Raw genomic sequence first — 144179 nt, 5'->3', positions numbered from 1 at the left:
TCAGGTTTGTCCCACATTCCAGTATTGGAGAAGCACTGAGAACTCGGAGGGCAATTGACCTGAAAGAGGTTTCAGAGAGGTGGAAAGATGATGGAAAGGAAACAAAGAAAGGAATTCTACAATTAAGACTGATTTATATTGGAATAGACAGGACTGTTGTTAACAATGAACCTTTACAAAATATTAGAAGGGTACAAAAGAAGGTAATCATTCAGTTTTGGGATAAGCACGCACGTTCGCAGTAAGCTCCACAATTTGCTTATTTTTTTTAAAGTTTTCATTACAATATTTCCAAGTTGTCATTTACCATCTTTTCTAACATTACTATGTTGTAGACTGACTCCAAAACACTTTCTACTGACTTGCATTGGTACTAGTGAGCAGGGATAAATTTCAGGCCAGTCACCTGTGCCACACACAATGAGTCTCCCTTGACAAGTCAGCTAGCTCTGGGTACCAGCCCCACTCACAAACAAGAAGCATTCTCTGGAACGATGGCAAGGGGAGGGGGGTGGCGAAAGAATCATCAATATTTCTGGTCAAATCTCTGCAAGGGATGGTCTGTGGTATTCTCAACAAATGGGTAGTTTATTCCCGGTACAAGCCTAACCTGTTACAGTTCCAGCGACCCAGGTTCAATTCCCACTGCTGCCTGTAAGCCGTTTGTACGTTCTCCCTGTGACTGTGTGAGTTTCCTCCGGGCGCTCCGGTTTCCTCCCACGGTTCAGGGATGCACTGGTTGGTAGGTTAATTGGTCATTATAAATTGTCCCATGATTAGACTAGGGCTAAATCAGGGGGTGCTGGATGGTACGACTCAAAGGGCTGGAAAGGCCGTATCTCAATAAATAAATAAAAAGCAAATAACAGACTGAGTTGTTGTTTCGCAAGGTTCCACAGGACAGGAGGAGTTATGGTTCATTCTGTGTATTCACCTGAGTAATGGACAGCTTTATACCGTCCAGGAGCACCTTTGAAACTGTGCACTGATAAGGTTTGATTCCACTGACAGTTCCTTCCACAACACCCCCCTCACCCCACAGTGGAAGTAGATGCTTCTGGATGCTAGTCATTGAGGCAGACTACCGTTTTGTTCTTGGGCACTGATATGATTGAAGATTGCTTGAAGCAGGTGGGTAACCCAGACTGTGGAAACAAGACGTTAAGGATGTCATTAAACACTCCAGATGTCAGATGATTTGTCTTCTTTTCCACATTGGTGGTTTGTCAGTCTTTATTTATGTATAGCTATTCATAAATTCTATTGTATTTCTTTATTTTCTGTAAATGCCTGCAAGAAATCAATCTCAAGACAAAATATGTTGAGATATAAGTACTTTGATAATAAATTTACTTGGCCTTTAACTCATCCATAGGGATCTACTCTCTGTGAACAATTACATCCATTACATTTGTTTCATGATCTCCAGCAGACATCATTCTAAAGCTTTAACTCTAATTTTTTGGACAAGTATTTTTCTAAATCTGAAATCCAGTTTTCTCCAGGGCAAAACAACCCTCAAAGTATTCCATTATATCTTGTTCTCTTGTCTATCAGGGCCTTAAGAGCTTAAAAGCAGTCTACAATTCTGTCGGAAAATAATCCCTTCACGCTGGTGAGCAGCATTTTGACGGGGACAGCAGTGGTAAACTGGCACACCAGTTCAGTGCTGAAGGAGTTCTGAAAGCAAGAGATTCTGCAGATTTTGGAAATCTGTTCGCACGCCGGATGCAGGATGAACTCAGCATGCCAGGCAGCATCTATGGAGGGGAATAAATATTCAATACTTTGGATTGCGTTTCTTGATGAGAAGCTGTCTTTCACGGGATATTGACTGGGGATGGTGTCAGAAGGATGCAAAAGATCAACAGGGCACAGTAAGTTGACTCTCTTCCTAATATTTATCTCTCTGCCTAAAATAAGCAATCCCGCTATTTGCTTCTAAGCTTGATCATTAGCTTTCAAAGAGTCATTTATTTATTTATTAGTTTGTCTGTTTACTTACGTTCTTATTCATTAAGATATAGTGTCGAGTAGGCCATTCCGGCCCGTTGAGCCTCACTGCATGGTGACCCCTGATTTAACCCAAGACTGATCACTGCCAATTTACAATGACCAATTTTTGGTATGTCTTTGGACTGCAGGAGGAAGCGGGAGCACACAAGGGAAACCCACGTGGTCACGGGGAGAATGTACAAACCCCTTACAAGCAGCGGTGGGAATTGAACCTGGGTCACCTGTACTGTAAAGTGTTCTGCTAACTACTATGCTACCGTGCTGCCCCTACCCTGCCATTCAGATGTTGTGAAAGGAAGATCTCATCGCCACCGCCCGGAGTTTAGATTAATTTATGCCTTTTAGTCCTCCCTGCTAGAATTTAAACTACGAAGAGATCTAAATTCTTCCTCCATTTCTCGTTATCTTGATGTCTTGCTCCATTACTTTTGTCAATAGCCATGAGCTCTCCAGTTAGTTCTTCAAAACTTCTGCAATTTTGCTCGTCCCCTCCTGTTTCTCACTGAATTTTTTTGAGAGAGAATCAGTGCTTACCAATGCACAGCGTCAAAGGATTTCCTGAAAGGTAAAGCTTCGAGACTTGAGCAAATTTATACAGATATACTGAGGAGAGCATTTTGACTGGTTGCATTACGGCCTGGTATGGCAGCTCCAAAGAATAGTATTGCAAGAAGCTACAGAGAGTTATTGATGTAGTATCGACTCAACCAGATCCGTCATCGGCCCACGTCTCCCTGTCATTGAGGATGTCTTCAAAAGACAATGCCTCAAGAAGGCAGCTACCATTATTAAAAACCTCACCATCCAAGAACATGCCTTCTTCTCATATTACCATCAAGGAGGAGGTACAGCAGACTGAAGATGGACCCTCAATGTGGTTCTTCCTCTCCACCGTCAGATTTCTGAGCAGTCCATGAATCCACGAACTCTACCTCACTATTCCTCTTTTGCACTATACATTTGCTTATTCATTATAGTGAAACCCCTTTATACTGGGCATCTCTAGAGATGCAGCTTGTTAGCCCCTCACTAACAGTCTCCGGACTCAGCCAAGAGAAAACCACCTTTCTCAAACTTCATACCTTTAGTGTTGGTATGAATCGGGTCCCACCAAAACCGGGTAGTTGGGATGTCTCGACCATCCGAACTTCGATCTGTGCAAATACTGTGTAAATGCTGCCCCCATGAAATTAGCTGTTGGCAAGAAATAACGGATTGTACACTACATACAATTATAAAGAAAGTATACTTACAAATGACTGCTTTATCAACCTATTAGTAGGATAAAGAGAAGGAATAAAAAATAAAAAAAGGGCCCGTTACAGTTTTTCCAGTCCAAACGTGCACATAACTTGGAGCTCATTTTGAAGTTGCCTTTAACTCACGTGCTGGACCCAGAGTCTGCGTGAAAGCACACACCACCTTCCAATTGTCACTCGAAATCCATCTCAATCAGTCTCCCCCACAGGATTATTGGACCTTCCTCCTTAAAGCCATTCATCTGCACCTGATGCAACATGGACAGCATCCTTGGCCATCTTCCCTCCTGTCTTCTCCCAGGTCCCACCAAGAAGACCTCGGCCCACCCCAGTGTCCATCTCAAAATCCTACCCCCCCCCCCAGTGTTCTCTAGAAACTTCTCCCAATTCCACCATCCTGATGGACTGACACAACATTCCTAAGCTGAACAACATAGCTCCTTAACTTTAGCTCAGACCAAGTCATAACAAAAACAGAACAGGCTGCTCTTACAGAACTGCAAAAACGAAATACCTACAGCATTGCAGTAAAAATCTTAAACACGGCGTTACAGTATCTTTTAGTAATTTTTAGACCGTAAGACATAGGAGCAGAATTCTGCCATTTGGCCCATCGAGTCTGCTCCACCATTCCATCATGGCTGATTTATTATCCCTCTCAACCCCATTCACTTGCTTACTCCCTGTAATCTTTGACACCTTATTTAGTCAAGAAGCTATCATCCTCTGCTTTAAATACTTTGCCTGCACGGCTGTCTGTGGCAATGAATTCCACAAATTTATCATCCTCTGGCTTAAAACGTATTTCCCCATCTCTATTCTAAAGGGACATCTCTCATTTCTGAGGCTGTGCCCATTGATCCTAGACTCCCCCACTATAGGAAACATACTCTTCATATCCACTGTATCTAAGCCTTTCAATATTTGAAAAATTTCAATGAGATTCCCCCCTCATTCTTTTAAACTTCAGTGAGTACAGGCCCAGAGCCATCAAAAGCTTCCGACATGTTAACCTTTTCATTCCCAGGATCAATCTTGTGCGTCTACTCTGGACCCCCTCCAATGCCAAAACATTTTCTCTTAGCTAAGGAGCCCAAAACTGCTCACAATATTTCAAGTGCAGTCTGGCCAATGTTTTATAAAGCTGTGTATGACATCCTTGCTTTTGTATTCTAGTCTTCTTGAAACAAATGCTAACGTTGCACTTGCCTTCCCCGCCACCGACCCAACCTGCAAATTAACCTTTAGGGAATCCTGCATGAGGACTCCCAAGTCCTTTTGCTCCTCTGGTGTTTGAAGATTTTCCCATTTGGAAAATAGTTCATGCCTTTAACCCTTCTGCCAAAGTACATGCCCATGCACTTACATTGCCATTGTTCATAAGCCACTTTTTCTTCCCATTCCCCACATCTGTCTAAATCCTTTTGCAGACCCTCTACTTCCTCAACACCACCTGCCCTTTTACCTCTGTTTGTATTGTCGGCAAACTTGGCCACAAAGCCATCAATTCTTTCATTCAAATCATTGAAATATAATGTGAAAACAGGCAATCACAGCATCAGCCCCTGTGATATACCACTAGTCACTAGCAGCCAATTACAAAAGGCTCCCTTTATGAACACTCTTTGCCTCCTGCCAGTGAACCAATCTTCTAACCATTTTAGTACCTTTGCTTGCTAGCTCTTATCTTGTTTAGAAACCTCAAGTGTGATATCTTGTCAAATGCCTTTTGAAAATCCAAATAATCAACATCCAGTGACTCTCGTTTGTCTATCATGTCTGTTATTTCTTCAAACAATTCCAACAGATTTGTCAGGCAAGATCTCCTCTTAAGAAAGCCATGCTGACTTTGGCCAATTTTATCATGTGCCTCCCAATACCTAAGAATCTCATTTTTAATAAGAGACTCCATCACCTTTCCAAACACTGGCCAGGCTAACTGGCCTGTAATTTCCTGTCTTCTGCATCCCTCCTTTCTTGAAGAGTGGAGTGACATGTGCAATTTTCCAGTCCCCCGGAACCATGCCAGAATCTAGTCATTCTTGAAAAATCATTACTAATGCCTCCACAATCTCTTTCAGAACTCTGTTGTGTAATACATCTAGTTCAGGCGACTTACCTACCTTCAGACTTTTCAGCTTCCCAATCACATTCTTCACTCAGTTCTGGACCCTGATACTGTCATATTTCTAGCATTTTGCTCCTGTCTTCCACAGTGAAGACCGACAAAAAATGGCATTTCTTTGTCCCGCATTACTACCTCTCCAGTGCACTTTGTAGTGGTCTGATATCCACTCTTTTCTCTCTTTAACTCTTCATATATCTGAAAAATCGTTTGCATCCTATTTTATATTATTGGCTAGTTTATCTTCATATTTCATCTTTTCTCTTTTTATAGCTTCTTAGTTGCCATCTGTTGGTTTTTAAAAGCTTCCCGGTCCTCTGCCTCCCCACTAATTTTTGCAATGTTATATGCCTTCTCTTCTGCTTTAATGCTATCTTTGACTTCCCTTGTCAACCACATTTGCCTCATCTTCCCTTTAGAATACCTCTTCATCTTTGGGACTTTCATCTTTCCTGCACCTTCTCACAGCAACACCAGCCATTGCTGCTCTGCCATCATCCTTGCTGGTGTTCCCTTCCAATCAACATTGGCCAGCTCCTCTCTTATGTTTCCGTATTTCCTTTTACTCTGCTGGTGTACTGATACATCCGCATAGATTGTGGTCTTCTGGTTTGAAGCTGAGGATCTAATTGCAGAGGTAGGATCCAATTTGGAAGAGAATTCTTGGATTTTGACCCGGCAACAATAAGTCAGGATGGTGTGCAGATCGGAAAGGGAACATACAGGTGGCGGTGTACCCATGCCATTGTCCTAATTTTTGGTAGAGGTTGCAGATTTGGGAGTTTCTGTCACAATAGCCTTGAAGAATAATAGTTTTGTAGATGGCACAGCTGTTACCTTCAAAAGGAATTAGCAGACTCCTCTTCAGCCTGACTGGAAACAATAAGGAGAAGTTTCTCAAGAGATTCTGCAGATGCTGGAAAACTTGAGTGACACACACAAATGGTTGGAGAGCCTCAGCAAGTCAAGAGGCATCTATGGAGGAGAATAGCGGCAGATGTTTCAGGCCGAGACCCTTCATCGGGGCTTGAAAAGAAGGAGTCAGAAGCTAGAATAAAAAAGCATGGGGAAGGGGAAGGAGTAAAAGCTGGGAGGTGATAGGAGAGACCATTTGAAGGGCAATGAGGGTGTGTGGAGGAACGGGGATGAAGTAAGAAGATTTGAGGTGATAGGTGGAAGAGGTAATGGAGGTGAAGAAGAAGGAATCTAACAGGAGAGGATAGTGAACTATGGAATAAATGGAAGGAGGAAGGGAACCAGAGGGAAGAGTGGACAGGCAAGGAGAAGAGAAGGGGTGAGAGGAGAACTGACTGAGAGATGGTAAAAATGGTTCAAAGTTTCAAACATTTCATATGAGATCATGTTTGCTCTTATGCTGTATACAACCTTGAGATTCGTCTTCCCCACAGACAGCTGCAAAATAAAGAAACCATTCAGAGAAAAAGGTCAAGCACAGCCCCTCCCTTCCACTCAAAAGAAAAAGAACAAATCGTGCAAACGACAACAAAAAACCTAGCACAAGACACAATATAAGTACACAAAATTGAAAGAGTCCAGGCATAGTTCAGTTCAGTTCAATGCATGGTAGGTGCAGGCTGCCCCTAGTCAAAATCGCCCAACATAACAAAAAAAAATGAAACCAGAAACACATCATAACATGAACTAGAGAGTCCAACCCACAGACCACATCGATTAAACCTTGCCCAAGACCCAGACTGCTTTTAGCATATAGAGTTTTGTGGATTTCCACACTAATCACATATCTTAATGTAAGTGATAGCAGCAAAGCCCAGAATGTGACTGGGATTGCACTGTATAGAGCAGGGGTTCCCAAACTTTTTTTATGCCATAGACCCCCTACTATTAACCAACAAGTTCGTGGACCTGAGGTTCGGTACCCCTGAACTGTCATCATCGTGGTGGCTATCCCTCGAGGTCAAGGATGACGGTCTTCATTCTGTTGATCTATTTATGGGCCCGCAAGTGGTTTATGAGTCCAATCTTGGCTTTGAAAGTTCTTCTGCATTTAGGACAGGTAGTTCCAGATGGCAGATCGGGCTTTGGTTGTTGCTGAACTGTAGAGGATTCCTTCAATATGTACAAAAACCACCGATTAGCACATATAATTCATAATAACCCAAAATTTGTTTGAGAATTTGATTCCCACACGAGGTAACAAAAACACAAGGTCAATGCTGAATTTTTCAAACCAGTCATGAGCTGCAAAGAAACCCTGATGAATTTGTAGGAATGCAAGCTTCCTCTGCATCTCAGCAATCTCACCAGACGTATATAAATCAGCTCAATATCGCCGTGTGCAGTCAGTCTGCTTCCATCCCCAGCTCTCCTTAGAAGTGGTAAACATCAGAATCATTACAAGAGGTAGGCCTATTCTCTGATCTTCCTGAAGGTTGATAAACTCATATCTCTTCGGCATCAAAGCTCCTTTGTTGTGCTAATGGTGGAACATCACGCTTTACTTTAGCAGGCAATTCATGGTCTTAAAGCAAGCTAACAGGATGAAAAGGACAAAGTCATAAGGAAATAGCATCTATCAAAATGTCAACTGTGTAACTTTTGATTTGAAGAAGGAGGACTCTGGCAACAAACCAAAATCTGGGGGCTCGGAGTAATAGAGTTTACTAATGTTGAAGTAATCGTTTGTAGAAGTGATTGATCAACCAAATAAGCACAACAGTTTGTGCAGATTCTGGAAATCCAGAACAGCAAACACAAAATGCTGGAGGAACTCTGCAAGTCAGACGGCATCTGTGGAGCAGAATAAACAGTCAATGTTTTAGGCTGAGGCTGGCTTCATCAAGATGAGTCAGCTGTTTATTCCCCTCCATAGATGCTGCCTAACCTGCTGAGTTCCTCCAGTATTTTATGATGGATCAACGGGGTGGCACAGTAGTGCAGTGGTTAGCACAACACGGTACAGAACTGGCAACCCAGGTTCAATTCCTGTCGCTGCCTGTAAGGAATTTGTGTGTTCTCCCCGTGACCATTTTGGTTTCCTCCAGGTGCTCTGATTTCATCCCACAGGCCACAGATGAACCTGTTGGTAGGTTTTTAAATTGTACCGTGATTAGGCTATTATTACATTGGAGGATTGCTGGGAAGCATGGCTTGAAGGCTCGGAGGGCCTATTCTGTGCTGTATCTTAATAAACGTTTAAAAATAAAATAGAATTAGTGAAGTATATGGGTCAGTATGTTATATTTAACAGTTAAATATGTGTAGGGTCTTAATAGCATATTAAAACAGTATTAGATTTCAAGAAATCTTTGATAATTGTAACATCTTAAGCCATGTTTAAGAAAAGATGGCGGTGCAATGCAGCTTGCAGCGGCCACTCCGGAGCTGATATGTTATTTGTTAAGCGGGGTGCCGTGTGCAATCCTAATCTAATGAAAAATGGACGTGGGAGCACGGAGTACGGAGGAACATTTGGAAATCTCCAGGAAGGCCCTCTTCATTGCTGCTGCTGTTGTGATGTCCGGGTCTCTGCTGAGAAAAACAGGCCCCCAGTCCTCAGGGTTGTGTTGCCGCTGGCTGCTGGTGGGGGCGTCTTAATACGTTTGGCGGAGGATGGTGCTTGGAGAAGCAGTGCCGGAGGGGATGGTCAGAGACTCGGAGGTTCAACGGACTCAGAGTCTGCTGCGATCAGGTCGCTTTCATTGTGTGCTGTGTCTGCGAGGCTGAGTCGGATGGTGCCGTAGAAGTCCAGAGTGGCGGTATTCCCTTCTGCCGCTGGTGTGGGATGACGAGTCTATCGGGACCCTGAGGATGTGTGGAAACTGTGTGGTGGTTTCTTTCGAACTTATAGTCTTTTAACATCTTTGGACTATTTTTACCGTGCCCGTGGTCTGTTTTTTTTTAATCAAATTATGGTATTGTTTGCACTGTTATAACTATATGTTGCAACTATGTGGTTTTGTCCAGGTCTTGTAGCTTTAGTTTTTGGTCTTGTTTTGTCTGGTAGATTTGGAGCTCCTTTCTGGTGAACGCGCTAAGATGGTAGCGCGATATTAATACGCAGTAGCCTCTCCGGACTCTGGATTGGGGATTGCCATACGTTATGTGGATTTTCTGGTATAGTGTCATGTGCTTTTTTGATATCATTCTGGAGGAACGTTGTCTCATTTTTTTAACTGCATTGCATTTGTGGTTTTTAAATGGCAATAAACTGAATCTGAATCTGAATCTGAATATCATTATAGTGCATGTGGAAAAAAACTGTTTTTGTGGTATTCTAAATTTTTTTAAAAATTTAGAAATACAGTTTAGTAACGGGCTCTTACAATGAGCCCACACCCGCATCACCAATTAATTAACTTACCAACCTGTTCATCTTTGGAATGTGGGAAGAAACCTGAACCTCTGGAGGAAACCCACGCGGTCACGAGGGAAAATGTACAAACTCCTTATAGACAGAGGCGGAATTGAACTTGGGTCGCTGGTGCTGTAACAGTGTCATGTGATCTGCTGTGCTACGGTGCCACCCGTGTTTATTCAGTTTTAATGAGCCTTCAGTCGTATCCTGTGTCATGTATCCCCATGAATCCTGAACAATAGAAAATCTACAGATGCTGATATCCAAAGCAATACACACACAATGCAGGGGAAACACAGCTGACTGGGTAGCATCTATGGACAAAGGTAAACATCCAACGTTTCGGGCCAAGACCCTTCATCAGGATTCATAAAGGGTACTGGCCTGAAATGCTGACTGTTTATTCACAGGTGTTGCCTGACCTTCTGAGTTCCTCCAGCACTTTGTTTGTGTTGCCATGAATATTGACTAGTTTTACCCTCACATCCTCCACCCCTAGATTAGATCAGGCCAAACACAGAAGAAATGTGTCAGAAAATCTAACAAAATATCATACCTTTCGGAGCCATGCTGAACTTGTCCAGTTTTATCCGAGTACCATTTTCTCTTAGACATAAAGAATGCAAATAAGATAAAGCTCTTTATTGGAGCGGTTAGTTTTCAACTAAAATGAAAACGTGATACCGCAAATGTACAGTCAGTAACCACATGGCATCGTCTGTTAAGGATCAGCAGCACGCTGACACCATGGTATTAAATTTCTTTAAGATAGATTGGCCTACAACGCAATAATGAAAAGCCAACCACAGAAGATTGGTTTAACCTGTCAGATGTGAAGGGTTACTGTTGTTGAAGAGAGGTTTGGAAAATGCGAAGTGAAAAGAGAAGCTGATAGAGGTCCAGCCTTGTGAAAGATGCTGCCAAGGTTAAGTGGAAGAATACTTCATCACCCATCTGGGTACGTGGCAACCTTCTGGGATGAACACTGAGCTTTCTCCAGCTTCAAACAAACAGCTCATGCATCATTTCCTGTCATGATAGACACAAGAGGTACTGCAGATGCTGGAAATCTAAAGCAACACACACAATATCCTGACGAAGGGGCTCAGCCCAAAATGTCGACTGCTTATTCCCATCCATAGATGCTGCCTGACCTGCTGAACTCCTCCAGCATATTGTCTGTATTTCCCATAATCTCTTTCTTACCTCATTTTTATAATGTGCCTTGCTAGTGACCAGCAGTCATACACTTTACCAGCTGGCCTAAAATAACCTAAAGCTTTATAGACTTTTGTCTCTGCATTCAAAAATGTAACCTCAACACTTTGCTCCCAGTCTGACAAAGGGAGCCTCATCCAAAACACTGACTGGTTTCTCTTTCCGCAGATGTTGCTTAACTGGTATTGAAATTGGTTTACTATTGTCATGTAATGTCCTGGTTAAGTTATCTACTGCAAAGCTGTGAGTTATTTCATTTTAGCGGTTTTCTGTAAAAGTAGTGTGCCCTGCCAGTGAGAGTATTTTGCTTCAGCTAAAGATAAACAGCCATCTTATCCAATTTAGGGATGTTGAGTCTGCCAAACAGGATTGGGATGGCATAGAACATTCTCGAGAGCTGGGTGGGAAGAATTCTCTGAAGGTCAGTAGCCTGGTTTGGGGTCTTTTGGCAGGAGCTGCGGAGAGAAGGGCACCAGGGAAGATACTTGAAAGGGAGTCCCTTTAGCAAGGAGTGCTTTGAGAGGCGGAGGATTCCAAGAAGGGAATGTGGTTGGTGTTGAGAATTCAGTGCCTTGCGTAAAGCAATACATCCAGCTATTTCAGGAATGAGCTCCAACATTTACGTGCATATTTAGACTGGTTTAATTGCAAAGGGCCCTTTTATTTCTTCCTTTCCCTGTTGACTGTTTGATAAAGATGAAAATTAGTAAGTATACTTTATAATTTTATGCTGGTGTATGATTTGTCATTTCTGGGCTACTGATAACAGTGTACAGGCAGTATTTACACAGCATTCACTTAAATCAAGGTTTATTTAATCAGAACATCTCAACGTTCCTATCTGGTTGAACCCTAAATCATGACAAACTTAGATGTATATCGCTTATTGAGAGGTGATCTTCTCACTGCTGAGTCAGGTGCCTGTTAGCACAGTTGGCTAACGAGCCAAGTTGGTGTACAAGCTATGAGAGTCACATTTGTGGGGTCTCTTCTAGGATTTCGGATGCTGTGTGAATGCTGTTTAAGGATTGATTAACTGGTTTATTGTGTGTTTTATTTGTCTTTTGAGCAGTGTTTAAACAAGTGTTTGGGGAAAATGAGGTGTTTTAATTAAGGTACTTTAATATGGATGCTGCAGGGATTAAGGTTAGTATGATTTGAAGCGGTTATTCACAAGTAATGCTTGTGCTCTGAATGAGGTGGATATTCGAACCCCCAACGAACTGCTACTTAGAGTGCTGAGAACTGTAAAAGTATTGGGGCAAGTTACACTGGTTGGACAGTGTTTTGACCAATCAGCAGGTAAGGATTTTGTGTTAGTCCAGGCTACTAGTGATGTAGCTGATAAATGCATAGCATTCAGAATAAGGTGGATAAACTTGTGGCGCAATTAGAGATTAGTTGGTATAACATTATGGGCACCACTGAGTCGAGGCTGAAAGAAGGCCATGGTTGGGAGCTGAACATCAAAGGATATACTTTGTGTCAAAAGGACAGGCAGGAAGGTATAGGTGGTGGTGTGGCTCTGTTGGTAAGAGATGGAATTACATCTTTAAAAAGAGGTGACATAGGGAGGGTCAGAGAAAGTTGAATCTTTGTTATGAAATTGCAAAGGCAAAAGAAATCATTATAGGAATCATATATTGGCCTCCAATAGTAGCCAAGATGTGGGTTGAGATGGCAAAGGGAGCTGGAGAAGGCGTGTAATAAGGGTAATGACACAATTGTAATGGGGGACTTCAATATGCAAGGGGATTGAGAGAACAGAGCGAAGCTTAGGATGATGGCATCTAATGGCAACTCCTTTGATTACATCTTTGAAAATAGCTTTATTTCTATCTTTGCTATCTCTTTTTTCCCCATCAGGGTTCTTTTGAAGACCCTGACCTGCAGTTACGTGCTGACTTCGGATCTTTGCAGAAACGGGACCTGCTCTCGGAGCCTCATGACCGGCCTCGTTTCCAGATGCTAAGGACGTGGCGCGGAAGACCAGCGCACCTTCAGAGTACTGGATTTTTGTGGCTCCGGCGGCGGGTAGATTTGAGGTCGGTATCGCCGCCTGAAGTGTAGTGGGAGTACACGAAAGATCGAAAGCAGTGAGCTGGCTGCCGGCTGTGTGTCCAGAGACCCGAGTTCTTTGGGGCACAGAACTCGGAAAAAGTGACACAACGGACTTTTAACATTGTAAATCAGCGAGTTGTGTGTTACGTCTCCCCTCTCGCTGTGAAATGGGGACTCTTCTTTTTCCCTTATTAGGGATAAGAGAGAGCCTGTGGTATGTCGAATATTGGGTGAACGAGTAGTCTTTCTGGTTCTGCAGGTCTGTGTCTTTATTGATTCTTGCTGCATGTTTGAGTGCTCGGTGGAGGGTACAGATGCTTTTTTGTTGGTGGGGGTGGGGGTCGTCGCTTCGCTGCTGCCCATGCATGGGAAGGGGAGCTGGGAGGGGGCTTTGGGTTCTAATGTTTAACTGTCATTCATTCTATGGGGCACCCCTCTGTTTTTGTGGATGTTTATAAAGAAAAACAATTTCGGGATATATATTGTATACATTTCTCTGACATCAAAGGTACCTACTGAAACCTAAAAATCAGGCTGGTGTCAGATCACAAGAGAGGGAATTTATCGAATGTCTCTGTGATGGTTTTTTTTCGAGAGCAGCTTGTGCTTGAGCCTACTTGGGGAAAGGTTATTTTAGACTGGAATCACAATGGAATAAAAGGAATTACAGAAGCATTTGAGAGGAGCTTGCCTAGTTGGATTGAAGGAGGATACTGGTGGGGATGACGGCAGAGCAGAGATGACTGAAGTTTTTGGGAATAGTTCACAAGGTGCAGAACAGGTATGACCCACAGAGGAAGAAGTTCTGAAATGGCAAGGGTAGTTGACAAAGGAAGTTAAGGACTGCATAAAAGCCAAGGAAAGGGCATATAAGGTAGTAAAAGTGAATGGGAAGTTGGATGATTGGGGAGCTTTTAAAATCCAACAAAAGGCAACTGAAAAAGCTACAAGAAGGGTAAAGATGAATTATGAGGACAGACTAGCCAATAATATAAACCAGGACACCAAAAGTTTTTTTCAGCTATATGAAGTGTAAAACGGAGCTGAGAGATGATATTGGACCACTGGAAAATGATTCTGGTGAGGTAGTAATGGGGGACAAAGAAATGGCAGGTGAACTTACTGGGTACTTTCCATCAGTCTTCACTGTGGAAGACACTAGCAGTGTGCCAGAGGTCCATGACTGTCAGGGAGCAGGAGTGAGTGCCATTGCTATTACAAAGGAAAAAGTGCTAGGCAAACTGAAAGATCCTAAGGTGGATAAGTCACCTGGACCAGATGGACTACATCTCGAAGTCCCGACAGAGGTTGCTGAAGAGATAACAGATGTATTGGTCATGATCTTTCAAGAATCACTTGATTCTGGCATTGTCCTGGAGGACTGGAAGATTGCAAATGTCACACTACTCTTTGAGAAGGGAAGAAGGGAAAAGAAAGGAAATTAAAGGCCAGTTAGCCTAACCTCAATGGTTCGGAAAGAGTTGGAGTCTATTATTAAGGATGAGGTTGTGAGGTACTTGGAGACTAATGATGAAGTAATTCAATGTCAGGATGGATTCTGTAAAGGGAAATCTTGCCTGACAAATCTGTTAGAGTTCTTCGAGGAAGTAACAAGCAGGGTGGACAAAGGAGAGGCAGTGGATATAATTTACTTGGATTTTCAGAAGGTGTTTGATAAGGTGCCACACATGTGGTACTTAGCAAGATAAAATCCCATGGTGTTACAGGATGGATATTGGCATGGATAGCAGAATGGCTGACAGGCAGGAGGCAGTGAGTGGGAATAAAAGGGGCCTTTTCTGGTTGGCTGCTGGTGACTAATGGTGTTCCTCAGGGGTCGGTATTGGGACCACTAGTTTTCACATTGTTTGTCAATTTAGATAGTGAAATTAATGGCTTTGTGGCAAAGTTTGTGGATGATACAAAGATAGGTGGAGGGGTAGGAAGTGTTGAGAAAGCAATGCAATTGCAACAGGACTTAGAAAAATTGGAAGAATGGTAAAAAAAGTGGCGGATGTTGGGAAATGTATGATAATGTATTTTGGTAAAAGGAACAATAGTATGGACCATTATCTAAATGAGGAGAAGGTTCAAACATCAGACGTGCAGGTGGACTTAAATTGCCCATTAAAAACCCATTGAATTGCCCATTCTTAGTGTGTGGATGAGTGGTACAATTGAGGGAGAAAATGATGGGAATAAGGAGAGAAGCTGGGTGGCTTGGTGGTGTAGTAATTAGCCTAACACTATTGCAGTACCAGCAACCCAGGTTCAATTCCCACCTCTGGCTGTAAGGAGTTTATACACTCTTCCCATGACCATGCAGGTTTCCTCTGGGTGCTCCAGTATCCTCCCACAGTCCAAAGATATGCGGATTGGTTGATTCATTGGTCATTTGGGAGTAATTGGGGGCTGTGGGCTCTTTGGGCTGGAAGAACCTGTCACTGCTGTAACTCCACAAAAATAAGACAGCAACACAGAAATATTCTGTGTTATTCACATAAGGTGTACAGTATGTTTAAAGGTATGTGATGATTGCAATTGACTTGAGAAGGCTAAAGGGCTTGCTTCCCTGCTCTATGACTCCAGCAGAGAGAAGAAACAATGTGATAGCTTTGGAAAACACACAGAGCAGCTTCCATTCAGCGGAGTTCTCCTTTCTCCAGAGAGCTGAGCTGAATATTTAAGACCTGGATCGACCGACTGTTAGGCACTTAGGGGATCGAGCGGTAGAGGGAATAACTGCAATAGTGGAATCCTTCTATCCCTCTCCATGAATGGAATATCAAAAAGGTTCCTGGGACTAACCAGTTCCTTGGTAAGCTTTCGCCAGTCTCACTAACCTTGCGGTTTCTTCCTTCTGCCACTATCTACTTTATTATTTATGGCTTTGCTCCTTATGTCCACTCTCATATTTCAGAATCCGGTTCAGTATCATTGGCATAAGTCGTAAAATTTGTTGGTATGTGGTAAATTGTAATAAGTACATAATTTTAAATCTGTAGATTACAGTAAGTATATATATATATATATAATAGTTAAATTAAACACTTACTTACTGCCTGTTATGTCACAAGCACTTTGGGCAGCAATGAAGGTCCCCATCTCTCTCTGTCCCTGGCTATCTTCTCTATTGTGCCCCAGGTGTGGTTCAGGGTCCTCATTTATGCCTCTACAGTATGGCATCAAGTTGTCTTTGGTTTCCTGCATTTTCTTCACCCTTCAAGTGATGTCTTGGTGGTGGAGTTGGCCTCTCTTCTCATAACATACCCAATCCATCTCCAACGTTTCCTCATGATGTTTGTGGCCACATTCTCTTGATGCTACTAAAGGAGTTGGGCGTGGTTGGGGATCTTCCTTGACCAGAAAATACGGGGATCTTCTGTAGGCTTAAATTAAATAATTAGTGCAAAAAAAAACAGTAGTGAAGTAGTATTCATGTGTTCAATGTCCATTCAGAAATCTGATCACTGAGGTAAAAGAGCTGTTCCTGAATCACTGAGTGTGTGCCTTCAGGTTCCTGTACCTCTTCCCTGATGGTAGCAATGGGAAGAGAACATGTAATGAGTGTTGGGGGTCCTTAATGATGGATGCAGAAGGAAGATGTTTTAAGAAGCATCTGGAGGGAATATAGATGAGTAGATGAGGGGATCTCAAGGATTAGAACATTGGCAACTGAAGACACAGTCGTTTTCAGTCTGTTTGAGGCATCACTTCTTGATGATGTCCAGGATGCTGGGCAGTCTGGTGCTCATGATGGAACTGAGTGAGATCATAACTTTCTGTAGCTTATTTCGATCCTGCACATTGCAACCCCTCCCCCCTACCCGCCCCATGCCAGACGGTGACAAACCAGCCCGTGAGACCACCTTGCTACTTTTGTTCTTTTTTGGGGAATTATTTATTTAATTTATATATTTCTTATTGCAATTTATAGCATTTAATGTATTTTTCTGTACAGCTGCTGCAAAACAACAAATTTCACAACACGTGTCAGTGATAATAAACCTGATCCTGATTCTGTCTGCATACGGTGCCCTCTCTCTTTAACTGTAATACTTCATTCTGCTCTGGGTAATTGTTTTATCTTGTACTATTTCAATGCACTGTTGGAATGAATTAATCTGAACGCAGTGGTATTCAAGACAAGTTTTGCACTTTACCTTGATACATGTGCCAAAAATAAACAAATTTTCCAATTTATTTACCAATAATAAACATATCAGAGCCTCCACTCAATATATATTCAGAGCTGATTATAGAATCAGCCCAAGTATATAATCATACCACATTATAAAGTCAGATCATCAACCTGCCGGAATTTAATTACACCTTATTATAACATGAGCTTCTACCCTCAACCCACTCCATAATAGATCTGGCTCCCTTGTATAATTGGGCGGCTCTGAGTCGACATCAGTGCAGGGGAGTGAACCATGGCTGTGATATTACCTCTCGTATCGAGATCAGAACCCGGAACGTAAGATTGAAAATTATTTTTAAACATAGGCAAACCTGATCAGCATTGAAAGAGAAGCTGTGAAATGCACCGTGCCAAAACAAACAGGCTTTGCCTTTCCTGATAGTCTTGTCTCTCACGGTGCATGTTAATATGGGTTATTAGCATTTCAGTAAGAGTCCTGTCAGTCATTGTTCAACCTCGGACTGGAATATAAAAGCAAGGATGTAACGTTGAGGCTTTATAAGGCACTGGTGAGGCCTCATTTGGACTATTGTGAGCAATTTTGGGCCCCTTATCTTAGAAAGTACATGATGACACTGGTGGCAGTTCAAAGGAGGCTTGCAAAAATGAAGAACGTTTGATAGCTCTGGGCATGTATTTACTGCAATTCAGAAGAATGAGGGATGACCTCATTGAAACCTGTCAAATGTTGAAAGGCCTTGATAGAGTTGTTGTGGAGAGGATGTTTCCTATGGGGGGAGAGTCTAAGACCAGAGGATGCAGCATCAGAAAGGAGGGGCATCTTTTTAGAATGGAGATGAGGAGGAACTTCTGTAACCAGACAGAGGTGAATCTGTGGAATTCATTGCCATCGGTGGCTGTGGTGGGCAAGACTTTACATATATTTAAGGCAGAGGTTGATAGATTCCTGACTGGTCAGGGCACGAAGGGATATGTGGAGAGGCAGGACCTTGGGGCTGAGAGGGAAGTAGATCAGCTATGATGCAGTGGTGGAGCAGACATGATGGGCCAAATGGCCTTATTCTGCTCCTATACCTTATGTTCCACCTCAGACTTGGAGCAACAGCAGGCTATTTGACTGCGGGCAGCCACAGAAGTGACAGGGCTGTAATGAAGGTGCATAACATAGTTGCCTTTATTAGTTGAGCCACTGAGTTCAAGAGTCAGGAATCAAATTTGCTGCTTTCTAAAACCCTGGTTAGGCTGCATCTGGAGTAACGCCATTCAACTCTGGTCACCGCGTTATAGAACGTAGTTATCCAGGTCTCCGTCAGTCAGGGTCAACCATGGAATTTGTGTCCTTGCTGTCTAGATATGTAAGCTAGGGCAGTACGATATAGAGCAAACCATTGCTCATGTAGTAAGCTCCCCCTCTCTATGCATCTGATGACCCCAAAGGAACGGCAGAGACCGATACAGTTTGGCACCAGCGGTGTCCCAGGAGATGCCAATCAGAGTTGAACTCAATGTAGGGCTGCGATAGGGGTTCCAGCTTCGGACTTTACCCTCAGGATTTACTCCTGAAGCCTTTCCCATAAGTGTGTATAGTCACTAAGCAGTGAGCATTTGAGATCAGAGTTTTCCTTCTCCTGGATGAGCTGCCAACCATGGCTGACAAGTGCCATCTGCCCAAACGGACTGGTTTAAGGCACTAGTAACTCATCTTTGCTCCTGCTGTCAGTAGAAATGATTCCACCCGGCTTAGTAGCTAAGCCACATGTGAAGGCCAGGAGCCGGACTTGGTTGCCAGAGTCCATTTGAGGTGCACACCATTGGGAGCATTCAATAGGTAGTGAGTGCTTGTCCCCATTACCACTCCTAGCTGTAATAAAGAACCAGAGAACATAAGAAGATAAGAAATAGGAGCAGGAGTAGGCCACCAACTCCCCCATTCTATAAGAACTTGGTTGATCTGGCCAGCGACTCAGCTTCACCTACCTGCCTTTTCCCCTTAACCCTTAATTTTCCTGTTACACAAAAAAATTAATTAACCATATCTTATATTTAACGAGACGGTCACCACTGTATCCCTGGGCCGAGAATTCCACAGATTCATTACTTTTGGGGAGAAACAGTTTTTCCTCATTTCCATCCTAAATCTATTCTCCCAAATCTTGGGGCTATGTCCCCTAGTTCAAGTTTCACTTAGCAGTGGAAGCGACCTTCCAGCCTCTATTTTTCATGATTTTATCTGCTGCTATAAGATCAGTTTTGAATTCCACTGAGTATAGTCCCAAGTGACTCAGTCTCCCCTGATAAGTTAGCCCCCTCATTTCCTCAATCAGCCTGGGGTCCCTCCTTCCCACTGCCTCCAAAGCCAGTACATCTTTACTCAGGTAAAGAGATCAGGACTTCATGCATGGGAAGGACGTACAGGTTTTGGACTGGATACAGAAGAACGTTTTCGGGATGTTTTCTCGACTAGGGGGCAACAAGGAGAGACTGGACCAAATTCTCATCTCGATTGGCAGAGAACTGATAGACTTTTTAAAAATTATCAGATGTAGAGATGGATAGCCAGTATTTTTGTCCCCTGAGATGAAATGTCAACTCAAGAGGGCATTTGAGGAGTTGGGGGGAGGGGCGGGGTGGATCTTCAAAGAAGATGTGTAGGACAAGTCATTTATATAGAGTGATGAGTGCCTGGAATGAGTTGCCATGGGTGTTGGTGGAGGCAGCTACACTAGAGGCTCTTTGATTGGTGCACAAAAACGCAGAGAGGGAAATGGATTATGTACAGGCGGAAGGGATTTGTTTAATTAGGTATCTTCAGCTTTATTAGTTCAGCAGAATACAATGGGCCAAAGGGCCTGTGCTGTCCTCTTCTATGTTCTAGATGAGAAGGGTACCACTGAGAGAGCAGCGTATTGCTGAAGCAACAGGAGGGAGGAGTGCAACACCATTTTAGAGGCAGTACTATGGGAACAGTACACTTAAACAGGCAAGGCTTTTGGTATGTGCACTGTCAGAAGGGAATACTGCACTATGAAAAGGGCAGAACTGATAGAATGTGCACTGACTGAAGGGGGAAGGAATGCGATATGAATATTCCTGACTAGACCCTTGTATTTCTTTTTATGAGGTTGAGTGGCTAGCTCGACGCTCAACCCAGCACGGATGGAAAGCGTGCTCGGGAGTGGCCAGACTTGGATTCGAACTTGGGAGCCTTCGCTCCGGAGTCCAACACTGATGCCATTGTGCCATCAGCCAGCCAACAGCGAGATAATGCAGCTCTATAAAATTCTGGTTATAAAACACTTGATATATTGTGTTCAGTTCTGATTGCCTCATCATAGGAAGGAAGTGGAAGCTTTCAAGAGGGCGCAGAGGCAATTTACCAGCATGCTGCCTGGATTAGAGAGCATGTCTTACGAGGAAAGGTTGAGTGAGCTAGGACTAGATGGGCCAAAGGGCCTGTTTCTGTGCTGTGCTTTTCTATGACTTCATGTCTTTTCTCTTCGGAGCGAAGGAGGGTGAGAAATTTGATAGAGTTATATGATAAGAGGCAGAGAAAGAATGGACAGTCAGCACCATTTTCCCCAAGGTAGCAATGGTTAGTACAAGGGAGCATACTTTCAAAGTGATTGGAGGAAAGTATGGGGGGGTGGGGGGTGTCAGAGGTAGGTTTTGTAGACAGAGTGGTATGTGCATGAAATTCATTTCTGTGGGTGGTGATAGAGTTGGATACATTAGGGAGATTTTAAAGGCTCTTAGACAGGCACATGGATGAAAGAAAGATGGAGGACTATGTGGGAGGGAGGGGTTAGATTGATCTTGGAGAAGGTTAAAAGGCCAATGCAACTTTATGGGCCTAAAGGCCTGTAGTGGCCTATACTGTTAATATGTTCTATGAATGGTGGACCATCGAAGGAACAGGGCTGAAAGTTCAAAGTAAGTCTATTATTAAAGTACATGTATGTTACTATATATAACCCTGAGATTTGCTTAATTGCTGGCGTACTCCGTAAATCCAAGAAACAATAGAATCAATGAAAGACCTCACCCAACAGGACGAGAGAAACGATCAATGTGCAAAAGATAACAAACTGCGCAAATACAAAATAAAATAAAAGGAAATAATAATAATAATAATAAATTTATAAGCAAAACTATTGACAACATGAGATTAAGAGTCCTTGAAAGGGAGTCCATAGGTTTGGGAACAGTTTAGTGATGGGGCAAATGAATTTGAGTGAAGTTATCCTCACTTGTTCAAGAGCCTGATGGTTGAGGGGTAATAACTGTCCCTGAACCTGGTGGTGTAGGTCCTGAGGCTCCTGTACCTTCTTCCTGATGCCAACAGTGAAAAGAGAGCATGGCATGAGTAGTGGGGTTTTGATGATGGATGCTGCTTTCCCGCAACATGCGATCTGTGTAGATGTGCTCAGTGGTGGGGAGTGTTTTACCGTAATGGACTGGGCCATATCTACTACTTTTTGTAGGCTTTTCAGTTCAAGGGTATCGGTGCTCGCATACCAGGCCATAATGCAACCAGTCAATATACTCTGCACCATACATCTTTAAGAGTTTGTCGAAGTTTTAGATGTCATGCTGAATCTAAGGAAATAAAGGCACTGCCATGCTTTCTTCATAATTGCACTTATGTGCTTGGCCCGTGACAGAACAGTTGAGAAAACCTTTTTAAGCAAGAAATAAAAATTCAAAGTTCAGAGCTCAAGGTAAATTTATAATCAAAGTATGTATATGTCACCAAGTACTACATTGAGTTTCATTTTTTTGCAGGCATTTACAGTAGAACAAGGAAATACTATAAGATCAATTAAAAACTACACACAAAGACTGATACATCTTTGTGTCTCAAAATGATTGGGTGATTTTCTGTAGCAAAATAGTAGGATGTCTCAAAGAACTTTACAACAAGTGAAATGTGGTCTGCATTGTGCAAATACAAAAAAAACAAAATAATAATAAATAAATGAGTTAATAAATTATACTGAGAACATAAGTTGCAGAGTCCATGAAAGTGAATCCTCTACAAATTATGTCTCCAGGCACAAAAGGAATCACGGGTGTGGTAGACAGATGGATGATCAGCCATGATGGTACTGATTGTCTGAGTAGGCATAATAATGTCCTCCATCTTTGATTAACTTCAGGCTAAATGTGAATACGATGCTTTTGACCAAACAGAAAATGGCATAGCAAAGGCAGCAACAGAGGAGGTGGGATATCTCTTTAAATTATTCATTCATAGGCTGTGGCCAACATTTCATTGTCCATCCTTACCGAGGAGGTGGTTCAACCATATCGATGAGTCTGCAGTCACGTATAGGCCAGTCCAGGACAAGATAGGATATGAGTAAAACAGACAGAGTTTATCAACAGATCAGCAGTTTCATTGCCAACTTTACTTCATTAATATGAGATGAGATATTAACCCAAAGGTCAGCCTGTTGTTACGAGTGAATGACGTTCGGAAGGTGCATAGGGATGCTCTGCTCAGTTAATCAACCAGGAGAAAGCAGATAATCTAGTCATTATTTCAGTGCCGTTTGTGAGAGCTTAGACATCCTGTCAGACCTATATTTCAACAGGCCACATTTCATTGGCTGTAAAGTTCTTTGAGACATCTTAATATTTTGCTGCAAAAACTCGCTCAATCATTTCGAACTACAAAGAAGTGCAGTTCCCATTGGTACACCCAATTAGGCTGGGATGTGCCCTCAATATCAGAGAAAAGGTCGAAGTACTTCAGATATATATATTTTTTTGCCCTTTTGCCTTTTCTGTTTCTTCGCACCTCTTCAGCTTGCTGTTCCTGGCTCCCTTTTCAGAGGGGAGAGCGTTCACCTCAGCCACAGCATCCATCACCCATGACACGTTGTTGTTCGGTTGGCAGGACAGGTCCTACTGGTAGGATCAGATAAATGAAGTGTCAAAATGCTACCGTCCCCTGCTACTGCGTCAAGGTCAGGGTAGAGAGTCTTATAACTAAGGGATAACTTTGGAGAGTGTGAAAGTAGGCCAGAGGGTTAGAGGGTAACTTTTACTACAATGAAAATAAAAGGCCATGGCAGCCGTCTCTTGCACTCGCACTTACTTCAGTGAAGTTATGTACATTTGCAAAGTTAAGCAGTGGATCAGTTTGCTAAGTGATGTCCATTTGGTTGAGAGAGATGGGTTTAAAGTAGCATTTCTCCTCAAGCTCAGTTTCCCATGAGAAGGTGGTAGTGAGCAGCCTTCTTAGGCACTGCAGTCCTTTGGGTGAAGATTTCTACGGTGCTTTTGGAGCAGACTGATATAATGGGTGGTTCCAGGAGAAGGATAGGAAAGCTTGTCTTTCTACAATACCTTGCAGGGACTCAGAGCATCTTAATCTCTTGATAGTCAATCATGACAAATTGGTTTCTAATCTCTCCTGCAGCTCATTCTATCTACCCACCAGTGTAAACTGCAGTGCTCTGGACTCCCCAGCTCTGGCTTATAGCCTGGAGCCCCAGCTCCAGTGCTGCTGGGTCAATCCTGACCTCCTGTTCTGACTGCACGTGGAATTTGCATATTCTCCATGACTGCTCCCTGTCCGAAGGCTCCACGACATTTATTCAGCTCCACGCTGAACTGACGCTGAGGCTGTGCCCTCTTTGGCTGCTCCAGGCTTCATGTCCACGGACTCACTTTTGTTCTGAGTGCTACTTGCTTACTTTTATTGTTTGCACGATTTATTTTTTTCTCTCTCTGTACGTCTGATGGTCTTTTCTTCATAGGTCCTTTTGGTTTTCTTTGTTTTGTGGCAGTCTGCAAGGAGACAAACCTCAAGGTTGTCTAATGTATACAACTTAGTTAATAAATGTACTTCGAACTTTGACTGTGTGGGTTTCCCCTAGGCGTTCCCATTTCCAAGGAGTGCAGATTGGCAGGCTAATTGGCCATGGTAAATTGCCCGTAGCGTGAGACAGAGAACTTGGGGAAAGCTGATGGGAATATTGGAAAGACTAAAGTGGGATTTGTGTAGGATCAGTGTTATGCAGGTAGTGGATGATTGACACAGACTTAATAGGCTCTAGTATTGAGGTTTCAGCTCTAATTGCTCTGCCACTAATTTCCGAGTGCTAGAGGGCAGTAGAGCAGGATTGTACCTACTGGAATCTGAGTCAGAAGTCAAATATTCTTCAAGCTGTCAATACCACCAAGTAAAGAACAAAAAAATCTGGTGTGATTGAAGGGAAGGTATCTCACAAAGACAACAATTTCTTTGTCAAAGTTTATTTCTCCTATCCTTAGGAAACTCACAGTGGAACTGCTCAATATGGAAAACCTCTTGAATATTCCTTTTGAAATACCCACTTCCATCATGAAAAGGAGGACTTGTTTGTGTGTGAAATGTATTCTGATCTCTGATGTGGCTGTCTCTGAGGAAACTGTGACAAGGGATTTAGATTAATCAATTCAGGAGCAGCAGGTGCATAGAAATAGGTTGGAAAACAAAGTATTCCATAGCATTTTGTTCACTGGAAGGCCATTACACATTGACTACTCCTAATTTCATGTCAGAAGGTGCTGGTGAGCTAAAGGATCACAGATGCTGGAATCTGGAGTAAATACACAAAGTCCTGGAGGAACTCAGTGGACAGCATCTATGGAGGGAAATGGACAGTTGACCATTTGGTGATGGTGAACTGTCTGCTTGAATGTGTGGTGTCATAACAACAAACTTCCACTCAATGTCAGTAGGACCAAGGGACTGATTATGGACCTCAGGAGCAGGAAGCTAGAATCGTCAGAGGATCAGAGGTGGAGAGGGTTAGCAACTTTAGATTCCTGCAATTTCACAAAGAAAGGAGCACAATGCCTCTACTTCCTTGGGCATCTGCAGAGATTCAGCATGATATCTAAAGCTTTGACAAACGGGGTTTGTGTGTGTGTGTGTGTGTGCACGCGTGCCCTTAACTCCAGGTGGAGTCGTCAGGGCACCGTCATGACAAGCTTTTTGCACCGAACTTTTTGGTGATTGCTCATCGTACTTGGGCGTGTCTTGGGCATCTGAAACCTGGCGGAGCCCGTCCCTCTCTAGTGATGTGTAGCAGAGAGTATATTAGCTGGCTGCATTATGGCCTGAAATGGAAACACCAAAGTCTTTGAGCAGAAAATCCTACAAAGGTAGTGGATTTGGCCCAGTACATCATGGGCTAAACCCTCCCAACTATTCAACAAATTCATGAAAGCAGGAAAGCAGCATCCATCATCAGAGATCTTCACCATTTAGATCATTCTCTCTCCTCACTGCTACCATCAGGTAGAAGGTACAAGAGCCTCAGGACTTACACCACCAGGTTCAAACATAGTTACAGACCCTCAACTATCAGGTTCTTGAATAAAGAGGGCACTCACTTTCCCCATCATTGAAATGTTCCTACAACCAACTTTAAGGACTCTTTATCTATTTACCTCAGGTTCTCATTATTTATTGCTATTTATTTATATTTGTATTTGCACAGTTTGTTGTCTTCTGCACTCTGGTTGATCTTTAATTGATCCTGTTTACAGTTACTATTCTATAGGTTTAGTGAGTATGCCCGCAGGAAAATGAATCTCAGGGTTGTATGTGGTGACATACAGTATACGTACTTTGATAATAAAATGTACCTTGACTTTGACATTTGATTTTGAATGTGGCAAATGTGTTGCTGGATAGGAAGCTCCAGGATTTAAACCTGGTAACAAAGGGTTAATACATTTTCAAGTTAAAACAGTGGAAGGGATATATTGGGGAGGGTGTAAAGGATGCTTTCATTGGCCTGATGTGATTGGCGTTGGTGGAGAGCATTCCGAACGGTTGCATCATCATCCGGTATGGAGACTCCAGTGCATGGGATCACTTGTAGACTCAGCCAGGGCAATTCTGGGCGTGTATCTCCCCACCTTCAAGTACATCATCAAGAGGCCTTGTTTCAGCAAGGCGACGTCCCTCAGTAAGGAGCTGGGATATGACCTCTTCTTGTTACTATCATCAAAGAGGAGGTAGAGGAGCCTGAAGACCCACACTCAGTGACTCATAAAAAGCTTCCTCCCTTCTGCCATCAGGTTTCTGAACAGCCTATGAACCCACAAATTTGTTTTGTATTTTATAGTACTTCTATGCCTTTGCAGCATACTTGTGCTGTGAAACCACAAATGTCAGGTCATATATCAAACACAAGAGGGCATACTTTTAGACAGGATTTATTTTTAAAGTGTTTGGAGGTAAGTATAGAGATGATGTCAGAGGTCGGTTTTTAACACGGGGAGTGATAAGTTCAGTATTGTGCAGTGGCCTTAGGCACAGTTATATATTTAGGATGCCTAAGATCTTTGCACAACACTGTCTTTGAGCAGAGAGCAGGTTTGTAAATTTGGTGGGAGCAAACGATGTTGGGAATGGCAAAGGTGGAGCACCGAAGGGAGGGGGTGGCAAAGAAGGAGTGCCAGGGGTGCCAAGCATCAGTGCTGACTCACCCCACCCTGAGACACCAGGAAAGGTCATTTGATTCCAAGCAATTGGTTTATTGATCATTACAGAATGTCCCGCTGGTACTTTCAGCTCCCTTCCCCTCTCTCTTTGTCTTTTCCCAACCACGGTTCCCTTCTCCCTGCACCCTTCCCACCTTCAGTCCACAATAGAGACTCATATCAGAATCAGGTCTATCATTACTCACATTTGTCATGAAATGTGTTTTTTTTGTGGCAAAAGTACAATGCAATGCATAAAATTACAACAATACAGAGCATAAGTCTTAGGCATCTTAACTATATATGCCTAAGGCTTATGCACCGTACCGTGAAATGGATTGCACTGATGTTGTTTAAAGGCAGATGCATTAGGGACATTAAAGAGACTTAGTTGGGCACATGGATGAAAGAAAAATTGAGGGCGATGTAGGAGTGATGTGCAAGATACATCTTGGGCAATTTTATATACAGTAGTCGGTACAACATTGTGAGGTGAGAGGCCTGTACTGTGCTGGACTGTTCTATGTTCTGTTTATTATGTGTGCAAAACCAAATATGATTCTGATTCTTTGTAATAGTGGAGGTTATGAGTTTGGGTGGTAACATCTGAAAAGCCTAGGTGAGTTACTGTAGTTCACCTTGTATATAGACATGGTGGCCTCCTTATTGCGTCTCTTCTGTGGGTTAATCGGCCACTGTAAGTTATCCCTAGCGTCAGTGAGTGGTGGAATCTGGAGGCTGAGGGTGGGAAAGTAGAGAAGTATTTTGTGAGAGTAGGTCTTAATGGTGTTCTATATTGTCAAGAATTTACTTGGATATGGTGGTGTAATGACGTTTGTTCCTCTACTTCAAAGATGAAAAATGACCAAATTGTAACTTTCAAAGCCGACAGATGCTGGATCCAAGCAGATAAAGTTTTACATTTTTAAAACTTTATCTTATTCATTATCCAGGCTGGCTTTTATTGCCCATGGCTTATACCCCTGAGAAGGTCACAGTATAACTCACTAGCTTGCTAGGCTTGTTGTTCTGTGTCAGTTTCTAGGAGTGAGGTCATGAATCACAGTTTGACCAGACCGGGCTGAAACAACAGATTCCCAACCCTGAAAGACATTAATGAACTTGATGGCATTTTTTTTTCAAATTGCAAAGTTCAAAGTTAAATTATTATTGAAGTACATATACATCACTATATACAGCCCTGAGGTTTAATTTCTTGTGGGTATACTCAACAAATCTATAGAATAATAACTATAAAAGAATCAATGAATGACTGCCCGACTAGGGTGTTCAACCACAGTGCAGAAGACAACAAACCATGCAAATACTAAAAGAAGGAACAACAACAACAACAACAACAAACAAACAAACAAACAAACAAACAAATAAATAAATAAACAAACAAGCAAGCAAGCAAGCAATAAATACTGAGAATATGAGATGAAGAATCCTTGAAAGTGAGTCCACTGGTTGTGGAAACAGTTCGGTGATGAGGCAAGAGAAGTTGAGTGTGGTTATCCCCTTTTGTTCAAGAGCCTAATGGTTGAGGGGTAGTAACTGTTCCTGAACCTGGTGATGTGAGTCCTGAACCTCTTGTACTTTCTCCCTGATGGCAGTAGACAGAAGAGGCAATGTCCTGGGTGGTGGGGGTTCCTGATGTCGGATGCTGCTTTCCTGTGATACATTTCAAGTAGAAGAGCTCAATGACAAACTAATAGTTTTGTGATCATTAATACTAATAATTTCAGATTAGTAGTTAAATTTAAATTCTACAGTTGTCATGGTGAGATTGGTTTTGGATTGCAGATTGGGTAACTGAAGGGCGGCACTAGCCCTTATTGAATGCATAGGAATATAAGAGGCTACAGTGAGTAAGGGCCAATACATCTGAGCATATTCCTCCTCCCCAATGGTAGTAACTACAGGGATGCTGCCTCAAGAAGCGAATGTCAGCATCAAAGAAACCTACCATTCAGGCCATGCCATCTTCTCCCTGCCACCATCAAGCAGAAAGTTTGATGTCTGAAGAACCACACCGCCAGGTTCAAGAACAGTTACTTTCCTTCAGCTACATCTTGAAGAAGCCTGGTGTGAAACATTGACTGTTCATTCATTTCCATAGACTCAGCCTTACCTGCTGACTTCCTCCAGCATTTTGTATGTGTTACTGCCCTTCAACCATTTGAAAAACCCTAATCACTACAGTTTAGTAAAACTACAACCACTTTGCACTAAAAAGGACTTTATTTTTATTGTACTAACTGTGTTTTCTTGTAAAAATTGTGTACACTTTATGTTAAATTTGCTGTATATTTTCCTTGTGAATGCTGCTATGTGCCTTTGATGCTGCTGTAAGTTTTTTATTGTAGCTATGGATACCTGTATCGTACTTGTGTGTATGGCAACAACTCAGCTTGGACTTTACCTGTATAACCCAGGAGAAAAGAAGAGAGCACAGATCACACGAGGCAGTCCAGTAAATGCTACTGGTCTGCGGACATTGACGTTGAACCTTAGGAGCAACAGTACTTGTATCTATTGCACCATGCAATAAGAAGATGGGATGGAGCAATTCACTGGCACATGATATTACAAAAACGAGGAGAGACTGAATAATCTTGGTTCATTTTAAGCTGAGAAGGCTAAGAGGGGACCCTGACAGAATAAATTATGAAGGGCATAGATAGGGTGGAGAGTGGGAAACTTTTCTCCATAACTGAGATGTTTCCAGTTAGAGGATATAGGCTTAAGTTATTAGAGAGGTTCTGAGGATTCTATTTCACCCAGATGGTGACTTCAGTATTGAATACACTGCCTCAAAAGGTGGTGGAGGTGGAGGCTTTTACAGCATTTATTAAGTATTATGCATGAAGTAGAAGGCTATGGACCAAATGTTGGTAAATTAGATTAGATGGCATTTAACGGTTGGTCTGGCTGGTATGCTGAAGGTCCTATTTCAATGCTGGGTGACATTGTGACTCTGAAACCAAGCATCAGGATAAGGTCAAGCAGAGACTCACTTGTGATCTCAGTCTCAAGACCTTGCTCTTCCTCTATACCCAAGCCCAGCCCGTCCCACGAGCAGCAGTGGTAGTTAATGTCAGTGTTAGGCCCTAATGCTTCCACCATCAAATTTCTGAATAGTCCATGACCCCATGAACACTACCTCACTGTATCACTTTTGCTCTATTTATTCGTCGTTGGTTATAGTAATTCATAGGTCTTGTACTACGCTGTTGCCAAAAACCACAAATTTCATAAACCTCATTCTGATTCTGACATGAATGGTTCATTTAACACCTTTACAATTTAGGGATTAGAGGTGGAAAGGGTTGGTATCTTAGAACTCCTTGGCATAATCATATCACACAACTCCAATCTGCTGATCAGATTCTCAGAGGAAACGACATTTATTGGCCTAGCGGTGACGAGACAGCCTACAGAGGAGAGGTTAACTCCCTGACACAGAGGTGCCAGGATAACAACCTCTCCCTCAGTGTCCAAAAACAAAAGAGTTGATTGTGGATTACAGGAAGAACGGAGACAGGCTCGCCCTGATCAACATCAATGAGGCTGCAGTTGAGAGGGTGAGTAGTTTCAAGTTCCTTAGTATTCACATCACTGAAGATCTCACCTGGACTGTACACACCGGCTGTGTGGCAAAAAAAGCACAACAGCGACTCTTCCACGTCAGGGAACTGAAGAAGTTCAGCAAGGGCCCCCAAATCCTCAAGACCTTCTACAGGAGCACCATTGAGAGCATCCTGACTGGCAGTAACACCGCCTAGTACAGGAACGGCACCAACCCTGATCACTGGACACTGCAGAGAGTGGTATGGACAGCCCAGTGCATCAGTGGACGTGAGCTTCCTTCCATTGAGGACATTTACAGCAGCAGCCTGGAAGATCATCGGGGACACCAGTCACCCAACCATAAACTGTTTCAGCTGCTTCTGTCTGGCGAATAGTACTGCCGTATTAAAGCCAGGTCCAACAGTCTATGGGACAGCTTCTTTCTACAAGTCATTAGATTTATAAATTCCCATGTCTACACGGAGTCATAATGCAAATATTTTCACTCCCTCATCTTGTGGGATGGATGTAAGATTTAAATAAATTCACATTAAAATTCAGACCAGTATGTAAATAGCAGCACGCAGAAGGCCCAGCTCACCTCTACTGTTTTAGAAGTTTGCACAGGTTCAGCACGTCATCTAAAACTGAGATCAGAGTTGAACCCCGTCACTGGAGCTGAGAAGCCACAGCTCTGCCAGCTGTGTCGCAACTCCTATTTGTTTCTGTTCTTTGAAATACTGATGAATGCTCTTCTCAGAGCTCTGGGAACACCAGTTTGATCCTGACCCCACCGACGCTATCAGTGTGGAGTTTGCACGTTCCCCCTGAGCAACGTGAGTCTCCTCTGAGTGGGTGCCTTTCCTCCTCCATCACAAAGACATTGGTCAATTGGTCTGTGTAATTTCCCCCTGGTGCAGCTGGAGATTTCAGTGGGAATGTGGAAGAGAACATGTTGTTGGGAGAGAAATGGGGAGTGCTTTGAGGGCTGGCATAGACTCGACGGGTAGAATGGCTTTCTGTATCATTGAGGAGTTTGAGAAATAAAATATGAATGATGTTTTATTAACAACCAGGAGAAAATCTGGCATTGCTGGAAACCCAAAGCAACAAACACAAAATGACAGAGGAACTCAGCAGGTCAGGCAGCGTCTATAAACAGTCGACATTTCAGGCTGAAACCTTTCTTCGGGACTGACAGGGAAGGGGGAAATGCTTGCATTTGAGGATGACTTAGAATGTCTTATTAATTCTGCTGAACTTCGTTGGACCAGAGTAATTAATAATGGGTAACAACTCCGGTCACCTCACTACAGGAAGGATGTGGATACTATAGAGAGAGTGCAGAGGAGATTTACAGAGATGTTGCCTGGACTCCATACCTCCATAGGATGAGTGTACATGGCCTTTTCTCCTTGGAGTGATGGAGGATGAGAGGTGACCTAATAGAGGAGTACAAGATGAAGAGGGGCATTGATCGTGTGGATAGCCAGAGGCTTTTTCACAGGGCATAGTTTTAAGGTGCTTGGAAATAGGTACTGAGGGGACATCAGGGTAAGGTTTTTACACAGAGAATGCACTGCCGGCGATGGTGGAGGCGGATACAATAGGGTCTTTTAAAAGCCTCTTAGATAGGTACATAGAGTTTAGGAAAATAGAGAGCCGTGCGGTAGGGAAATTCTAGGCCGTCTCCAGAGTAGGTTACATGGTTGGCACAACATTGTGGGCCCAATGGCCTGTGATGAGCTGTAAAATTTCTATGTTACTATGTTCTATCTCATGGAAGATTTGGCATCCAGGACAACAGAACATCCTCTCCTTATTGTGAGTGAAACTGGACAGCTCGACTTGAAGGCAAATAAGCCAGCAAACTGGCCAGATTGGGTAAAATATGTGATAAAATGTAAATTTATGTAGGCTTGACTGAAGAAATTGCTCAGTAGTCTTTAGCGGGTACTTGTGGAGCAAACTCTGTAGTCTGGGGAGTGAAGTAATCTAATTACTTCACAAACTTTCTATTTCAACCAAGTGTGCTATTACAGGAAAAGAAAGCACAATGGTGAAAATATTATCACTGAAAGTAGCACCTGCGAATTTCCGCACTACAGATGTTTATGCAGATGAAGGCATTCCTTTGTGCTTGTACATAGATAACAGCATCACTTGGCACAATCTTATCTTTTAATTAAGATAACACTGCTGCCATGGTTTACTGTTGAATATTTCTGCTTACAGCAGAGGTGGAATGAACAGTGAGGTCCTCATCAATATTTTCCAGTGATGATTAAACTGTCTTTGTTTCTGATTCCAAGCAACAGAATTGGTGATATCTCTCTCCCTCTCTCTCTCTCTTTCATTTGCTCCCTTTCCCTCCCTCCCTCTATCTCCTTTTTCCTCCCCCACCTCTCTCTCTCCCTTTCCATCTCCCCCTCTCTTCCTCTTCCCCCTAACAGAATCAGTGATCTCTCTCTCCCCCCTCTCTCCACCACCCTCTCTCTATCCCTCTCCCCTCTCTCTTTCTCTTCCACCTCAACCCTCTTCCTCTCTCCCTCTTTCCACCTTACTCTTCCCATCTCATTTCTTCCTCTCTTCATCTCTCTCCCTCTTTCTCCACCCCTCTCTCCCTCACTCTCTCACTCTCTCTTTCCCTCCCCTCTCTCTTCCTTTCCTTCTCTCCTCTCATTTCTCTTTCTCCCTTCCTCTTTCTCCTCATCTCTCTCTTTCTCACCTTCTCCCTCCTTCCTCTCTCTCTCTCTCCTTCTCCCTCTATCTCTCCAGAATTGTGCATCCAATTAATGCTGAGAAAAGGTGACTGAAGGGTGACCTAATGGAGATTTTTAACTTGAAGAAAGGCCAACAGAGAAAAAAGTGGTGACAGAAAAAGCATTTCCATAGAAACACGCAAAATGCTGGAGGAATTGAGAATGTCAGACTGCATCTATTGAAAAGAAATATTTTTGGGCCAAGACCCTTTACCAGAAATGTCAACCATTTATTCCTCTCCATAGATGCTGACTGACTTGCTGAGTACTTCCAGCATGTTGTATGGGATGCTCTGGATTTCCAGCATCTTCAGAATCTTGTGTTTATGTATCATGGTGGAGAAGTACAAATGGAAGCATTAGTACAAGACGGTCAGGAATTCACGATAAGCCTCTCTACCCAAGAGAGATGAGAATGCAGAGCTTGCACATACTTTTATAGATCTATCCATGCAGTTGCTCGATAAATTTGCAAGAGAGAGGAGAAGAGACGATTATCTATTCATTTAAATGAGGAAAATGGGAGGATAGTTGAGTGGAGCATAAAAGCCACCATGAACAGCATAGGCCAAATGGCCTATTTTTCAGCAATCTCAGTAATGTTAAAATAAATTAGTGGCTCCTTTGAGTCAAACTGCAATGACTAGGAGTATGGGACACTAACCATCAGCAGCTTCAAGAAAATAGAGCTACAGAACACTACAGAGCAGAAACACGTCCTTTGGCCCATGTAGTCTATGCTGAACTAGTCATGGTCCGGTCCATGAAGTCTGCATTCCGGCTCACGGTCCAGTCCGTGGACTCAAGACTCCAGGTCTTCCGGCTGTCCCTTGTCTCATTTGGGCTTAATCGTAGGCACCTGATTCTCATCTTGGGGCCGGGAATATAAGTCATCCTGGGTTTGAAGGTGGTTGCTGGTTTGTCTAGTCAGTATACTGTCTTTGCCTGTGTGGGGTTGGTCTGGTCAGTATCCTGTCCTTGCCTCTGTGGGGTTGGTCTTGTCAGCATCCTGTCCTTGCCTATGTGGGGTTGGTCTTGTCAGTATCCTGTCCTTGCCTCTGTGGAGTAAATTAGACCATCATTGCCATTACCCTGAGGCTGGACTATTCCAGTCATTCCCTCTGCAGCCCTGCCCTTAAGCCTATGCCTGGAGCCCTGCCCTGTTTGGAACTATCTGTCTGTGTCCATGCCTTTGCTAGGTAGGTCTGGCCATTTTGCTGCTACCTAGCTTTGAGAACTGTCTTGTTGTGTTCAGTGTTCTGTGTAATGAGTCCTGGCCCCATGTCCTGTACCCAGGAGGGGTCCTGGCCATGTTCCTGTCTCTCTCTTGATCAAGGTTCTGTGTTCTCATCTTGTTGATGTGCTTTGCCCAGCCTGGTGCTGGGATTCCCTTGTCCTGTCCAGGAGTGTCATGTCCAGTCCTGTGTCTCTCCTTGTCCTGTAGCCATGTATCCTTGTCAAGTCCTAGCCCAGGCCTGGATTCCTTGTCTCATCTGGGGCCTGTGGCATGCCCAGCATCCTATCTTCCTCCACTTCCCTTGCTTCCTTCTCATGCCTAATCCTGTTCCTAGGAGTTCAGTGTCTGTGTCTTGCTTTTGGGTCTGCTCCCAATGCCCACCATATGACAGAACTCTTAACCTGCCTAGTCTTATTGAACTGCACCTGACCCTCCATACCCCTTTTCATTTGAATTGGGAATTTAATCTGTTCCTTTACCCCAATTGAATCCACTCTTGCCTACTGTAGTGGACTGCCCTACAAGGAGGTAATTGTCGGTGTGTTCCTTTGTGTTCTTGAAATCGTACAGAACTAAATGAGAGCACTAGTCACATCAAGTTGCTGCTGACCATTGGAATCCACATTAAAAAAAAAATAGAATGGTTCCCTGGTGTGATCAGGTGGACTCTGGACCTAACAAGTTACCTCATCATGACCCTGTCTGCCTGCGCTGCACATTCTGTGTAATTGTAACACTTAATTCTGCATTCTAGACACGGGGTTCTGCAGATGCTGGAAATCTTGAGCAATGCAAACAAAACGCTGGGAGGAGCTCAGCAAGTCAGGTAGACTCAACAGAGGGGAATGAACAATCAAAGTTCAACGGGACTGGCCAACTGCTTTCTGTTGTTCTCCCAACATCCCATTAATTTCCCCAGGCTCGACCACTCACTTGCACGCCCCGGGACAACTTAGTGGTCAATTATGTGGCCAGCCCCCCATGTGTTTGTGAAATGGAAGGAAACTGGAGCACCTGGAGGGAACACACGTGGTCACAGGGAGAATATGTGAATTCCACAAGGACTGTATTGGAGGCTGCAAGCAAACTTGTGTCACTGGAATTGTGAGGCTGCAGCTCTACTGCTTGTGCCACTCTGCACCATGGAGGGGGGTGCTGTGTTCTATGAAGTTCACAGCACACGTGTGAAGATCAATGTGGCTGGAGTGTAAAATGTGGACTATAGCATAGTGGCAAAGTTGTTGGTCTAACAGCCGGGGATCTACCTTATTGATCAACTCCCACCAAGACAGCCAGAGAATTTAAATTCAAGTAATTAAATAGACTCCAGATTCAAAGTGCATTTATCATCAAAGTATGTGTGCTGAAAGTAATCTTCCCCAATGACAGTCACGAAACAAAGAACCAGGGAACCAATCTGTTCAAAGAAAACTATCAAAGGTCAGCTCGCCTACCCCCAACGTGCAAATGGCAGCAAAAAAAAAAGAGCGAAAATGTGGAATATAAAACACAAAATCAAAAGGCATATTTCAGTAGAGTTCTGTTCAGTGTTCATTATCTGCAGGCTGCCCTGATTCAAAAATCGCCCAAAAGTAGTAGAACTAGAGACCAGAACACATTATATCCCTGAATTAGAGTCCAAATCTACAATGTGCATCGATCAAACCTTCTGCCCCATCCGCCGACATCTTTGTGGGAGAGAGAGATCACTCGAACCCAAGGACCTTCCCTCAGGAGCAACGAGCATGAGACTGCCACACACAGGTGCCCACCTCCTGCAGCAGCAGGTGTGAGGTTGGTCAACGGCTCTGAACACTCGCTCGCCCTCCGCACCCATCCTGATGATTTCCGTCTTCCTCGGTGCTTTAATCGGTGAGAGTTGAGCAAAGGATCACGTCCTGGCTTCCTGGCCTCCCTGCTACACAGCCCCATGGGACACTCTCAGAGACAGCAAAGCACCAGATCGGTCCAAAAATCACACTGCCAGAATGTAGATTACAGCCTCTAACAGTAGCAGGACCACATCTGAAATAAAAAGATGCAAAAGAAGTGAAAGGAATTGCTTTGTGGCCCGCCTTAAGGATATCGCCTTTGGTAACATTGTTTACTGGTGCCATCTTCTTCAGACAGTGCTGAAATTTACAGCTAAATCTTATTGGAACAGTAAAGCCACCAGATCTTTTGTGTGAATGACCACTTCCCAATTGTAAAACATTCTTTCATACTGCAGCAAGAGATGCAACATCAGGCTTTCAAATCTTCCTTTCCTGCACAATCCTTCTGAAGCAGCCACTCACGTGCACAACTTTCCCTCCGGTGCTGTGATGGTATTGAGTTCTCTGTCCGCAAAGCCTGAATCTCAAAAGAAGACTTTAAGCCGTATCTGATATAAATATCTATGGGTACCCTCACTACAGAAAGGTTATCAACTTACTCTTCAAAGACTAGCTTACTTCCCTGTCTAATCTCTGGTTCAAGGCCTAATTGCCAATATCCACTACTCGAGTGGTGGGTTCCTGCTCCCTTTTAAGGAAGAGATATTTCCAGCTAACAAAACAGTTTAAATCCAGTTTATTTTATTTTTAATGATACATGTTTAATTTTAGATGAGTAGTTTAAACACATTTAATACTCTGAAGATTTCTAAATTACAAAAGATTTGTAAACTACAAAGGATTTTCAAACACAAATACAATTCTTAGGAACTGGAAGAACATACCAATGAGTTGCAGACATACTAGTCATTTGTCGCAGAAACCAAAGGTTGAGGAATGAATTCTAATTCTTCCTTCATTTTCATTCCTAACAATCCCCAATGCTTTCTAACATTTATACTGATTTGCTATTAGTTGACGTTATCTCCATGTTTTTCAGATATCTTTGTTGGGATGAAGTAATTCATACAGAAGGTCTAAAAGCTACTAGGGACAGAGATCCCGACACCTACAATTAATGCAGTAAGGGTGGACTCTCGAAGTGCATGAATATTCCAAATTACACTGATTAACTATGACAAATTCAGTCTGGTTTGCAAGCTTCCTTAAACTTGGTCATCATGATGCAAATAACTTTGTCAGTGTTGTCAGGCTAAAACATAACACCATTGTCTTACATCGATGGAACATGGGGCTACCAGAGCTCATTGTTCACTTGCTTATAACAAGAAGTTGGTTAGAAAAGGGGTTCCCAACCTCTTTTATGCCATGGACCCCTACCGTTAACCAAGGAGTCCCTGGACCCCAGGAATGGGAACCCCTGGGCTAGAAGTTTACTTTGTCGCAAAATACTCTGACCCTTTGGAAAACTCATGCTGCTGTGGTTAGTAATAAACCTTTCGGGTCCTGGAAAGTGAATATCCATCACAGCGCACTGCAGTCAATGCGTACAATACTATATCCTCCAAAGAAACCAAACACTGATGGGATGACAACTTTTCAGAGTAACCTGCAGGAGTGAAACCCTACTTTTGGTTTACTGTTGCTTCAATTCTCCATCTCATCAATCTCTCTTCATAGGTTGAGCACCAAAGTTGATGGGATCTTCCATTGATTCTGTTATAGTTAGCATTCTAACATGGATTTACTGAGTATCTTCTGTGATTGGTCGAGGATCTTCTGTGTTGCTCTAAACACCAGTGGCGTAACAGGCAAAAGGATAAAGAAGGCACGAGACTGCAGGCACTGGAATCCACAACAACACCCAATCGGTTGGAGGAACTTAGAAAGTTGAGCGGCATCTGTGAGAGGAACAAACTCTAGGTGTTCTGAATTAAAGCCCTGCATTATGGTTTAGACAATGATCCTGCTCAGTCTGCTGAATTCCTCCTAGTGAGTTCCTCCAACAGGTAGCCTGTCCCTTAAAACTGGAATCAGCCACTGGAAGCATTAACTCTTGCCTGACCTGCTGAATGGTTCCAGTGTTTTCAGATTTTACACTCTAAATAGTGTAAAGATGTTACTCTTTGCACTCTTAATTCAGGGAATAAAGTGTTCCCTCCTTACCCTCTTTGATCTAAAGATGACCTCAGATTGACTGGAGGGCAATTAGGGATGAATAATAAATGCTGACATTGTCATCACATGTTGGTATTCTTTGAATTAATCTGTTTATCTTCTATAAAGTGGCCACTTTATTAGCTATACCTGTATGCCAGCTTTTTAATGGAAATATCTAATCAGCCAATCATGTGGCAGCAACTCAATGCAGTAAAGCATGTAGACATGATCAAGAAGTTTCAGTTGTTGTTTAGACCAAGCATCAGAATAGAGAACCAATGTGACCTATGTGACTCTGCGGATTAATCATTGGCGCCAGATGGGGTGGTTTGAGTATCACAGAAACTGCTGATCCCCTGGCATTTGCACACACAACGGACTCTAAAGTTTGCAAAGAATAGTATGAAAACCAAAAAGAAACATCCAGTAAGTGGCAGTTCTGTGGGTGAAAATGCCTTCTTAATGAAAGGTGTCAGCGGAGAATGGCCAGACTGGTCAGGAAGTTGATGGTAATTCAAATATCCATGTGTTACAACAGTGGTGTGCAGAAGAGCATCTCTGAATGCACGACACGTTGCACCTTGAAGTGGATGGACTACAGCAGCAGAAGACCACACCACGACCACTCCTGTACCTAATAAAATGGCCACTAGTTTATGAAAAAACAATGAGCTTCTGTACAACCCTCAGTCTCCAAAGGAAGATAGCTGTACACTGAATGCTCATTCATCCACTAATCATCTGTTTTGTCTGGTTTTCTCCAGCGGTGATTTCAGTAAGTTCTGCTCCAGTGACATCAAGTACTGGAAGCAAAGCGCATGGCCGCGAGTCTCACAGTATTGACCCTTGTCACTTTAATACAGCTCACATCATTGATAGGGACTCCGTATGGAAGGCCTTTTCATAGACTCCAGTGCACAGCCACACACAAACAAGCACAGGAATGCGCAGGCAAGCACATTGCTCAACCTCCCACCTATCTGCACACGCTCTGTGACCCACAGACATATGCAAGCACCCAATGCACATGTAGTCACACAACTGCTCCTACACGTTTGCCCTTGGACAGGCACAACCATGTATCTCTGTGCACAGCTGAATGCCGGTTCACAAATTCACAAAGACCTACACACACAAACACCCAAATGCATTACGGCACCCCTGCACGCCATGCACGCACGCACACACGCGCACTTCACCCATACACAAAATGATGCACAGAATCTTATATGAACACACACACGCACGCACGCGCGCACACACACACGCACGCACGCGCGCACACACACGCACACACACACACGCACGCACACGCACACACACACACACACACACACACACACACACACACACACACACACACACACACTTCGTCCATACACAAAATGATGCACAGAATCTTACATGAGCACACATACTGTACACTCATGGACACATGACTGAGTGTACACATACAGAGCTCAAGCAACAACACTCTGTTGTCCAGTTCCCATTGATTCTTCACCTTCCATCAGACCTACAGTGCAATCCCACCCTCCCGAGCGAACTTCAACCAAACCCACATAATCATCCCTATCTTTCCACAGTCACTTCAGGAAGGATGTCATGGCCTTGGAGACAGTTTGGCGGATTTATAGGAGCTGCACCAGGAACTCCTTGATCTATTTTCCTTGGAGCATGAAGGCTGAGTTTTGATAACATGTTCAAAGCTGAAAAGGCTTGATTGTTGTGATGGAGAGTGCTCGGTAAATGAACTCTGCATTCATGCACATTTACACACACACACGCACTTCTTCGGTTGTCTATCGGAATCCAATAACGACATCCACTCCTTTAACGGTGAGATCTTTGATGACTATACAGTCCTGTCCTGGACCCACAAGTTCTATTGCGGGGGGACATGTATATGTGGTAGTGATGGCAACCATGGCTGCATTTCTCCTGGCCCTCTTCTGCTGTTCTCTGGTTGTTCTTTCCATCTCCGGAATACGAACCCCGTCCCTACACAGCTGTCCCCAAGTCTTACGGTCAGCAGCAATATTGTCCAAGTCCTTGGGTCTGATCTTGCACTTCCTTAAAGCATTCTTCAACTGATCCTTATGCACGCACGCACGCATGCACGCACACACACAAACATTGCCTCACCATTCTACCGTCAATTGCGCTGAGAGTGCACACACTTCAATGGCCCCCCCCCCCCCCACGTGTATTCTCATAATGGCTTATGTGCTCAGGTTGACTTTATAGTGCCTTTCCTGCCATGCACAGTGGAATACTGGGTGTATTTAAGGCAGAGATAGACAGTTTCTTGATTAGCCAGGGCATCAAAGGGTATGAGGTGAAAGCAGGGGAGTGGGGATGACTGGAAGAATTGAATCAGCCCATGATTGAATGGCGGAGCAGACTCGATGGGTTGAAAGGCCTACTTCTGCTCCTATATCTCATGGCCTTATGGTTATATTCTATTTCTTTACTAAAAGGGAGATGTAAATTTGTTTATATTATTTGTACTCTGTATTTAAGGTAGATAATATGATTGTAACTACATTGCGGGTGCACCATATTCTAACTAAGGTATGGGTAATTCAAGACGTTACATCCTGGTGCCTAGAAAAAACTGGGTAGATCACTTTTGAAAGGGGAAGGAGAGAGATCACACAGCCCGGACTTTACACTGGACAAAGTATGGAGCTATTATTGTGTTTTCTGGCAGGGGTCAGATTTAAAGTGATTATACAATAAACCTTTAACCTTTATTTACCGTGGTACCCTTTGTCTAATATAGGCATCAGTGGTAAGGATAGTAAATATTGCTCTTCCCTCATTGTGTTCACGTTGAGTGAGAACCGGCTGGTGGTGGAGTCAATTTACTCTTACACCTTTTCTCCAATATCTTCCTGAACTTGCTAAGGTGCAGCAAATGTGGTCAAGGCACAGGAGAGGTGCTTCCAAACATTTATTATAGAAAATAACAGATTTAGTACGGCCACTTTATAAAGTGTGTGTAGGCCTCCGTTAGTCTCGATAGACCATGGATTTGCACCTTGGAGAGTTTCCAGGGCGCAAACCTGGGCAAGGTTTTTTTTATGAAAGACCAGCAGTTGCCCAAGCTGCAAGTCTCCCCTCTCCACACCACCAGTGTTGTCCAAGGGAAGGGCATTAGGACCCATGCAGCTTGGCACCGGTGTTGTCGTAGAGCAATGTGTGGTTAAGTGCCTTGCTCAAGGACACACACGCAAGCCTCAGCCAAGGCTTGAACTAGCAACCTTCAGATCACTAGACGAACAACTTTATAAGTACACCTGCTCAATAATACAAATATCTAGTCAGCTAATTATGTGGCAGCAACTCAATGCATTAAAGCATGCAGACATGGTCAAGAGTAACACACACAAAATGCTGGAGGAACTCAGCAGGGCAGGTAGCTTCTAGGAAAAGCGTACAGTTGATGTTTCGGGCCAAAACGCTTTGGCAGGACTGCAGAAACAAAGCTGAGGAGCAGATTTAAGAGGTGAGGTGAGGGGAGAGAGAAGCACCGGGTGATAGGTGCAACATGAAGGGGAAGAGATGATGTAAAGAGCTGAGAAGTTGATTGATGAAAGAGACAGGAGCCCATGGAAGAAAGAAAAAGGGGGAGGTGCATCAGAGGGAGGCGATGGGTGGGTAAGGAGATAAGGTGAGAGAGGGAAAAGGGGATGGGAAACGGTGAAGGGGTGGAGGCATTACTGGAAGTTGAGAAATTGATGTTCATGCCATCAGGTTGGAGGCTACCCAAACAGAATATTAGGTGTTGTTCCTCCAATCTAAGTGTGGCCTTATCACCACAGAGGGGGAGGCAATGGGATGGATATATCAGAATGCGATTGGGAAGTGGAAATAAAATAGCTGGCTAGTGGGAGACCCACTTTTTCTGGTGGATGGAGCATAGGTGCTCAGGATGAAGCAGTCTCCCAATCTATGATGGGTCTCACCAATATACAGGAAGTCACACTGGAGCACAGATCAGTATATGGCCCCAACAGACTCATAGGTGAAGTGTCGTCTCACCTGGGAGGACTGTTTGGTGCCCTAAATAGTAGTGAGGGGGGAAGCATAGGGCAGGTGTAGCACTTGTTCTGCTTGCGAGGATAAGTACCAGGAGGGAGATCAGTGGGAAGGGACAAATGGATAAGAGAGTCACATAGGGAGTGATCCCTGCGGAAAGTGGGGGGTGGGGAAGATGCGCTTGGTGGTGGGATCCCATGGGAGGTGGCAGAAGTTTCAGAGAATTATGTGCTGGATGTGGAGGGTTAGATTTGATGCAGAGAAAATGGAGAGCTGAGCATACGGAAGAAGTGAGGTTGGAATAGGAAAGGGGAGTGTTGAAGTTTAGATGCTTAATGTCCCATCTGCAGTTGGCAATGAAAAGGTCCAGAGCAGGCAGAAAACCAGGCCGGGGTCTCCAGGAAAAAGAGGAGGGTTGAAGACAGGAGAAGGGATCATTGGTGCGGGTTGGAGAATCTTTGCCAAAGAAATATGCTCTGAGCCATTCAGAGGGGGCAGAAGAAGAGCTCAGTGCCTAAGACTTTTGCACAGTACTGTGTTTGTCACTGTGGAGGAGAGAGTGAGTTTGTAAATCTGGGGGAGAGCAAAGGATGTTGAGAATGGCAAGAGGAAGCACCATATAGGAGGGTTGTGGGACAGGTGGCAGAGAAGGAGTGTCAGGGTGGGGAAGTGGCGTGGGTGTAGGCACACCCAGCCCTGAGACACCAGGCAAGGTCATTTGATTCTGGAAACAATTGCTTTATTGATAATTTCAGAATGTCTCTTTGATGCTTTCTGCTCCCTCCCCTCTCCCTTTCCCTTTCCCCAACCATACTACTACCAGGCTTACTAGGTAAGCCTGGTAATTTCTAAGGTAGGGATGTGTTCGGCTCAACTTTGTGGGCCGAAGGGCCTGTATTGTGCTGTAGGTTTTCTATGTTTCTATGATTCTCCTCTCTCTGTCCCCTTCCCACTCTCAGACCTCAACAGAGACCCATGTCAGAATCAGATTTATCATTACTCATATATGTCATAAAATTTGATTTTTTTTGCAGCTGAAGTACAGTGCAAAACATAAAATTACTACAGTATTGTGCAAAATCCTTAGGCACTCTAGCTCTATCTATATATATATGTGCCTAAGACTTCTGCACATTACTGTATGTAGCACCCTCTGTGTAATAAGATTGCCCTTCAAGTTACTACTAAATATTTCTCCTCTCACCTTAAATGTATGTCCTTGAGTTCTTGATTTCCCAACTCTTGGAAAAGACTGATTGCATCCACCCTATCAAGTGCCTCTCATGCAGTGGTAACAAGAGGTCTATCGTCTATTTCTGCATTTGCTATTTCACGTTGCCCGTCCAAATTGGGACCTACGAACCCACCATGAAGACACATTCCTCTCCCTCCTCGTTACATTATAGCAGCAATGTCGCGGCTGTTGCAGTTTCGGCAAAACAAATCTCCAGAGACTGCACAGGTTAAAGATTTAATGCAGTGTGAAAACTACAGGAATATTTTTTTCAATTGAAGATTTTTGCCAATACCCCTGTACTGTTTTGCAGGTCGCATTGTTGGAGGTTAACACTGCTCAAGCATTTGTTCCGCACACTAAAAAACATGCAGTCCACTTTCCAGGCATAGGTATTTCCAGGTGCAGTGAAGCAGAGCTAAAGCCACAGAATACTTAATGGTGGCTTAAAAGGTATCCCAGCATCGATCCCTTGGCAGTTTCTGGGTCAGCCCGAATGTGAAAGGAAATGTAATTCCGGTTCCTATGGAGAATCAAGGGTCGCAATTCAACTGCTTTGTGCTGAATGTGGTAATATGGTGTCCTTGATTCTCAAGTTCAGCTTTGCAGGTGCTGTACAATGCATTGGACCCTGATCCCTGAATAATACGCAGCCAAGTCAAGCAAAGCCCTCCATCTCTTGTAAGGGACACGTTCCAAGACATGAAAAAATACAGAACATGGACATAGAACAGCACAGCACAGGAACAGGCCATTCAGCCCACAATGATTACATGCATATGCAGGTCAACTCTTTGAGTGATTATGTAGAAAGTTTGAAGTTAATAACTCATCTCCTCCTACCTTAGGCCATGAACTTATCAATCACCCTTGATGAGTTATTAACTGATGAATTAATAACTTCAAACTTTCTGAATAATCATACAGAGTTGAATTGCATGTGCATGTAACGAGAGCTGCATAACTCATCTCCTTCTACCTAAGGCCACAAGCTTATCAATCACCCCTGCTGTGGACACTTTCTGGAGGTCCAAAATCCATATGCTCCACGACCGCTGGACTAACTGTGTAAATGTAGGAGGGACTATGTTGAAAAATAAATGTGCTAGGTTTTCTAAAATTGAATCCTTCTACCTTAGGCGACAAATTTATTATTCACCGTGTGTGTGTGTTTAAATAAAATTAAATTAAATGAGTAGAGCAAAAATAAAAATTAAAAGAAGTATTGAGGTAGTGTTTGTGGGTTCAATGTCCATTTAGAACCCATTAACATTACCTCACTACTGTTGCAAGTTTTTATTTTCTTAAATAATGGACAAGGACTGTGGAGAGGTACATTGGGAGATCAAGAGTTTAACAGTTCATCTTCTAATGTATGAGAAGCCTGTTCAAATGTCTGATAACAGTGGGATAGAAGCTGTCCTTGAGTTTGATGATATGCCCTCTCCAGCTTCTGTACCTTCATCACATACAAGCTCCAATGGGTTGATCATGGTCTTCTTTCTTTCACTGAATAAGGTGCTGGATAAAATACATGGAGGTGCTGAATGTTAAAAGCAGGAATCAAAACCAGCTCGAGTGAGAGATTGATTTTAGAAGATGAAATTTCTGTGCCACTCAAAGCGAAGACAGTCGCTAGCTCTTTCTTTGAACAATCCAGAGATATCACAAATCTGATTTTATCAAACTGATGCCGTTTGGCACTTCAAAGCATGGTTGCTTTTTTCAGCCATTCCAGATTATGACTGAAAGAGCATTATCCACTTAATCCTGCATCAGATCTTCAAGATGGCATAACCTCTCGGGTTTAAATTAAAATCCTTTCACTGACCTTTGGAGAACGCTCCTAGCGCAGGAAGCAGGTTTCAAAGGAGTCAGCGGGGATTTCAAGGGAACAGGGTGGAAATGAATCAAATCAGAGTGCTTCAGCTCTGCAAATGAGGTGGCTGGGGGCAGAGGGGACGGCTTACCTGCAATTCATTTTGTAGGTCACACAATGTTATAATTGCATGTCTACTCCAGCAAGATCTTCAAGGAAAAGATTAACTCTCAGATTGTAATGTCACCTTCCTATTTAACCCTTGAGAGAGGAGTGCAAGGGCTGTGTTGAGGTATATTGGGAGATCAAGAGCTCATCCGTTAGTGTCTGAGGAGTCAGGTTTCTGGTCTATTATTAGACTATTGAATGATCCCCTAATACAACAGAATGGACACATGATCTCACATCCAACTTCATTATGGTTTTGCACTTGGTTGTCCACCTGCCCTGCACTTTCTCATATCGGTAGCTCTTTGTTCTGCATTCTGGTATTGGTTTCCATTGTACTACTTTAATGTCCTGTTGTAATGAAATGATCTGCATGGATAGCTCTGCAAAACAAAGTATTTCACTATTCCTCACAATGTGATAAATTAATTTACCAAGTTCCACTGGCTGGTTTCTTGGCTGCAGCTTGGTACAGATCTTAGTGAATTTTAAGTTCAAACCTCAAAGTACATTTTGTTATCAAAGTATATATATGTGTAAGAAATCCAAAAGAACCGATTTAAAAAAAGATCACGAATACCCAATGTGCAGAGAGAGGAAGAATTGTGCAAACAATAAATGAAAGTTAGTTTGCAGACTTTCGTTTAGAAGGAAAGTGAGTCTTCAGGCATGACGTCTGAAGAGTCTCTTTCCGGAGCAAGCCCTTAGCCTTAGTTCAGCACATAGCGAAGCAAATGTTGTGGAGTTTGCAGACATGAAGCCCAGAGCAGCCAGAGCAGGCCCACAGCCTCAGCCCCTCAGTGCAGCGAAGAGCAGAGCAGAACCGGCCCGACCATTACCTCTGATTCTGAAATGCTGCCTTCTCAATCCATCTGGCCCAGCGTTGAAATCATCCAAACAACAGGTCATTCCTTGCTCTAGGACTCGTGCCCTGTTGCGTCGATATGCTCTGGGCCTGGACCCCGCCACCATGTTTCAGCCTGTACCTGACCTCTCCAAATCGGCCTGGTGCTTAGATCAATCAAACCTCACTCTCCATTTAGGTAGACGAGCCTCTAATCTGCCATTCTTTCTCTGAGCCACTCACCCCGACTTTGTTTTGAACGTGCCTTGACCTCACTCTGAATTTGCCTCGCACCTCCACACTTCAACCCTCAACTCAGCCTTGCCTTCACTCGCCCCTTTATTATTTGCAGCGATTGGTTACCATAATTTTTTACACAGTGTTATTACATTTTTTATATAAAGTGTTATTAATAAAATACTTAGTTGTATTTCTTGTCTTGGGAACTGCCAGTAAGTTGTCAGTCACCTCACCAATGCCACCCTAAACCAAAAGCAGATCATAGTTCATAGTGAGTGTTAGTTATTTAGCATAGATTTGTGCTCCACATTCGAAATGTGTCGGACTGTGAGAGATACTGAACCACATAATGTTGGACCAGAGACATTCAGTCTGAATCTGAATTGGAGACAGCTATCTTCATTTATAGACAGAGTTCCAAAGCTGAAGGACTCTTATGGTTGCTATGGGGTCATGTATCCCAGAATCATCTACAATCTCCGTACCTTCTTTCCTTCACTCTATAAATTACTTGAGGACGGACAGACAGTTCAAACAAAAATGTAAGGTAGCTCATCAGAGTGTTGCTCTGAGTTCGCTCACACTGAGGCAGGCAGCTCTGTAGCAAACCAAGAGTCAAAGACTTCGGTCACAACACAGTCCATCGTGAAAACCAACCTACCCCCCAACACCGTGGACTGTGTCTGCATTGGTAAAGCAGCTAGGATGTTCAAAGGACCCTCCCACTTCCACATTCTCCCTTTTCCACCTCTTCAGTCGATTAGAAGGGACTAATATTTGAAAACACTTACCACCAGGTTCAAGGACTGCTATAATCATTGTTATAAGACTCTCAAGTTGATCTCTTGCGTGTTAAAGGTGAATCTTCTAATCTCCCAGTCCACCCTGTTATGGCCCTTGCAATTTATTGTCTACCTGCACCGCAATTTCTCAGTAACTGTAACATCTTATTCTGTACTCTTTTGCTGCTTCCACTTGTACTATCTTGATATATTTAAAAATGACCCTGTTTGGGTAAATTGAGAAGTTTTTCACCGATCAGTATATGTGGTAATCATAAACCAATACAAATTCCAGATCCAATTTTAGGGGTGATATTAGCCTGTATTTTATGTTTTATATTGACCATTCCAGGGAAGCTCACTCACCTTCGGTCCCCACCAGACACTCACCTCTGGCTCCGAGCAGCTGATGGCATGCGACAACAGCCACACCCTGGCACACCGCTTCAACAGGTGGGCTAATCCAAGCGAGGGGAGCCAGCGGCCTCATACCACAGAGAGACAGGGATATGTCTGGCTTAGCATATGAAGTCAGACTCAGCAGCTTGGGCTGATGTGATCTATAATGAGATCCAATGGCCAGGACGCTGGTACCTCAAAGCTCCGTGGAGAGCAAACAGCATGACAAGGCACAGGAAGCGTCCTGCTCATCCACAGCATTCAACGAAGTCCCCACTTTGTGACGCTTGTCATACCACTGGATCTTGACTTCTGAGGTTGAGGGAGCGGAACTGCCCTAAGGCAATGGCTTTTCCACTTTAACAACTCTCCCACACTGGTTTCCTGTCATTGTTAGACAGGACGGATATCCACTACACTATATGTGACACTAATAAGCCGATTCAAATTCCGGTTGCAATTCCTAGAGTGGGATTAGCCCACATTTTATGTGTTATACTGAATTCTTAAAGGAACATCATCTGCTTCCTTTTTCGCTCGTTCCACTTGGCGAAGTTTATGAGTTCATTTGCCTCACTGAGGGGAGGAGGTAAAATTGCATCAGGGCTAGCCTGGGGCTAATCTGAGATAAGGCTACACCCTACTGTGAAAAGTTGCAAGTTCAAAGTACATTTATTATCAAAGTATGTATACTACATACAGACTTCAGATTTTCTCCTTACAGACAACCACAAACCAATTACACCCAATAGAACCGATTAAAAAATAGACCATCAAACACTCAACATGCAGAGAGAAAAACAAATCATGCGAACAATAAAAGTAAGCAACTAATATTAAGAACCAAAGTTCACAGAAGTGAGTACACAGCCACAAAACCAGTTTATCTCTGCGGCCAATTCAAGAGCCCATTAGTTTAAGGCCATGTCCACACTAGACCGGATAAATCCGTAACCGAAGCTTTTTCTCTTCGTTTTGACCCTCCATCTGCACTGAAACAGCGTTTTCCTCCCCCGAAAACAGAGCTTTTCTAAAACGCTCTCCAGAGTGTGTAAATCTGAAAATGCCGGCTGGGCGGTGTAGAGTGTACAGGGTAACCTGTGCTTTTTAAAAACGCTGTCATGACATGTTGCAACAGATGGTGGCGGCAGTGTTGCATTTCATTGTCTTCTTGAGCTAAGAGGAGGAAACAAATAGTATACCATTTTTCCTTCATTTGTTTTCTGTAGCTCTGTCCTGTGTGAGTGCCCAGTAGGGGGATATTCCCCCAAATACCCATTTTAATGTGGACGGAGGTATTTTCCGAAACACCTGGTGTGGATGCCTATTGTTTTTTTCGTGACACCGCTGTTTTCAAGATTCAGCGGCTCAGTGTGGATGTAGCCTAAGTCAGAAGAGAAAGATCATAATATATTGGAATGTTACCCCAATGTTGTTCCAATGAGTCTCCCAGAGGCAGGTACAAAGTAGACCGTATCTCATTTCATTTTTCCCCATTGATAACAGAAAGATGAGTTTCCATTCCTTTAGCATCTTTCAGGATCTCCAATGTTCCAAAGTGTCACATAGACTACAATCTAGCATGACAGTGGACTCAACCTTCATAAAAGCATGCAACAGAGCAGCCACTTTGTACATATCAAGCTCTCAAAATACAAGGACATGACAATAATTGGACATTTGTTTTTCGGGTTGAAAAATAAGTATTGGGCCAAAAGGCCAGAGAGAATCTTCCGATGAAGGGAAAGTTTAGGACTTTTTCAGGGAATGGGGTTTCCATTTCTCCACCATTGATGCTGCCCTCACCTGCATCTCCTCCATTTCCTGGACTTCCATACTCACCTCATTTTCCTGCTGGCTTAAAAGTGATAGTGTTTGTCTTGTCCTCACCTACCACCCCATGAACCTCTGCATCTAATGATAGTCTCCGCAACGTCCGCCATCTGCTACAGGATCATAACACCAAACATGTCTTTACCTCTCCCCTCCCCCACTCTCTGCTTTCTGAGGGATTCTTCTGTTCGTGATTCCCTTTTCCATTTGTCCCTCCCCACTTATCTCCCGCCTGGCACTTATCCCTGCAGGTGGAAGAAGGGTTACACCTGCTCATTCACCTCCTCCCTCATCTCCATTCAGGGCCCCAAACCTTCCTTCTATTTACCTGTGAATCTATTTGGGTTACCTACTATGTCCAATGCTCCTAATAGACAATAAATGCAGAAGTAGACCATTCGGCCCCTCGAGCCTGCACTGCCATTTTGAGATCATGGCTGATTAATTACCATCAATACCCGGTTCCTGCCTTGTCCCCATATCCCTTGATTCCCCTATCCATAAGACACCTATCTAGCTCCTTCTTGAAAGCATCCAGAGAATTGACCTCCACTACCTTCCGAGGCAGTGCATTCCAGACCCCCACAATTCTCTGGGAGAAGAAGTTTTTCCTTAACTCTGTCCTAAATGACCTACCCCTTATTCTCAAACCATGCCCTCTGGTACTGGACTCTCCCAGCATCTGGAACATATTTCCTGCCTCTATCTTGTCCAATTCCTTAATAATCTTATATGTTTCAATCAGATCCCCTCTCAATCTCCTTAATTCCAGCATGTACAAGCCCAGTCTCTCTAACCTCTCTGCGTAAGACAGTCCAGACATCCCAGGAATTAACCTCGTGAATCTACGCTGCACTACCTCTACAGCCAGGATGTCCTTCCTTAACCCTGGAGACTAAAACTGTACACAATACTCCAGGTATGGTCTCACCAGGGCTCTGTACAAATGCAAGAGGATTTCCTTGCTCTTGTACTCAATTCCCTTTGTAATAAAGGCCAACATTCTATTAGCCTTCTTCACTGCCTGCTGCACTTGCTCATTCACCTTCAGTGACTGATGATCAAGGACTCCGAGATCTCTTTGTATTTCTCCCTTACCCAACCCTACACTGTTCAGCTAATAATCTGCCTTCCTGTTCTTATTCCCAAAGTGGATAACCTCACACTTATTCACATTAAACGTCATCTGCCAAGTATCTGCCCACTCACCCAGCCTATCCAAGTCACCCTGAATTCTCCTAACATCCTCATCACATGTCACACTACCACCCAGCTTAGTATCATCAGCAAATTTGCTGATGTTATTTTCTATGCCTTCATCCAAATCGTTAACATAAATGGTAAACAGCTGTGGTCCCAATACCAAGCCCTGTGGCACCCCACTAGTCACCACCTGCCATTCCGAGAAACACCCATTCACCGCTACCCTTTGCTTTCTATCTGCCAACCAGTTTTCTATCCATGTCAATGTCTTCCCCCTGATGCCCTGAGCTTTGATCTTACCCACCAATCTTCTATGTGGGACCTTATCAAATGCCTTCTGAAAATCGAGGTACACTACATCCACTGGATCTCCCCCGTCTGACTTCCTGGTTACATCCTCAAAAAATGACCCCCTCTACACAGGTGAGACCCAACTTAGACAGGGGCCCGCTTTGTCCAGCACTTCTGCTCCATCTACTAAAATTGGGATTTCCCAGCGGCCTAACATTTTAATTCCAATCCTCATTCCCATTCTGACATGTCAGTCCATGGCCTCTTTTACTGCCCCAATGAGACCACTCCCAGATTGGAGAACAACACCTTTATAAACTGTCTTGGTAGCCTTCAACCTGATGGTATGAATATTGATTTCTCCAGCTGCTGATATTTTCCCCCTCCCCTTTCCTTCTTTTTTAATTTTCCTCTCTGACCTCTTACCTCTTTCTCCTCACCCGTCTATCACCCCCCCCTCGCTCATGCCCCACTCCTTCTCCTCTCATGGTTCACACTCCTCTCCTATCAGATTCCTTCTTCTCCTCCCCCTTTCCCTTTCCACCTATCACCTCCCAATTTCCGACTTCATCCCCCCTCTCTCACCAACTTAGCTTTACTTATCAACTTCCAGTGAGTCCACCTTTTATTATTTTGGCATTTTCCCCCTTCCTTTCCAGTTCTGATGGAGTGTCTTTGTTAGAAAAGTTGACTGTTTATTTATTTCCATAGATGCTGCCTTTGGCTGGCTGGTGGGGTAGTGGTGTCCACACCAGACTTCGAGGTAGGTGCTTCTGGGTTCGAATCCAGCTGGCCCATCTGCACACTTTCCATCTGTGCTGGGTTGAGTGTCGAGCTAGCAACTCAGCCTTGTAAAAAGAACAAATGTTAAAGAAATGGCAAGGTTGCCATTTGATGCACCACAGAAAAGACACAGAAAAGAAGAAGAACAATATATGCTGCCTGACCTGCTGAGTTCCTCCAGCATTTTGTGTGTTTTGCTCAGGATGTCCAGCATCTGCAGAGTCTCTTGTGTTTATTTTTCAGGGCTGTTAGCCCTAGGGCAGTCCATAAACATCCCAACCAAGGCAACACTGTACTTGTCCTGATGAAGGGCCGCTTCTCAAGGAGGATTGTCTTCTTCAGAGAAAATTGAAGAGTATTGGAAAAGAATATCTCAGTCAGATATCACAGACCTTTAGGTTAAATACAATCGATACCTTCACCCACAATGAAAATCAAAAGTCTGCTAATACTGGAAGTCTGAAATAAAAAAAAACAGAAGATGCTGGAAACAATTCTGATGAAGGCTCTCAGACTTAAATATTAAACTGCATTCCCTTTACCTCCAATACGCAATCGGCTTGCTGTTTTAGATATATCAATTATTAATGTCGGATCTTGCAGCTTTACTTTTAAGGATATTTGCACGTTTTGTAGCACATCAGGAAATCACACTGAGTGCTTACCTTTTGTACTCCAGCCTTTTGCTGTCTTGTTTCGTTATTATCAATGCATCTGACTTCAACAGAACAATACTGCCTGAAACGCACAAAAAAGGAGGCAGCAGCTGTGAGAGATGCAACAATTTTCAGCAGATGACATGTAGCATGAATCCCGGCAATGACTGATCAAAGGCAGAGATTGGCATCGTTTTCCCGGGTCAAGTTCGGCTACAGATGTTTCTTGGATTACAAAGAACTTTCCTTCAAAACAGTTTATTCCCCTGATCTCTGAGTAGCAGAGCTCCTAAGTTGTTAAAGAGTCCCATTGCTCTCTCCAACTTCTCATGATGCTTATTCACCACCTGAGGCTTTGTATACGCTCGAGGCTAAACTCTGAGACACTTTGAACGGTCTTCACTAACCAGCACCTGCATATTAAATTTCATTGTGTCACAGAGTGGTTCCTTCACTTCTATCACTATAGAAAAGCAGACCATGCCTCCAACGTGAAAGTACATACTGAACCGGCCCCGTCGCTATGGCCTGGAGACATCAGGCTCCTGAAACAACTTCACCCGTCTCAGTTCTGAACCGGCCCCATCGCTATGGCCTGCAGACATCAGGCTCCTGAACCAACTTCACCCGTCTCAGTTCCGAACCGGCCCCGTCGCTATGGCCTGGAGACATCAGGCTTCTGAACCAACGTCACCCATCTCAGTACTGAACCGACCCCGTCGCTATGGCCTGCAGACATCAGGCTCCTGAACCAACTCCACCCGTCTCAGTACTGAACTGGCCCCGTCGCTATGGCCTGCAGACATCAGGCTCCTGAACCAACTTCACCCATCTCAGTACTGAACCGGCCCCGTCGCTATGGCCTGCAGACGTCAGGCTCCTGAACCAACTTCACCCGTCTCAGTACTGAACTGGCCCCATCGCTATGGCCTGCAGACATCAGGCTCCTGAACCAACTTCATCCGTCTCAGTACTGAACTGGCTCCGTCGCTGTGGCCTGCAGACATCAGGCTCCTGAACCAACTTCACCCGTCTCAGTTCCGAATCGGCCCCGTCGCTATGGCCTGGAGACATCAGGCTTCTGAACCAACGTCACCCATCTCAGTACTGAACCGACCCCGTCGCTATGGCCTGCAGACATCAGGCTCCTGAACCAACTTCACCCATCTCAGTTCTGAACCGGCCCCATCGCTATGGCTTGCAGACATCAGGCTCCTGAATCAACTTCACCCGTCTCAGTACTGAACTGGCTCCGTCGCTGTGGCCTGCAGACATCAGGCTCCTGAACCAACTTCACCCGTCTCAGTTCCGAATCGGCCCCGTCGCTATGGCCTGGAGACATCAGGCTTCTGAACCAACGTCACCCATCTCAGTACTGAACCGACCCCGTCGCTATGGCCTGCAGACATCAGGCTCCTGAACCAACTTCACCCATCTATGTTCTGAACCGGCCCCATCGCTATGGCCTGGAGACATCAGGCTTCTGAACCAACGTCACCCATCTCAGTACTGAACTGGCTCCGTCGCTGTGGCCTGCAGACATCAGGCTCCTGAATCAACTTCACCCGTCTCTGTACTGAACCGGCCCCGTCGTTATGGCCTGCAGACATCAGGCTCCTGAACCAACTTAATCCGTCTCAGTACTGAACTGGCTCCGTCGCTGTGGCCTGCAGACATCAGGCTCCTGAACCAACTTCACCCGTCTCAGTTCCGAATCGGCCCCGTCGCTATGGCCTGGAGACATCAGGCTTCTGAATCAACTTCACCCGTCTCAGTACTGAACTGGCTCCGTCGCTGTGGCCTGGAGACATCAGGCTTCTGAACCAACGTCACCCATCTCAGTACTGAACTGGCTCCGTCGCTGTGGCCTGCAGACATCAGGCTCCTGAATCAACTTCACCCGTCTCTGTACTGAACCGGCCCCGTCGTTATGGCCTGCAGACATCAGGCTCCTGAACCAACTTAATCCGTCTCAGTACTGAACTGGCTCCGTCGCTGTGGCCTGCAGACATCAGGCTCCTGAACCAACTTCACCCGTCTCAGTTCCGAACCGGCCCCGTCGCTATGGCCTGGAGACATCAGGCTTCTGAACCAACGTCACCCATCTCAGTACTGAACCGGCCCCGTCGCTATGGCCTGCAGACATCAGGCTCCTGAACCAACTTCACCCGTCTCAGTACTGAACCGGCCCCGTCGCTATGGCCCGCGGACATCAGGCTCCTGAATCAACTTTACCCGTCTCTGTACTGAACCGGCCCCGTCATTATGGCCTGGAGACATCAGGCTCCTGAACCAACTTCACCCGTCTCAGTACTGAACTGGCTCCGTTGCTGTGGCCTGCATGTAGGCATTGGGCTCATTACCCATTTTCATGTGCCTCAACGCTGAACTGGCTTTGTTGCTATGGCATGCACGCAGGCATCGGGATCCTGGTGCAGCTTCACTTACCTCAGTAAAAAAACAAAGGTCGAGTTAGGAACGTTCATATTGTGACCCGGTTAATCCAAAAGGAGACCAATCCTGACACCATGCGCCAGACAAGATTGGCTGACTGTTAAAAAAAAACGACTTTCATCAGCACCAAACTGGCTCGGTGGCTGTGGACTCTGCGATTAATGACCTGGCTGTTATTTCTTTATTTTGTTATTGTTTGTGAGATCTGTTATTTGTTTTCACACATTGGGTATTAGATACTTATTGTTGTGTGTTCTTAATGCGTTCTATTGCGCTTCTTTGTTTTGTGGCCGCCTGCAAGAAGACAAATCTCGAGGTTATATACAGATAAATACTTTGATAATAAATGTACTTTGAAATACCGCCAATCTCAAGGTTAGTATCTATCCCATTGTTATTAGACTCTTCAATGGACTTCTTAGAACATGGAACATAGAGTATTACATCATAGTGCGGGCTTTTTGGCTCACAATGTTGTGCTGACCTTTTTGCCTGCTCTAAAATCAACCTATCCCTTCCTTCCTAAAAGCCTCCCATTTTTCTCCTATCCATGTAACTATCTAAGGATCTAAGGGTGTCTTAAATGCCCCAAATGGATCTGCCTCTACCACCACCCTGACAGTGTGTTCCTTGTACCCACCACTTTCTGTGTGGAAAACTTATTGTAGGTTATTACCTTGTACTTCTTATTATCTACCTGTCCTGCATTCTTTCAATAGCTTTTACACTTTATTCTGCATTGTTATTGTCTTACCCTAATGCACTGTGTAAGGATTTGATCCGTATAGACCATATGCAAGACAAGATTTTCGTTGCATCTCGGTACCTGTGACAATAATAAGCTAATACTAATACTAATACCAATACCGAACAGGTTCCTTCTCCCTCAGCTTGATAACCACCCACTTCTCCAAATCTAGTCAATTTTCCCCAGAGATGCTGCCCAACTTGCTGAGTATTTCCAACAATCCCTATTTTAAGATAAACGTTCAAAGTTCATATATGTCATCATATACAACCCTGAGATTTTTTTCTTGTGGGTATCCTCCATAAATCTATAGAATAGTAACTATAACAGAATATCTGAAAGACCACCTAAATAGGCCAATTAACCAGAGTGCAGAAGGCAATGAACTGTGCAAATACAAAAAGAGGAAATAATAATAATAAATAACTAAACAATAAGTATTGAGAACCTGAGATGAAGAGTCCTTGAAGGTGAATCCATAGGTTGTGGGAACATTACAATGATGGGAGAAGTGAAGTTGAGTGAAGTTATCCCTTTGGTTGAAGACGGTTGAGGGGTACTGACTGTTCCTGAACCTGGTGGTGTGAGTCCTGAGGCTCTTGTACCTTCATCTTGATGGACGTGGAGAGAAGAGTCCATGTCCCAGATGGTGGGGGTTCCTAATGATGGACACTGCTTTCCTGTAACAGCATTTCATACAGATGTGCTCAAATGTTGGGAGTGCTTTACCCCTGATGGACTTGGCCGTATCCACTACTTTTGGTAGGATTTTTTGCTCAAGGGCATTGGTGCTTCCATACCTAGCTGTGATGCAGACAGTCAATACACTCTCCACTACTCATGTATAGCTTGCTGCCCGTGTAGGCTTCTACCTGGTTCACAGGCCAAAAGCTGCTGTATGCGAATGCAGCTCCCAGATACTGTATCAACTTCTCTCCAGTCCACCTACTTTGAATCAGAATTAGAATCAGGTTTATTATCACTGACGTATGCTGTGAAATTTGTTGTTTTGTGGCAGCAAGATGTAAATAACTGAATACTTAAATAAAAAAAATAATAAACAAATAGATAGATTAAAAATGGAAGACATGTCCATAGGTTTATTATCTTAAAGCACAGTGAACTGAACTGCAAGATGAACCATCTTTTGGATAAGTCATCAAAAAGATGGTGTGGTCTCCTCTCTCAGACTCAGACAGAGGGATCTTATTCTGCCTTCCTGCATCAAATACAGTATACCCTCGTATTAACGTCAATAGAAGATCAAAGATTTAGCTCTCTGTTATTTGGCTGCTAGTGGGACCTCGCTGTGTGCATATTAAGCATTTAGTACCTTATAATTTTTGAATAATGATCTCTCTGCGAGTGCAAGTCCAATCAACATCGTCCTGACAGCTACTTTTGAAGAGGAGCTCAACCAGACGGAAGCATTGCTGCAGAATGGAACCAGTGCTTATTTGTGAAAGGAGATGGGGCAGTCTTGGAACGAACTGAGAGGAGGAACTCCACTCCAGGGATCTTGCTCATCAACTCTGAAAGAAAGCGGTCTGCCTTTTTGTATATTGGCAGAACAGGAGACCTGCTCAGTGACAAAACAAAATACCAGATGTAATGCAGCAGGCAGGCTTGACATATCACTATTCTGGCAATGGTTCTACCCAGAAACTGTCGAGACCAGCTGGATGTGCACCATGTGAAGACCAAGCAGGTCTCAAAGAGTTTCACAGCAAACAAAATACATCCAAAATGTGGTCACTGTTCCAGTGTAGGGACATTAGCGTCCAATGTTCTCAATGATTAGAAAATTAATTGATGGCTAACTCTTGAATGTGTCCATTCTAAATTGTACTAGAAGATCTTCAAATTCCACCTGAGGGCAATCTGAGACTTAATTTTTCACCCCAGCTCTCAATCCTGTCTCGATTTTCAGTGAATGATCTACCCCAGGTCTCATTTCTTCTCCTGTGCTAGCTTCCCCTGGGCCTTGGTTCCCTGGTCTTGCATCTCATCTACTTCCTCTGTATCTCTCCATAATCCTCCGAAGTAGAGGATATCAGAGATGCATCACTCTGTGAGAGGAGATTCCTATTCACCTGTTTTATATGACTATATCTTGCTAACATGTCTGTTTGTTGACAATTCCCCCACTAGAGGGGACATCTCAGCATCTACTCTCTCTTGCCCTCTAAGGATCTAACATGCTTCAATCAGTTCAGCCCTTACTCTCCTAAATTTCAAAGCATATAAATCTAGTTGCTTTAGCCACCCATTCCTCTCATCACAGGAATTGGCCAAATGAATATCTTCTGGCTTTCTCCCCAATGTCACCAAATGTCATCTGAAATAAGAGAACCAAAACTGTGCTCAGTCCTCCAGGTGTGACTTCACTAATGCCCTTATTCCTTATTACTAAATTCCAGCTCTCTTGCAGTAAAGGGCAATAGGCTATTTCCCTTCTAAATCATTATTGCACCTGCCTGCTAACCTTTTCTTCGTACGTTGCTCATCTGGTATTGGTTTTTGTTTATTATTGTCACACGTCCCAAGACACAGTGAAAAGTTTTTTGTTTTGCTTACGTTTTAGAGAGATCATGTCGTAATTACAAAGAGGAAAAAGAACTCAGAATGCACTCTTCTCCATTTCGATAACAGTCTGCCTTTAGATTCATTTTCCTAAAATCATGACCTGATATTTTACTAATTTAACTCCATTTGCCAATCTTTTTGCCCATTCATTCAACCAATTTTTCTCCTTATTGCAAAGTCATAATATATTAATTCCCATTCCACCTGACCTATTCTCATGTAATCCACAGACTAGGATACCTTATGCTCTCTGCCCTCCTCCCAAATATGAATTGTTGATCGTTGGGGCTTTCCAAGGTTACATCTTTCCATCCTGAAAGCTGGGTCTTCCAACAGAAAAGCACTCTTTCAGCACTGCACTGAAATGGCAGGCTAGATCTTTGTGCTGAAACCTTCAGACTAAGACTTGAACCTGTGACCTTCAAACTCAGAAGCAAGTGGTAGCCACAGTGGTCAAGTACCTCAGCAGATAAACCAATATCTTGCAGTAATTGTGATGTGGATGCGTTGCATGGAGTGGGCAATCTTTTTCCTGTATGAGGCCTCTGTGGTGAGCCGTGGAACGTTCAGCTTCTAGGCTCCTCTACCACCTGTATTTATTATTTGTTGCCTTAATCAGAGTTGTTAAGCTCTTGTGCTTTCTGCTTAATCTTGTCCAGTGAATTATGACTGACACAAGTTTTCCACATCCTGTGATTATTTAAAGAGGACTCCTGATCAGTGTGCATCGTGGGGTCCTTGTGTGGAGAATGATTAGACTCCCGTTGCTCGGTCATGCCACTGGTATTCTGTGGCAGTTCCTTTTATAACCTTTTGTTTCCATCTCTACATGGGAGGCTGCCATCCCTCTGCACCTGGGTTCAGTCATTGCCAGTGCTCCCCGTGACATGTGGTGTGGTTCTCTGTTCTTTGGTTGGTTGTGAGTGATGATAATCTCCCAGGTCTGTATCCCAATTGCTTTGCAAGCCTGCCGTCCATTGTCTGACCAAGACTTCAGGTCCACATTTGAACTCTTTGTGATCGCTACCATCGGGCATACCAAGAAAGAAATAAACTTATAGCTTACCTTCATGTCCTTAAGACACGGTTCACCAATGACAAATTATTTTGCTGCCAGGCTTACAAATAATATGTTGTATTAATTGAATCCATAAGGCTTCTTCAGTTTTAGTGATAATAATAGGACATGCCAATTGAGATAAATACATCTAGATCAAGGACCAGAGGGCAAAGATGCACATAAATAATTGGTAGTGGGAGTAGAGGGACCTCGTTGCAGTGTTGATTAATTGTGCCGGAATGCTGCAGACAAGATTTACAGCCTGTTGTCAGGACTGCAGAATGAACGATTGGCTATCTCAGGACTGTTTCGGCTGGAGCAGAATGGCAGAGTGGTGCTGCTGGCAGAGCTGCTGCCTCGTACCTCTAGTGACCCAGGTTCAATCCCGACGCCTGCCTGATTGGCATCTGCATGATTCCCCTGCTACCACGCGAGTAGTGTGCAGGGAGCCCTGCTTTCCTCCTGCATCCCAATGGTGTGCGGGTTGGTAGGTTAAATGGCCACTGCATGTCACCGCTCCTGTTGGTCTGGAACCTGGTGTGGGGGGAGGTCGGAATGTCGGGAGAACAGGTTGTAGGGATATTTTCTGGGGGAAAGGGGATTACTCCATGAGTGAGTATGGACCTGATGGGCTAGATTGAACAGTGAGCGTCGCTGTATAGTGAAAGAAGCAGCGCTAGTACCTAATGTGCTCCAACGCATCAGGCTGTAGAGAGAGAGCTGGGGAACATGATGAGGCGGAAGGGCCCCACAGTGCAGGCTGCTGGAGTACAAGCTGAGGGTACATTGTAGCACAGTGCAGCCAATGCAAATACTCTCTGGGGAATGATCACAGTCTGACCTTCTTCCACCACTGCACATTGAGGAGCAGAGTTGGGAGAGGAACACCTTTGATCACTGAACGGGGAGGGGGGGGGGCTTTCACCTCAGGCAGCCTCATGAGGGGCAATACTATTATGTTTGCTTGTGTTTTTCATAAAAGTTTACTCTTCTGAATGTTAGTTAGTTAACTAGTCTTTCACATTGTCTCAGGATGTAACCCATCTTCTTGATATATCCTTCCTCTCTCAGCTTGATGTCTTTAGAGACCTGTAGCATTGAATTTTTATGGGATGGGGTGGCTAACCCATGCCCAACCCTTCTCCTTTCTCAGCCAGTCTCGGGACCATCCATGGCAGAGTTACTAAGTGTTTTAGTTACAAATAGAAAGCGTTTTTGCACTGTTTCTTCCTTTGCATGTATATTTATCAGGAATAAAGTCTATTTTTGAAATAAAGCAATAGAGGTCACCAAGGATCACTATGTACTGAGCTTCCACCTGTTCAGGTGCTGTGGAGGATGGCTCCAGCCCCTTGGCAGTGCAATGCCCCTGTCAAGTGGACATTGATGCATGGTCTGTCTTTTGCAGAAGAGTATTTCCAAGCAAACACCTCTGACCACAAAGCCATCAGGCAGTAGTTAGTGTGGAATCTTCAGAAAACATTCAGGGACAGCGACTCTATGGATAGTTCAGGGAAGTTCCTAGAGCAGACTGTCTAAACCATCTGGCATAATACCTCATCGCCAGATGTCACCAACAGGCATGAAGATCTCGCTTGGCTGGCAGCTATATCTTGCTGTATAGATGAAATAGCATACCCAACGCACACTGTTCTTGGGAGATCATCACTCATCAGCAGATACAGCAATTGCACTCGTGAATATGCACATGTCAGCTGATTACTATTTCATTGTGACAGTTTTTTACTCCATTTTTTCATTGTAGTGCATGCCAGAGCTTGAGCAAAGCCCAGCAATGTTTCGCTACCTGCTTGCATTCAGCCTTGCCTGAGAAACTGGACTGAGAGTGAACCGCCTCCGAAGATCAGCAGTATTGGTTTTATATTTAGTTATTCCTTTCAACCGCAGTGTTGGCTTTGTTTACCATCTTGAGAGTTTTAGTTAGAGGCCCTGTCTGGCCAAGTGTTTGTTGTCTCCTTTTCCCTCTAACTCTGTTCACACTAAAGTCTGCGAACTATCAACTGGCTTCAGTCTCTCTCGCTCCAACCTTGGGCCATATCGGAACGTAGTGACAGCTCTTTGCAGACTATAGATTTGCTAAAAGGTTTCAAGATGGGCTGCAAAGGTCCTTATTTTGGATCTTCCTCTGCAGTTGCATAACACAGGACTCTCTGATCTATGGGCTGTCACGGACCAAGACAGATGTTAGTGCTACTAGAAGGCCATCAACTCAGTTAAGGACATCCTTTGGTGCTCAGAAATTGTGCAGCACTGTGAGGGAATGCAACCAAATGGCTCGTCAGGCTGCAGGAGGAAATGCTGAAGGATACACTGAGGCTCAAAGCAGCCAATACAAAGGGGTTGTGAGGAAGGACCACAGTTTAGGCTTCTCCCACTGGACATGGAGGGGTTGAGTCCGGGTCTCAAACTTTGAGATGGTGCATTGTCCCAGGGGATCACATGATTGGTAACAGTGTAATTGTTTTAAAAATTAAGTCAGCATTTTACTGAATACAATACATTGACTATGAATATATGGTCAATAGATTCATGGTCAAAATATTCCCAGTATTCATTATTTTATCATGGATAAAGCTTATTTTTAAAATACAAAACTGAAAGTGTTTTCTTTGTTAGCAGAGTGCAGCGGTCCTCCCAGAATAGATGTATCCATAATTCTCTTTGTGTTTGTTAAGGATATATATTGTTACTGATCAAAGGCGTACAACACAGAGCAACCCTGATACAATTATGTGGAACAGCTCAAAGTGACATCTTCTTGTTGCTGTACCGCAGAACTGCTTCTATAAAAGGACTGGTTTTAATTCTGGAAATTCACAGACTTAACAGGAATTTGCAAAGTTGGCCCTGCTTCTGGCACGTTTGCTCGCCAGACCGCCAGGCTGTGCACCTTCTCCCTGCAAGCAAGCAGAGGCTGAAAGGTGAGACAGAAGGTCATACAGTGCCACTCTGAGAAAACAGACAGGTTCCTACACGACTGCCTCGAAATCAGCAGACGGGTCCGTGTTCCAAGACTCGAAACTCAGTACATCACCACCATTGCCGTAGGACCATAAGACCATATGACATCGGAGCAGAATTAGGGCATTCAGCCCATCGAGTCTGCTCCGCCATTCAATTATGTTGAGGTACTGTATTATCCCTCTCAATTTCATTTTCCCAGAGGCTTTCTCCCAGGGTTGAGATGGCTGCCACAAGCCGGCACAGGGTTAAGGTGCTGGGGATTTGGTGGGAGTAGGTACAGACGAGATGATGAATGACTTCAGACCTGTTGCTTTGACTTTGCACGTGATGAAGACCATGGAGCGGCTGATAATACAGAAACTGAGGCCACAAACCAGGCACGCCCGGGATCCACTTCAGTTTGCGTATCAGGAGAAGGTGGGAGTGGAGGATGCTATCATGTACTTGCTGCACAAATCCCTCTCTCACTTGGACAGGGTCAGTGGTGCTGTGAGGATTACATTCCTGGACTTCTCTAGTGCCTTTAACACCATCCAGCCCAGGATCTTAAGGCACAAACTAACGGAGATGGGAGTAGACTCACACATGGTGGCTTGGATAACGGACTACTTGACAGACAGACCTCAGTATGTGCGGTTGGGAGACTGTAGGTCTGACACGGTTGTCAGCAGCACAGGAGCGCCGCAGGGGACCGTGCTCTCTCCGGTCCTGTTCACCCCGTACACATCAGACTTCCAATATAACTCGGAGTCTTGCCATGTGCAGAAGTTCGCTGATGACAAGGCCATAGTGGGGTGTGTCAGGAATGTGACTTAGGAACAGGGGAAGTAGAGTCTGTGTGGATTGAGCTGAGGAACAGTAAGGGTAAAAAGACCCTAATGGGTGTTGTGTACAGGCCCCCAAACAGTAGCGTGGATATTGGGTACAAGTTGATTAGGGAGTTAACATTGGCATGTGCTAAAGGTAATGCAGTCGTTATGGGAGATTTCAACATGCAGGTGAACTGGGAGAATCAGGTAGGTGCTGGACCTCAGGATAGGGAGTTTGTGGAGTGTCTAAGGGATGTATTTTTGGAACAGCTTGTGCTTGAGCCAACCAGGAACGAGGCTATTTTGGACTTGGTGATGTGTAATGAACAGGAATTGATAAGTGATCTTGAAGTAAAGGAGCCATTAGGAAGTAGTAATCATAACATGATAAGTTTTTATCTATAATTTGAGAGGGATAAGGGCAGATCAGAGGTGTCAGTGTTGCAATTAAATAAAGGAGACTACGGAGCCATGAGGGAAGAGCTGGCCAAAGTTAAATGGGCGGATGCCCTGGCAAGAAAGACAGTGAATCAGCAGTGGCAGATATTCTTGGGCATAATACAAAGGATGCAAAAGCAGTTCATTCCAATGAGAAGGAAGGATTCAAAGAGGGGGAAGGGGCCACTGTGGTTGACAAAGGAAGTCAGAGATTGTATAGCATTAAAGAAAAAGAAGTATGACAGGGCTAAGATGAGTGGGAATACAGACGATTGGGAAAGTTTTAAGGAACAGCAGATCTTAACTAAAAAAGCAATACGGAGAGAAAAAATCAGGTATGAGCTCAGTCTAGCCAGGAATATAAAAGGGGATAGCAAAAGCTTTTTTAGCTACGTGAAGAGAAAGAAGATAGTTAAGAACAATGTTGGCCCCTTGAAGAATGAAGTGGGAGAAATTGTTATGGGAAACAGGGAAATGGCAACAGAATTTAATGCGTACTTTAGATCTGTCTTCACCAGGGAGGACACAAGCAATCTCCCAGATGTATGGATGGGCCAGGGTCCTAAGATATCAAAGGAATTGAAACAGATTGACATTAGGAAAGAAACTGTGATGAGTAGACTGATAGGACTGAAGGCTAATAAATCCCCGGGACCAGATGGTCTGCATCCGAGGGTTCTAAAAGAGGTGGCTCAGGAAATTGCGGATGCATTGGTAATCATTTTCCAATGTTCCTTAGATTCAGGATCAGTTCCTGAAGATTGGAGAGTGGCTAATGTTATCCCACTTTTCAAGAAGGGAGGGAAGGAGAAAACAGAGAACTATCGCCCTGTTAGCCTAATGTCAGTCGTGGGGAAGATGCTTGAGTCCATTATTAAGGACGAAATAGTGGCATATCTTGATGGCAGTAATAGGATTAGGCCGAGCCAGCATGGATTTACCAAGGGCAAATCATGCTTGACTAATCTGTTGGAGTTTTTTGAGGGTGTAACAGGGATGTTAGACAAGGGTAAGCCAGTGGATGTTGTGTACCTAGATTTTCAGAAGGCATTCGATAAGGTGCCACATAGGAAATTGGTGAGTAAAATCAGAGCTCATGGCATTGGGGGCAGGGTTTCAACATGGATAGAAAACTGGTTGGCAGATAGAAAGCAAAGGGTAGCAGTGAAAGGGTGTTTCTCAGACTGGCTGGAGGTGACTAGTGGGGTACCACAGGGCTCTGTATTGGGACCACAGCTCTTTACGATTTATGTCAACGATTTAGATGAGGGCATTGAAAACTATATCAGCAAGTTTGCTGACGATACTAAACTGGGTGGCAGTATGACATGCGAAGAGGACGTTAGGAGAATACAGGGAGACTTGGATAGGCTGGGCGAGTGGGCAGATACTTGGCAGATGTCATTCAATGTGAATAAATGTGAAGTTATCCACTTTGGAAGCAGGAACAAGAGGGCAGAGTATTGTCTGAATGGTGTGGAGTTAGGTAAGGGAGAAATGCAAAGAGACCTAGGAGTCCTAGTTCATCAGTCAATGAAGGTGAATGAGCAAGTGCAACAGGCAGTGAAGAGGGCAAATTGAATGTTGGCCTTTATTACAAGGGGAATTGAGTACAAGAGCAAGGATGTCCTTTTGCATTTGTACAGGGCCCTGGTGAGACCACACCTGGGATATTGTGTACAGTTTTGGTCTCTGGGTTTAAGGAAGGACATTCTGGCAATTGAGGAAGTGCAGCGTAGATTCACTAGGTTGATTCCTGGGATGGCAGGGCTGTCTTACGCAGAGAGATTGGAGAGATTGGGCTTGTACACACTGGAATTGAGGAGATTGAGAGGGGATCTGATTGAAACGTTTAAGATAATTAAAGGATTTGATAGGATTGAGGCAGGAAATATGTTCCAGATGTTGGGAGAGTCCAGTACAAGAGGGCATGGATTGAGAATAAGAGGTCAGTTATTTAAAACAGAGTTGAGGAAAAACTTCTTCTCCCAGAGAGTTGTGGAGGTGTGGAATGCACTGCCTCGGAAGATGGTGGAAGCCAATTCTCTGGATGCTTTCAAGAAGGAGCTAGATAGATATCCGATGGATAGGGGAATCAAGTGAATGATCAGCCATGATCTCAGAATGGCGGTGCAGACTCAAGGGGCCAAATGGTCTACTTCTGCACCTATTGTCTATTGTCTATTGAATGGTCAGGAGGAAGAGTATAGGAAACTGATACAGGACTTTGTGATATGGTGCAACTCAAACTACCTGCGTCTCAATATCACCAAGACCAAGGAGATGGTGGTGGACTTTAGGAGACCTAGGCCTCATATAGAGCCAGTGATCATTAATGGAGAATGTGTGGAGCAGGTTAAGACATACAAGTATCTGGGAGTGCAGTTCGACGAGAAGCTAGACTGGACTGCCAACACAGATGCCCTGTGCAGGAAAGCACAGAGTCGACTGTACTTCCTCAGAAGGCTGGCGTCATTCAATGTTTGTAGTGAGATGCTGAAGATGTTCTATTGGTTAGTTGTGGAGAGCGCCCTCTTCTTTGTGGTGGCGTGCTGGGGAGGCAGCATTAAGACGAGGGACGCCTCACGTCTTAGTAAGCTGGTAAGGAAGGCGGGCTCTGTTGTGGGCACAGAACTGGAGAGTATGACATCGGTGGCAGAGAGGAGGGCGCTGAGTAGGCTACGGTCAATCATGGAAACCCCTGAACATCCTCTGCACAGCACCATCCAGAGACAGAGAAGCAGCTTCAGCGGCAGGTTGCTGTCAATGCAATGCTCCTCAGACAGGATGAAGAGATCATTACTCCCCAACGCCATTCGGCTCTACAATTCAACCACCAGGGGCAAGACATGTTAAAGTGCCGGGGTTAGGACTGAACTTAAGTTACCACTCAATGCACTTTAGTAAACTATTTAAGAACTTTTTAAAAGCTATTTATTAATGCTTTTTGGGAGGGTGATTTTAGATGCATATCATATTTATACTGAGTTAAATACTGTATGTAATTAGTTTTGCTACAATAAATGTATGGGACACTGGAAAAATATTGAATTTCCCCTTGGGGATGAATAAAGTATCTATCTATCTATCTTGTCAGGGGTAAGTTTTTTACTCAGAGAGTGGTGAGTGCGTGGAATGGGCTGCCAGCAATGGTGGTGGAGTCGGATACTACAGGGTCTTTTAAGAGACTTTTGGATAGGTATATGGAGCTTAGAAAAATAGAAGACTGGGTAACCCTAGTAATTTCTAAGGTAGGGACATGTTCAGCACAACTTTGTGGGCCAAAGGGCTTGTATTGTGCTGTAGGTTTTCTATGTTTCATTCTTCTGCCTTCTCCCCGTAACCTTTGATGGCCTTACTAATCAGACTTTATTAACAAGTATGTGAACCAAAGACAACAATCCAGGAGTTCCTAAGCGGAAATCAGAAATGAACCGGGAGATCCAATTCCTTCAGAAGTCTAGGACTGCAGCATTTAATTCAAGTGGCACTGGCCTTCACACAGAAAAAGATACAATGTCTGGAAAGCTATCAGAGATGCCAAGAGATAACACCAGTCCAAGTGAGAATCTCAGGCCAACCATCTGTTGTGGCTGGGTTTACATGCTATAAAAGACCACAAAACAAAGTAAGACAACATTGGCAACAACAGCACATTGCTTCTTGATGGGCTTTTATGCTGTTACGGTACGCACCCAACTGCGCCAGCCTCCGGTGGTTAGATGCTCCTATTCTCCGGAGTAATGATAGCTGGCACAGTTCTTTTTTAAAGATTCTGACCTGCTCTGCTAGTTGTCACTCATATTTTGGCACCAAGATTTGGATATTTTAAGAGCACCTAAACTCAGGTTTGGGGCTCAATCATCAGCTCAACTTCAGTTCAGCCTGCGATTGTGTTTAGGATTTCCATCCCATTTGATTCTCGTCTAATTTCATCAGGTTAAAGGACCCTGTTCTCTTCTCGATCTCGAAATCGTGTCCGGATTCTAGTCTTGGATACTCCAGCACTTGGGTTCTTACCATCCTCGCCGAGGTCTCTCATTGCATTTGCATGATGAGGTTCTGTGCTTTGAATAGAAGGGGACTGGAATGTCCCACCCACCCTGGCAGCCCACAGTCACCATTACAGATTTCCAGAGAATAAACTGCAGAAAGCAACTGGTTTGGTCCTTAGATCCCATATGGATCAGCTGGTGTGGGTATTCGGGGCAGACACCGAGCTGCCTTCTTGTGCTGATGTCCACTTGGCGAGACTTCTCCTACGTTGTGGTGGGCAGCAGTAACAGGACTTAGAGTATATCAAGTGGGTTGGAAGGGCACATAGTTTTGTTTCCAAGTCAGGATGGGATACTTTGCAAGAACACATTCAATATTTTGGGCACTATCACATGGTTCCGTCATTTTTTTTCTTGTTATATGTGTATTTTAACCATAAAGATCCTGACCACCAAAAAGACATTAATCACTTAAAATAACCTTGACTTAACTTTTATCTGTTACTCCAGGGATGCAATGTTACTATTTATGTATGGACAGTGTTTACATCACAGAGCTGATTTGCTAGGTTTCTTTCAGAAATTAAATCATTATATTGTCCAACCAAGAAGAGCATGGATTTCAAACCTATTTTTGACTTTATTTTTATCATTGAGAGGTGGCTGAATCAGCCTCTTGCACCTATGAGCCAATTCCTTCCTCCTTAGTGGTCTGTACGGCTGTGTTCATTGGAGTGAGTGAGATAACATTCAGGGCACAGTGCATCATCTCCAGCTCCAGGAATGAAACCATCAGAGGGGATGGGGTGAGTGTAGAGTGATTTTTTGGTATGGCCTTCACAAGGAGTTGCAGGAGACCCCAGCCTGTGAAACTGAGACTGAGAGACCTCTTGACTGAAGAGTGATGGGAGAACTGCAGGTTTATTCCTTGCATTTATGATAATTGGGTCAAAAGCAGCGCTGAAATCTTGAGCGGACTTGGGAAGTAGTTAAGTAGGAATTGTATGCTATAGTGTTCCGGGGTGAGCATTTGCCAATACATAGATAGACTGAAGAAACTGAGGTTGCTATCCTTGGAGTAGAGGTTCATCGAAGGTAATTGAAATTATGTGATATTTACAAATAGATGCTTGTTCTCTACTCTATGTAGTCTGTGTAAATAGATTTCAGCATCATCATCACTATGTGACATATCAAATGACATGGGTGATCATGATGCCATGTCCATGATTGTTCTTGGCAAATTTTTCTAGCAAGTGGTTTACCACTGGGGAGGCAGTATTAAGAAGAGGGACGCCTCACGTCTTAATAAGCTGGTAAGGAAGGCGGGCTCTGTCGTGGGCACAGAACTGGAGAGTATGACATCGGTGGCAGAGCGGAGGGTGCTGAGTAGGCTACGGTCAATCATGGAAAACCCTGAACATCCTCTGCACAGCACCATCCAGAGACAGAGAAGCAGCTTCAGCGGCAGGTTGCTGTCAATGCAATGCTCCTCAGACAGGATGAAGAGATCATTACTCCCCAACGCCATTCGGCTCTGCAATTCAACCACCAGGGGCAAGACATGTTAAAGTGCCGGGGTTAGGACTGAGCTTAAGTTACCACTCAATGCACTTTAGTAAACTATTTAAGAACTTTTAAAAAGCTATTTATTAATGCTTTTTGCGAGGGTGATTTTAGATGCATATCATATTTATACTGAGTTAAATACTGTATGTAATTAGTTTTGCTACAATAAGTGTATGGGACACTGGAAAAATGTTGAATTTCCCCTTGGGGATGAATAAAGTATCTATCTATCTATCTTACCAATGTCTTCTTCCAGGCAGTGTCTTTACAAGACACCAGCCATTACAGTACTCTTCAGAGATTGTCTGCCTGGCGTCAGTGGTCGCATAACCAGGACTTGTGATATGTACCGGCTGCTCATACGACCATCCACCACCTGCTCCTATGGCTTCAAGTGACTCTGATCGGGAGTGGTGGGGGGCTACCCCTTAACCTGCAGGCAAGCAGAGGGAAGAAACTCCATACAACTCCTTTGGTAAAGATGATCCTTCACCCCACCACCCATGTAACCAGATTTAAAAATCTGAACTATGTTTTCGATCTGGAAGGAATTGAGGATACACTCACACGTCTTGAGACCAAACTGAAGGATTGCTTTCCAGAAGAGGTGTCACAAACTCAGTGGGCTAAACACTGCTGTGCTTGGAATGTTCCCAGATCATTGCAACAGAAGAAGGCCTTTCAGCCCATCTCACTTCAGCTAGCCCAATTCTCTTTGTAGGACTATATTGTTGCCTCAGTTGAGAGAGGTCAGACAAGAATGGCCTGACTGGTCCAAGCTGGTGGGAAGGCAACAGTAACTCAAATAACCACATGTTACAGTGGTGGTGTGCAGAAGATCATCTCTGGATGCACGACAATTCCAGCCTTGAAGAGGATGGGCTACAGTAGCGGCCACTTTATTAGGTACAGGAGATGCTTAATAAAGTGGCCACTGAGTTTGTAATGTGTGAGCATTTGAGATACTGTCATCTTCCTGTCAGCCTGAACCAGTCTGGTCATCTTTCTCTGATCTTTCTCATTAACTAGGTGTTTTCACTCAGAACTGCCAGTCAGTGGATGATTTTGAATTTCATGTCATTTTCTGTAAACTCTAAAGAATGTTTTGTGTGAAAATCCCAGGACATCAGCAGTTTCTGCGATGCTGAAAATCTGCTGCCTGGCACCAACAATTATTCTATGGTCAAAGTCACTTTAATCACATTTCTTTCCCATTCTGATCTTTGAACTGAATAACAACAGAGTCTCTTGCCCATATCTGCGTGCTTTTATGTATTGAATTGCTGCCACATGATCGCCTGAATAGACGTTTACATTAACCAGTGTACAGGTGTACCTAATAAAGTGGCCACTGAGTGTATAGCGTAGAAGAAGGGCTTTTGGCCAATCTCACCTCTGCTAGCTCTATGTGAGGATCTGGATGACCCAATGGGCCAAAATGGAGATTGACGTGGGAGAGTATGACCTCATGTACTTCAGTGGAAGAAATCAAAAGGCATGTTGTTACTGAAACAGAAGAGATTGTAACAGTGTGGAGTACCAAGATACTTACCTGTTCTTATGCATGAAACACAGATGACAGTATGCAAATACTGCAAAATCAAGAAAGGAAATGGCATATCCCTTTCATTATTTGGAGTTTAAATATAGAGAAAATTTATAGAATGAACAGGGTGCTGGTGAGGCTGCACCTAGTGTAATATGTATAGTATTTAAGGTAGCCCAGTTCCTTTAGTTGTTACAGCCGGAGGTGGTAATGGGGAAAAACAGTGTGCTCCTCAAATAGCTTCTGACAACCAAGTCCAACTCCCGGACTTCATATGTGGCTTAGCTATTAAGCCCAGCAGAGCAGTTTCGACTGATGGGAAGGGGCAAAAGTGAGTTACTGGCACCTTAAAACCAATTGCTTCAGGCAGATGGGGCTCATCAGTTGTGATTGGCAGCTCATCTAGGAGAAGGAAAACTCTGATCTCAATCCTCCACTGCCTTGCGGATATACCCACTCAATAGGGAAGGCGTCAGGAGTAAATCCCAAGAGAAAAATCAGGAGCCGGAGTCCCTAAGGTGGTCCTGCGTTGTGTTCAATGCTGACCAGCAACTCTTACGGTACTTTGGTACCAAACTGTATCTATCAGACTCTACACGAGGAAATCTGCAGATGCTGGAAATTCAAACAACACATACAAAATGTTGGTGGAACACAGCAGACCAGGCAGCATCTCTCAGACTCTGCCGTTCCATTGGGTTCATCAGATGCGTGGAGAGGGGGAGCTTGCTACATGGGCAACAGCTTGCTCTCCATATCGTACTGCCCTAGCTTGCGTATCCAGACAGCTAGGACGCAACATCCATGGTCAACTCTGACCAAGGAGGCCTCACTCATTCACTCATTTAAGGCAGCCCATACTGGCCATGGAGAAAAGCTCAGAAGAGATTCTTTTGGCTAAATCTTGAGATTAAAGGGTTCTCCTGTCAAGAATGGCTAAGATGCTTCGGCCTGCTTTTTTGGTCTTAAAGGAATGAAGGGTGTTTTAATTGAATAATAATGTATAACACTAATGGGGTATGGAGAATCAAGAGACGGCACATGCTGGGATCTCAAGTAGACAACCTCACTATTTTAGCCACTTTTTCACGTTTCATTTTTATTGCAATTTATCATTATTTTTAAGTATTGCACAGTACTGCTGCTGCAGAACGACACATTTCACACGCACGCGAGTTACTGCAGATGCTGGAAATCCAGAGCAACACACACAAAATGCTGGAGGAACTCAGCAGGTCAGGCAGCATCTATGGAAATGAACAGGAGGTTGATGTTTCAGGCCAGGACCCTATTTCAGGAGTGGAAAGGAAGGGGGAAGAAACGAATTTCATGACATATGTCAGGTATAAGGATCCTGCTTTACCAGACTGCTGGAGGAACTCAGCAGCCTCCAGGTGAAGGATTTCAACCCAAAATGCCAACAATGCATTCCTAAAGATGCTGCCTGACCTGTTGAGTTCCTCAAGCAGTTCTTTTTGTTGATGACAGGGTAGATGCTATGGGAGAATCTCAAATGAGGAGCACACCGATAGAAACTGTGACAGTCATGTAATTGTGAGGTGAGTGTGAGAGGTGGACAGTGGTGAATTCTTTGGAATCATTTGCTCCAGAGGAAACTGGAGGTGAGAACATTGATAATATTTAAAGAGGCAGGGTAGATAATTATTTTTTGGAAGGACTATCTGAAACTTGCACAGAATTGAAGTTGCTGGTAAATTTGTCTGAGTGTCCTAATTTCATTATGTTCTTATGTAAAAGTGGCCTGCCAATCAATGTGAAGATTCAATTTTTTTGCATAATTTAGGGATTAAGTAGAGCTTATTTCTTAATAAAGTAACGTTCAATAAATATTAATGTTTCTTGGGAAATGTTGTCTTCTGAACTGTGTTAAAAATAATTAATTTCTGCCTCATAAATGGACTCTTTTGAGGGAAGAAACGTCATGTTGTGAATTAAAAGGAATTAACATATTCAGAGCAGGATAGCTGACGAACATAAGCTGTTACCACATGAAAGGTACAAGATAAAAGGGAGCTAACAATCTGTGAGTATGAAAGCCAGGAGTGTGTGCAAGGAGAAGCAGCGATTAGTAAAACATTGAAACACCTTGTACTGTAGGATGGAAATCTGCAAATGCTTTGATTTGCAGTGTTTATTGGCTCCTTATTAATCCATGCTTGACAAATCTGGCATTGTAGGAACAATTTCAATTGCTGCTCTGGTCACAGACACAATGGCCATACACCAAGTGAGATGAGAAGTCATTGTTTAGGTTTCTTTACCTGAAGTCTGTTAGGTAAGATAACAGCTTGGCAGGATTGTGCACATGACAATGAACTTGACTTGGTGTAGCAGCTCATCCTTAGCTGCAGTACTGTGCAAAAATCTTAGGATGCCTAAGACTTTTGCACAGTACTGTATTTGTGAACGTCGAGCAGAGAACGAGTTTGAAGTCTGGCAGGAGCAAAGGATGTTGGGACTGGCGAGGGTGGACGCCGCGGGAGGCGTGTTGGACATGTGTCAGGGAGGAGTGCCAGAGCCAGGGACTGGTGTGGGTGCAGACACACCTGGCCCTGAGACACCAGGCAAGGTCGTTTGATTCCAAGCAATTGGTTTATTGATCATTACAGGATGTCATCCTGGTGCTTCCCACTCCCTTCCTCTTTTCCTAATCATGATTCCCCTCTCCCTGCCCCCTTCTCACTCTCAGTCCACAACAGACGTGTATATCAGAATTAGGTTTGTCATCACTCACAAAGGTCACAAAATTTGTTTTTATTTGTGACAGCAATACATAAAATTACAACATACTGTGCAAAACTCTGAGGCTCCCTAATTTTTTTATATATATATGACTAAAAGTTTTGCATAGTACATCATCGCCAGAATTAATTATTCCAATTTATATACAAAGACTATGTGTTACCAGGTGCTGATGTTTTACATGTCTTAAGTCCCGGGAAGAACTGAATGGGACAATTCAGTTGGGCTGCTGTGTACCACAAATAGTTTACCTCTTAGAAACTTCTGACAAGAGGTCGACCAGTAAGCAGTTCTTTGCAAAAAAATCCTCAAAGCAACATGGGAGAAAGATTGTGGATCTGGATCTTCTCGGATGATTCTTCGGTGAAGGTCATAGTCTTCTCCGCAAATGTCAAATGAGTACCACTTGTTTACCTGAATAATAGACTCAAAATGCTGGAGGAATTCAGCAAGTCAGGTAGCAGCTATGCAGGGGAATAAAAGTTCACAGACCAGAGTGTCGACTGTTTGTTCCTCTCCGTAGCTGCTGCCTGACCTGCTGAATTCCTTCAGCATTTTGTATGTGTTAAGCTGGATCTCCAGCATCTGCAGAATCTCTTGTGTTTATCACTTGTTCAGCCAATGGTAAAACAGGACTTTTGCGTTGGATTTTTCATGCATAGCTGAAGTCTTGTCAGCACACACTGACTTTGAGCTGATTGCAGTGTGGATGAGGCTGTAGTCCCTCTCATCAAATGTATATAGAACAGGGCAGCACAGGAACAGGCCTTTCAGCTCGCAATTTCTGTCACGGTGCGCGCTGACAAATGGCTGACCCCAGGAGTGGAGGAACAACAGTCTCCCATGTAGAGACAGAAACAAGCGTTTATTCATAAGAATTTCAACAGAACTTCAGTGGCTCAACCGGGTGACACCACAAGACGAATCATTCCTGAAGTGCAAGCGCTAATCAGGAGTCCACTTTATATAATCACAGTATGCAGAAAACCGGTGCCAGTCAAAATAAACAAGTTGAAAGAGATAGCACAAGGGCTTATAAATCTAGATAAGACAACTATTAACAAATACAGCTGCACAAACCCACAGGGCTCATGACAATTTCTGCACTAAACATGATAACAATCCCTTCTGCTTGTACTTGATCTATAGGCCCCCATTGCCTGCGTTTTCATGTGGCCATCTAACAGCATCATAAGTGCCTTTATGACATCTTTCTTCGTATTTTTTTTCCATGCACTTCTGTGTTAAAAAAAAGCACTGCACATCTCCTTTAATCTTAAATGCTTGTCATACTTGCAGTAGTTCATTTTGAAAAACTGTTCAAACAATCTAGTGTCTGCTCCCAGACAAACATTGGGCTGCTGTCTGTGATGGAGTGTTGAAGACGGGCATAAATAGAGGAGCAGGAGCTCCTGTTGAGGGAGGTGTTGACATCTGATGATATATCCCACCTTCTTAAGGCACCGTTTTTTGAAGATGTCCTTGATGGTGTGGAAGAAGGCACGTGACTGTGATGGAGATGGTTGAGTCTACAACCCTCTGCAGCTCATTGCTACTTCACTCTCCTTACAATCCTCTCAGATTAAGCTGGGGCAAATTCGCAGACTTTTGTAACATTGGAGGAAATCCATGCAAGCACATGCAAACTCCACAGAAACGGGGGGGAGGTCAGGCCTGAACTGATCACGAGAGGTGAGAGGCAACAGCCCTGCCAGCTGTGACACTGCGTCAGCTGAGCGAGTTTGTCGTGCATTTAATATATCAATAATATTTGAGCAGTCTTATATATATTGATTGATTAGGCATCTTTCTTTGTTTAAAATAATTCATTATGACTTGTATGTTAAAAAACACGAACTGCACACGTCATCATGCTACCGCGTGTGATATGTATGTGCCTTTGCTAAAAGTATACTCGAAGTTAGACTCTCATTTTTGGACTCCCATTTCTTCCTTTCAATTAGTTTAACGATTTGAAGTTACAAAACGTAACAGAGTTTTGTTTAATTTTCCCTCTCTAACCATCCTCCTCCATCTCCCTCCCCTCCATATTCCCCTTGACAGGTGAGCTGTGATGAATTCCAAGGCTTCATGTCGTTGTATAGACTCTGGTCTACAAACCATCACCCCTCCTCCCTTGCTGCAACTTAAAACATGATTGTTTTTTGACTTTACTGTTCTGAATGGAAGTTAGTTGACCTTAACCCTGTTTTGCTTTTTCCAATTTGCTTACTGTTTCTTGCATTTTTAGTTTGTCTTTGTTCCTGCTACAAAAGGAGACTAAAGAGAAGATCAGTAACAGGAGGAGATGAATGATACCTGAAGTACAAAAAGCAGAATTCAGAAAAATAAACAATAAACACTAGAAATGTAAGATTCAATACTGAAGTGCTGATTATCTGAAGTAGTCGAATTTGGCGTTCAATCCTGAAAAATCGTGACATGCCAGGCTGGAAGATGAAGTGCCGTGGAACACACACAAATTGCTGGAGAACTCAGCAGATCAGGAAGTATCTCTGTCGAGGAACAGACAGTCGATGTCTCATGCTGGGACTTCATCAGCACAGTTATCAGAAATGTGCAAATTCTACACCGACAGCACTTGAGGTCAGGAATAATCTCAGGTCATTGTAACTGTGAGATAGTTGCTCTATGAGCTGTGCACTACGTTACCCCGGAAGAAAACGTCTTGTGTCTGTCATGGACAGCAAGGTTCCACAAACTGTCTGTCCTCTTCAGTGCTGGTTAGTGAAATGGAATGTACTTGAATGTAAGAAAGTGCAGAGAGTAGTGGACACAGCAGAATACATCATTGGCACATCCCTCCCCTCCACTGTAAGCATCTACATGAGGCGTTACCTCAAGAAGGCAACATCTATCATTAAAGATCCTCAAAATCTGAGCGAAGCCACCTTCTCATAGTTAGCATGAGCAGGAGGTACAGTAGTCTAATGTCCCATACCACTACTTTGCAGAATAATTACTTTCCTTTAACCATTTAGTTTCTTAACCAACTTGCACAAGCTGAAATATTACCTCAGGATAACAAAGCTATGACCATTTTGTACACTTTATACTAATAGTAATTTTTTGATCTATGTTCTCTGTTGTAAAATCTGTGCATAATATGAAATTTATGCTTTTCTTGCAAATATTGTGTTTCTGAGTCCAATGATGCTGCTGCATTTATTGTTTCCATTGCATCTGTGCATACATGTACTTGTGCTGAAGACAATAGACTTGACTTTGACTCATGCTGACATCCAACAGAAATGTCTAAAGACTCTGCCGTGGATTGTGCAGAAAATGCTTGACAGGATGGGAGAGTGGTTTGAGCAGCTGTATGCTGCTTCTACTTGTTTCTCCGTGCTCTTGGAGAGACCCAAGGTATTTTGTGTCTTGCCAAACACTTCCCCAATTTTGATGATCATGAGCCAAGGATCCTAGTGAGTTTGTGGAGAATGTGCTTCAATCGTATTCTCAGTCTTCGTGCATATTACTTGCCATCATAGAATGAACAGAGGAGTTTAGTGTGGGGAGTCTGGACAATATGCCCCTCTTAGTGGAGTTAATTGTTACTATTGACCCTGGATGATGGAGACAGGGATGGGGGATCATCAATAGTCTCTTCTCCACTGGGAGCTAGGGGCCCAAGAAGAAGTTGAGTTGAATAAAGGAAACCCATGTAATCACAGGGAGAATGCGTGAATTCCACAAAGACAGGACAGATGTACCCATGTACCCTGGATCTGTGAGGTGGCTTCATTGAGAAAGATTTAGGATATCATTAATATAATGACACAAAGATAAGCTGGAGCTATTTGATTCTGAATGTATCCATGAAATAGTCCGTGTTAACTGTATCCTCGTGGCATCAAACTCCCTAAGTACATGAAAGAAATTACATCTACTATTCAGCACCTACCTCTTATTACACAGCACTTGCCCCAAAGTTAGATAATTGTTTAATTATGCTCATAATTATGTCACAAGTTTGTGACATGCACCTTGAAGCTGGTGGTGTTGGCCTGAGAGAAGCTCGTTGATTTGGAAGACTTTTAAGAAGCAGTGTTTTGGAACTTTTTCAGTGCTGTCTGCAAGTATTTCCAAGAGTGGGGGTCACTGCTGTTCAAAACACCAGAAGCTTGGTGTTGGAGCTATGGTCTCAGTTTTGAAACAATTGCTTCCTCATTTGGCCAAAGGCTATATTAGTGATGATGGATTTAACCACTTATTTCTGAAATGTATTTTCCAAGTAATGGAACATTCTTTACTATATCCAAAGTGCAAGGTGAAGCTATTTCATATTTCATATATAATTCTATTATGTTTTGTAACTCCAAAACTTAAAGCTACTCAAAATTAAAAAAAAACATGAGAGAGGGTTTGTCCACCAAGCCATCTGTAGCTGGATAATATGTCTTATTCCATTCATTTCAGGAATGAGTGAAACTATTCAACTCACCCAGTAATCTGGAACACCAATCATTGAGAAGAGTCTTCTCAACAAGTCTACAGTGTGTGAGATTGTAGTGGAGGCCATTGGAATCAACTCTAGCCACTTTGTAGCTGCATCCACTACTACCAAGAAATCTGTGCCCATGAACGGTGCACAAAAATCTCCATGAATACTCTGCCAGGGCAATGCAGGCCATTCCCAGGGACAGAGAGCCGCTGCTGTCAACATCCTTTGGACGTGTTGGCATACTGAACAGCGCATGGCAAGCTGCTCCATCTGCTGATCTGTTCCAGGCCACCAGACAAAGCTTTGAGCCAGGGTTGTAATTTTAATCGTGCCTAGACGACTGGCATGTAGCTCCTCCAACACTTTAGCTCTGAGCATGGATGGCACAACAATCTCAATTCCCCACGTAAGTCAACTTCCTGTCAAGGGCAAGTTCATCCCGGTGCTGGTGAAAATGGGGGAACTGGAATTTCTGCTGCACATTCAGGCCATTTTGGGTTGCCATGTAGACCTGAGACAGTGTGGGGTCTTTTCTGGTTTCCCTTTGGATCCTGTCCGCCATAAAGGAGAGACCTTCGATTTGCATTTGGGAGAATATGTCACAGGGCATGTCCTCTTTTGTAAGTTTTTTAGGTTGCTTACTCTTCCGAGGGTAAACAGGACAATCCATCAGTATTTCCATAATCAGTCATGCGTTTGAATTTGATCTTGTTATTGTATCTCCCTCTGCATTCTACCAGCAGCCTATCTCTTCAATCATATGGCTGCTGTTAGTGGAAACCCTTCTGTGGATTGAAAATGGACACTGGTGGTTGATAATCAGTAACAAGAGTAAACTCTCTCCCGTATAAGTACTGGTTGAAATGGTTTACGTCCCAAACCAAACTCAAGGCCCCTATAAATCTGTGCAAAAATTTTCTTTGCAGCGGTAAGAAAACGTCAGGATAGGTGACACAACTGCACCTATACCATAAGGCGAAGTGTCACAGGCAAGCTTCATTAGACAATGTGGATTATAATGTGTGAGTACAGTGTAATTTCCTCTACTTTTATGAAAGCCACTTCACGCTGCTTTGTACAAAGCCATTTCTTCCCGATCTGTAGTAGTGAGTTTAAGGGGTAGAGAACAGTAGACAGGTTTGGCTGGAACTTGTTATAGTAATTGACAAATTCTGAAAATGACCACACTGTGACTTGTCCTTTGGCCTTGGAGCATCCACCACTGCTTGAATTTTCTCAGCACACTTGTTTAACGCTACGTCCACACTAGACTGGATAAATCTGTAACCAAAGCTTTTTCTCTTCGTTTTGACCCTGCGTCCACACTGAAATGGTGTTTTCCTTCCCTGAAAATGGAGCTTTTCTAAAACGCTCTCCAGAGTGTGTAAATCTGAAAAAGCTGGTTGGGCGGTGTAGTGTGTACAGGGTAACCAGAGCTTTTTAAAAACGCTGTCATGATGTACCTATGGCCGTAGAAAATGTTTCCAGGGTGACCCCTCTGTGGGAGTGGGGAAGGTGCTGGTGGGGTCACCCACGGGTCTGTGTGTCCGTATGTGTAGCTATTGCAGAGGCTGTGAGGTTCGTATTGTGGTGGTGAAAAGTACTGGGGGGGGGGGGCGCCATCATATTCCTCATCATTGCAAGTCCCTCTGCAACAGAGTTAGTCAGTTTTTCAATGTTCGTCGTCAGCCGAGTCATACTGTCTGTGAACTCCCTGTCGGTTGCCTCCATACGCTCCAGTATTTCTTTTTTACAGTTTTAAGACCTCCTGCATGAGAGCCATCAGCTGTCTGTTGTTTGGCAATTTCCTTTTAAGTTTTCCTAGTCCGTAAGTGGACAAACGCACGCCAAGTCTTTCATGGTGGGATTTGACACCAAACATGTCGCAGCCATCACCTGTTGCTTGGTCTGAACTGTCGGAGTCGGGCGTACTCGTCGAAGCGGGTGAAGAGACTGTACATCGGTCGCTGTGATGTGCATCGACCCTATTCTCCACATCACAGGTTTTAACGCCGCCACGGAAACGGAAATAGTATATCATTTCCTCTTTGCTTGTTTTCTGTAGATTCGTCCTGCGCATGCCCAGTAGGAGGAGATCCGTCCAGATACCCGTTTTAATGTGGACGGAGGTATTTTCAAAAACACCTGGTGTGGACACCTATCGTTTTTATGCGAAACCAGCATTTTCAAAATTATCCGGTCTAGTGCGGACGTAGCCTAATTCTTCTACGTCAACAGTGTGACCACAGTAAGTGATGATTGGTTTAAAGAATTCACACTTGCTGCATTGTGCTCTGAGCCCATAATCTTCTCATCCTTTTTAACACTCTCTTGAGATTTTGAAGATGGTCTTTATCATCCTTTCTAGTGGCAATGATGTCATCTAGGTAACGCTGAGGGCCTGGGCAGCCTTGCAGCACCTGGTCTTTAGCGTTCTGCCAGAGTGCAGGTGCAGATGCTACTCCAGAAATAATCCTATTATCGTGATAAAGCCCTTTGTGAGTGCTTATGGTGAGAAACACTTCGGACTCTTCTTCCACCTCCATCGGTAGGTAGGCCTCAGCTAGGCCCACTTTGCTGAAGTGTTTCCCTCCAGAAAGGTTTGCAAAGGTAGCCTTTACCTTTGGCAGAGGGTATTGATGTACTTCAATACTGGATTGATGGTGACCTTAAAGTCATCACAGATCCTGACAGACCTATTCTTCATGGCTACTGGGATCACTGGCATTGCCCATGGGCTCCACTCAACCTCGGAAAGAATCTTTTCAGCTTCCATGTGATCTACCTCACTGTCTAATTTATCACAGATTGAATGAGGAACTTGATGGGCTTTGCGAAATTTGGGCGTGGCAGTTTCATTTAACACTAGTTTACCCTCGATGTGCCATCCTTGAACACTGTTGTGGCATCATCCAGTACCTTTCATAATTTGCTTTCAGTTGACTCTGTTGCCCAGGATATGGCATGGTAATGGTGGATGGATCTCCGATCAGGTTGTCTCAGCCAATTACGTCCCTACAATGTTGGCCCTCCTGTTGTTACTACATACAAGCCCAATGTAGCTTGTTGTTAGTTATATTTCACTGTTGTGTATGTCATTACCACAGGAGTTATCTTTCTTCGAGTATATGTTCTTAGTTGGATATCTTCAGGCTTCAGTTTAGTATCTTTGAAATGCCATTCAAACTGATCTTGTGGAATGACTGAAACAGTTGAGCCAGTGCCCAATTTCCTTTTAATTAACTTGCTGTTCACTTCTGGTATAAGCCGTATTGCATGTCTCTTATTAGTTTTCACACTTTAAATTTCAAGGCTACCCAGTTCTGCATCACTCTCATTGAGATCAGGTTTTTCATCAACAGCACACAGATTAGTGCTCTTTGGAAACTACATCTTGACTTTTTATAAACAGAAAAAGATCTTTAGATGCTGGAGATCTAAAGCAACACACATAAAATGCTGAAGGAACTCAGCAGGTCAGGCAGCATCTATGGAAATCAATAAACAGTTGATGTTTGGTCTGAGACCCTTCTTCAGGACTGAGAAGGAAGGAGGAATATGCTGGAATAAAATGGTGGGCAGAGGGGAATAAGGCTAGTTAGAAGGAAAGACTGAGTTGGAGAAAAAGGAATCTGATAGGAGAGGAAAGTGGACCATAGGAGTAAAGGAAGGTAGGAGGGATACAGGGTGAAGAGTGGGAAATAGAGGAAGGATACCACCAGGCTGGATGCTATCCAGTTGGAATATAGGGTGTTGCCCCTTCACCCTGAGTGTGGCCTGGTGTAGGCACAAGAAGAGCCCATGGACCAACATGTCAGAATGGGAACGGGAATCAGAATTAAAATGTTCCTCCACCAGGAAGTTCTGCTTTTGGCAGATAGAGCAGAGGTGCTCGATGATGTGGTCCCCCTCCAACCTCATCAGCCACCAGCCGGAGGGAGTGCATCAGCTGGAGCATTGCCACGAGCAAAGTGCAGTACTGACGGAGCTCCGCACTGTAGATGGGGAGGGACTGAGGGAGCTCCGCATTGTGGATGGGACGGGACTGAGGGAGCTCCGCACTGTGGATGGGGCTGGACTGAGGGAGCTCCGCACTGTGGATGGGGCGGAACTGAGGGAGCTCCGCACTCTCTGTTGGGCGGGACTGAGGGAGCTCCGCACTGTGGATGGGGCGGGACTGAGGGAGCTCCACACTGTGGAATGGGGCGGGACTGAGGGAGCTCCACAGTGTGGATGGGGCTGGATTGAGGGAGATCCGCACTGTGGATGTGGCTGGACGGAGGGAGCTCCGCACTGTGGAGTACTGCACACAAGAGACAACACTGGAAAATTTGCTGGTGAGGTGTTGCCTCACCTGGAAGGACCTTCTGGGACCCTGAATGGAGGTGATGGAGGATGTAGATGGGCAGATGTAGCACTTGCACCACTTGCAGAGTTAAATGGCATGAAGGAGATTAATGGACAAGAGAATCACAGCAATCCCTGCAGAAAGCAGGGCTTGGGGAGGTAAAGATTTGTTTGGAGGTAGGATCCCTTTGGAGATGGCGTTATTTGTAGAGGATGATGTGCTGGATGCGGAGGCTGATGGAGTGCTAGGGAAGGACAGGAGGATCTCTGTCACTGTTAAGGCAGCAGGAAGATGGGGTGAGTGTGGATGTTTGGGAATGGAGCAGATATGGGTGAGGATGGCATCCATGTTTGATGGAAGGAAACCCCATTCTTTGAAGAACAAGGATGTCTCTGATGTCCTGGAATGGAAAGCCACGTCCTGGGAACAGATGCACCGGAGGCGAAGGAACTGAGAAAAGGGAATAGTATTTTTTCAGGAGATGGGGTGGGAAGGGGTACAGTCAAAATAACTGTGGGAATCAGTAGGTTTTATAAAAGATATCAGTTGACAGTTTGTCTCCAGAGATGGAGACAGGGAGATTGTGAAAGGGGAGGGAGGTGTCAGAGGTGGAAGGGCAGGGTGGAAGTTAGAGGCAAATTTGATGAAACTGTCTAGCTCAGCATGGGCGCATGAAGTAGCACCAATGCAGTCATCAATGTAGTGGAGGAAGAGTTGGAGAGTATTACCAGGGAAGGCTTCGTACCTCTCTGTTCTACATAACCAATGAAGGGGCAGGCATAGTAGAGACCCATGCAGCTGCCCATGGCTACCTCTCGTGTTTGGAGAAAATGGAAGGAGCCAAAGCCAAAGGTGGGGGTGAGAACCAGTTCTGCAAGACGAAGTAGGGTGGTGGTGGAGGAGAATTGGTTGGCTCTTTTGTCAAGAAAGAAGAGGGTCATTTTGAGGCCTTCTTGATGGGGGATAGAAGTATAAAGGGACTGAACATCCATGGTGAAAATGAGGCAGTCAGCTCTAGGGAACTGAAAGTTACTGATGAGATTGAGAGCATAAAAAAAATTGCGCTGCGCTCTCTTTACTCGACTGTTTCTCTCTGTGCTTTTAACAGGTAGGTAGTCACTCTGCTGGCAATCCTATGTTTTGTAACTGCAAACCACAAACTAATTGAAATAATAATATGGAAGAGCTGGAGATAACTCAAGTACGTTCATTTCTACTTTAAGCACAGTGGCGTGATGGCATTTGCCACGCACGTACTTTTACATATAAATTGTAATGAATTACTTAATCAACAAAGAATGCTAAATAAAACAATGTAGTTATAATGTTATTCAAATATTACTGAAATATTAAATACATAACTAAAACTTTATATATAATTCTTTATTCTTTATAATTATTGAATATTGAATTTTTTGTTGCATGTCGAACCCTGTCCAACACAGCACAGCAAATTACTAATGCATATCAATATATATGGTGGATAAAGTTGATCCTTGATCTATAATGCACCATCTGAGTGCACAACACGCATTTGTTCCCAGAGTTCATAATTTGAATACTGTGATCGGAATAATATTGTCTCTACCTTGGAGGAGGTAGAAGTTAACATCTTCAAAGTAGAAAGTTCAAAATAAATTTAATATCAAAATACTTATGTCTTCATATAATACCCTGAGATTAAAGAAATGCAATAGAATCAAAGAAGAATGGCACACAAGATGGACAAACACCCAGTGTACAAAAGACTGCAAATACGAAAAAACAAACATGATAATAATAAACAATTAAACAATAAGTATCGACAGCATTAGAGGAAGAGTCATTGAAAGTGAGTCCGTAGGTTGTGGGAACAGTTCAATGTTGGGATGAGTGAAGTTAACTCCTTTGGTTCAAGATCCTGATGGTCAAGGAGTAATAACTGTTCCTGAATCTGGTAGTGTGAGTCCTGAGGCTCCTGTACCTTCTACCCGATGGCAGCAGTGAGAAGAGGGAATGGTCTGGATGGCAGGAGCCCTTCATGATGAATGCTGCTTTCATGTGATAGCGCTCCTTGTAAATGTGCTTGATGGCAGGGGGCTCTACCTGTGATGGACTGGGCCATATCCATTATTTTTCTCAGGCTTTTCCGTCATGGGCATTGGTGTTTCCATGTTAGGCTGTGATGCAAACAGTCAGTATATTCCACTGCATATCTATAGAAGTTTGTTAAAGTTTTAGATGATATGCCAAGTCTTCGCAAACTTTTAAGAAAGTGGAGACACTGCATGGTTTCTTTGTAATTACTGTTCTGTGCTGGACTCAGAACAGGCCCCCTATAACACTGAGGAATTTAAAGTTTCTGACTTGCTGCATCTCTGATCTCTTGTTGAAGACTGGCTCATGGATCTCCACTTTTCTTCTCCTATAGCCAATAATTAGCTCTTTGATTTTACTGATATTGAGTGAGAAGTTGTTGTGGAGCAATTCAGCCAAATTTTCAAGCTCTCTCCTATATACTGATTTGTCACCATCTTTGATTTAGTCAACTTAAATATGGCATTGGAGTTGTGCTAGGCCTTGTAGTCATAAGTATAAAGCAAGTAGAGCAGGCAGCTAAACACTTAGCCTTGTGGTGCATCTCTGTAACGATGATTGTGGAGAAGATGTTGCCAATCTGAGCTGACTGGGGTTTGCAAGTAAGAATATCGAGGATCCAGTTGCTCAAGGAGATATTGAGGCCCATGTCTTGGAGCTCATTGTTTTGAGGGGATGTTAGTATTATTTGTAGAGCTGTAGTCAATGAGGAAGATCCTGATGTATGCATCTTCACCGTCCAGGTGTTCCACGGTCGAGTGAAAAACCAATGAAATGGCATTTCAGAATCAGAATCAGGTTTATTATCACTGGCATGTGATGTGAAATTTGTTAGCTTAGCAGCAGCAATTCAATGCAATACATAATATAGAAGAAAAAAAACAAAATAATATAATATATAAATAAATAAAATCAATTACAGTATACGTATATTGAATAGATAAAAAATAGTTCACAAAACAGAATTAATATATATTTAAAAAGTGAGGTAGTGTTCAAAGGTTCAATGTCCATTTAAGTATCAGATGGCAGAGGGGAAGAAACTGTTCCTGAATTGCTGAGTGTGTGCCTTCAAGCTTCTGTATCTCCTACCTGAGAAAAGGGCATGCTCTGTGTGTTAGAGTACCTTAATAATGGACACTGCCTTTCTGTGACAACACTCCCTGAAAATGTCCTGGGTACTTTGTAGGCTAGTACCCAAGATGGAGCTGACTAAGTTTACAATCCTCTGCAGATTCTTTCAGTCCTATGCAGTAGCTCCCCACTCACTCCAAACCAGACAGTGATGCAGCCTGTCAGACGCTCTCCACAGTACATCTATAGAAGTTTTTGAGTGTATTTGCTGATGTGCCAGATCTCTAAACTCCTAAGAAGTATAGCCACTGTTTTACCTTCTTTATAGCTGCATCAATATGTTGGTACCAGGTTAGATCCTCACACATCTTGACATCCAGGAAGTTGACACTGCTCATTCTCTCCACTTCTGATCCCTCTATGAGGTTTGCTATGTGTGCCTTCAGCTTACCCTTCTGGAAGTCCACAATCAGCTCCTTCGTCTTCCTGAAGTTGAGTGCCAGGTTGTTGCTGCAACACCACTCCACTAGTTGGCATATGTCACTCCTGTACGCCCTCTCGATCTTGGTCATCATTAACAGTAGCCAAACTGGAGTGGATCCAATTTGCTCCTTAGGCAGGAGATGACACGTTTCGTCATCAGTCCCTCAAAGGATGTCATAACAGTGCATGTAATGGGATTGGACGATAGTCATTGAGACTTCCCCTCTATTGTGGAGACGAATCCCATTCTAGCACAGAGATTTTAAAGGTCATAGGGTCCTACAACATGTAAACAAGTCCTTTGACCCAGAGGATATTGGTGACCATAAAGCACCTATTTACATTAAACCTGCACTAATCTCGTTCTTTTAGTCCTTTTCTCAGATCATACCACTCCCCCACACAGCCAATTAACCAACTAATCCACATCATTTGTAGAATGTGAGAGGGAACCAGATCACTTAGAGAAAACCATTGCAATTACAGGGGGAAAGTTCACACTCCAACAGGCAGCTCCCAACATCAGGACTTAACGTGGGCCACTGGACTTGTAAGGTAGCAACTATATTAGCCCTTGAGGAAGGTTGAGAAGATTATTCGAGCCTAATGTAAAGAGATCTGATATTGAATGTAACAACAAAATGGTCTGGATAAACTCTGCTCTCCTGTTACAATAACCATAAATTCCTGAAGCAAGTGAACTTTATTGTTCACAACCTACCCCAAAATTATTTTAATCATTTAAATATACACATATTAACTATAATTAAATCTTGTGCTTTTTATTAAGCTCAATGGCTTCTGACCTGGAGTGCTTTTCCAGATAAAATCAATACTCTTACTGCAAAATTCTTTATTTAATCCATTTAGTTTTTGTGAATATGAATATTGAATTGTTTATGAATTGATCATTTTGATTTTATGATGCATTCTTTATCCTTCAAAGTGAGAGATGTTAGAAGGTGTTAGCATCATAAACTTAGGAACAGAATGAAGTTCCCTCTGCAGTGCTACATCAAATAATTGCAGGGCACAGAGAGTATTGATCAGATAGAAAGCAAAGCTCTCTCCAAACATCAAGCAATCACCAAGGCCAAGCTTAAACAGAAGAGATGTTGCGGGTGCGGGGAAATCTTGAGGAACTCAGGGAAAATGCTGAAGGAACTTGAAGAAGATGACGCCAGTGAACAACACGAAAAAGGTTGACATCCTTCATACCGTTCACTTCTTTTACATCTTCTTTTTGTTTCGAGTGTGGTTCTGCTACAATTGGAGCCTGTGGTCTACATTTTGTTGGTGTGTTTCCGGGCTGATTGAGCGATCTGGCACTTTGCTGTCTCCAGGAGGGTTCTGTGAGGATTTGAGCGAAGAGTGCAGCCTCGAGGCCAGGCAGGGGCGCAAGCCCACGATTGACTCCATTTCTCACTGATTTTGCCAGTTAAGGCGCCGAGAAAGATTGAAGTCATCGAGGCAAGCACGAATCTGAGCAGGTCTTCAGTGCTGTCTACCGGCCTCTCACTCGCTGGTGTCTGCATGTGACCGTCTCTGCCTCTCTCTCGCTCATTTGTCCCGAAAGAAGGCCCCTCTCCTCCGGTGCTGTCAGAGGATAGAGCTGCACCTCTGGGTGTCGGATAAGGCTTAATCGACGCAGTTTGTGGATTAGACTGTCGTTCACATTATGATGTGCTTTTGGTTCTGATTTCTCTTTTTTTTGTTGCAATTTTGGTGATTTTGATCAGATAACAAAATGAACAGAACTGAATATGCTGGACTCTTTTGATTTTGTGTTTTATTTTCTGTGTTTTATTGCTTTTTTTTTGCTGCCATTTTCGCTATTTGTTGTTATTTAGCATTTAGGGGGATTTGATGTTTTTTTTCCCAACGGGTTCCATAGTTTTCTTTGTTTCTTAGCTGTCCCTGGGGAAGACAAATCTCAGAGTTGTATAATGCATACATACATACTCTGATAATAAATGTACTTTGAATCTTGAACTCAGCAAGGCAGGCAGCATTAATGGAAGGGGTTAAACAGTCAACATTTCAGGCTAAGGCACTGCATCAGGACAGGAAAGGAAAGAGAAAGAAGTCAGAATAAGGTGCAGGGAGGGGAAGGAGTACAAGCTGGTAGGTGATAGGTGGGCACAAGTACTACTCCTCCTCCCCCTACTTTTTTATTTTAGCTCCTTCCTTTCTTTCCAGTCTTGCTGAAGGGTCTCAGCCCAAAACATCAATTATTTTCCCTTCCGTAGATTCTGCCTGACTTGCTGAATTCCTCCAGCATTTTGTGCATATTGCCCAAAGCCAAGCGGCATGGTTTAGATGCAGAGCAAAGCTCCCTTGACATCACCAATGTACTTAGCAAAGCTCACTCACTCCATGGCTTCGACTCCATGACCTTAAGAATGGTTCAGGTAGGAGCTGGAGACTGAGAGCTGCTACAAATGTGGGCTTGTGTGGAGATTGAGCTTGGGAACAGGGTGAGAAGCACGAGTAAGGTCTGGGGGCTGAGTCACAGCTGGGATCAGGAGTCAGAGACCACAGCGGAACTGGGATCATGGACAGGCATATAGAGAAAGGCTACGAGGCTGAGCAGACATGGAACAAGGTGAGAAAGCAGATGTGCGTGGGGGAAGGAGGTTCTAAGTTAAGTGGCATAGGGACAGTGAAGACTCCCGGTGCGGAAGTTCAAGGGGAGGGTGACTAATGGGGTTGCAGTGAGTAGAGGCACAGGGGACAAAGAGACGACAGATACTGGAAACCGGACCATCAAAAAAATCAGAAGGAACTCAATAGGTTGAACACAAAGTACCCTGCAGATGCTGGGGTTATAGCAGCACTCACAACACGCTGGAGGAACTCTGCAGGTCAGGCAGCATCCGTGGAAATGAACAGTCAATGTTACATTGACTGTTCGTTTCCACGGATGCTGCCCGACCTGCTGATTTCCTCCAGCGTGTTGTGAGTGTTACTCAATATGTTGAACAGCCTCTCCCAGAGGAAAGGAGGTAATGCAGAATTTCGACATATCAACAGGTCTTTCTTCCTCCCAGAGCGACTGTGTCACAATGTGCGCCGACAGACAACTGAACCCAGGAGCGGAGAAATGTTGGACTCCCACGTAGAGATGGAAACAAAAGTTTATTCGTAGGAATTACAACAGAACGTCAGTGACTTGACCAAGCAACTCTGCGAGACGAATCATTTTCCAAACACACAAGGACCTTGTGATAAGTGCTAATTATCGGGGGCTGGGGTGGGTGAAGATCAGGAGAGGAGAGGAAAGGGACAGAGTAGGAGAACTCACTGTTAACGCCATTAAGTTGTTAATCATCAACGTGCAATATGAGCCACTGTTCCTTTATCACTTTATCAGTGGGTTGAGAAGTATCTGTGGGAGTGGAGTAATAAATAATACCCCGCTCTGATCTTAGTCATGCTGTGGCACTTCAACCAGAGAGACCAACAACTCCATTAACCCCACAGATGCTGCTTGACCTGCTGAGTTCAACTAGCAGATTGTTTGTTACCATTAACTAAGAAGACTGCAGGTTAATTATTGTCACATTGGTAGATGTGGGTGTTTGTTGTGCACAATGTTTGTGTCGCTTTCCCAATGTTAAAACACTGGAAGCGGTTTCAAATGGACATCACTGGCTCTGAAGTCCTTTGGGATTTGCTGAGGTCAGGAAAAGTGCTCTGAAAATGAGATTGTCCTTTTTTTTTGTTGCCTCCCAACGAGCAAAGGAGAGTTACATAATAAAAATTGGTTATTCATCCAGTAAAGCGAACTGGCCAGAGCTAAGTTAGATACAAATTACGTGCATAAAATAAATCACAATCATTCATGGCAGCATAGGTCCTCATGCAAGATTGGTAGGAAATGTGTCCAAATATCTCCATTAAACCCAAGGGTTGTAGTCTCACTTTGAGCCTTATGTGTAGAGGATGTTTTTTGCTATGGGTGAGGGGAGGGGGCGGGTGATTGTGGGGACTGCAAGTTCTGTTTCCTTTCTTTTTCAAGCCGGTTGGGGGGGGGGAGTTGATATCTTTTCTTTCATCAATACCGATGATCTTTCAGTGTTCAATGGCTATCTGGAGAAGACGAATATCAGAGTAATACTATACATGCATACTTTGACAATAAAATGAACCCTCGAACCTTTTAAAACATGATGGCATCAAATCTACAGAACGTGACTTGTTAGAACAAACATGTGTTTTGGTATGGGTTTATGCTTGTCTATCTTCTATTCAATTGTTATCAAACTCTTGAACAGACGTTTTGTATGATAAGATGCACTCTTACCTGACAATCTATCTTGTTATGATCTTGCTTTTCATTGTTTACTGCACTTTCTCCATAGCTTTTATTTTTTAATTCTGTTATTGTTTTCCCTTGTTTTACCTCAATGCACTGTGTAATGATTTGATCTGCATGAACAATATGCAAGGCAAGCTTTTCACTGTATCTTGTGTTACGTACCTGTGGGTATCTTGTACCTGTCACGTGACCATGATGTACTTGAGGCTATGCTGGACATGAGGTAATGGTCTTGTGATGGGGGAGTGATGTCATTTTCCCACCAGTGAGAGGTCATGTGGTTGTTTTTCTCAGGAGAACCCCACCCTGAGGCGTGGGCAGTTCGTGGCTGAATTCACCAATGACTCCATGCTGCTGCGTATTCCGATATTATGACACAGTTTCGTTTAAAATTGGAGTTTTACTTTCTGTTTTAAGTCTCAACGATTATTGCCGGCAGTTTGGCTATAATTCTGCCAGTCCAGTCCGTGGAGAGTGAAGATTTTAAAGGAGTTCGAAAATCCTGAAGGATTGGGAAAATTAATGTTGACGGTGGAAAAGATTCGATCTTTGTTTAATCTTCGCACGAGGAATGGGGTGATGGGGTGGTAAATTGGATTAGTAAGTATGCCGATGATACTAAGGTAGGAGGTGTTGTGGATAATGAGGTGCGTTTTCAAAGCTTGCAGGGAGATTTATGCCGGTTAGAAGAATGGGCTGAATGTTGGAAGATGGAGTTTAATGCTGAGAAGTGTGAGGTTCTACATTTTGGCAGGAATAATCCAAATAGAACATACAGGGTAAATGGTAGGGCATTGAGGAATGCAGTGGAACAGAGAGATCTAGGAATAACAGTGCATAGTTATTGCTATATAACATGGAGTCTCATGTAGATAGGGTGGTAAAGAAGGCTTTTGGAACGCTGGCCTTTATAAATCAGAGCATTGAGTACAGAAGTTGGGATGTAATGTTAAAATTGTACAAGGCATTGGTAAGGCCAAATTTGGAATATTGTGTACAGTTCTGGTCACCAAATTATAGGAAAGATATCAATAAATTAGAGAAAGTGCAGAGACAATTTACTAGGATGTTACCTGGGTTTCAGCACCTAAGTTACAGGGAAAGGCTGAACAAGTTAGGTCTTTATTCGTTGGAGCATAGAAGGTTGAGGGGGGACTTGATAGAGGTATTTAAAATAATGATGGGGATAGATCGAGTTGACATGGATAGGCTTTTTCCAAGGCGAGTAGGGGAGATTCAAACAAGAGGACATGATTTGAGAGTTAGGGGGCAAAAGTTTAAGGGAAACACGAGGAGGTATTTCTTTACTCAGAGAGTGATAGCTGTGTGGAATGAGCTTCCTGTAGAAGTAGTAGAGGCCAGTTCAGTTGTGTTATTTAAGGTAAAATTGGATAGGTATATGGACAGGAAAGGAGTGGAGGGTTATGGGCTGAGTGCGGGTAGGTGGGACTAGGTGAGATTAAGAGTTTGGCACGGAATAGGAGGGCCAAGATGGCCTGTTTCCGTGCTGTGATTGTTATGTGGTTATATGGTTATATGGAATTACAAACGTTTGTAGTAACGAGTATCCATGATAACTCTTGCTTTGCCAAAAGAAGAACAGAGGGTTGGATACAAAGTTTTTTCAAAGAAAGGTCAGTGCCTTTAAGTCATTTTATTTCCGTATTTTGTAAATCCTCTGGGGAATAACATACTTCGGCTGGGATGAGCAGTAACTCCGTGAAAGAGAATTTAAATCATTTTCAAGAAGTCTCTCCTGTAACGGACTGCATAAGTATTTAGACTTTCGCATTACTACTTCCAAAAACTGTTTTTGCATTATTGCTTTAAGAACTGTTTTCATATTCTCGCTTTAAGAACTGTTCGAGCTGCCGTATCTCAGCTGACTTCCGGTTAAGTTAATCATTTGTTTACTTTTTGGTTTTTTTTAGCAGTGTTTAATAACTGTTTTATTTTTTATAAAAACCCTGTCTCAATCATATATTCATTAATGTTGATTTGTAACACTTGGTACCTGTGAAAATAAACCCATACTAACAAGTGACATCAAAGAAGTGACAATGAAAACTGGAAAAATTATTGCACTTTTATACAGCTAGGTTATGAAGAGCACACTGAATATTCATTGTTAATTTTGCAAGGAATAAACAAGGGTATTAGGTTGAGGCTTTATATGGCACTAGTCAGGCTGCATTTGGAGAGTTGGCCCCATATTTCAGAAAGGAAAGAACATAGAAATCTACAGCACATTACAGGCCCTTCGGCCCACAATGTTGTGCCGACCGTGTAACCTACTCTAGAAACTGCCTAGAATTACCCTACCACACAGTCTTCCATTTTTCTAAGCTCTTCCACCATCGCTGCCAGTGCATTCCATGCACCCAAAACTCTTGTGTGTGAAAAACCTACCTCTGACATCCTCCCTGTACCTACTTCCAAGTACCTTAAAACTATGCCCCCTCATGTTAGCCATTTCAGCCCTGGGAAAAAAGCCTTTGACTATCCACACAATCAATGCCTCTCTTCATCTTATACACCTCTATCAGGTCATCTGTCATCCTCCGTCACACCAAGGAGAATAGGCTGAGTTCACTCAACCTATTCTCATAAGGCATGCTCCCAAATCCAGGCAACATCCTTGTAAATTTCCTCTGCACCCTTTCTATGGCTTCCACATCCTTCCTGTAGTGAGGCGACCAGAACTGAACACAGTACTCCCAATGGGGTCTGACCAAGGTCTTAAATAGCTGTAATATTACCACGCGGCGCTTGAACTCAAGTCCATGGTTGATGAAAGCCAACACACCGTACGCCTTCTTAACAATACTGTCAAACTGTGCAGCGGTATGGACACGGACCCCAAGATCTCGCTGATCCTCCACATTGCTAAGAGTCTTACCATTAATATTATATTCTGTCTTCAAATTTGACGTACCAAAATGAAACACTTCACCCTTAGCTGAGTTGAACTTCATCTGCCACTTCTCAGCCCAGTTCTGCATCCAATCGATGTCCTGCTGAAACCTTTGACAACCCTTCAGACTATCCACAACACCCCCAACTTTTGTATCATCAGCAAATTTACCAACTCACTCTTTGACTTCCTCATCCAGGTCACTTATAAAAGTCACAAAGAGGAGGAGTCCCAGAACAGATCCCTGCAGAATGCAAACCATCTACAACCACGCTTTGCCTTCTGTGGGCAAGCCAATTCTGGATCCACAAAGCAAGATCTCCTTGGATCCCATGTCTCCTTACTGTCTGAATGAGCCTTGCATGGAGAACCTTATCAAATGCCTCGCTGAAATCCATATACACTACATCCACTGCTCTACCTTCATCAATGTGTTTTGTTACATCCTCAAAGAATTCAGTCAGGCTCGTAAGACATGGCCTGCCCTTGACAAAGCCATTCTGACTAGCCCTATTCAGATTATGTCTTTCCAAATGCTCATAAATCCTGCCTCTCAGGATTTTCTCTGACAACTTGCTCACTACTGAAGTAAGACTCACTGGTCTATAATTTCCTGGGTTATCTCTACTCCTTTTCTTGTTCAAGGGAACAACATTTTCAACCCTTCAATCATCTGGTACTTCTCTTGTCCCTATTGATGATGCAAACATCATCTTCAGATGTTCAGTTATCTTCTCCCTCACTTCGTAGAGTAGCCTGGGTATATCTCATCTGGGCCCAGCAACTTACCTAACTTAATGCTTTTCAAAATCTTTAGCACATACTCTGACTTAATGTCTATATTTTCAGGCATTTCAGTCCGCTGTAAGTTTTCCCCACAATTGCCAGGGTTCTTTTCCCTGGTGAATATTGAAGCAAAGTATTCATTAAGTAGCTCTGCTACCTCCTCTGCCTCCATGCACACATTTCCAAAGTCACACCCGATTGGACCTATTCTCCCTGGGCTCATCCTCTTGCTATTCATATATTTGTAGAATACCTTGGTATTGTCCTTAATACTGCTTGCCAAGGCCTTCTCATGGCCTCTTCTAGCTCTCCTAATTTCAATTTCATGTTGTGTTGTCACTGGAGAGAGTCCAGAGGAGGTTCACGAGGATGACTCTGGGATTGAAGGGGTTAACGTATGAGGCCTGTTTGGCAGCTTTGGGCCTGAACACTGGATTCAGAAGAATGCGGGTGGGTGGAGAAGGATCTCATTGAAACCTACCAGATAAGGTGGATGTGGTGAGGATGCCTCATATGGTGGGGTATCCAGAACTAAAGGGCAAAACCTCAAAATTGAGGAGTGACCTTTTACAGCAGAGGTAAGGAGGAATTTTTTTAGCCAGAGAGTAGTGAATCTGTGGAATGCTCTGCCTCAGACAGCTGTGGAGGCCAAGTCTGTGGGTATATTTAAAGCAAAAGCTGTTAGTTTCCTGATTAGTCAGGGCATCAAAGGTTATGCAAAGAAGGCAAGTGTATGGGTTTGAGTGGGATTTAGAATCAGCCGTGATAGAATGATGCTGCAGAATCAAGTGGGCTGAATGGCCTAATTCTGCTCCTATGTCACTCTTTTGGTCTATTATTATCAGAATAAGCAATGTCAAGTGATCTCATTTGGCATCATGCCGTGAAGGGGTTTGACTGTTGAGAAATAACAGAGGACTTCCATGTAAGGCAGGGTGTAGTGGCAAAAATTGATCCAAAGTCAAAATAAAACAATTACCACCGGTCTGCAACTCGACGGAGTTGTTATACTTGCGTGACAAGCCCATGGCTCCAGAGTCGAATTCCCTATTCCAATCCTTCATTAGTAATTAGCAAAGATAAGGGCGGAATGAACTGTATTCCAGGCACGTGCGATGATGGAGGCTGATACGATAGGTGCATTCGAAGAGTCCTAGATGGCCACATAGATGAAAGAAAAATGGAGAGTGTGGGCTGCGGAGAAAGATTTAGATTGATTGTGGAGTCAGTTGATACAGGTAGGCTGCAGAGCCCATACCGTGCTGTTCTACGTTATGAAAACCAATAGAAACAAAGGAATGTTGTGAAATTCAGATCCATAGGATATCTCCAGACCATGCTCCAGAGAGAAAACACAGAGTCAATATTGCACTGTTTGAGGAGTTATTTTGAGCCATTGCTTCTTGGTGGTGGAGATGCAGGTTCAGGACATGCTGTTATAAATTCAATGGCAACATTATTAGGTACAGCTCTATGACTGGTCTTAAATGTAATTATCTAATCAGCCCATCATGTGGCAGCAACTCGGAGCAGGCATGGTCAAGAGGTTCAGTTGTTCAGGCCACATATTAGAATGGGGAAGAGATGTGATTTTTACCGTCAGATGATTGTTGGTGCCAGACAGGGTGGTTTTAGTACCTCAGAAACTGAGGGTCTCTTTGTATTTTCATGCACTGCAGTCTCTAGCATTTGTATAGAATGGTGCGATAAACAAAGACGTCCAGTGAGAAGCAGTTCTGTGGGTGAAGGTGCCTTGTTAATGAGAGAGGTCCAGAGGAGAATGGCCAGCGTGGTTCGAGCAGACGGGAAGGGGACAGCAGCTGAAATAACCACACGTTACAGCAGTGGTTTGAGAAGAGCATCTCTGAATGCACAACATGTCGGACCTTACAGTGGCTGGACTACAGCAGCAGAAGACCACGTACATACCTTATAAAGTGGCTACTGAATATATTAGCCTTGGTGAGTTTCGGCATCTTCGAGTAAAGTCACTGTGTATTAACATGGAGGGAATGGATATTTAGGGCGGTAGATCGAGTGTCAATTAAGCAGGCTACTTTATCCTCCTTGTTGTTGAGACATTCAACAATAGGGAAAAAAACCAATTTGCTTTTCAAAGTATTTTTCATGTTATGCAGAGGCTTATTATAATTTTGCTGTAATGCTCTCTCTCCTCGTGGCAACAGCCTGCTCCTGGATCAATATTTGATTCAATAAAACTCCCTCTGAAATATCACTTCTCATTTTAAACCCTCTGGCTACATTGATGCAAATTAGCTGGTGGAACAAAATAAGCTCCGAAATGCTTATCTACTGCTTCCAGACTACAATTAAAACAGAATCAAAATTTGCACAGAGTGCAATGAATCAGGTTGCTTACTGCATAAAGAATGCCCTGTAATCGACGGTACACTTCAATGATCGGCTCTTAAATGGCGTGTGCTGTAAATGTAAATGGAGGCGGCACAGTGTTGCAGTAACTAATGCTGCTATCTCGGAGCTTGGGGGACGCCAGCTCGATCCTAACCTTGCATACTGTCTGTGTGGAGTCTGCATGCTCTTCCTATCACATTGTGCGTTTCTATTGCTTGCTCCTGTTTCTTCTCTCATTCCTAGACTTCAGTTATTTATTTATTCAGCACTACCATTCCTTGGGGTTCTAATGTTTTTCTGTCATTCATTCTTAGTGATTGTTCTACTGTTTCGTGGATGTCTGTGAAGTGTAAGAGTTTCAGGCTGTATACCTGTGGTGAACTACATATACCTGTCTGGACACGCCCCCTGCTGACTGCCCCTGTGGCTCCTCCCACTGACCCCTGTACAAAGGCGATCGAGGCCTGAGCCCGGCCTCTCAGTCTCCAGGATGTTGTATACTGCTTGTTCCTTCTTCCAGTCAATAAAAGCCGATATCTCGCCTTACGTCTCAGCGGGAGTTATTGATGGTGCATCAATACTGAATACATTCTCTGATATTAAGTGCAACTGTTGGATTGGGCCCTTCTGGCCCAGCAAGCCACACTGCCCAGCTACCCACCTATTTAACCCTAGCCTAATCGCAAGATAATTTAGAATGACCAATTAACGGTACTTCTTGGCGCTGTGGGAGGGAACCAAAGGCCCCAGTGGAAATCCACCTGGTCATGGAGAGAACATACAAACTCCTTACAAGTGGCACTGGAAATGACCTCCAAACTCCAATGCCCCAAGCTGATACAGTGTCATGCTTCTGTGGTGCCCCTGTCTCGCCGGTAGAGTAATTGGCTGCTGGACTCACTGGTGCCTTAAAACCAGTTGCTCCGGGCAGGTGGGGCTCGTTAACCACGGACGGTAGCTCACCTAGGAGAGGGAAAACTCCAATTTCAAACCTCCGCTGCCTTGCGGCTGTACCCGCTCACGGGAAAGGCTTTGGGAGTAAACCCGGAGGAAAAATCCGTAGTCGGAGTCCCGAAGGCGGCTGACTGCTGTACCCAGCACCGGCACGGCAACTCCTGCGATGCTGCTGGCACCAAACTGTACCGACCTCCGTCGTTCCTTTGGACCTGCCATCAGCATGGGGGGGGGGGGTCCCACTGCATGGGCAACAGACGGATCTCCATATCAGCTCTGCCCTAGCTTGCCCCAGTGACTACCAGAGGCGCAGTACCCGTGGTCGACCACAACCGATGGAGGCCACACAAACCCGGTGTAGGTTACTAGCTTAAAGGATAAATGGGAGAGCTGATGGGGAAGTGTGGGAGAAAGTAGCAATGGTACTGTGGAATAAGAAGGGATGAAAAAGCCCAATGGGATTATTTCCTGGAGCAGCATGTTAGAATGGCCTGAATGCCCTCCTTCTCAGGTACTTTAAGAGCATAAGATTATGCATTTCAGTTTTTTTTCTTTGCTGGGGTAAAATCATTTCCAGATCCTTAACACCTAATTTGCAGGATCACTTCAGAGAGAATTCAGGACTGGTTTTGGAGCCACGTATGGGCCAGATTATGGAAAGAGAGGAGGATCAATTTCCCTGGCGAGAATTATTGAACCAGATGGATTTTCATAACAAAGCAGTGATTTTTGAGGGCATTATCGCTAATGACAAGTTACAGTTGCGGATTAAGAACTGAATATATGTAACTTCCATAATAATAGCCCATGCCTCCAGATTACTGGTTTGGTAATTTAATGGCCCACACCAACACTGTAGCACATTTGTTTCCATGGAAACAAAGAGTTACACAGTACTGAAGGAGGCTCTTTAGACTTCCTTGTTCATGTTGACCATCAGGTACTTATTGACACAGATCTCATTCACCAGCACTTGGCCCATACCCTTGGCAGTTTAAGTTCTTGACTAGATCCTTCTTAAATGCCATAGACATAGCTGTCTCCTTCACCCATTTGGTGCCTTCTAGGTTTCAACCAGCCTCTGGGAGAAAATGTACTTCCTCAGATCCCATCTGAACTACCTGGCCCTTATACCAAGCGCTTCTGCCTATAGATGCTGCCTGGCCTGCTGTGTTCCACCAGCATTTTGTGTGTGTTGTTTGAATTTCCAGCATCTGCAGATTTCCTCCTGTTTCCTCCTATATTGGACAACTTTACTATGGGAAAGGAAACACCGTACATATGTCTCTCTTAATTTTGTAAACCTGGCTTCCTCTGCCAAAAGCCAAACCGAGCCTTTCTCCCAGGTGTTGGATTCTGCTTCTTTTGCAGTCCAAAGGTTCATCAGAAGTCAGCAATGAGGCACAAAATTCTTGTTTTTGGTCATTTTATTAAATCTTACAGGAAAAATGAGGAATAGCGAGCTGAGAGAACAGAGAAAAGAAGAAGGAAAAGAGCAGTTGTAGTTGTTTCATTCACAAACTAGATACAATTAGGCTGTAAAGTAGATATATTCATGCAGATGACACCTGGTGATAAATAAGCTTTTAATACTATCATTCCCACAACCCCAATTGAGAAGTTGCAGAACCTGGGCCTCTGTACCTCCCTCTGCAATTGGATCCTCAACTTCTTAACCGGAAGACCACAACCTGAGAGAACTGGTGATAACATATCTTCCTCACTGACGATCAAAACTCAGGCATGTGTGCTTAGCCCACTGCTCTACTCTTTATATACCCATGACTCTGTGGCTAGGCATAGCTCAAATACCACCTATAAATTTGCTGACGATACTAACATTGTTGGTAGAATCTCAGATGGTGACAAAAGGGCGTATAGGAGTGAGATATGCCAACTAGTGGAGTGGTGCCGCAGCATCAACCCGGCATTCAACTTCAGTAAGACAAAAGAACTGATTGTGGGCTTCAGGAATGGTAAAACGAAGGAACACATACTAATCCTCGTAGAGGGATCAGAAGTGGAGAGAGTGAGCAGCTTCAATTTCCTGGGTGTGAAGATCTCTGAGGACATATCGATGTAGCTAGAAAGAAGGCAAGACAGTGGCTATACTTTATTAGGAGTTTGACGAGATTTGGCACGTCATCAAATACACTCAAAAAACTTTTATAGTTGTACTGTGGAGACCATTCGCACAGGCTGCATCACTGTCTGGTGTGGAGGGGCTACTGAACAGGACTGAAAGAAGCTGCAGAAGGTTGTAAATCTATTCAGCTCCATCTTGGGTACTAGCCTACAATGTACCCAGGACATCTTCAGGGAGTGGTGTCTCAGAAAGGAAGCATCCATTATTAAGGACCTCTAGCACCGAGGGCATGCCCTTTTCTCACTATTACCATCAGGTCGGAGGTACAGAAGCCTGAAGGCACACACAGCGATTCAGGGACTGCATCTTCCATCCAATTCCTGAATGGACTTTGAAGCTTTGGACACTACCTCACTTATTTTTTAATATACAGTATTTCTGTTTTTGCACATTTTTAAAATCTATTCAATATATGCAATTGATTTACTTGTTTATTTATTATTTTTTCTTTGCTAGATTATGTATTGCATTGAACTGCAGCTGCTAAGTTAACAAATTTCACGACACATGCCAGTGATAATAAACCTGATTCTGATTCTGTTGCTGAAAACTGAGAAGCTTCTAGAAAAATACAAAACTGTACTGTAATTTCTGGAAAATTCGCTGAACAATAGGTGATTATGTAAAAAATACAAGCAAGCATATTTTTGGCCCACTATGCCATTCACTTTTGGCGAGCAATGAAGGTCGTCCATCTCTGGCGATGTTCATGGCTTCCTTCATGGTGTCAGAATCTTCCAAACAAGCAAGCATAGTACAAGATAAACTACAATTCTACCCCTCAATTCAACACAGGGAATATCATGGTAAATGCTGCTGCACCCTCCCCAGTGAAGTCAGAACCACTCGCAATAATCCAGCTGAATCCTAACCAATACTTTATACGTCATCATCATCATAATGTGCCGTATCCTGAAATCACTTTCTACAAAAGTGGCTTGCTTTTGCCTTCTTCTGGGCAGTGTCTTTACAAGACGGGTGACCCCCAGCCATTAACAATACTCTTCAGAGATTGTCTTCCTGGTGTCAGTGGTCACATAACCAGGACCTGTGATATGCACCAGCTGCTCACTCGACCCTCCACCACCCACCCCCATGGTTTCATGTAACTCTGATCGGGGGACTAAACAGATCTTACAGATCTCCTGCAGGTTAGTGGAGGGTAGGGGCGCCTTACTCTTCCTTTGGTGGAGATGTATCTCTACCCAGCCACCCAAATTTAAATGTAGCATATCATTATCACAAGAGATTCTGAGCAGCACTGGGTCTCACCATTATAGAAGAGGTTTCACCACCAGTAACAGATACCAGAGATGACCCAGGCAGACGTGCAGGTGAAGTGTCTTCTCACCTGGTAGGACTGTTTGTGCTCTGAATGATTGTGAAGGGGGAAGTTGTAGGAGCAGGTGCAGTGCTTGTTAAGCTTGCAGGGGTATGTGCCAAGAGGGAGATCAGAGGAGTGGGATCTGACACAGATTGTGGGAACTTCTCACGTGCCCATTGCCCCCTGCCATTTCCCTTCCTGCTTCCCTTTCATCCGTGGTCTATTGTCATCTCCTATTAGATTCCTTCTTCTTAGTCCTTTGCCTCTTTCCACCAATCACCTTCCAGTTACTTACTTCGTACTCCCTACCCCAGCCACCTTCCCCCGAGCCTGTAACCTGTCAGCTTGTACTCATTCCTCTCTCCATGCCTTCTTATTCGGGCTTCTGTCTCCTTCTTTTCCAGTCCTGATGAAGGGTCTCTGACTGAAGGATGAACTGTTTATTCCCCTCCATTGATGCTGCCTGGTCTGCTGAGTTCCTCCTGCATTTTATGTGAGTGGTTTTTATTCAGAGCCTAACCTTTCTGCTCTGATAGTTTATGTCCCATCTAATAAAGGCAAGTGTCCTGAATGCCTTCTTCACAACCTATTTCTTGTTCTTTTATCTCACAGACTGACCGGAAGCCCGGGCTGAACACAAAGGGACACTCCCTACTAAATTCCTGGGACGCTGCCTTCAAGCCAAGAGACAGAACTGCTCTCAGAACAGCCAGGGCAAAACTCCTCTTAGGCGTCAAGAGGGTAAAGATTGCCTCCATAAGCAATTCAGGAACACCTTTCGGGTAACGATCCCCAGCGTATGTGGCTGGGCATTAAGGGCATCACTGACTATACAAGGAAAAGCACATTGACTGTACCAGCAATGTCTCCTTCCCTGATACTCTAAACAACTTTTTATAAATACTTCAAGGTATGCACACTATGAAAGTCACACCCCTTCCCAAGTGTGCAGCCATTGTCCGTAACGGCAGCAGATGTGAGAAGGACTCTAAAGAGACGCAATATACATAAAGAGGCTGGGCCAGGCATCATCGCAGTCAGACTACCCAGGAAGTGCGCCTACCAGCTCAATGACATCTTCAACAATTCACTCATCCAGGCTTCAAATCAACCACCACCATCTCTGCAACAAACTTTATACCTTCAGAAATAAACAACTACTGCCCAGTGTACCGATGCCAATCAGCTTGAAGAGCTGGTATATACTTCATTCCTTCTGCACTGGACACTCATCAATATGCTTACTGACAGAACCATTCTATGATAGATGCCAAAGCATCTGTGATGCGCCTGTCCCTGACACACCTAGAAAACAAGGACACTGATGTCAGAATGCGGTTTCTGGATTTCAGTTCAGTGTTCAACACTATTGACCCACAGACCTTGGTGAACAAGCTCCTACTCCTCGGTCGAAATGCACCATTGTGCAACTGGGTGTTGGATCTCTTAAGCGACCGACCTCAAGATTGGGAATGACAAAGGTCCTGTTCTCCTTCACACTTGCGTACTGGAAACGACCGTAAACAATCTTGAATCTGGAATCTATCTGACTATGATTGGAGTGACACAGTGGACAATGGGCAGAGCAGCTGCCTCATGGCTGCAGCGACCTGGGTTCGATTCTGACCTGTGGTGTTGTCTGTGTGACCGCTATGCCACCACTCAACAGATCAAGACCACCATCTTTGTCCTCACCTCACTGCTGCTGATTATTGCCTATTTTCAGCATTACTGTGATTTTGTTTTAGTAATTCAGGTAGTTCTATGATGATGATGATGATGATGATAATAATAATAATAATAAAGCAATTGGTAGATTCAGTAACATTAAAGTAATTGAGTTACTGAGTACTACAGAATGAAAACAGGCTCTTTGGTTCTACTCTTTGTCAACCATGGTGCCCATCAAATACCTATTTATCTAAATAACTTTTAAATGTTATTGTTATGCACTGCAACAAAACACCAATGTTCCTAAGGCAGCACCTGCGAGACCTATGACCACTACCATCTAGAAGGACGAGAACAGCAAGGTATCTGGGAACACCATCACTCGAGCGGACAGGGACACAGCTCTCTCCGGTAAGACTCGTACTGGTGGTTTGTGTGCTTACATCAACACGGAATGGTGCAAGAACTCTGCTGGTTTCCAGATACTGCTCATCTCTAGTGGAGTTTGTGACTGTTAGATACAGACCATTTTATCTACCACGGAAATTCACCACTGTCCTTATAGTCGGTGTGTACGTTCCTCCCAGCGCTAATGCTAAGCAGGCGCTCTGTATGCGGCTATTAGCGAACTGCAGAATGCACACCCTGATGGACTGTTTATTGTCGCCGGAGATTTTAACCACGCAAACCTCAAGTCAGTGCTCTCCAAATTCCATCAGTATGTGGACGTTGCAACAAGGGGGAGAACGCGTTGGACCTTGTTTACACAAACATCCCCGCCGCGTACCGGGCAGAGCCCCGCCCCCACCTCGGACACTCAAACCACATCTCTGTCATGCTAATCCCAGCATACAGACCGCTCATCAGGCACTCCAGACCAGTTCAGAAGCAGGGGAAAACCTGGCTAGCAGGAGTCATCTTTGCTCTTGAACACACTGACTGGCACATGTTTGTGGAGGCTGCAACCGATGGCGACTCTACCAACGTAGAGGAGTACACGGCATCAGTGACTAGCTACGTCAGCAAGTGCATCGATGATGTCACTGTGTCCAAGACCCTCATTACACATGCTAACCAAAAGCCATGGATGACCGCGGAGGTGCATGCGCTGCTGAGGACCCGTGACTCCGCCTTCAGGGCAAACGACAAGGCAGTTTTAACAACAGTAAGGGCAAAACTGTTCCGGGCCATCAGAAGGGCAAAGCGTGCACATGCCCAGCTAATCCACAGCCACTTCCAGGACAGCGGTAACACGGCACATGTGGAAGGACATTCAGGACATCACTAATTACAGGACAGCATCACCTGACTGTGCGGGTGATGCCTCCCTCCCAGATGCGCTGAACAACTTCTATCCTCATTTTGAGGCTGAAAATGACGTGGCGACAAGGAAGTCCACCTTTCCTCCAAACGACCAGGTGCTGTGTCTCACCTTGGTCGATGTAAGAAAAACCCTGTGCAGGGTCAACCCATGGAAGGCTGCTGGACCAGGCAACATCCCTGGTAGAGTGTTTAGAGGATGTGCAGACCAGCTAGCAGATGTTCTCACTGACATCTTCACATCTCTCTGAGCAGCGCCACCATTCCAACGTGCTTCAAGGCTGCCACCATTGTCCCCGTGCCGAAGAAGTCTTCAGTGTCCTGCCTGAATGACTACCGTCTCGTTGCACTCACATCCATCATCATGAAGTGTTTCGAGAGGCTCGTCATGAGGCACATCAAGACCCTGCTGCTCCTCTCACTGGATCCCCTGCAGTTCACGTACCGTCCCAACCGTTCAATAGATGACACCATTACCACCACCCTCCACCTGGCCCTAACCCACCAGGACAAAAAAGACACATACATTCGAATGCTGTTCATAGACTTCAGTTCAGCATTTAACATAATTATCCCTCAGAAACTAATTGGAGAGCTGAGCCTACTGGGCCTGAACACATCCCTCTGCAACTGGATCCTAGACTTCCTGACTGGGAGACCTCAGTCAGCCCGGATCGGGAGCAGCATCTCCAACACCATCACACTGAGCACGGGGGCCCCCTAGGGCTGTGTGCTCAGTCCACTGCTGTTCACTCTGCTGATCCACGACTGTGCTGCACATCATCAAGTTCGCCAATGACATGACCGTGGTGGGTCTCATCAGCAACAATGAGAGGAGGTGCAGCGGCTAGCAGACTGGTGCAGAGCCAACAACCTGTCTCCGAATGTGAACAAAAGAGATGGTGTTGACTTCATGAGGGCACAGAGTGACCACTCTCTGCTGAACATCGACGGCTCCTCGGTAGAGATCATTAAGAGCACCAAATTTCTTTGTGTTCACCTGGCGGAGAATCTCACCTGGTCCCTCAACACCAGCTCCATAGCAAAGAAAGCCCAGCAGTGTCTCTACTTTCTGCGAAGGCTGAGGAAAGTCCATCTACCACCCCCCATCCTCATCACATTCTACAGGGGTTGTATTGAGAGCATCCTGAGCAGCTGCATCACTTCCTGGTTCGGAAATTGCATCATCTCAGATCGCAAGACCCTGCAGCAGATAGTAAGGTCAGCTGAGGAGATTATCAGGGTCTCTGTTCCCACCATTAGGGACACTTACACTACACACTGCATCTGAAAAGCAAACAGCATTATGAAGGACCCCACGCACCCCTCATACAAACTCCTCTCCCTCCTGCCGTCTGGGTAAGGGCACCGCAGCATTTGGGCTCTCACGACCAGACTATGTAACAGTTTCCTCCCCCAAGCTATCAGACTCCTCAATACCCAGAGCCTGGACTGACACCAACTTACTGCCCTCTACTGTCCCTACTGTCTTGTCTATTATTTATTGTAATGTCTGCACTGTTTTGTGCACTTTAAGCAGTTCTGGGTAAGTCTGTAGTCTAGTGTAGTTTTTTTTCTGTGTTGTTTTTACATAGTTCAGTGTAGTTTTTGTACTGTTTCATATAACACCATGGTCGTGAAAAACCGTCTCGTTTTTACTGTGTACTGTACAAGCAGTTATGGTCGAAATGACAATAAAAAGTGACTTGATTTGATTTGACTTGGAAATCCCCCTCCACGACACTCAGCATCCTGACCTGGACACATATCGCTGTTCCTTTATTGTCGCTGGATCAAAATCAGCACCAGAAGTCAAGAAGGCAGCCCATCACCAACATCTCAAGGACAACTAGGGATGGGCAATAAATGCTAGCTTGGCTGGTGACGCCCACATCTTGTAAATGAATACATTTTAAAAAACTCTCTTGGTCACTTTTCAGGTTGTTCCATATATGCACCAGTCTGAGTGAAGAAGTTGCCCCTCAGTTCTCTTTTAAATCTTTCACTTCCATTCTTAAACCTATGTGCTCTAGTTTTCAGTTTGCTTCTGAAATCTAGACGGGACAGCACGGCAGTGTAGTGGTTAGCACCGCACGTTACAGTGCCAGTGAGCCAGCTTCAATTCCAGCCTGTAAAGAGTTTGTACGTTCTTACCATGACCACATGGGTTTCATCCAAGTGCTCTGTTTCTCTCCCATAGTCCAAAGACATGCCGGTTGGTAGGTGAATTGGTCTTTTAAATTGTTCTATGATTAGACTAGGATTAAATCAGGGGATTGCTGGGCAGCGGGGCTCAAAGGGACAGAAGAGTCTATTCTGCACGTATCTCAGTAAAAAAAAATTCTCTGGAAGGTGGGGATAAAAATGATTGAGTGAGTTCACCCTATCAATATCTTTCACAATTGTATAACCTCCTTGAGGTCATCCCTCAGTCTCCTACATTCCAAGGAATAAATCCTAGCCTGTCCCGCCTCTCCCTATAACTCAGCCTTTCATCTCCTGGCAGAGTTCTCATAAACATGAGAACATCTGGAGATGCTGGAAGACCAAAGTAACACACACAAAGTGCTGGAGGAACTCAGCAGACCAGGCAGCATCTATAGAAAAGAGTGAAAGTCAATCTATCGGGCCTCCTGAAGTGCCTTGGCCTGAAACGCCGATTGTTTACTCCTTTCCAAAGATGCTGCCTAGCCTGCAGATTTCTCATAAATCTTCTTTGCACTCTTCCCAGTTTAAAGATGTCTTTCTTATAACAGGGTGGCTAAAATTGTGCACAATACTCCGAGTGTGATCTCACTAATGTCTCGTTCAACTGCAATATTATGCCCCAACTCTTGCACGCAATGCTGCATTGGTTATATTGTGAGCACCGTCAGGAAAGAAAATAGTTTTGAAAGCATCTACTGACTGGTCTACTGAAAATACATCTTACTGTAAGTCAAGGGTTCAGAGGAACGTAACTAGTGCATAAAGTAGAACTACCTCTATTGATCACTGCCAAGACAATTCCAGGAATGAACACCTTTAAGTTCTGCCTTGCTTGTGAAATCATTCCACAAGAAAGGTTCTGCTGTGTGGATGAAAGCCTTTTAATCGCCAGGTTCATCAATAAAATCCTTCCATTGTTCTGGTGCAGGCTTACTAATTGAGATGATAGAGACAACTCAGCTGCTCCAGGGAGCTGGGGAAACAACCACTGAGATAAGAAGGTGTGAAGTGAGATTTCCAACAGCAGAGAGCCCGTGCGCTTGGCTGAGAAACTGTGCGATTAATCTCGAAGAGCCTGGGTGGGAATCAAAATTAGTTTAATATCAAACACGAGGAAGTCTGCTGATGCTGGAAATCCAAAACAATATACGCAGAACATAGAGTAACTCAGCTGATCAGGCAGCATCTCTGGAAAAGAGTAAGCAGTCAACGTTTTAGCCAAGACACTTCTTCGGGATTGAGAAAGAATGGGGAAGACACCAGAATAAAAAAAAAGGGGGGAAGGAAGGGAAAGGGATTAGTTGGAAGGTGATAGTGAAGTCAGCATGGTGAGAAAGGTCAAGGGCTGGAGAAGAAAGAATCTGGTAGGAGAGGAGAGTGGACAGTAGGAGAAAGAGAAAAAGGAGGGGACCATGGGAAGTGATTGACAGGTGCAAAGAAGTGAAAAGTCAGAGTGAGGAATAGAGGAAGAGCGGGGAAGAGGAAATTTGTTCTTTGATATCCATGTCAACAGGTTCGACTGTACCCAGACTGAATGTAAAGTGTCCCTCATCCACCCGTTACAGACATTTCAGAGGTCCAAGTTTTGGGATTTGTTGATTAGAATTGAGGCTAAGATTGTGCTGAATGGTGAGCTGTAATCAATAAACAGCAGTCCGAGGTAAGTATTGTTATTATCCCGGCGATTCAAAGCCAAGTGGAGAGCCAGTCAGATGACATCCGCAATTGCAATGGGTCCAGGTCCTGGTCATGACCAACCTCTCAATAACTTTCATCACAACAGATCTGAGAGCAACTGGGTGATTGTCATTGAGGCAGCTTACTCTGCTCATCCTCCAGATCACAATCTCATGAACCCTACTGAAATATGTGAATAGGTTTATGAATGGTAATTGAGAGGTTCCCTCTAAGGCCTGTTGAAATTGAATCTTGCAAGAGAGGGACTGGAGAGTGCCACAGCTGGTAGACCTGATGCTTCACAACTCCAGTGACCAGGTCCTGCTCCTGACCTTGGGGACTGTCTATATGGAGTTTTCCACATTCTCCCTGTAATCCCTATAACAAGAGGAATTGAGTATAGGAGTAAAGCGGTCCTTCTGCAGCTGTACAGGGCCCTGGTGAGACCCCACCTGGAGTACTGTGTGCAGTTTTGGTCTCCAAATTTGAGGAAGGACATTCTTGCTATTGAGGGAGTGCAGGTTCACAAGGTTAATTCCCAGAATGGCGGGACTGTCATATGTTGAAAGACTGGAGCGAATGGGCTTGTATACATTGGAATTTAGAAGGATGAGAGGGGATCTGATTGAAACATATAAGATTATTAAGGGATTGGACCCGCTGGAGGCAGGAAGCATGTTCCCACTGATGGGTGAGTCCAGAACTAGAGGCCACAGTTTAAGAATAAGAGGTAGGCCATTTAAAACAGAGATGCAGAAATACTTTTTCACCCAGAGAGTGGTGGATATGTGGAATGTTCTGCCTCAGAAGGCAGTGGAGGCCAAGTCTCTGGATGCATTCAAGAGAGAGTTAGATAGAGCTCTTATAGATAGCGGGGTCAAGGGATATGGGGAGAGGGCAGGAATGGGGTACTGATTGTGTATGATCAGCCATGATCACAGTGAATGGCAGTGCTGGCTAGAAGGGCCGAATGGCCTACTCCTGCACCTACTGTCTATTGTCTATTATCATGTGGGTTTCCTCTGGATGCTTCATTTTCCTCCCAATGGCCTGTGGGTTGGTGGGCTAATTGGCCACTGGAAATCATCCATAATGTGTCAGTTGGGAATGTAAGAATGAAACAGAAATAGACACAAGAGATTCTGCAGATGCTGGAAATCCTGAGCAATAGGAACTGAATGCTGGAGGAACTTGGAAAGTTGGGCAGCGTCTACGGAGGGGAATGGGAGTAGTATCAGATTAACATAAATGGGCTTAATGCTTAGCACAGACTGGGTGGGCTGAAAGATCTGCGTCCATAGCGCAGTCTAAGATTTGCATTTCTGTAGCATCCTCCCCAGTCTTCAGTTGTTCCATCGTGCATTATGGCCAATGATTGGATTACTGTGATGGTTTGAGAAACTCAGCACTCAATCAACACAGCAGCAGTCCACAAACAGCAATGAGATTCATACTGAGATTAGCCAATTTTGTGCTCATTGAGGGATAAAAACTGACCTAGTCACCAGGAAGAATGCTGCTGTTTGAAGATACAGACAAGGGATTTTTAAATGCACTGTGGGGTACATATAACGTCTTATTCAACCAAGGCACCTCTAACAGAGCCCCATTCGCTCAGTACTGCAAATATCCAGGGTGTGAATCTACATTTCTTGACTCAGGAGAAGGAGTTCCTGCTATTGGTTCACAGCTGGTAGAACAGTATTTGGAATAAATTCTATTTCAGGGATTAATATTCACAGATTTCAGATGTTCAGTCAACCGAGCCACTCAGTTTTTGACTGAGCCACAAGAAAGCAGTCCATCATTAAGGACCCCCACCATCTAGCCATATTCTCTTCTCACAACTACCCCGGGCAGGAGTTACAGGAGCCTTGGGTCCCATACTACCAGATCCGCGAACAGTTATTAACCTACAACTACGAGGTTCCTGAACTGGCGTGGATAACTTCACTCACCACGACCCTGAACTTACTCTGCAACATTACAGACTCACTTTCAAGGACTCCACGACTAATGTTCTCGGTATTATATATTTTTATTTAGCTCAATCGATCTTCCATTGCACATTGGTTGTTTGTCAGTCTTTGTTCACGTGTAGTTTTTCATAAGTTCTGTTGTGTTTCTTTATTTTCCTGTAAATGCCCGCAAGAAGATGAATCTTAAAGTAGTATATAGCAACAAGTACATTAGTTCGTTCGTTATGTGCCGTCTCATATGATGTGGGCGATCGTGGTCTTACCCATGACCATGGTTGTTCTTGGCAGATTTTTCTACAGAAATGGTTTGCTATTGTCTTCTTCTGGGCAGTATTGTTGCAAGGTGGGTGGCCCCAGCCATTATTAATACGCTTCAGAGATTGTCTGCCTGATGTCAGTGGTTGCATAACCAGGTCTTGTCATATACACCGGCTGCTCATACGACCCATCACCTCCTGCTCTCATGGCTTCACATGATCCTGACCTGGGGGCTAAGCAGGTGCTACAACTTGCTCAAGAGTGACCTGCAGGCTAGCAGAGTGAAGGTCCTTCCTTTGATAGAGATGTATCTCCACCCCACCACCCAAACAAATACATACCTTAATACTAAATGTACTTTGACTTAGACTTTGAGTGAAGTGATTCAAACATAGAACTAATGCCTCCTCTTTTATAAGACAAACACATGGCTGAGCAAGGGAACAGGGGTGATTGGTGGGGATCTCTTTCAGTAAAGCAATATGAGGTTGGGATTTTGATGGGAAGGTGAGTGGTCGGGATGTGGAAGTGGGGAAGATGGCAGAAGTGAAGTAATCCATTAAAAGAGCATTGAATGAATTACAAGAGGAAGGTAGGATTGCTGACCTAACCAATATATGAACTTTGTCTGATATTGATACTTTTATTGGATGCTATAGAGCAGATGTTTCCTTAAGGTTGCTATAGCCAAGTGGGGTAATGGGGATAAGCTCCCACTACATATTAAATGCTCCCAATGGCATACACCTCAAATAGCCTCTGAAAACCAAGTCCAACTCCTGCCTTCATGTGTGGCTTGGCTACTATGCCCGGCAGAACCATATCTACTGACCTGAGAAGGGGCAGAGGTGGGTTAGTGGAGCCTTAAAACCAGTTGCTATGGGCAGATGGGGCTTGTCAGCCGTGGTTGACAGCTCATCTAGGAGAAACAAAACTCTGATCTCAAACCTCTGCTGCTTTGTAGCTAAAGCCACTCAGGGTTCGGGAGTAACCCCAAGGGAAAAATCTGGAGCTGGAGTCACTAAGGTGGTTCGATGTTGAATTCAGTGGTGAATGGCAACTGCTGTGATGCTGCTGGTGCCAAACTGTATCGGTCTCTGCCGTTACTTTGTGTTCATCAGATGTATGGTGATGGCGAGTTTGTTACTTGTGCAACAGGATGCCTTTCATATTGTACTGCCTTGGTTTGTGTATCTAGATGGCTAGGATCCATGGTTGATCCTGACCAACAGAGGCCTCTGAGAGCAAGTACAGCCACAATTTGAAGCCCACACAAAATGATGACAGAACTCAGCAATTCAGGCAGCATCTAGGGTGGGGCATTGACCCCAAATGATGATTGTTCATTCCTCTGCACAGATAAGGAGAATTTTGTGTATGTTGCTCAAGATTTCCAGTATCTGCAGAATCTCTTGTGCTCAGAATTTGAGGCCTGTAGCTTTCGATAGAGTCTATGAGAGCAAAGTTTTTCAAAACTTCCTTCTGGGCTGGTGACCCAGCAGAGAGACCCGAGGTCGATTCTGACCTCCATCATGGTTTGCATATGGAGACCAGCTCCAGGATGTTCCAGCACATTTCCCACAACTCAAGGCATGCTTGTAGGACTCTCTCAATTACCCATTTGTGGGGGCGGTGGAAACATCTGGAGGGAGTTGAAGGGCGTGTCTGAGGGAATATGTTACAGCAGGGGTTCCCAACCATTTTATGCCATGGATACCTACCATTAGCAGAGATGTTGGTGGACCTCCGATTAGGAACCCCATATTATGGGCAAATAAGTGGAGTATGTATAGATGAAATAAAACCAAGCATAAATTTAATGAACTGTATGTCACAAGGAGCAGAAAGACACCATTCAGCCCATCATATCTGTGTTGGATCCCATAAAAATTCCTCCTTTATTGCAGCATGTGCAAAAATCCTTCAGCATCATTGAGAAATGAAGATATAATCCTCATGATGTGGACACTCACTATCCCTCCTTCAGCAACACAAAAGCACTCTGTCTGCCAACACCTCGCTGCTATTTATGGAACATTGCTCTCTGTGAATTGAGTGCTGAGTTTCTCATATCATCGCTGTCTTCTAGATTTATCTCACTGGCTGCAAGTGACCAACAAGCCTTTGCAAGAAAGCATCTCACTTAACCCGCGCTTAATCTGAAAACTTCCAATTAAGCTGTGTGGTGTCTTTCATCAAACCCCCTTGTTACGTTTGGTCTGGAAGCACACGAGGGGAGCAAAATGTGCCCAAGTAGTTTCTGCGCCACGTCACGTCAGGGTGCAGGGCTGACAGATGCCTTGATGGCCAGCTTGCACCATTAGCAATTCACTATTTCCCACTGAACTCCAGCTTAATACAATAACAGCCACAGCCGTACTGTTGTGTCAGCGAGTTGAACATATTACATTTCGACTTCTCAATTTTTTAACTTCATAATGGAATGATATTGACGCAGTCACAGTTGGTCAGGAACAAGCCAGACTATTATCAACGTGCCTGAGGCATGTAATCGATCGTGGATGGGTTCGTAAATCGAAGAGTAATAGAACCTCTGTGTTTCAGCCATTGTATAGTAACTATAGGCTGAAGCTAATGGGTAATACAGTCCTACTGATGTCTTGAGCTTTTACACTTAAGGGCCCTGCTTGCAAATAGGAACATACACTTATCCAACAGGACCAGTCACAGCGCGGGTTGAGGATTGAGAACAGGCACTGTTCAAGCCACCGTGGGAATAAATTAAAGAGAAGAATGGCTGGGAATGCTTAACAGGTGAGATGGCACCTGTGGAGCGAGACACAGCATTAACAGCCTCGAGCTAGCTGGAAAGGGTTGAGTGTGAAAATCAGCAACCTTGCTTTTAAATGGAACAGCATTTCTTGCTGCTGCCATCAGGGAGGAGGTACAGCAACGTTATGTCCCACACGACCAGGTTCAGGAACAGTTGCTGGCTGCTACTCGAAGGCCTCGGAGTTGGTGTACAAAGGCAGTGGGCAGTGTATTGGGGGTGATTGTCCTGGACATTTCTCTTGCGATTGCAAGACCTCATTGAATATTGATAATGCAAGGTGCTGCAGGCTTGTTTTCTTTGTTTGGTGGGATGACAGGCTGCATAGGAGCTGTGTTACCTTGGTTGTAGCAAGTTGACTGTGTGGTTAAGAAGGCACATGGTGCATTGGCCTTCATCAACCGTGGGACTGCGTTCAAGGCCGAGAGATAACTTACAGCTGAATAGAACCCTGGTCAGACCCCACTTGGAGTACTGCGCTCAGTTCTGGTCACCTCACTACAGGAAGGGTGTGGAAACTATAGAAAGGGTGCAGAGGAGATTTACAAGGATGTTGCCTGGATTGGGGAGCATGCCTTATGAGAATAGGTTGCGTGAACTCGGCCTTTTCTCCTTGGAGAGGTGGAGGATGAGAGGTGACCTGATAGAGGTGTATAAGATGATGAGAGGCATTGATCGTGTGGATAGTCAGAGGTTTCTTCCCAGGGCTAGAATGGCTAACACAAGAGGGTACAGTCTTAAGGTGCTTATTTCCTTTGTTTGGTGGGACGACAGACTGCATGGGTGCTGCGTTGCCTTGGTTGTAGCAAGGACTAGGCCTCAAGCCGTGGGCTTGACTGCTACTACAGTCCAGGAGAGACACGCTGGATATAGTGTAGCATGGCATCCATGCTCAGCTGGGGGCAGGCCTCTCTTGTTGGTGCTGACCTCCAGTGTTTGATCAGTGGAATGACAGTTTGCATTGCAGTGGCTGTGCAATGCAATCAGTGTCTTGGACTATAAATGTTTTATTGCTTGTTAGTTTGAATGTGTTGTGTATGTTTTACACCTTAGCCCCAGAGGAACACTGTTTCACTTGGCTGTATTCATGTATAGTTTAATGATCATTAAAATTGAATTTAGTTTCATTTGAGTGAAGTGAATCTTCACCCACAACTCTGAACTGATTCCATAACCTACAGAATCACTTTCAAGGACTTTGAAACTTGTTCAAGAATCATTTATTTACTTAGTTACTTTTCTATTAGCTGAGTTTGCCTTCTTTTGCAGATTGGCCTGCAACCAAAGGGCTATTGGTTTGACTTTGTGGCTATGGGTTTACTTTCATGAACTTCAGTTATTTGCACATATTTTTCTTGGGTGTTTGACAGTCTTTATTTTAATGCGTTCTATTGGCTTTCTTTGTTTTATGGCGGCCTGTAAGGAGTTGGACCTTAAGGATATATGTAGTATACATAGTTTGATAGTGAATGTACTTTGACTTTGTCAGCCTTGAGTGGTTTTTCATTGATTCTATTGTATTCCTCTGTTCTACTGTGAATGCCTTCAAGAAACTGAAAGGTAGTAAATGCCTCAATACCTGAGTACCTTTGGTGGTAGTGGAGGGAAATACAAAAGACGAGTTTAAGAAACTCATACAAATGTGGTGGCATCCATTCGTCTCGCAAGACCATGGATCTGCACCTGGAGGGTTTCCAGGGCACAGGCCTGGGCAGGGTTGTATGGAAGACTGGCTGTTGCCCATGCAGCAAGTCTCCCCTCTCAACGCCACCAACGTAGTCCAAGGGAAGGGCAAGGGCCGATACAGCTTGGCACCAGTGACATTGCAGGAGTTGCCAGAGCGAGGTTGAAGACAACATCGGACTGCCTTAGGGACTCCAGCTCCGGATCAGTCCTCAGGGTTTACTCCTGAAGCTATTCCCTTGAGACGGTATGGCCGCAAGGCAGTGGAGGTTTGAAATCAGAGTTTTCCCTCTCTTAGATGGACTGTCTTTCCAGGCTGATGAGCTCTATCTAGCTCATAGGTAAATATCCAGAGAATGGAAGGAAGAAGGAATGAGGTATCGTTAGCTTAATTAGCTTGTCACAGCACCGCGGACTGGAGATCCTGTTCCTGTTCTGTACTATTCTGTTCTGTGATCCAGCTTCTGGTCTTCAGCCTTAATATCTGCTTGATTTCTGTTTGATAATTCTTTGGTTATGGACAAGGGATGCTTTGATAAGTTAAGCTGGTATAAAACTACAAGATGGTGCGCTTATTGACCACAATAGGAAAGATGGAGAATTTTCCCAGGGTGAAAATGGCAATTAGCAGGGTTGTCATTTTAAAGTGACTGGACGAAAGCAGAGGGGAGATGTCAGGGGTAAGTGAGAGGTGGATCATCATCTCTCTCATTATGTCGTATGACGTAGGCGATTATGATCACATGACCAAGATTGCTCCAGGCAACAACAATGGATACCAGAGGGGTGGGGATGGAGATCAGGTGACTTTGGAGACTTTAGGCACAGGAGGGGTGAGAGCTTTACACACATGCTGCCAGGGGAGGCATTAGGGACATGGGATGATAGAGAAATGGAGGACTATGTAGGAGGGACGGGTTAGATTGATCTTGGAATAGGTAAAAAGATCGTCACAACAGCATAGGCTGAAGGGCCTGTACTGTGCTGTAGTGTCCTATGTAAACACCCTTGTTCTACGACCAGCTTCCAACGTGCTAATGTAAGACATCCCAGGATTACAATAGGTTTCAATAGGGACACTTAAAGCCTGAGAAATGTATACAATATGGATCCTGAAATTATTTTTCTTTGCAAACATCCATGAAAACAGAGGAGTGCCCCAAAGAATGAGTGATGGTTAAATGTTAGAACCCCAAAGCGCCCCCACAGCTCCCCCTCCTATGCATAAGCAGCAGAAAAGCAAACCCCCCTCCTTCCCCCACCAGCAATGTGTCTTGTATGACTGACACAAGAACTCTCATATCCATCAAATGGTGGTCCATCCCCTTTTATTCTGGAAAGACAATGACAGCCTGCCCTAGTTTTCAAGGTGCTACTTCCCTGTATTTATTACAAGTGTTGTAATATTATCAAAGCATTTCATGTAATTTCATGCTTCAGAGCCTTTCCAGTGTCACACGTGATCCAAAGCACTGTTAAATGCAGGGTTGCTAAGGAGATGAGAAGATATAGTTGGGAAGCTGATACGGTGAACTGATAGAAATGTGTTGGGCAAAAGCCTTAACTTACTTCCTTTTTATTTTCCTGTGCGGACTTGCCCTCCATTTGTTCAAAGGTCAACACCAAATTAGCTGGCCGGTGGTGTATTGTCCGCCACACTGGGCTTCGAGGTGAGTGGTCCTGGGCTCGAATCGGGCTGACCCCTTGCATGCTTTCCATCTGTGCTGGGTGGAGTGTTGCATTAGCAATGAGGCCTCATAAAAAAAAACAGACAAAAAATGTTAAAGGTACGGTAAGGTTGCTGGCTTGTGGGGTTTCTCACAAAGATAAAATAACAATCACCCTAGATCAGGTTTGAACTAGTATTAAGGTGGCTTACACCCAAATGATGGAGAGGTGCTGAAGGAAATGTTATGATCTCACCAGCAAATCAAGGTGACCAGTCAATTGTACTTGCAGAGAGGAAATATATTTTGTGTCTTCTGGGTTCTTTAATCATGGTACACTTCATTAGGAAATTCAGGATGTTGTAGGGAGCTATTTAAATAATTGGAGAAGAGATTCACTCATTGGATGCAGATTTATTGGACCTGCATCTGTAATATATAACTCATGAGTTATATTCTGTGCAGGAAGATTTGTTAGGAAGTGAGTGTTGTGTCCCAGTTGGCCTCTTGGTGTACTGTGTTATTTACCTATCCATCCTGATCTCTCTCTGTCAATGGAAAAGCAAGTTTCCTCATTCGCCCTTCCCAACTGCCAGAGAAAAATTGCACAGGAAGGCATTTCAGTTGAGAGGGCAATAGTTCAAAAGAGGTGTGTGTGGGTCAAGTTTTTTTCACATAGAGTTTGTTAAAGTGCTACTAGGGATATTGGTGGAGGCAAATACAATGGCGGCATTGAAAAGGCTCATGAATTTTCAGAGAATGTAGACATTGTGCAAGCAGAAGAGTTTAGTTTAGTTGGACATTGAATTATGAATTTAATTAGTTTGGCACAACATTGTGGGCAGAAGGGCCTTGTTCCTGTGCTGTTCTGCTCTGCATTCTGTGGTGCGGAAAGACCATCTGGGAGGCAGCTAAGTCTCTTGTTAAGTGCACCCCAGCAAGGATTCTCTGCCTTTAGAAGAGGACACCTGTGGCTTAGAACTGAAGAAGTTTTCTGGTGGGTTTGAAGTAGCATTGACTGTTAGTTTACCCGCACCAAAGAGCTGCTCGACAATGTGATAAAGTACCTTGGCAGAATGCCTGAGCATTCAGTCAAGGCGGGAGTCATTCACTAGCTCATATACTCTGGATAGATAGAGTTTTATTGCTTAACTACGTCAAAGATTCAGACTAATGAGTTCCAGTATCCAACTCCGTGACACAATCTTTCCTGCCTTCTAGTACTTAACTGATACCAATAGGCCCAGTGCAATTGTGAGACTCCTGTAATTCCTCTCAAATTCGTCTGCCTATATTCTTTAATCCATCTCCAAGACTGGTTAAGCAACACACACAAAATGCTGGAGGAACTCAGCAGGTCAGGCAGCATTTATGGAAATGAATAGATAGTCAATGTTTTGGACCGAGACCCTTCTTCAGTACTGAGTGTGAACGGGGAAGATGCCAGAATAAAAAGGTAGAGGGAGGGAAAGGAGGGTAGCTAGAAGGTGGTAGGTGAAGACAGGTGGATAGGAATGGTCAAGGGCTGGAGAAGAAGGAATGCAATATGAGAGGAGCGTGGACCATAGGAGAAAGGGAAGGATGAGGGGACCCAGAGGGAAGTAATAGCCAGGTGGGAAGAGGTAAAAGTTCAGAGTGGGGAAAGGAGGAAGAGGGAGGGGCATTTGTTTACCAGAATAAGAAGTTGATATTCCTGCCATCAGGTTGGAGACTACTCAGACGGAATACAAGGTGTTGCTCCTCCACCCTGAGGTCGCCTCATCTTGGCGCGTGGAAGCCATGGACCAACAGGTGCTTTCTGCTAAATGAAATAAAGAATACCGATAAGAAGGCCTACATTCCTGTGTACTTGGAGAGAGGGAGAGGGGAGAGGGAAGGGGAGGGAAGGGAAGGGGAAGGGGAGCAGGAAGGGGAAGAGGAGAGGGAAGGGAGAGTGTAGAGGGAGAAGAAGGAGGATGAGGAGACTGGTAGCATAGGGGCAGCAGAGTAGCACAGTGGATAGCACAATGCTTTACAGTGCAGTCGACCCAGGTTCAGTTCCCGCCACTGCCTGTAAGGAGATTGTGTGTTCTCCCCATGAATGTATGTGTTTCCCCCAGCTGCTCTGGTTTCCTCCCGCAGTCCAAAGACATACCGGTTAATAGGTTAATTGGTCATTATAAATTGTCCCATAATTAGGCTAGGATTAAATTGAGGGATTTTTGGGCGGTGTAACTCGAAGGGTCAGATGGGCCTATTCTCTGCTGTATCTCAATAATAATAATAATAAAATGGGGGATGGACTGTGAAAAAGGAAGGGGAGAGAGTAATAGATTGAGGAAGAAGGGGAGGAATGGAAAAAGCAGAGGGTGAGAGAAATAGGGGGAATGAGACTGACAAGGGAAGGTAGGGGGATGGTAGGGGTAAAGGGGTGTAGAGAAGATGGGTAGGTGAATGGTGGGTGGGGGAGTCCATGGTAACAGCATGGTGCCATGCATATTGGTAAACTCTGTGGTAACAGAAAAGCCATGGTAACAACCACAGATTATTGGATGGAGGGAAAAGAAGGGTAGATAGGGAGTCTATTAAATTGTTTATTTCCTGTCTCTATGCAACTCCCTGAGCTAGAGATGTGTGACTTCAGGCCTCACTCCAGCCATCTGAACACAAAATCCAAGCTGGCTTTCTCTCTGCGGGAGGTCCCCATCTTCTTGACAAGGCCTTAAACTGAGGTCCTGACTACCCTCAGAGTTGAGAAGATCTTCTTGCTATTTAGTGTTGGTATTGGACCCTGCCCAACCCAAATATTCTCTCTTTTAACCTCTCCCATCAGACGAAAGATACAACAGCTCGAAAGCGTGTACCACCAGGCTCAAGGAGACTTGGGACGCACATGCGACAGCTTAGCACATGCTTCTTCCCCTCTGCCATCAGATCTCTGAGCACTTCCTCACCATTTTGCTCTCTTTTGGTGTTATTTATCTAATATTGTAAATTATAGTAACTTTTTTTGCTTTGACTATTGTTACTGCCAAACAACATTTTTATGACATACATCAGTGGTAATAAAACAGATTCTGATTCTGAACTTCAATCCTACTTGAATAGACTTCTGGTATGATAAGAAGGACTCTTGTCCTCACAATCTACCTCATTATGACCTTGCACTTTGTTGTTTATCTGCTCTGCACTTTCTCTGTGACTTTTATACATTACTCTGCATAGTTATTGTTTCACCTTCTTCTACCTCAATGCTCAGTGTTGTGATTTGATAAGTACCAACAGTGGGCACATGTTTTCCACTGTATCTTGTTAGATGTGACAATAGTAAACAACAAATCATCCCAACAGTGCTGATGCCAAAATGGTTGTTGTGACGCATCTTGTGTGACAGTGTAGTGGGCAGTGCTTGTCGCTCTCACTTTCAGCTTCCACTGCTGGCCGGCAGTCCTGCAAAAAGGAGAGCTGAAATTGCCAGTGCATAGCCTTTCCAACAGCAAGCCTCATGTAGTGCCTGTACTCTGGCGATAGAGCGAAAATGAACTCCTCTCGGACTCAGGGTGAACTACTGAAGACGGGGAGGAGGTCTGGTCGTTGCACACAGTGCATGCAGGCCCACTGGTGTGTGGACGTGCCCTGATGCCCATGAACCTGATCCCCAGCTATGGGCAAATAGCCCCACTGCCTTGTGGGCAGCCTTGGGAGAGACGAAGGCTATGGGAGTAAATCCAGACTGCAGATCTGGAGTGGAGCTCCTAAGGCGGCTGGACTTCATTGAACATCCTTGCAGCATCTCCTGGAGACATGCTGATGCCAAACGTATTGCTTTATAAGCTTTCCTTTGGACTACACTGGTGAGGCCGAGGGGGGGTTCTTGACAACTAGGCATCTCAGGATCTCCATAGCTTCTGCCCAGTCTTGTGATAATGGTGATCATCACCCATTGTCCTTTGAGACAGATGGATGTCAACTAACTAACAAACAGTGCCTTCCTTTATCAGTCAACCAGCACTTCAATTTGCCCTCAAGATGCTGCGCAACATATGCAAGTAGGTGGTGTAGTCATTGCTGGGACTGTTTCAGGAATTCTATTCCATTATCTTTGCTGGGATTAAGGCTACATCCACACTAGACTGGATAATTTTAAAAGACGCCGGTTTCGCGTAAAAATGATAGGCGTCCACAATATGTGTTTCTAAAAATATCTCTATCCACATTGAAACAGAGATTTCGGCGATTCTCCTCCTACTGTGCATGCGCAGGACACATCGATGGAAAACAAGTGACGTGTTTGGTGTCGAATCTCGCTGTGAAAGTGCGCGTTTGTGCAGTTACAAACTAGAAAAACTTAAACAATGGGCAGCGGTTCGCTCTCGCGCAGGAAGATTTAAAAGTAAAAAGAAACAAATACTGGAGCGTATGGAGGCAACCGACTGGGAGTTCACAGATAGTATGACCCGGCTGACGACGAACATTGAAAAACTGACTGACTCTGTTGCATTAATAAAGCACCTTGTTTAATGTATAAAACATGTCTGCATCAGTGTTATCTTGTATTTCCATACAATGTTACATAAGGCTGTTACACATCTATTGTCAGAGAAGTACTTGCATAAATAGGTAAACCACCTTCATACAAGCAAGGACAGAAAACAGGGCAAAGTGAGTATACTTATTTATTCAGAAAGTTATGGGTCAAACTATTTGGTGAGTACATTTCTAACTCTTCTGGCTTCAGTCTCGTTGTCATCTGTTCTGAAATTGCTAGACTGCATTCAGGAAAACAATGAAATGGCGCGCTGGCATCTGACAGCATTTTCAGATTTCTCCGGTTACCCCGTCCACACTGATCTGCCCGAGCAGCATTTTCAAAAACAGCCACACAGGAAAGCGTTTCTGAAAAGCTCCGGTTTCGGGGGACGAAATGCCGTTTTAGTGTGGAGGGAGGGTAAAAATGAAGCGAGAAAGCTTTGGTTACGGATTGATCCAGAGTAGTGTGGATGTAACCTGAGTGACAGACACCGTCGACCTGAGGACAAGTCAAGTTAAGTTTAATTTTTATGTGCACAGGTGTGGTGAGGTACAGGTATGATGAAAACCTTGCTTGTAGCAGCATCACACTCATGAAGATTCAAACATTTACATCTTTGTTAGAAGCGGCATCTTGCCTTGTTTGAACAGGCTGCATTCCTACCTGCAATGCAACAGTCATTTATTGCAGGAGAAACCACTTACTTCCACCATTTAAAGAGAAAATGCTGTAACTAAAATATCGCAGAGCAATTTAGCCCTGTATTTCAGGATTTGAAAGACTACAGAATAAATTGATCCTGGATGTGCTACTTTAGAGTGTTATTGCTATCTTCTACAATCAGAAATAGCTAAATAACGTCAAATTCTGCAGAAGTCATGCCTTTAAGCATTACGTGCAGAATTTTGTCCATCTCACAACAAAGTTTATAAAAATATAAATATATTCATATCAATTCTGCATCAACAGTATCAGCTAGGAAGGAACAGTAAAAAGTTTGTTTTGGACCAAGAGGCATACTGCCTTCAGTCAGAGTCACTACTTTTGGGTGATGAATCCATTGATGTAACTTCCATAATGCCTTCATTCTCTTTGTTATGACTAGGTGATAAACCTGTTGCTGTGGTTTGCAGGCAATCAATTGAGGGGTGTGCCATTTGCTGTACGATGTGTTGCCAGGTAAATGCCCATCCATTCCGATGGCTGGCAGTTTACTTTGTTGTCCCAGAAGACCACCCCTCATTTCCAGATCAGTAGGATATGGTCTCCATGGATCACCTGGGAGACATGTCAATAGGTGCTGCCACTGCATTGCTGGCACCTATCCTGTGAGTGTATTGGATAAGCTCTTTGGATAAAATTGCACCTTTCCCTGCTCTGCCAGTGACTTCTGAGAGCTTTAGAAACCCAGAGGTTCTGAAATTTGCTAGAAAAATGGAAGGTCATGAGCTCTGTGTATCAACCAATCATTGAGCAAAAAACACTAGGTTCCATGCCATCGTCTTGCTTTGACCACGTGGAGGTACAGATTCTTCCATTTTGGTCCTTTACTGGAACTCTCCCCGCCATCAGGACGTTCTACCTCAAGCTCTACCTCATCATTGAAGATCACAGCCATCTACCCTCAACTACCATCAAGCAGGACGTACAGAAGCCTGAGTCCAACATAACCAGGTTCCAGAACAGTTAGTTCCCATCAGCCATTCAGTTCTAGAACCAACCTACATAACCCTAGCCACTGCTGTTTTGCAACACCATGACCACTTTGATCATTTTTTTAAATTCTGATTGTTTTTTTTTACAAAACTTGAGTAGAATTGATTTGTGTTTTTTTTGTGAATGTTGAATCTCTGATGCCATGGCCATATGATGTTGTTACAAGTAAGTTTTTCATTGTAACTGATCATATACAGTACTGTATAAAATTCTTAGTCACCCCAGCTGTCTATACAGTATGCACCTAAGACTTTTGCATGGTACTGTATTTGTCAACATGGAGTGGAGAGTGAGTTTGTAAATCTGCCGGGAGCAGAGGAAGTTGGGAACGGCGAGGGTGGTGCTCCGCGGGAGGGGTGTGGGACAGGTGGCAGAGAAGGAGTGCCAGGGCAGGGGTGGGTGGCACAGGTACCGACACACCCAGCCCTGAGACACCAGGCAAGGTCATTTGATTCCAGAACAATTGGTTTAATGATCATTACAGAATGTCTCTCTGATCCTTCCCACTCCCTCCCCTCTCTCTTCCCCTTTTCCCAACTATGATTCCCCTCCCCCTGCCCCCATTCCTGCTCTCAGTCCACAATAGAGACCCATATCAGAATCAGGTTTATCATCACTCACGTAGGCCATGATTTTTTTGTAGCAGCAGTACAGTGTAATGCATAAAATTACTAGAGCAGTACGCAGAAGTCTTAAGAACCCTAGCTATATATCTGTGCTGAAGACCTTTGCACAGGACTGCACAGGACTGTACATACCTATGCAGTTGCCAATAAACTTGACTTTGATTTTCAGATTTTGACTTTTCCATAATGCATGCAAAGGAATTTTAAGTACGTGCTACAAAGGTCATGCCCTATTTTTCTAAAACATTTTCCTTCACATCTAAGTCTATACTGAGAAGATTAATTTGAAGTCGTAGATGGGAAACTATTTATGCAAGGCCTAATAGCAATAGGCTGTAAGAGGTAGAAACTACTCAGTAAACTGCATTAAAATACAATGAATTTTATGTCTGATTGTGGCCTTTTAGACAAGTGAAAATCCTTCAAATATATCCAGTGGACGAATTATACCTCAATAGCTTTGTATTGGTGAGTTAAGATTTAGTTTACTGGCCTGCACCAGTATTAATTTCCACACAACAAGCTTGTCTGTCAGATCAGGAGAATACAATAGCTCTATAAAGGATTTTATGGCACAGTCAATCAAATAGGAAGCTGTTCTGCACCCTAATAACACATACACACACAGTAACAGCAGTTTTCATTACCACTCCTGGTTTCACAGCCGCATGCATATGTAGATCACAGAAACTGTCATCCAAATGATAACCGTGGCTTACGGGATCATCGGAATAATTCAGTATCCAGGACCCAGGCACTGTCCCTCAGAAATGGCTGGTTTCCTGGAGTGTGGAGGCGAGGGGAGGGAATGGGCTCTGGTGGGCTGAAATATTCGATGAGGATTCTTCACATCTCAGAGAGTGATAGAGAGAGGGAAGGAGAGGGAGAGAGAGAGAGAGAGAGAGAGAGAGAGAGAGAGAGAGAGAGAAGGGGGGAAGGGGAAGAGGGAGAGGGAGGGAGAGATGGAGAGGGGGGAAAGAGAGGGAGGGGGAGAGGGAGGGCGGAGGGAAGGAGGGAGAGGGGAGGGAGAGAATGGGAAAAAGGATAAAGCAGAAGGAAGTGAGAGAGAAAAAAGAGAGCATGTGCAATAGAGAAAGCAGAAAGCAACATTTAAAAACAGAGGAGACAAGGTGAAGGAAAAAAGTTAGTGAAAATGTGAATCAGTAAAATCAAAGAAAGGAGCAGGCATAGAGGGAGAAAAATAGTGCCGAGAGAAAAGAGAGGAAGTGCGGACAAGGGAAGATCACGCTAGAGAGAAGCAGTGAGTGTGAAGTAACTGTCCTCTGAAAGAGTGCAAGGATATTTAATGCCCAGCTGACAAAGCAAATGGGTCACTGGTCAACATCTCATCAGAAATCCAAGCCTCCCTTACGTTGCAGCATTACTACAGTGTTGCACAAGACCCGATGTTTAAATATTTAATGCTACCTTCTGCAGTAGGACTTGAATCAGAACCTGGTTTATTATCGCTGACATATGTGGTGAAGTTTGTTGTGATGTGGCAGCTGTACTGTGCAAGACATATGTAAAAATCACTATAGGTTGCAGAATAAATAAATAATGCTAAAGAGAAATGACAAGGTAGTGTTCATGGACCATTTAGAAATCTGACAGCAGAGGGGAAGAAGCTGTTCCCAAGAAATCTTGAGTGCGTGTCTTCAGGCTCCTGAACCTCCTCCCTGGTGGTTGTAATGAGAAAAGGGCCTGTCCTGGATGGTGAGGGCTCTTTATTATGGATGCTATCTACTTGAGGCAGTGCCTTTTGAAGATGTCTTCAATGGTGGGAGGTGTTGTGCCCCTGATGGAAATGACAGCATCGTTAGATCCTGTGCACTGGAGCCTCCATACCAATTGTCAATACAACCAGTCAGAATGCTCTCCTTGGTAGATTTGCTAACATTTGCTGAATTCTTTGCTGACAAATCAAATCTCCTAGAAGAGTGTGAGTGGAAGAGAGAGAGTGGGAGAGATTGGGAGATAGAGATAGGTAGAGTGGGAGAGGGTAAGAGAGAGAGAGTGGGGAGAGATTGGGAGAGAGTGGGGGAGAGTGAGTGGGAGAGAGAATGAAAGAGAGAGTGGGAGTGGGAGTGAGAGAGTGGGAGAGATTGGGAGATAGAGATAGGTAGAGTGGGAGAGGGTAAGAGAGAGGGGAGAGAGTAGAGGAGAGAGAGTGGGAGAGAGAGTGGGGGAAAGAGAGTGGGAGAGAGAGTGGGAGAGAGAATGAAAGAGAGAGTGGGAGAATGAAAGAGAGAGTGGGAGAGAGTGGGAGTTGGAGAGAGAATGAAAGAGAGAGTAGGAGAGAGTGGGAGTCAGAGAGAGAATGAAAGAGAGAGTGGGAGAGAGTGTGAGAGGGACAGATAAAAACAGAAGAAAAGAAGAGGAAATAGACAAAGTCAGAGAAAAAAAGACAGGAAGAGGGAAAGATGTTCAGGTAAAAGAGAGATAGACAGATGGAGAAACAATAGACAGACTGACACAGATGGAAAGAGAGAAACACAAAAAATTGAGAAGGAGACAAAGACAAAATAAACCAAGATAGATGGACTGAGGGACGGCAGCCAGCACAACAGGAAAGTAATTATACTCCTTTGGTTCAAAAGGCATCAAATAAAGCAGTGGAAACAACTGTCAATCAGAGCAAGAGGGAGCTGGGTCTCAATTACACATGAACATTGGGATTATTGAATGCTGTTGGCAAGGGCTAGGGCAATATAAAGAAAAAATGAAAACAAATTAAGGTTACTTTTGATTTCTGGGGAAAAACATTGAAGTGTCTGTCACTAGCCTTCATGATATTGGCTTGTGCAGTGTGATTAAACCAAGGGCTAATTCAGAAACCAACAGAAAATAATGCAAGAATATTGGTTATATGAAGTTTCAGCTGGATTGGAGACCCAGAGCAGAGGAAAAGTACCTTCACAAATGTGGGATATAGTGACTATACATGCTGTTGGTAAGGCATTCATTTTGGCCAGATAATTAGAGTGTAGAATAGAGCCCAAGTCTATCGATGGTGAATATAGCTGTGGTAAACTGCCCAATTAAATCAGAATCTGATTTGCACCAGCATATGTCATGTCTCTGTAGCAGCAGTACAATGGAATACATAATGATAGAAACACAAAAACATGAATCCCAGTAAGTATATATTTATTAGTTAAATTCAATAAGTAATGAGGTAGTGTTAACACGAGAAAATCTGCAGATGCTGGAAATCCAAGCAACACACTCAAAATGCTGGAGGAACTCAGCAGGCCAGGCAGCACGTGTGGAAAAGAGTAAACAGTCAGTGTTTCGGTCCTTCATCAGAAATGGAGTTGTCTCATCTGCCTGTATTTCCATATTCCAGCATCTGCAATCTGCCTTGTCTCCATAAAGTGTTTGATCTTGACATTGTTTCATGAAATGTTCTTTGCAGGTATATCATGGGTTAGATGCAAAATCAGGCTCCCAGCACATTCCATCAGGATGTGTGTGATTTTGGTTATCTTGTTATGGAAAAGACGTGGTTAAGCTGGAAAGAGCACAGAGAAGATTAATGAGGATGTTGCCAGTTCTAAAAGGCTTGAGATATAGGGAGAGATTATGTTATGGCTTGTGACATCAAAACACTAAACTAATTCAAGGAAGACACAGCAGTCCGGGAATGCACGTGTAACTTCAAATTTACTTTAAGCCAGGTGTGCACGCATCACGTGGTAGTGTGATGACATATGCAATTCATGTATTTTTATATATAACCTGAAATGAATTATTTAAATGAACAAGAATGCTTAATCATGCAATATATATATATACACACAAATATAGCTAAAATATTAATTAAACAACAGGTTAGACAGCTATGTCTTTATCCCTTGGAACGTAGGAGAATGAGGGGCAACGTACAGAAGCGTTTAAAATTATGAGGGGGTAGAGAACGTAGGTGGTAACAGTCTTTCCCCCTGCATAAAGGAGTCCAAAACTGGGGAGGAGGGGTGAGGATTTAAATGACACTTTATTGACAAGTTTTTTCACATGCAAAGTTGTAAGTATGTGGAATGAAATGCCAGAGGAAGTGGTAGAGACAGGTATAATAACACAATTTAAAAAGCACTTGGATAGGTACATGGAAGGGTGGGATTTGGAGGAATATGGGATGAATATAGAAAATGTTAAGGCTGTATAAGGCACTGGTGAGATCACACTTGGTGTATTGTGAGCAGTTTCAGGATGTGCTGACATTGGAGAGGGTTCAAAGGAAGTTCACAAAAATGATTTTGGGATTGAAAGGCTTATTGTAGGAGGAGCATTTGATGGCTCTGGGCTTGTACCCACTGGAGTTCAGAAGAATGAGAGGGGATCTCATTCAATGCTATCATATGTTGAAAGCCCCCAATAGAGTAGTTTGGCCCAGGCTGTTTCCTTTGCTAGGGGAGTCTAAAACCAGAGGACATAGCCTTAGAATAGATGGGCGTCCTTTTAAATTGGAGATGAGGAGTAATTTCTTTTATCAGAGCCTGGTGAGTATATGGACTTCATTGCCACAGGTGGCTATGGGAGGTCAAGTCATTTGGTATATTTAAGACAGAGATTGAAAGATTCTTGATTAGTCAGTGCATGAAAGGATATGGAGAGAAGTCGGGAGATTGGGGCTAAGCCAGGAATGGATCAGCCATGATGAAATGGTAGAGCAGACTTGATGGCCCAAATACGCTAACCCTGCTCCTATGTTTTGTGGTCTGATGGTCTAAATTGAGACTAACTGAGTGAGCCCAGTGGCTGGCATGGACTTATTAGTCAAGAGGGCCTGTAAGTTGGCTGTAATGCTCTGTGTCTATGAGAATGATGGTTCATTTTAAGGTTTCTTGATTCCACATTTGGTAAAATGTTGCTTTGGTTTTACGGGCCATAACTGTCATCTCACCTTGGGAATTTTTCCCTTTTGTCTGTGTTGGTAGAACATTCTTTGAAATTTTTGCACTCTTTCCAGCTTAATGATGCCTATCCTATAGCAAGGTGACCAAACGTCTACACAATACACCAAGTGTTGTCTCGCCAATGTCAGTGCATCATCAGAGACACCCATCATCTGGACCCTGCCATCATCTTGCAGCTACCATCAGGCAGGAGGTACTGAAATCTGAAGTTCTCCACCACCACATTCAAGAACAGCTAATTAATTCCCTTCATCTATCCATTTCTCAAACCTATCTGCACTAAAATTATCAACACCTAAACCCATTTGATCATTTTGTGTTAAAATCAGCTTATTTCTGTTCTGTTCTGTTTTTCATGGATGGTTGCAAAGAAAAAGCATTTCAGGATGTATGTTGTATACATTTCTCTGACATTAAATTGTACCTCTGAATCTTTAATTGCACACGCAGGCCAGGCAGCATCAATGGAAAAAAAGTACATTCAACGTTTTGGACCAAAACCCTTCAGCAGGACTGGAGCAGAACTGCTGAGGAGTAGATTTAAAAGCTGGGAGGAGGGGAGAGAGAAACAACAGGTTATAAGTGAAGCCTGAAGGGAGAGGGATGAAATAAAGGGCTGGGAAGTTGATTACTGAAAGAGACAGAAGGCCATGGAAGAAAGAAAAAGGGGGAGGGAGGAGCACTAGAGGGAGGCAATGGGCAAGCAAAGAGATAAGGAGGGAAAGGGGGATGGAACATGATGAAGGAGATGGAGGGAGGGTGGGGATTATTACTGGAAGTTTGAGAAATTGATGTTCATGCCATCAGGTTGGAGGCTACCCAAATGGAATACAAGGTGTTGTTTCTCTAACCTAAGTGTGGCCTCATCACAACAGTGGAGAAGACCAAGGATGGACAGATCAGAATGGGAATGGGGAAGTGGAATTAAAATGGGTGGCCACTGGGAGACCCTACTTGTTTTGACGGATGGAGCGTAGCTGCTCAGTGAAACGTTGACTGTACTCTTTTCCTAGATGCTGCCCGGCCTGCTGAGTTCCTCCAGCATTTTGTGCGTGCTGCTCAGATTTCCAGCGTCTGCAGATTTCCTCTCGTTTCTGTCCTAATTGTGCTCTTTCTTGTAAAAACTGGGTATAATTTTTGTTTTTCTTGTGACTCCTGCTTATACAATTCTATGGGCCTGTGACGCTGCTGCAGCCTAGGTTCTATTGCCCCTGTGCAAACATGTACTTGTGTATATGTCAATAAACTTGACTTTGATTTTTACACTGCAAGGTACAGTCCCAGCTCTTATACTCGATATTCTCTCGTGTCCTTTCTTTGCAAAACGACAGCTACTGGAGGAACCACAGTGGGTCGGGCAGCATCCATGGAGACGTCATGTGCAGGAACCCAACCTGAAAAATCAACCATCCGTCTTTCTCCACAGAAGCTGCTTGACCCACTGTGTTCCTCCAGCAGCTCGTCTTTTTGCTCCAGATTCCAGCATCTGCCTTCCCTTGAGTCTCCATGTTCCTCCCCCCATTGCGTCAATTAGAATTGCACCTAACGCTCCAGTCTTTTCAGTGCTTTGCAAAGTTGTCCCAGCGTAGCAGTTAGCGTAAACCTATTACGGCACCAGCAATCAGGGTCCAAATCCTGCCATTGTCTGAGAGGAGTTTGTACATTCTCCCTGTGGCCCTCTGGGTTTCAGCCAGTTGCTCCAGTTTCTTCCCACATTACAAAGAGGTATGGTTAGAGTTAGGAAGTTGTGGGCATAATATACTGGTACCGGAAGTACAATGGCACTTGCAGGCTGTCTCCTGTATGTATTTGGACAGTGTTGGTTGCTGAGGCGATTGACACATTTCATTGTTGGTATGTTTCAATGTCCGTCCACGTGGCAAATAAAGTTAAAGCAAAAATTTGTCCTTCAGTATTGATTAGTTACAAGTAATTTTTCCCTGTCACGTTGTTTATGAGATGGCAAAAGCAGTAATGACACAACGCAATGGCAGAAAACTAGAGCTGGGAATTTGACTTAGTCTTCTGGTAATTTAGGACAATGTCAGGGTGGCTTGGATGACCGAGGTGGGAAGACCCATTGCTGGAATGGTGCTCCTGAAATCCCAGTGTGGAGCAGGCAGAAACTTGGCTAGAGTTGCTGCACAGCAGAATTCCCGGGGGGCACAGCGCAAATCTGCTTTGTGAAATACAAGCCTAATGACTTGTCAAGAAACACTCAGAAAATGAATTGAAGTGAAATACTGCAAGAACTGTCATTTTCACATCATTGAGGACCACTACGTTGAAATTAAGTAAGCAAACAGATCAATGAAGTCTGCCAGAAAAGAGCTGATATACAAGACCCAAGTAATCAGAGAACTTCACACCCTTGTTTCTATATCTTTTAACAGGCTTACCTCCCCTTGTCTGACAACCCTGGAGGTTGAAATTCTCCAATTTCAGTTTCTTAGTTAATTGCACCTTGAGGATAAAGTCTACCCATTGATAGCTGTGCTTTCATAAATCCATAAGACCATTAGGCACAGAGCAGACTATTCAGCCCATTGAATCAGCTCCGCTGTTTGATTATGACTGATTTCAATTTTCCCTCTCAACCCTATTTTCCTGTCTTCTCCCCATAAACGAAGGCACCCTTACTAGTCCAGAACATATCAACCTCCATTTTAAATAAAAGCACAAAACCCACCATTCTCTTAGAGTAGAAGAAGGCAGTGAAAATGGAGAAAGGAATGAAGGAGACAGAGATAGAGGACAAAGATAAGCAGGGGTTCCCAACCTTTATTATGCCCTGGACTCCTATCACTAACCAAAGGATCCATGGAACCATGGTTAGGAACCCCTGAGATAGAGGGATAGAGATAGAAGGAGAGAGATAGAGGGATTGACATAAAGGGAGAGAGAAGTAGAAGGAAAGGAAAGGGAGGAGAGGTGGAGAAGGTGGAGGGGAGTAATGGGGTGAAGGGAAGGGATAGAAGGAATAGAATAAAGAGAATAGGACAGAAGGAGATAGATCGATCAATCAACCAATCATTTTGGGATTAGATACAACTAAATGCCAGGGTTCTCCCTGTTTCTCAGACAGATGCAAAGCACGAAAAATCAAATTAACCTTGTTTGTGTTTGAGTGACATATTTCATTGTAATTTCTAAACTGGGGAGCTTAGGGCCTGCCAATTTGTTATTTACCATTCCCAAAGTGAATTTCAATCCCCACTCCCTCCCCACAACCGAGAAAAAGGGATGAATAAAGTGGGAGTAGTGTAAGTTTGATGGTTGATGTCCTTTGTGGTCTTGATGGCCCGCAGGGCTGAATCTCTCTGTGAGGGGCATCAGCTCACCAGGGCATATCTGACAACAGAGAAACAAGAGTCTCCCAAGAACCAGTTACAATCATGAATTCATTGACAGCAGATTCAAAGTACACCTCTGGGTTTGAGAACTCATAACAGGTGTGGATCTGTCAGACACAGAGAAGCTTTGATTGAATTGGATCTCAAAAAAATCTCCCAGCAAGTCTGCAAGTTAATAAATAGCTTGCAAACCAGAAGTAAAAACCCAGTCTATGCCAGTAACTCTCATAGATAGCTGGGACGTTATTTACCATAGACTTATCAAAAAGTAAGATAAAAGCTAGACCATCTTATTTCGTTTCAGAAGCCTTACCAAGCCACCTCAAACATGTCCTCGATTACTTTTTACACGACAGGTAAATTGCACTTCTAAAAAAGTAATTGGTTCAATTGTGCTTTCTCTTTGATGAGTCTCTGGATCTCTGTCAATAAGACCTCGATTTTATATTCTACTTATAAAGATTTATGGATAAGAATTAGCATTATATGAGTGAGATAGTAGATTGTTGGGCAAAGATCCAAGAAACCACTTTGGAGAACAGGATCAGCTATAAAACCTGACTTCAGATCATAGAGATGTTGAGCCAGTTGAAACTGCAAATATTAATTGTCTTTAAAACTCCACATGGACATTTAGACTGGGAAATGGTGAGGTCAATGGCAGCTGGTGTCCCCTATTATTAAGTGGGTGCCCTGCCCTTAGGTGTGCCAGTTTCAGAAAATATGTGACTAATTAATTCAAGGGCAGTGCTTCAGAACACAACTGGAAAATGATAAAATAAACTTCTGCACTGTTCTCCAGCTCCTGAATGCAACAAAATAAGTTTTGGGCTGGCTCAGTTTCTCTCACCTTGTTTTCATTTGTTTACAAAATGTGGATGTCATTGCCAAGGCCATATCCCTCACTGTCCTTGACAAGGGTGGTGTGGGATGGCTAAGACCATGTAGAGAAGGGCCTCCAGAGATTTAGGACATATACACACCAAAGAGATCTGCTGATGCTGGAAACCTAGAGCAGCACGCACAGAATGCTGGAGGAACTCAGTAAGTTAGGTGACATCCATGAAGGGGAAAATCAGTCGATATTTCATACTGAGACAGTAGACAATAGACAATGGGTGCAGGAGTAGACCATTCAGCCCTTCGAGTCTGCACCGCCATTTTGAGATCATGGCTGATCAACTACTCTCAATACCCAGTTCCTGCCTTGTCCCCATATCCCTTGATTCCCCTATCCATAAGATACCTATCTAGCTCCTTCTTGAAAACGTCCAGAGAATTGGCCTCCACTACCTTCCGAGGCAGTGCATTCCAGACCCCCACAACTCTCTGGGAGAAGAAGTTTTTCCGTAACTCTGTCCTAAATGACCTACCCCTTATTCTCAAACCATGCCCTCTGGTACTGGACTCTCCCAGCATCTGGAACATATTTCCTGCCTCTATCTTGTCCAATCCCTTAATAATCTTATATGTTTCAATCAGATCCCCTCTCAATCTCCTTAATTCCAATGTGTACAAGCTCAGTCTCTCTAACCTCTCTGCGTAAGTCAGTCCAGACATCCCAGGACTTAACCTCGTGAATCTATGCTGCACTTCCTCTACAGCCAGGATGTCCTTCCTTAATCCTGGAGACCAAAACTGTACACAATACTCCAGGTGTGGTCTCACCAGGGCTCTGTACAAATGCAAGAGGATTTCCTTGCTCTTGTACTCAATTCCCTTTGTAATAAAGGCCAACATTCTATTAGCCTTCTTCACTGCCTGCTGCACTTGCTCATTCACCTTCAGTGACTGATGATCAAGGACTCCGAGATCTCTTTGTATTTCTCCCTTACCCAACCCTACACTGTTCAGCTAATAATCTGCCTTCCTGTTCTTATTCCCAAAGTGGATAACCTCACACTTATTCACATTAAACGTCATCTGCCAAGTATCTGCCCACTCACCCAGCCTATCCAAGTCACCCTGAATTCTCCTAACATCCTCATCACATGTCACACTGCCACCCAGCTTAGTATCATCAGTAAATTTGCTGATGTTATTTTCAATGCCTTCGTCTAAATCGTTGATGTAAATCGTAAACAGCTATGGTCCCAATACCAAGCCCTGTGGCACCCCACTAGTCACCACCTGCCTGAGGAAAGGAACTTTTACAACAGGAAAGGAAGGGAGAAAAAGCCAGAATAGAAAGGTAGGGTAGGGGAAGATAGAGGTAGGAGAAATTACTGGAAGTTAGAGAAATCAAGGTTTGCGACATCAGGTTGGAGGCTACCTAGATGGAATATGAGATGTTGCTCCTCCAACCTGATTATGATCTCATTATGGCAGTAGAGGAGGCCATTGTTACATGCCAACAGTGATGACTTTAATGGGCATGTGACTTGGACTGGAACCTTCAAATATTGACCCTCTCCTGCAGTGGATGCCTTTGCTTTTCTTGGTGGTACAAGTTATGAGTTTGAGAAATACTTCCGATGAATGGCTTGTCATATGAAGACCATTTGATGACTCTGGGCCTGTATTCACTAGAATTCAGAAGAATGAAGGGTGACCTCATTGAAACCTATTGAATGTAAAAAGGCCTTGAGAGAGTGATGTGGAAAGGATGTGTCCTATGGTGGGAGGATCCAAGACCAGAGGACACAACCTCAGAATAGAAGGCCGTCCTTTTAGAGTGGAGATGAGGAGGAATTTCTTTAGCCAGAAGTGGTGAACCTGTGGAATTCTTTGCCACAGGTAGCTGTGGAGGCCAGTCTTAATGGTGATTTAAAGCAGAAATTGATAGATTCTTGATTGGTCAGGACATGAAAGAATACAGGCAGAAGTCAGGAGACCGGGGTTGAGAGGAAAATTGGATCAGCCATGATGAAATGGTGGAACAAACTAGATGGGCCAAATGGCCTAATCCCCCCTATTTCTTATGCTCTTAAGTCTTCTTGAGTGGTGACAACATATTTTGGCAGTGGTAGACTATACAGATACAGCTCACTGGCTGAGATTGCTCGAGGTTCAGGGTCAGATGAAATGAATTATTTTGTCCTAGATGGGGTCTAGCTCATAGTCTGACTGGAAGTACGCCAATACAGGCAAGTGGATTGTGCTCTGAACTGAAAGGTGGAAAGGAATTGACTGTCAAGAGACAGGTTAATACTTTTTAGTAACAAATGATGTTTTTATTTTGTACAAGGCAAATTATCCACATCAACAGAATTAGTAAACCAAGTTAACTGAGTATTGCTACGTGGCTGATGGCAAAGCTCATTATGCTCAAGTATGGACTGAGATCTACAGGAAATATAATGTTGAAGCTTTCCTGAATGCAGCCAGGACCAATCAATTGCAACATTGCCCTCTTCGAGTCTTAGAATCATAGTTATATGGCACAGAAACAGGCCTTTCAGCTGGCCCAACTGGTGCATGCTGACCTAGATGGCCCATCAAAGCTAGTTACTTTTGTAAGGTCCATAATCTTCTGAACCTGTCCAACTGTCTTTTAATACTAAACGAAAAAGAAGGAGCTCAAAGATGATGCCAGAGGGCAACTTCATTGAGTTCATCTGTGAAACAGTTTAAATTCTTCGTTTTAATGTCTTGTCTTTCTTTTTCAAGATGGCCCAGGTCCTGTTGGAGTCCGTGTTTTACAGCCACACTCAAACTGCGGTTCTTCATGGCAGTGGGCTCCTGCTTTTGGAGTTCACTGAGCGGTCTAGTATTCTTGATATCTCCAGGAGAGGCCTAGTAGATATATGCCTTTGGGGTGAGGCTTTGCAGATGACCTAATTCCTTGTTGGTGCTACTGTCTGAAGCGTTGTGGGAAACTGGTATGTTTAATTGTCATTACTCTCAGAGGCCTGTACACTTGAGTGATCCTTCTCTCTCTCTCCCTTGATGATGAAAGGGAGTTTGTTGCTGATTCTCAAGTCGGGGGAACTTGAAATAAAGTGCCACTGCAGGTGCTAACATCGAGACAGCGAGCCATTGGCCTCCCCTCTCGCTGTGGCAGGAGTGATAGCTCTCTCTCCCTTGTGAGTGAGAGAGAGAGTGCCTGTGGTCTGTTGACCTGCTGGGATGAAGAATGGTTTTTAATGGACTCTAGATCATGGTCTCTTTGTAGGCTTTGCTTTTGCTTGCATGGTGGGTGGTGGGGAGCCGATATTTACTGCTGGAACAAGTGGGGGAGAGGGTTGATGTTTTGCTACTGCTTATGAGCGGGAGGGGAAGGAGATTTGGGGTTCTAATGTTTTTCTGTCAATAATTCTTTGAGGTTTTTCTTCTGTTTCACAGCTGTCTGTGAAGAATAAGAATTTCAAGCTGTATACAATATACTGTACATTCACAGATATTAATTGGAACCATTGAATATGATTAACTGCCTCACCTAACTAATTCCATCATACACATGCCACTTACTTTGTAAAAAAAAAGTTTCCCCTTCAGTTCCTATTAAATCTTATCATCTCATCGCAAACCTATGCCCTCTAGATCCTGATTCACCAGTCTTGGGGAAAAAGATTATGAGCCTCCAGCCTACCTATGCCCCTCACGATTTCATTCACCTCTAAGATCTCATCACAAATGTAACCAGCCAGCCTCTGAAAGAACAATGAGGGGATCCTCCCTAGTACTTGCATACTCTAGGTTTGTAGCTGTCCACAGGTTAGCCAGCGTCTTATTGGCTCGTGTAAGCTCAGAGACTCTCTCATATAACCTCTCCAGAAAACCACATTCAGTTCTAGTCACCCCTTTGTAGGAACTACTGTATATGGAAACTTTGAAGAGGGCGCAGAAGGGGTTTACCAAGATACGGCCTGGATTAGAAGGCTTGTTTTATAGGAGAGGTTGGACAAAATTTGATTTCCCAGGAGCAGCAGGGTCTGAGGCGAGACCTGATGGATGCGCGTAAGATTACGAGAAGCACAGATAAGGTAGTCAGCCTGTGTCTTTTTCCAAAGGTAGAGGATGTATAAAACTGTACAATATGCACGTCAAGTGAGAAGGAATACATTCAATGGAAATGTGTGTGGGAATTCTTTTTATATAGATTGGTGGGAACGTGGACTACACTGTCAGGAGCAGCAGTCTGATAGAGGGATATAAGAGGCTTTGAGATAGACACATGAACGTGCAGAGAATGGAGGGATATGGACATTGTGAAGGCAGAAGGGATTGGTTTAGTTAGGCATTTAATTATTAGTTTAATTAGTTCAGCACAACATATTGGGACCAAGTTGGAATCAGAGTCACATTTAAATTCACTGGCACATGTCGTGAAGTTCATTGTCTGTGGCAGCAGTACATTGTGATCCATAATAATAAAAACTATAAACTGCAATAAGAAGTGTGTACATATAAAAATAAATTAAATAAGTAGTGCAAAAAAGAGAAGAAAATACTGATCTAGTGTTCAAGGATTCACTGGAATTCAGAAGCATGAGGGGGGAGTTTGTTGAAACCTATCAAATGTTGAAAGGCCTCGATAGACTGGATATGGAGAGGATGTTTCCTCTGGTGGGGGAGTCTACGACCAGAGGACACAGGCTCAAAAAAGAGGGATGTTCATTTCGAATGGAGATGAGGAGGAATTTATTTAGCCAGAGAGTGGTAAATCTGCAGAGGCCAAGTCATTGGGTATGTTTAATACAGAGGTTGATAGATCCTTCGCTGGTCAGGGCCTGGAGGGATATGGGGAGAAGGCAGGAGACTGGGGCTGTGAAGAAAATGGATCAGCCAAGATGAAAGAGCGGAGCAGACTCAATGGGCCAAGTGGTCTAATCCTGCTCCAAAATCTGATTCAGAAATCTGAAAATCAAAGTAAACTCATTATCGAAGCAAATTTATTATTGAAGAGTGTATATGTTACCGTATACTTACCTTGAGATTCATTTAGATTTCTGTTCTGAAGAGCCTGTCCATGTGCTGTACATTTTGACATTCTATCCCACCCAGCCTTACTGTGAACACATCTCAAATATAATTGGCTGCAAGGCGCTTCAGGATGTCCTAAAATTGCAATCGACACCATATAAATGCAATCAGCTTCTTTGAAGATTGATGTCATTATTTTACAGATGTTGGCCCTCTTGTTTACAGATCCCTTATACACACAGCACTTCAAGCCAATGCAACACTCCCTTGCTTCACATACTGTAAATGTGCTCATGGTACACAGTGTCACTCAGCAAACTTAAATTAATGCAGAGCACGGAACAAAACGTTCTGTGGTTCTTACATAATCAAAATTTGGAAATAAAGACTGGGAAAACAACCAAAAAAAATACAAAGGAAAGTTTTAAAAAATGATGACTTTCTGGGAAGATGAACAGTGGTTATGTAATACACGTTTTTGCCACTTTGTGTTGTCTCATTAAAACCTCAACCTTGCTCATTGGAAACTTGAATCTCTCCTGCCACTGCTTGACCAACTGGTGGCTGCCTCTCTGAATCTCACCTTTGCTTTGGATGGCATCTGTTGGATGACTGCTCCCAGGCCAGTTGCATCTCCTTCTGGTGTGGGAGCAGCAGAGCATCGGAACAGAAGTCCCTACAAAGGGACTGTGAGAGTGATGGAGAGGGATCATTGAGGTCTCCCTACCATCCACAGAGGACATTTATCAGGAGCGCTGCATACTCAGGGCCCCCAGTATTATTAAGGAACCCAACCATCCATCCATTCCCCGCTGAACATCGACGGCTCCTCAGTAGAGATCGTTAAGAGCACCAAATTTCTTTGTGTTCACCTGATGGAGAATCTCACCTGGTCCCTCAACACCAGCTTCATAGCAAAGAAAGCCCAGCAGTGTCACTGGATAATTTGAACTGTACCCTTCAATATTTAATATATACACTTTACTTTGTTTATCTATCTGTAGTTCATTTGTAGATTTAATTCTTACTTAAGTTATAGTGTGTCATATGTGTGTTATGGGTATTGCTGTGCTTTACACTCTGGTTTGGAGTAACATCATCTCGCTTGACCTTGTACATGTATATAGTTAAATTAGAACAAACTTGACTTTTAGAAATTATTTATACTATTTTTCTTCTTTAACATATTGATTGTTTTTCAGTCTTTGTATAGTTTTTTCATAAATTCTATTATATTTCTTTAATTTCTTGTAAATGCCTGAAAGAAAAGGTATCTTGGTGTAGCATATGGTGACATATACAGTACTAAGGGCCCTTAGTATTATCAATAATTCCACCCATCCATCCAGCATCCTCTTTGACATTCTACCATCAGTCAAGATGCATCAAGACAAGTACAGTCGGGATGGAAAACAACTTATTCTCTCCAGCCATTAGGCTTGCGAATCCCCTGTCGCATCACATTCGAAGTGTCACTGGAGAACTTCAAAGGTTCAAAAGTTCATTTTTAAAATCAGTGAATGTATATGTATACAATCTGAAATTCTTACTCTGCACGGATAAGCATGAAACACGAAACACCATTGAATGAATGATAGAAATGTCAAAGCCCTGAACCCCTTCCCTTTCCTTCGCACAAGCAATTTGTACTGTACCATGTAGTATTTAATTTATGCACTTTGTTTATTTATACATAATTGAAGATAGGTGGAGGGGCAGGTAGTTTTGAGAAAGTAGAAGGGCTTAGATTAGATGAATAGGCAAACAAATGGCAGATGGAATACGGTGTTGGGAAGTGTATGGTCATGCACTTCGGCAGATGAAATTAAAGGGTTGACTATTTTCTAAATGGAGAGAACATACAAAAAACTGAGGTCCAAAAGGACTTGGGAGTCCTTGTGCAGGATTCCCTAAAGGTTAATTTGAAGTTTGAGTGTGTGTGATGAAGGCAAATGCAATGTCAGCATGCATTTCAAGAGGACTAGAGTATAAAAGCAAGGATGTAAAGTTGAAATTTCATAAGGCACCAGCGAGGCCTCACTTGCAGTATTGTGAGCAGTTTTAGGCTCCTTATCTTCGAAAGGATGTTCTGAAACTGGAAAGGGTTCAAAGGAGGTTCATGAAAATGATTTCAGGGTTAAATTGTGTGTAATATGAAGAGCGTTTGAAGGCAGGAGATTGGGGCTGTGAGGAGAATTGGATTAGCGAGGTTGAAATGGCAGAACAGACTTGATGGGCCAAATGGCCTAATTCTGCTCCTAAATATTATGGTCTTATGGTAATTAATTTGTAGATTTAATTCTTACTTTCCTAAGTTATCGTGCAATATATGCGTGTTAATAAGTACCACTGTGCTTTACACCCTGGGCTGGAGAAATGTCTCTTTTTACAGTACACATGTACATAGTTAAGTAACAATAAACTTGACTTGACTTGATCAGCTCTGCTCCTTTGAAGCTGTTTTATGTGCTTAATCAAGGTGAGAAGATCAATAAATTTTGATATAATCCAAGGTGAAGCTATTGGAGCATTAAGATAGTGGAGCAGAAATAGACCACTTGGCCCATCAAGTCCTCCCAGTCATTTCATCATGGCTGATCCATTTCCCTCTCAGCCCCAACCTAGAGGTTGTTCTACACATGGAAGAGGTCTCTTGCCTGGGCCCTGACCTATGTCACTATGGAGGAGAAGTGTGGGTGAGGGAGCAACACATAATTAAGATATAGAAGAATATAGTACAGAATCAGGCCCTGTGTTCCATCCTGACAAAAGCATCAAATCTGTTTCTTTTTGCCATCACGGTGAAGTTTGTGCTTCATGGTAAATGTACACATCCCTCTTCCAGATCCTGATGATAGATGTTCGCAAATGCCTGCACAATGTTCTGCACTATTCATGAATTCTCAGATAGTGAAGCTGTTCATATGCAGATACAGCAGGACCTGGACAATATCCCGGCTTGAGCTGACAAGTGGCAAGTCCCATTCAAGCCGCACAAGTGCCAGGCAATGACCATCTCAAACAAGAGGGGCTCTAACCATCGTCCTTTGACATTCAGTGGCATCACCATCACTGAATCCTCTCCTATCAACATCCTGGGACTTATCATTGACAGGAAACTGAACTCGTCTAGCCATTTAAACACTGTGGCTACCAGAGCAGGTCAAAGGCTAGGAATCCTGCGGAGTGCAACTCACCTCCTGACTCCCCAAAGCCTGCCCACCATTTAAAAGGCTCAGGTCAGGAGTGTAATGGAATACTCACCACTCGCCAGGATGAACACTCAAGGAACTTGACACCATCCAGGACAAGGCAGCCCACTTGATTGGCACCTTTCCACAAGCATTCAACTCTTCCAACATCAACGAACCATTGCAGCAGTGTGTACTGTCTACAAGGTGCACTGCTACAACACACCAAAGTTCGTAAGGAAGCACTTTCCAGACCCACGATCACTACTATCTGGAACGATGACAACAGCAGATACCTGGGAACACCACCACTTGGAAATCCCTCCCTAAGTCACTCACCATCCTGACTTGGAAACATGTCGCCGTTCCTTCATTGTCGCTGGGTCAAAATCATGGAATTCCCTCCCTAACAGCACTGTGGGTGTCCCCACACCTCAGGGTTGGCAGCAGTTCAAGAAGGCAGCTCATCACCACCTTCACAAGGGCAACTAGGGATGAGCAATAAATGCTAGCTTAGCTGATGGGCTGATGGTGACCACATCCTGTACATGAAGATACATATAAAAAATTAGAAACTACTTGTCATCTGTCAATTTGTCCAAAATCATTTATTTATTCTTATTTAGTGATACAGCACAGAATAAGCCTTTCTGGCTGTTGGAGCTGTGCTGACCCAGCAACCAAGTCAAGTCACTTTTTATTGTCATTTCGACCATAACTGCTGGTACAGTACACAGAAGAAAGAGGGGAGGAAAGAGAGAAAGAAAGAGGGAGAGAAGAAAAGAGATAAAAGGCTTATGGAGGGAATTAGGGCCCAGAAGATCAGAATATCTACGATTTCGCAATTGAAATCCACTTTGGAAGGGAAAATGGAAGATCAGGTGAAAGATTGCAGCATGTTGTTGTGCAGAGGGATTGGACTGTGCTTGTGTATGAACCACAGCGCCCTGAACATTATTACCATGAACATTGCTTGATCTCTTGATTCATATCCAAACAATTCTCATCCCATGAATCATAAAAGGTTGATTTGCAGGTGCAGCAGTTTATCAAAAAGGCAAATGGAACGTTGGCCTTCATTGCTAGAGGGATTGAATTTAAGAGCAGGGAGGTTATACTGCAACTGTAGACGGTACTAGTGAGGCCATACCTGGAGTACCATGTACTGTACATACTGAGATAAACAGCACTGGATGGCACAGTAGGGTGCCACCATCATTTGGGTTTCCTCTGGCTGCTCCAGTTTCCTCCCATAATCCAATTCATACCGTTTGGTAGGTTAATCCTGTGAATAAACTAGGATTAAACTGAGAGATTGCTGGGTGATCAAAGGGCCAGAAGGGCTTATCATGTACTGTATATCAATAAATAAATATGCTGGCTTTGGAGGTGGTGCAGAGTTGGTTCATGGGGTTGTTTCCAGAGATGACGGGGTTAGGTGAGAAGAGCTTGAATTGCCTAGGACTACACTTGCTGGAATTCAGAAGAGTGAGAGGGAATCTTATAGAAACATCTCAAATTATGAATGAGATAGTTAAGATATTGATCAGATAGTTTTTTTCTACTGGTATGTGGGATTTGAACTAGAGGACATAGCCTTAAGATTCAGAGGAATAAATTTAGGATGGAAATAAGGAGGGACTGCTTTTCTGAGGAATCTGAGGAATTATCTGCCCATGTAAGCAGTGGAGGCTACCTCATTAAGTACATATAAAACATTGATAGATTTTTACATAGCAGGGGAATTACAGTTACGGGGAAAAGGCAGGTATGTGGAACTGAGTTTATGGCCAGATTAACCATGTTTTTTGGTGGAGTAGGCTCAAAAGGCAAAATGGCCGACTTCTGCTCCAATTTCATATGTTCTTATGTGGAAGAGGAAGCCAGGATTGGAGGATTACAGGGATCATGGGAGCATTGCAGGGATTGAGATTATAACCCAAAGGTGAGGATGAGACCATAGGAAGGTTCTAAAAGAAGATGAGAAAAAAATACCTGGTGTGACTCAACCAAGAGGTATACAGGAGTGCAGTGTACAACATACAGGGGGGAGGTAGTGTTGGATTGAGGACAGAGCTGCCTAGATAGTGTTAGCAGGGGACATTTGGAAATAACGAAGGGCAAAGGTTCAGACAGCTGTGGGTTCCAACACTGACATGTTACATTTTTGAATGTCTCTCCTAAGAAAGAAGCCAGGCTGTGGCTTGCATGGGGTTAATTTGTAAGGAAGCAAAGAGCTAGGAAACCAATTGAGAATGGAATAGATCTCTATCAATCTCCTGCCAGATTGCTCAACCTGGTACGAAAGCACACAGCCCAGTTAAAGTCTACATCGTACTTGGGATGCTCTTCATTGTAAACAAGGGCGGGGGGGGGGGGGTTGCTAAAAGTGATTTCTGGAGATTTTAGACATAACAAAGCTGTTATTTTTCACTGAAGGTTGTGTTCTGAAGAATAGGCATCCATAAAGCCTTTTAGTGTAATGGATCCAGCAAGGATTATGGTCGAAACAACAAACACACAGAGAACTGAAAAGTGCAGAAACAAGCACTTTTAGGAAAATAAAAGCTCCTATTAAAACCTTTATATGACTCATGCAACACTGGGAAATCAGGGTCTGTTGCTGATTTTTTTTGACAGAAACCTATTTACAATACTCAATCTCAGGATGTCCCAGAGCACAGTATGACTGATGAAGTCCTCTTGGAAACGTAGCTACTGTCACATTGTAGCAGCTGCGACAGGCAATTTGTGCATGGTAAGCTTGCAAAAAGAGCAATGTGTAAATCACACTCAGTAGCCATACCGGTACACCTACTCGTTAATGCAAAAATCAGCAACTCAATGCATAAAAGCATGCAGACATGGTCAAGAGGTTCAATAGTTGTTCAGACCCAACATCAGAATGGGAAAGAAATGTGATCTAAGTGACTTTGACAGTGGACTGATTGTTGATGACAGATGGGGTTGTTTGAGTATCTCAGAAACTGCTGGTCTCCTGGGATTTTCAGAAAACAGTTTCTAGATTTTACAGAGAGTGGAACGAAGAGCAGAAAAAAAACATCTAGTAAGTGTTTTTCTCTGAGGACAAAAGCACCTTGTTAATGAAAGAGGTCAGAGGAGAATGGCCAGACTGGTTCAAGCTGACAGGAAGGTGATGGTAACTCAAATAAACCTGCATTACAACCGTGGTGTGCAGAAGAGCATCTCTGGATGCACAGCACATCAACACTTGAAGTCGATGGGCTACAGCAGCAAACATACACTCAATGGCCACTTCATTAGGAACAGAGGTAGCTAATAAATTTGCTACAGGGTGTATGTTGGCTGAGGGATATGTGGCTGAAATTGTTAAAAGGCAGCTCAACTAGAAGTCCAGCATTCCTTCAGTGCGGGTCCAGAGGATAAGTCTCAATTTCGTGCTCAAGTGTCTGTATCAGGATTTGAACCTGCAGCCGTCTATTTCAGAGGGGAACATGCGTGACTGAGGCCAGGCTGGGTTCATAGATGATCCATTGGCCCCTTCTTCTACTTAAATCTTGTTCAGTGCAGTTTGCTAACTGGGCTGGGAGTCAGTTTTCCTTTCCTTGCTAATGCAACTAGAGCAATGAACAGCCAGCTGTAACTTGTGGAAGGACCTCCAGGAAGATAGATCACTTGGTACCTCATCTACCACCCTGGATATTACGCAGGGCAGGGCAGCACAGTAGCATAGTGGTTAGCACAACACTTCACAGCGTCACCATTCAATGAGCTGCCAGAGCAAGTGGCTGAGGCAAAGATATTAACAACATTTAAACGGATCTTGGACAGGTACGGGGACAGGAAAAGTTTAGCAGGTCATAGGCCAAATAGGAGGAGTTTAGATGGGAACCTTAGTCACCATGGACCAGCTGGTGGGAGGGCCTGTTTGTGTGTTGTCTGACTCTGTAACTCTAATGCATTAGGTTGGACAAACTCTTTGGAGAAAAAAGGAGTTAACATTTCAGATCAGTAACC

Source organism: Hypanus sabinus, chromosome 1 (genome assembly GCF_030144855.1).
Source record: "Hypanus sabinus isolate sHypSab1 chromosome 1, sHypSab1.hap1, whole genome shotgun sequence".
Taxonomy (NCBI): Eukaryota; Metazoa; Chordata; class Chondrichthyes; order Myliobatiformes; family Dasyatidae; genus Hypanus; species Hypanus sabinus.
The sequence above is the reverse complement of the archived record's forward strand: the minus strand, read 5'-3'. Positions refer to the sequence as shown.